At 40.2% G+C, this 144,179-nt stretch overlaps 1 protein-coding gene and 1 pseudogene across 1 annotated transcript; one reads left to right on the top strand and one right to left on the bottom strand.

The window, feature by feature from the left end:
- The first annotated feature begins 7,246 nt into the window (after positions 1 to 7,246).
- On the top strand, positions 7,247 to 93,500 carry SUCLA2 (succinate-CoA ligase ADP-forming subunit beta). Its single transcript, XM_049853104.1, has 11 exons — positions 7,247 to 7,390; positions 18,756 to 18,936; positions 41,511 to 41,610; positions 41,798 to 41,960; positions 46,247 to 46,375; positions 49,835 to 49,973; positions 61,914 to 62,075; positions 62,173 to 62,315; positions 73,941 to 74,061; positions 74,546 to 74,634; positions 92,712 to 93,500. Exons 1-11 carry the CDS (start codon positions 7,301 to 7,303, stop codon positions 92,784 to 92,786), a joined length of 1,392 nt encoding a protein of 463 aa, XP_049709061.1. The 5' UTR covers positions 7,247 to 7,300; the 3' UTR covers positions 92,787 to 93,500.
- On the bottom strand, positions 37,085 to 40,889 carry LOC126058151 (ferritin heavy chain-like; annotated as a pseudogene).
- Positions 93,501 to 144,179: the final 50,679 nt, after the last annotated feature.

The following is a 144,179-nucleotide window of genomic DNA, read 5'->3' on the forward strand; positions in this document are numbered from 1 at the left end:
TTTCATTCAAATTAGCAATCTGGGAATTATTTATGTGCCTGGTTATCTTGATAACTAATTTTAGATTAATTTCATCAATTAACTCATTAACTCATTCAATAAATGCTTATTGAGTGTCCTGGGGAGGTGAGACAGACAAAATTCCTGTTTCCATGTTCTATGTTTTAATCATAATTATGTAATTGTTAAAGGTAGAAAAACCATGGCTTTTTTCTTTGTAACTTCCAAAAACTAAAAACCAAACTTGTTGCTGTTGTGTTGACTTCAACTCATAGCGACCCTATAGGACAGAGTAGAACCGCCCCATAGGGTTCCAAGGAGCCACTGGTGGATGCGAACTGCCAACCTTTTGGTTAACAGCTGAGCTCTTAACCACTGTGCCACCAGGGCCCCTTTGTAACTTTAGTACCTAGGGAAAAAAAAAAAAAAGTTGCCATGGAGTCAGTTCCCATTCATGGCAATCCCATGTGTGTCAGTGTAGAACTGTTTCAGAAGGTTTTCAAGTGGCTGATTTTTTGGAAGGAGATCGCCAGGCCTTTCTTCCAAGGTGCCTCTGGGTAGATGCCAATCTCCAGTCTTTTGGTTAGCAGTCGATCGTGTTAACTGTTTTCAGCGCCCATATAGTATTATTAAGTAGCATGTGTTTTCTCTCATGCATAATAATGATAATAAGTAACATATGTTGAAAGCTGTGTGCCAGGCACTGTTCTAAATGCTTGTGATGCTTGTAAATGCCTGTTGCTGCTGAGTCAATTTGATTCAGACTCAGCAACCCAGAAGACAGAGTAGAACTGCCCCATGGGTTTCCAATGCTATAATCTTTACAGAAGCAGACTGCCACACCTTTCTTCATCGGAGCAGCTGGAGGGTTCAAACCACCGACCTTTCGAATAGCAGCCAAGCGCTTGGCCACTGTACCATCAGGGCTCCTTCTAAATGCTATACATTTATTAACTCATTTAATTCTCACAACAATTCTCTGAGGTAGGCAGTCTTACTATTATCCTTATTTTACCGATGTAGGCACTGAGACGCAGCAGGTTAAGTAGCTCGCTCAAGGTCACATCGAGTTTAAGTGGTGGATTTTAGCCCAAGTTATCTGGCTTGGTAGCCCGTGTTCTTCACTACTATATGACATTGCTTCCATGGGTATTAAATGAATGTCTGGTTTTGCCCTGGTACATGATCACGAGTTATCTATCTAAACTTGACCAGTCAACTTGCAAACGTTTCAGGGTATGATACAGACTACGTTCGAAAGGGAAGACAACTCGTTTTCCATAGGCAACACCCATCTCCACAGAGGAATCCCTGGGTGGTGCAAGCAGTTAAGAGCTTGGCTGCTGAGGCTTGTGGTTTGAACCCACTCAGAGGTGCCTCAGAAGAAAGGCCTGGCAATCTTCCTTTGAAAGGTCACAGCCATGAAAACCCTATGGAGTGCAGTTCTACTCTGCACACGTGGGGTCTCCGTGAATTGGAATAGACTGGATGGGCAAAAGTTTTTTTCTTTTTTTTTTTTGGCATCTCCATTTGAATATGCTGTTCTTCCTAGACAATGTTGCTTAGGAATGGGACATTTTCAGTCTGCCAGATGGTGGGACTGGTCAGGAAAAACTGATCAGTTGTAGCAAGGAATACCCGAATGAAGCTTTTCTGAATTAATTAAAGAAACAAAAGAGACCTAGGGGAGTTTGGAAACCTTGGATTTGAGGAAGCAAGTTATTTTTTCTTTGACTTGTTTTGGTTGTGGGGGGATACAGAGAGATAGCACTTGAGCACCGGAAGGCACCTCAGAGAGTCTCTAGCCCATTGTCTCAGGTTATAGATAATCTGAAGCACAAAGTTGTTACATGACTGGCCCAAGGCCACCTTGCTAGTTACAGGAAAAATTTTTTTTACCAGTATGAGGCCCCCTCCTCCCACATTCAAGAAACATTTTTTACTCTTTGGCACCCCAGGATAATTTAAAAGAAGACAAAGATCAATGCGGCAGGCAGTCACTTGGAAGTTTTTTATTATTTTCCTACAGCCAAAGAACTACATAAGAAACAGCTATTTGGGTGAGCTAAGCTGGTTTCAAAAGTGCACATTTTGACAGACAGTTAGCCCATTACATATCCCTATGCACTTGTAATTTTAGCCTTTTCCTAAATCCACACCCTCATTATTTCGGGACCGGGGTGGAAGGAAGCAGAGTTACCCTTCTTGCTGCTGCAACTCCTGTCCTTTACCCTGGTGGGCGGAAGACTGGTCCCCCTTTGTATCCTCTCTCTGGGAACTTTTGGCATTTATGCTTTCACAGTTAACTCACGTTTCTGGTTTTACTAGTCATCTTGCTGCTTGGATTTCTCCACTATGGCCTCGTGAATCCTGAAATTAAATGGCTCTTAATATTGACTGGAGTCCCTGGGTGGTACAACTGGTTAATCTGCTTGGCTGCAATCGAAAGGTTCCAGGTTTCAGTCCACCCAGAGGTGCCTTGGAAGAAAGGCCTGGCAATCTCCTTCCAAAAGGTCAGCCATTTGAAAACTGTGTGGCACAGTTCTCCTCTTACACACATGGGACTGCCATGTGTCGGAAACGACTCAACGGCAACTGGTTAATATTGACTAGAAGGGCAAAGAACAGTCAAGGCAGTGGGAGTTACTTATAGTAGGCGGCTGCCTTAAATAACAGATGAACAGAAATAGGACATTGTTTTATCTTGTAGCAACTTGGTTAACCTTCTGCTTAAGGTGAGAATCTAAAATGTAATCTTGTTTCAACGGAGACCATTCTAACAGAAATAGATCTGGATTCCACACTTATTTTTTTCATTCTTTACTTTTTTAAAAAAATATATTTTATTTTGTTTTTGGTGAAAGTTTACACAGCAAATTCAGTTCCCAGTTGACAATTTCTATGTAAATTGTTCAGTGACATCAACTACATTTTTCACAACATGTCAACATTCTCTTTGTGTTCTGTTTCCAGTGCTGTAGTTTCCCTGCCCCCTTATCCTCTTGTCCTTGCCTTAGGGTAATGGCTGACCTTTTGGTGGTACTTTACTTTTTGTGCTAATATTTACTGAGCATTTACTACGTGCCAGGCACTGTTTCAAGCACGTTTATACATGTTAATTCATTTCATTTGCATAGTATCTTTAGGACAGATACTTGTTTTAAAATAATTTCAAATTTACATAAAAGTTTCTAGGATGGTACAAAGAAAGTTCTGATTCTGAATCAGTCAAGGCAAACAAAGCTGCAGATATGATGCCTCACCACTACCAATGATATTCTTACATAGCCATAGCACCACCATGAAAAGCAGGAAATTACCATTCGGCCCGTAGACCCGATTTTAAGTTTCCTCAATTGTCCCAACCATGTCCTTCATAGTAAAAGCATCCGGTTAGTTGTCATGTCTCTCCAGTCTCCTTCAGATGCAATTGTTCCTCAGTCTTTTTGTGACTTTCATAGGCGTGACTTCTTTGAAGATAAAAAGCTGATCATTTTTCAATCTGGGTCTGTCTGACATTTCCTCAGGGCTAAACAGGGTCGCTCTGAGTCGGCATCGACTCGACGGCACACAGCAACACCAACAACAACTTCAGGCTATGAATCTTTGGCCGGAGTATCACAGAAATGATGACGTATTCTTCCCATTGTATCCTATCAAGTGGCACATGATTATTTTTTGTCCAAATTTGGTGATGCTAACCTTGATCACTTGGTGTCCACTAGGTCTTCCCACTACTGTTACTTCTTTTACTTTTTGCATTCAATGAACACTTTGTGGGGGAGATACACTGAGACCATGTGACTATTCCACTCCCCATCAAACCTTCATCCCCTAGTTTCAGTCCCCAGCGATGCTTCCTGTGCTAAGTAATCATTTCTGTGATGGTGGCCAGGTGAGGAGGTTCCAATTCCACCATTCCATCTATATTTAACTGCTGGCATCCTCTGTAAGAAGAGTGTACTCTTCTCCCCATTTGTTTAGTCAAGTATTAAACTATGTTGTTACAGACTCATGCATTTCTATTTTACTCAGTGGATTATAATCCAATACTATCATTTCTTTTTTTTGACTTTTAAAGTTTCTACTTTGAGATAATTGTAGATTCACATGCAGTTTTAAGAAACAATACCAAGTGATCCCCTTTACCTTTTACCCATTTTTTGACAAGTAACATCCCAACCAGGATATAGTCATTGATACTGTCAAGGGATAGAACACTTTCATTACCATGAAAATCTCTTATGTTGCCCTTTTATAGTCACACCTACTTTTCGCCTGCCCCCCAAACCAAAAAAGCCAAACCCATTGCCATGGAGTAAACCAAACCCATTGCTGTGGAGCTGATTCCCCTTCATGGCAACCCCATGTGTTACAGAGTAGAACTGCTCCACAGGGTTTTCATGTCTGTAATCTTTACAGGAAAACCCTGCTGGCATAGTGCTTAAGTGCTACCGCTGCTAACCAGATAGGTCAGCAGTTGGAATCCACCAGGTGCTCCTTGGAAACTCTGTGGGGCAATTCTACTCTGTCCTATGCGGTCGCTCTGAGTCGGAATCAACCCAATGGCAATGTTTCAGGCCCTGCTCGCCACAACACTGAGACACGAGTCAGGTGAAAGCAAAAGAAGAAAACTTTACTTAATTGGCCAAGCAAAGGAGCACACTAGGACCTATGTCACCAAGACGGCTTCCCAACGGGCAGACACAGGGGTTTACATGGGGAGGAAGCAGAGTAGGGGTAGACTCTTCACGGCATGTTTAGGAGCGTGGTCTATTACGATTAGTGGATAGCTCTTGTGATGATGCCAACATCATCAGGTCGACGCAATCACACCGGGGCCAAGACGGAGGGAAAATGGCGGCAAAGCTCCTCAACGCCGCCATCCGAAAGCTACCCATCCCAAAAATGAGTTTTTTTTTTTTCAATCTTTATGGCAGTAGAACACCAGGACTTTCTTCCACAGTGCTCCCAGATGGATTCAAACCGCCAACCTTTAAGTTAGTAGTCAAACGCAAATCTTTTGGATCACTCAGGGAGCTCACTTGCCCCATCTTCTTTTTAACCCTGGTGACCACTAATCTGTTCTCTATTTCTACAATTTTGTCTTTTCAAGAACGTTATAGAGATGGAATCATACAGTATGTAACCTTTTGAGATTGACTTTTATTTTCCCACTGAGCATAATACCAAAAAAACCCCATTGTTATTGAGTTGATTTCGACTCATAGTGACCCTACAGGACAGAATAGAACTGCCCCATAGGGTTTCCAAGGAGCTGCTGGTGGATTCAAACTGCCAAACTTTTAGTTAGCAGCCATAGCTCCTAACCACTATGCCACCAGGGTTTCCACTGATCATAATAGTGAGTATATAAATAGTACATTCCTTTTTATTGCTGAGATAGTGGTTTATACAGTGCCATTCCATGGATCTGGCCACTGTGCATCAGAAGCAGGTGTCATTCATACTCCATGATGTGAATGTACTACACTGCATTTAGCTGCTCACCCATTGAAGGACATCTGGGTTGTTTCCAGTTTCTGGCTGTTATGAATAAAACTGCTACAAACATTCTGGTTTATAGCAAACAGGTTTTTCGTGAACATATAATGATGTAACAAAGTTAGCAGGTAGGAGGCTCATGATCATTCTATCTTATTGAATTCTTTGAAGGAGGTAACAAAATACATGGAGCTCTGAAACATTTAAGGGACAATGAGGGAGGAGCACACCTCCGCCCCTTGCTTAGGCTTCCAGAGAATCCAGGACCCATGGGTCTTCCTTGTTTTCTTTAACACTGAAGCTCCTGAACAGCTGCTGCTGTGCCTGTTTTTAAGCTAGTATCAGAGGAGACCTCGCAATGGAGATGTCTTGTTTTATGCATTACCTGTGACCAGGACTAGAGTGTGAATCAAGGTTAACCCAGTCAGCCTTACATCTTATTTTAGTACATTGACTTATTCTGGGTTTATCCACGTGCCTTTTAAAAAGATTGGTCTTGGATTCTGTTGCTTGTTTGTACATGCTAGCACTGTCTTCAGTAACAATTGAAAAAGAGAACTGGCTGGATAATAAATGCATCCTATTCATATCTGGGAGTCCTTGGGTGGTACAAACGATTGGCACATTTGGCTGTTAACCAAAAAGTTGGAGGCTTGAGTCCACCCACAGGCACCTCAGAAGAAAGGCCTGGCAATCCACTTCTGAAAAATCAGCCATTGAAAACCCTGTGGAGCACAGTTTCACTCTGACATACATACATGGGGTTGCCATAAGTCGGGACCAACTGGATGGCAACTGGTATTAGTATTCATATCTGGTGGGTTATGTGTTCTTAAGAGAAACTGGTAGGCCCCAGTCCTAGCTTTTTGGTCAGTTATCCTCACCTTATTTGATTGGCTAGGGTGGGCAGTAAAAGGATGGAGCAAGAGACAACTGAACTACTAATGTCTGTTTCCCCCTCTCCCTGTTTCTAACTGCATAGCATATCTGTTGGTGACTAAGGATTCCTTGAGATCAGTTTGTTAGTGCTACTGGTCCTTAAAAAGGTCCTGCCGTTAAGATCTATTAAGAACTCAGAGATTTGGGGAGCTACCCAAAGTCGATAGGCCGCTTTTCTTGGGTTCACTTTTTCTTTATACAGTGCTGTTTCGTGGATTGGGCTGCTGTGCATCAGAAGTAGGTGATCAATTCTATGATAGGGCCCTTGTCATTTCAAGGCTCAGTGCGTGCATCTAAAGCACCGTGAGAACTTCAGGAAATACAGATGTCCCGACCCCACCCCTCAGAAGGCGCCCGGGAATGGGCTTTTTAAAACGGCGTCTCAGGTTATTCCAGTGTGCAGTCATGACTGGTAACCACGGCAGGCCGTCTCCTTGCACTGCTCTAGTCGAAAGGATTAACACTCTGTTTGGCCCAATGCATACATTCCGTAATTAGCTCCTGGATGACTGAGGATCAGAGAAGTTAAGATCACACGGGTGGCAGCGCTGTCGTCTTTCTATTACACTTCGCTAGGAGGTGTTCAAGTTGCTTTCTGTGCCCAGGTCGGATACTGAGGCTGCGGTGCCCAGTTACAAAGGTCAAAGTTTATTCTGAGCCAGCCAAGCCCAGTTTCGCGGCCCGGGGACAACGCCGGCCTTTGCCCCGGAGTCCGGCAGCGACCCAATTAACCAAAGGCCCCGCCCCGGATGGGATGGGCCAGGGGCGGGGCGCGCGTCGGGAGCTGCAGGGCCGCCGGCCGTCCCGCATCTCTGCGCATGCGTGCGGTGCGGAGGGGACGGGGTAGGACGCAGAAATGGCGGCCTGCGTCTTCTACAGCCGGCGGTGGGCTGTCGCCGCCCTTAGGAGCCCTGGGCCCCGGACGGCGCTGCGGGCAGCCGCCCAGGTATTGCGGCCCAGCCCGCTCCCTCCTTGAGAGTCGGCAGAAGAAAGGGCTAAGTGGGAGAGCTGGTGCTTGTGGGCGAGGTGTGAGGGGACCCGAGCCCCTGTTCGCGGTCACTTCTCTTGCGGTGACATTTCCCGGGTGCCCAGCCGGGCCTGCGGCCGACTTGCCCTGAGTCCTGGCCACCAGAAACGGGCGGGCCCGTGTTTGCGCCGCTCCTCCGCGCTCCCCGTCCGCCGGCAGCCCCTGCGATCCGCCCGCGGCTCCCCGCTCAGTTTCCGAGCGGGCGGCGGGGAGCCGGGTGCGGTCTAGGGGAGCTTTGGGGCCGGGGCAGTCTCTGCCGCCATTCCCGCGTCGTGGTCCTTCTTTGGGGGGGGAAATGCCCTTCACGTGTACGTTGGTGTCTCGGGAACTGTCATAGCTGAAAGTGTGTTGAGGGACCAGCAGTGCTTGCTGACTGACTTGCTTTTTCTCGGGCCAGGCAGGGAAATTGTTCCCCCCCCCTCCGAATAATCGTGAACTGCTCTGTTTTTTAAGAATGGTAATATGATGCTTTCCGGCGTACTAAGTGGGGAAATAAGAAAATAATCTTTCGGACCGACCGTGGGAGAATAACCACAGGTTTTGCTTTTTTGTTGTTGCTCAGCGCTTTACGGTAATCCCGTTTAGATTTTTCAGCAACACGCTAAGGGAGTCAATAACATTCTCATCATTGATGAAGAGACGGTGGCTCAGAGACCGAGTAATTTGGGCTAGGTCACGAAAGGTCAAACCTGAGGTTTAATTCCGGAACCATCTGGCTCCAGTGCCGGTGTCTGCACTACAACTTCTTCAGTAACGTACAAATTGGCCTGTTCTTCCCAACGTTGGCACCAAGAAACTTGTGGAAGGGCATCAGAAGTAAATCCCAGAGTTTTAGGTTATGTTCTGAAGCAGCTTCCCCGACGTGCCATTTATGAATTGATTCAGACCTTTTTTTCCTTGTTTTCAGCCTAGATGTAATGAGTTTGCTTCTAATATGACAAGAATTTTTTGTTTTTGTTTTTTTGCCTTGAACTTCCTTCTTATGAGTTTTAAAGTGTGCCTCCTTTTCAAAAGGGAGGGTTTGGTGAGCAGATCGGTTTTCATCAAAATCTTTATTCCTTTGGAGACGGTTAAAATCCTTTGTTTTTCTATCCGGAAATGCTTAATGTATTGAATTTGCCTTTATAAAAGCTTCTCTCCCATTAAGTAACACAGCTTTAGAGTTTGGAAGCACTTTCCAACCTCTATGGCGCCCTTTTGGCGCAGTGGTTAAGAGCTCTGCTACTAACCAAAAGGTCAGCAGTTCGAATCCACCAGTTGCTCCTTGGGAACCCTATGGACCAGTTACTACTCTGCCCTATAGGGTCGCTGTTGTTGTTAGGTGCCGTCCAGTCGGTTCTGACTCATAGCGACCCTATGCAGAACAGAACGAAACACTGCCGGGTCCTGCACCATCCTTACAATCGTTGTTATGCTTGAGCTCATTGTTGCAGCCCCTGTGTCAATCCACCTCGTTGAGGGTCTTCCTCTTTTCTGCTGACCCTGTACTCTGCCAAGCATGATGTCCTTCTCCAGGGACTAATCCTTCCTGACAACATGTCCAAAGTCTGTAAGACGCAGTCTCGTCATCCTTGCCTCTAAAGAGCATTCTGAACACACTTCTTCCAAGACAGATTTGTTTGTTCTTTTGGCAGTCCATGGTGTATTCAATATCCTTTGCCAGTACCACAATTCAAAGGCGTCAACTCTTCTTCGGTCTTCCTTATTCATTGTCCAGCTTTCACATGCATATGATGTGATTGAAAATACCATGGCTTGGGTCAAGCACGCCTTAGGGTTCAAGGTGACGTCTTTGCTCTTCAAAACTTTGAAGAGGTCCTTTGCAGCAGATTTACCCAATGCAATGTGTCTTTTGATTTCTTGACTGTTGCTTCCATGGCTGTTGATTGTGGATCCAAGTAAAATGAAATCCTCGACAACTTCAGTCTTTTCTCCATTTACAACGAGGTTGCTCATTGGTCCACTTGTGGGGATTTTTGTTTTCTTTATGTTGAGGTGTAATCCATACTGAAGGCTGTGGTCTTTAATCTTCATTAGTAAGTGCTTCAAGTCCTCCTCAGTTTCAGCAAGCAAGGTTGTGTCATCTGCATAACGCAGGTTGTTAATGAGTCTTCCTCCAATCCTGATGCCCCGTTCTTCACATAGTCCAGCTTCTGGGATTATTTGCACAGCATACAGATTAAATAGGTATGGTGAAAGAATACAACCCTGACGCACACCTTTCCTGACTTTAAACCAGTCAGTATCTGCTTGTTCTGTCTGAACAACTGGCTCTTGATCTTTGTAAAGGTTCCTCATGAGCCCAATTAAGTGTTCTGGAATTACCGTTCTTCGCATAGTTTGTTTTGATCCACACAGCCGAATGCCTTTGCATAGTCCATAAAACACAGGTAAACAGCTAAACATCCTTCTGGCATTCTCCGCTTTCAGCCAGGATCCATCTGACATCAGCAATGATATCCTTGGTCCCACATGCTCTTCTGAAACCGGCCTGAATTTCTGGCAGTTCGCTGTCAATATACTGCTGCAGCTGTATATTGATCTTCAGCAAAATTTTGCTTGCATGTGATATTAATGATATTCTATAATTTCCACATTTGGTTGGATCACCTTTCTTGGGAATAGGCATAAATATGAATCTCTTCCAGTCAGTTGGCCAGGAAGCTGTCTTCCATATTTCTTAGCATAGACAAGTGAGCACCTCTAGCGCTGCATCTGTTTGTTGAAACATCTCAACTGATATTCCATCAATTTCTGGAGGCTTGTTTTTCGCCAATGCCTTCAGAGCAGCTTGGACTTTTTTGTTCAGTACCGGGGGTTCCTGATCATATGCCACCTCTTGAAATGGTTGAACATCGACTAATTCTTTTTGGTATTATGGCTCTGTGTGTTCCTTCCATCTTCATTTGATGCTTCCTGTGTTGTTTAGTATTTTCCCCATAGAATCCTTCACTATTGGAACTCGAGGCTTGCATTTTTTCTTCAGTTCTTTCAGCTTGAGAATCGTCAAGCGTGTTCTCCCTTTTGGTTTTCCATCTCCAGACAGGAAAGAAAGAAACGACCAAGATGGATGTCCGAGGGGATTCTGAAACTTGCTCTTGAGCATCGAGCAGCTAAAGCAAAAGGAAGAACTGATGAAGTAAAAAAACTGAACAGAAGATTTCAAAGGGCCTCTCGAGAAGACAAAGTAAAGTATTATGATGACATGTGCAAAGAGCTGGAGATGGAAAATAGGGTTGCTATGAGTTGGAATCGACTTCTCCATCACGGGTTTGGAGTTTTCTGATTTCTTGCTTTTGTAGGTGAGGACACAGCAGAGTCTTAGGAAACTTCATGGTCACCAGTTGAGTTGAGCATATTCTTTTCAACATTTAGTTTAGCTCTTCGACCCTTTTTCAGTTTCTCTGTATCTTGGATCCTTGGTGGCAAATTGGTTAAGAGCTCAGGGTGCTAACCAAAAGGTGGGCAGTTCAAATCGACCACCAGTTCCTTGCAAACCCTAGGGGCAGTTCTACTCTGTCCTGTAGGGTTGCTGTGAGTCGAAATTGACTCCCCAGCGCACAACAACTTCCTCCAGTGTATCTTTGATGAAAATAGGTCCGGTTACAAGCAGATTGAATAAAGGGGTTGTTATTTTTTTCTTGTTGTGGATCATAATCCCAGTAGCTACATTTTTCTACTTTTGAATAAGTATTATTTAAAGTAGGTGATTGGTTGGTGGTGGTGTGGAGATTTAGCCAGCAATAGGTGGCCTTTGGGCAGTGGGAATCTTCGAAGTGATAATATCAAGAAAGATAAATATTTTAACTGCGGGAACCCTGTGATTGTTCAGAAGTCGGTATTACCAGCATAGTTCAAAGCTTTCAAGTTAAGACTTCTGGTGGTATAAGGAAAGGATTATCAGAATACTTCGGGTGTTAAAACGTCTCTAAATTGTCATCAAAGCTATGAGCAATACCTTCTGAGTCCAAAAAAAAAAAAAAAAGCCCTTCGCCATCGAGTTGGTTCTGACTCATAGTGACTTCTGAGTACTAATTCTTTATAAATACAAGTTTTGAAAGTAACCGTAAAAATCTTAGAATTTTGTGTCATGATTATTTACCCTCCACTTTTTTTGGTAAAAATTTCGAGCAGAATTGTTGGCAATAGCACACCTAACACCTGTATTGCCTTCGCCAAAGTTTGTTAACACGTTGCCACATTTACTTTATTTTTAAAAAGTTTTGTGTGTGTGTGCTAGTGCGTTCATGAACACGTGTGTGAGCGTGTGTGTATGTGTACAAAATTCACACACATTCATTTATTTTTGTGAAACCATTTGAGAGTAAGTTGCTGGTATTGTGACACTTTACACCAAGATATTTCATCCTGTGTCTCTGTACAACAAGGACATTCTCCTAAATAGTCACAAAACAATTATCATACTTAGGAAATTTAACGTCGATGTAATACTAATATCTAATATATAGGTTAGATTCACATTTTCCCAGTTGTCCTAAAACTATCCGTTAGAGCTGTTAGACTTTTTTTTTTTTAAGTATCCAAGATCAGGACTCTGGTATCTTTTCTGATTCATCCAGCTAAGCAGATGCCACCTAGTATGTGATTGTAAGATTGCTCTTATATGTATCTTAGTTGTTTATTTACATATCTATGAATTCTGTGGCCGGGACCAAGTCTGTCTAAATCTTTTTTTGCCCCCAGCACCTAGCACAGTGTCCGTCACATATGCACTCATAAAATATGTGAATAAGTATTTTTGCCAGACTTGTGCTAGATACTTCATACCTCACTTACTTATGATTTTGAGGTATAATTTATATACAATAAAGTGTACTCAAGTGGATACTTAGATTAATTTTCATATGTATTCACTGTGTGGCTACCATCCAGATCAAGATATAGAACATTTCAGCTCTCGGAAGGCTCCCTGTGCTTCTCCCTGTCAATACTTCTCCACAGGAGGTTACCACTAATTCTTACTTCTGTCACCATAGGCTAATTTTGACTATTTTGAAATACATAAAAAGGGATTCTATATTATGTACTCCTGTGTCTGGCTTCTTTTGCTCGATGTTACATTTTTGATTCATCTCTTGTGTGTTGCAGTAGTTCTTTTATTGTTCTGTTGTTAGCTGCTGTTGAGTTGAACCTCAACTCATGGTGACCCCTGTGCACAACAGAATGAAATGCAGCCCAGCTCTGAGCCATCCCACGATTGCTTGGGGATTGGACTGATGTGATCCAAATATTTTTCATTGGCTGATTTTCAGAAATAGATTGCTAGGCCTTTCTTCTCAGTCCATCTTAGTATGGGGGCTCTGCTGAAACCTGTTCAGCATCATAGCAGCATGCAAACCTCCACTGACAGGTGGTGCCTGCACTTGAGGTGCATTGGCAGGAATCAAGCACGAGTCGCGAGAATCAAACCCAGGTCTCCGGCATGGCTAGTGAGAATTCTACCGCCGAATGACCGATGCCCCTGGGTAGCGCACACAGTTAACTCACTTAGCTGCTAACCGAAAGCTTAGAGGCTCAAGTCCACCCAGAGGTGCCTTGGAAGAAAGGCCTGATGATCTGCTTCCGAAAGATCAGCCATTGAAAACCCTGTGGAGCACAGTTCTACTCTTACACACAGGAGGTCACCGTGAGTTGGAGTTGACTGCATGGCAACTGGTCCTGGGCTTTTATGTCTCTCTCCCATGCTCTGTCAACTCGTCATTTTATACAGGCTGCCAATGGGAAAGGGGCACGACTGGGCAAGGAGGCTCCAATGAATGGATTCAGCCGAATGCTGTCAGGAACAAACACCCCTTTGTGCCAGAAGCTGGCAAGCGCTCCACAGTGTCCACTACTGATGCAGGGGTTTTGAATCCAGTGTATGGAAGTGTGCTGGTAACAGACGATTCAGTTATCACATATTTTGTGCTAGGCAATTTGCTAGGTGCTGGAGGAACGATAGAAGGAAATTAGGGAGGCTTTTTGGTTTGGTGGAAAAGAGGGGATTGGTTTTGGCCCTGCTGAATTTGACATTGAGGTAGAAACGTCCCGTAGGCATTGGAGATACGGTAACCTGAACTCATTGCCATCGAGTTGATTCCAGCTCATTGCGACCATATGGGACAGGGTGGAACTGCTCCAAAAGGGTTTCCAAGGCATAATCTTAATGGAAGCATACTGCTGCAGCTTTCTCCTGCAGAGTGGCTGGTGGGCTGGAACTGCTGACCTTTCCGTTTGCAGCTGAGTGTTTAACCACTGCACCACCAGGGCTCCCGTGGAGATACGGTAGTAAAGCTCAAACGAAAGATAAGGACAAGAGATGATGAAAAAGTAGTTAAAAACTATGATAATAATATTTGATATTTAGCTATTAGCTTAGTCTTTAGTTTTATGTTGTAATTCAGGTACTCTGTTGTATTTTGATGATTCAGTATAACAGTTTTGTTATGGTTATGAAGACCCACATTGTTGTCGTTGTTAGGTGCCATCGAGTCGGTTCCGACTCAGAGCAACCCTGTGCACAACAGAACGAAACACTGCCTGGTCCTGCGCCATCCTTACAATCGTTTTTATGCTTGAGCTCATTGTTGCAGCCACTGTGTCAATCCACCTTGTTGAGGGGCTTCCTCTTTTCTGCTGATCCTGTACTCTGCCAAGCACGATGTCCTTCTCCAGGGACTGATCCCTCCTGGCCACATGTCCAAAGTATGTAAGATGCAGTATCGCCATCCTTGCTTCTAAGGAGCATCCTGGTTGTATTTCTTCCAAGACAGATTTGTTTGTTCTTTTTGCAGTCCATGGTATATTCAGTATTCTTTGCCAACACCACAATTCAAAGGCGTCAGTTCTTTTTCGGTCTTCCTTATTCATTGTCCAGCTTTCACATGCATTTGATGCGATTGAAAATACCATGGCTTGGGTCAGGCGCCCCTTAGTCTTCAAGGTGACATCTTTGCTCTTCACACTTTAAAGAGGTCCTTTGGAGCAGATTTACCCAATGTGGTGTGTCTTTTGATTTCTTGACTGCTGCTTCCATGGCTGTTGTTTGTGGATCCAAGTAAAATGAAATCCTCGACAACTTCAATCTTTTTTCAATTTATCATGAGGTTGCTCACTGGTCCAGTTGTGAGGATTTTTGTTTTCTTTATGTTGAGGTGCAATCCATACTGAAGGCCGTGGTCTTTGATCTTCATCGGTAGATGCTTCAAGTCCTCTTCACTTTCAGCAGGCAAGGTTGTATCATCTGCATAATGCAGGTTGTTAATGAGTCTTCCTCCAATCCTGATGTCCCGTTCTTCATATAGTCCAGCTTCTCGTATTATTTGCTTAGCATACAGATTGAATAGGTATGGTGAAAGAATACAACCCTGACGCATACCTTTCCTGACTTTAAACCAATCAGTGTCCCCTTGTTCTGTCCAGACAACTGGCTCTTGATCTATGTAAAGGTTCCTCATGAGCCCAATTAAGTGTTGTGGAATTCCCATTCTTCACAATGTTATCCATAATTTGTTATGATCCACACAGTCGAGTGCCTTTGCATAGTCAATAAAACACAGGTAAAGGTTTTTAAACATCCCTTTGGCATTCTCTGCTTTCAGCCAGGATCCATCGGACATCATCAATGATATCCCTGGTTCCACGTCCTCTTCTGAAACCGGCCTGAATTTCTGGCAGTTCGCTGTCAACATACTGCTACAGCTGTTTTTGAAGGATCTTCAGCAAAATTTTGCTTGCGTGTGATATTAATGATAATGTTCTATAATATCCACGTTTTGGTTGGATCACCTTTCTTGGGAATAGGCATAAATATGAATCTCTTCCAGTCAGTTGGTCAGGAAGCTGTCTTCCATATTTCTTGGCATAGACAACTGAGCACCTCCAGTGCTGCATCTGTTTGTTGAAACATCTCAATTGATATTCCATCAATTCCTGGAGGCTTGTTTTTCACCAATGCCTTCAGAGCAGCTTGGACTTTTTTGTTCAGTACCATGGGTTCCTGATCATATGCCACCTCTTGAAATGGTTGAACATCGACTAATTCTTTTTGGTATTATGACTCTGTGTGTTCCTTCCATCTTCTTTTGATGCTTCCTGCGTCGTTTATTTTCACCATAGAATCCTTCACTATTGCAACTCGAGGCTTGCATTTTTTCTCAGTTCTTTCAGCTTGAGAAACGCCGAGCGTGTTCTTCCCTTTTGGTTTTCCATCTCCAGCTCTTTGCACATGTCATTATAATACTTTGTCTTCTTGAGACGCCCTTTGAAATCTTCTGTTCAGTTCTTTTACTTCATCAATTCTTCCTTTTGCTTTGGCTGCTCGATGTTTGAGAGCAAGTTTCCGAGTCTCCTCTGACATCCATCTTGGTTTCTTCTTTCTTTCTTGTTTTTTCAGTGACCTCTTGCTTCATGGATGATGTCCTTGATGTCATTCCACAACTCGTCTTGTCTTCGGTCACTGGTGTTCAGTGTGCCAAATCTGATCTTCAGATGGTCTCTAAATTCAGGTGGGATATACTCAAAGTCATATTTTGGCTCTCGTGGACTTCCTCTGATTTTCTTCAGTTTTAGCTTGAACTTGCATAGGAGCAATTGATGGTCAGTTCCACAGTCGGCCCCTGGCCTTGTCCTGACTGATGGTATTGAGCTTTTCCATTGTCTCTTTCCACGGATGTAGTCAATGTTATTTCTGTGTGTTCCATCTGGTAAGGTCCATGTGTATAGTCCCCATTTATGTTGGTGAAAGAAGGTATTTGCAATGAAGAAGTTGTTGGTCTTGAAAAGTTCTATCATTCGATCTCCAGCATTGTTTCTATCACAGCAAAACGCAATTCACCACAGTACGACAAACTGACAGACACGTGGGGGAAGAGCCACATACAACCCACTGCCATCGAGTCGATTCTGACTCATAGCGACCTATAGGACAGAGTAGAACTTGCCCCATAGGTTTTCCAAGGAGCGCCTGGCAGATTCAAACTGCCATCCTCTTGGTTAGCAGCCGTAGCACTTAACCACTACGCCACCAGGATTTCCATTTGCTCTATTTAAACTAAGTTTTTTTTTTAAATCTTTAGGTGAAAGTTTACAGCTGAAGTTAGTTTCTCATACAGAAATGTATACACACACTGCTATGAAACCCTGGTTGCTAGCCTTACAATGTGGCTGCACATTCCTCTTTTCCACCCCGGATTTCCTGTGTCCATTTAACCAGCTTCTATCCCTTTCTGCCTTCTCACCTTGCCGCTGGATAGAAGCTGCCCATTTAGTCTTGTATATCTACTTGAATTAAGAATTACAGTCTTCATGAATATCATTTTATATCTTACAGCCCAGTCTATTTGTCTGAAGAGTTGGCTTTGGGAATGGCTCCTGTTCTGGGTTAACAGACAGTCCAGGGACCATATCTTCTGGGGATCATCTAGTCTCAGACCATTAAGTCTGGTCTTTTTACTACAATTTGAGTTGTGCACCCCACCTTTCTCCTGCTCTATCAGGGACTGTCTGTTGTCTTCCCTGTCAGGACAGTCATTGGTGGTAGCCGGGCACCATCTAGTTCTTCTGGTCTCAGGCTGATGGACTCTCTGGTTTATGTGGCCCTTTCTGTCTTTGGGGCTCATATTTTCCTTGTGTCTTTGGTGTTCTTCATTCTCCTTTGCTCCAGGTGGGTTGGAGCCAATCAGTGCATCTTAGGTGGCTACTTACTAGCTTTTAAGACCCCAGATGCCACTCACCAAAGTGGTATGCAGAACATCTCAGTAAACTTTGTTATGCCAGTTGACCTAGATGTCCCCTGAAACCATGGTCCCCAAATCTCTGCCCCTACTATACTGTGCCTCGAAGTGTTTGGTTGTGTTCAGGAAACTTCTTAGGTTTTGGTTTAGTGCAGTGGTGCTGACTTCCCCTGTATTGTGTATTATCCTTCCCTTTACCCAAGGTTTTTTTTTTATCTAGTTAGTGAACTCCTCCCTCCTACCCTCCCCACTCTTGTAACCATCCAAGAATGTTTTCTTTTGTGTTTAAACCTTTTCTTGAGTTCTTATAGTAGTGGTCTCATACAATATTTGTCCTTTTGTGGCTAATTTCACTCAGCATAATGCCTTCCAGATTCATCTGTGTTATGAGATGTTTCATGGATTCGTCATTTGTTCTGTATTGTTGTGTAGTATTTCATTGTGTATACGAACTATAATGGAAACCTGGTGACTCAACGCACTGGGGTTATGCACTATAATTTGTTTATCCATTCATCTGTTGATGGGCATCTAGGTTATTTCCATCTTTTTGGTATTGTGAACGGTGCTGCAGTAAACATGGGTGTGCATATGGCTATTCGTGTGACGGCTCTTATTTCTCCAGGATATATTCCAAGGAGTGGGATTGCTGGATCTTATGGTATTTCTATTTCTACCTTTTTAGGAAGCACGAAATCTATTTCCAAAGAGGTTGTACCATTTTACATTCTCACCAGCAGTGCGAAAGTGTTCCAGTCTCTCTACAACTTCTCCAACATTTATTATTTTGTGTTTTTTGGATTAACACTAGCCTTCTTGGGGTGAGATGGTATCTCATTGTAGTTTTGATTTGCATTTCTCTATTGGCTAATGATCTTCATCATTTCCTTATGTATCTGTTAGCCTTCTGCATGTCTTCTTTGGTAAAGTGCCCGTTCATAGCCTTTGCCCATTTTTTAATTGGGTTATTTGTCTTTTTGTTGTTGAGGCTTTGCAGTATCTTGTAGATTTTAAAGATTAGACCCTGATTGGATATGTCGTAGCCAAAATTTTTTTCCCAGTCTGTAGGTTGTCTTTTTACTCTTTTGGTAAAGTCTTTTGATGAGCATAATTATTTGCTTTTTAGGAGCTCCGCGTTATCTAGTTTCTCTTCTGGGGTTTGTGTATTGTAAGTTATGTTTTGTATTCTGTTTATGCCATGTTTTAGGGCTCCTAGCAGTGTCCCTATTTTTTTTTTCCATGATCTTTTTCGTTTTAGATTTTATGGTTAGGTCTTTGATCCATCTTGAGTTAGTTTTTGTGCGTGGTGTGAGGTATGGATTTTGTTTCATTTTTTTGCAGCTGGCTATCCAGTTCTCAATTCTATTCCATTGGTCTGTGTATCTGTTGTACCAGTACCAGGCTGTTTTGACTACTGTGGTGGTGTGATAAGGTTCTAAAAGCAGGTAGTGTGAGGTCTCCTACTTTTAAACAAAGTATTTTGAGAAGATGCTTTTAACAAGATTAACTGCCAAATCACTGTCATATAAACATGTCCTCAATTTCCCCAGGTTCTGGGAAGTTCTGGATTGTTTAACAACCTTGGGCTCCAAGTTCAGCAGCAGCAGCAAAGGAATCTTGCACTACATGAATACCTGAGCATGGAATTGTTGCAGGAAGCTGGTATCTCCATTCCCAAAGGACACGTGGCAAAGTCACCAGATGAAGCTTTTGCAATTGCAAAAAAATTAGGTACTAAATTAAGAAAAACTTTTGCTACCTTGACATGGAAACTTTGATAAGATATGAACTTTACTTTTCATTTAATGACAATTTTTAGCTTTTATTTTGTTTTTTTAAAAATAAGTTTTATTTACTAAAAAGAGTAGGTAGAACTTTGTGACTGTTGAAATTCTGAAATTGTTGTGAGACAGTGATTAGTTAAAAGTCATTTATATTGGCACTAGGAAGCCAAAGTCCGGTTTTTTGTTAAAGTATATAGTTACGGGAAAGAAAATTCTATTTACTACTTTGTAGGTGAAAATGATGGCGACTGTGGTGACTATTTAGGGAAATGACTAAGGGAAATCTTAGCTATTAAATGACAATGCTCAGCTACTAACCGAAAGGTCGGCGTTTCAAACATACCAGCAGTTCTGCGAGAGAAAGATGGGTCAGTCAGCTTCCGTAAAGATTTACAGCCTTGGAAACCCCATGGGGCAGTTCTACTCCATCCTGTAGGGTCACTTGAGTCGGAATAGACTCCATGGCAATGGATTCGGTTTGGTTTTTTATGATGCAAAAAATATGGGACCAAAAGGAATAGAAAAAATTTGAATTTTAGAATGTAAGCTCCACGAAAGCGGGTTTTCTTTGTCTTATTTTGTTCACTGATATATCCCAAAGTCCTAGAAGAGTGCCTGACATTTAAGTGGTTGACAAATAGTAATATTTTTTAAATGAATTAAGTAGTTGTCCATGTTTATTAGTAGATTCATTTATTGATAACAGATACTTTAATATCACGTTCATTTGCATTATATTAATAGCTTAATTTAAAAAATCAGTTCTTTAAGAAATATGCTTCAGTTCACATTTTTTAAGAATTTAGTAGAAGGTAGTACTGAGGTAATGTAATAGCTTAATTATACACTTCATTTTCTTTTAGCAGTATTTTAAATCCAATCAGTTTTTGCATAATTAATTAAATTAGCAGTTCATTTTTCTTTTATGCACATTTGATTAATATTTTAAATATACTTTAATGATAATTTTGTTTTTATTAGTTTTTCAAAAAAGATGAAGCAGTTTAAAAGATATTTAAATATTTTAAATTTTCATCTCAGTTTGTATTTGTTTCTAGAATGAGTTTTTCTTTCAAAAGTGAAGGCATGTACAAGTTCAGAAAATTGTTATGTATTATTATCTATGCTTTGGAATGAGATGACCATGATTTCCTTGACTAGAATGTGATTTTTTTCATTTGCAATTATTTTTCTGTTAATCAAGAAAAGCATTCTTCTTATTCAGAAGACAGTTTGTTTATCTAGGAAGTATATTCTTTGCAAAAAACACTGCAGAGTGTGGTTGTAGTATGGGAGTGGGATCAGAGACTAGTGAGGACCTTTAAACCTAGAGGAACAGAAATGCTACTTTTAAAAAGATTTGTTTAGTAATAACCGTGAAGATATTGGGAGTTCCTGGGTATTGCAGATAGTTCTTGTGGCTACTAACCAAAAAGTTGGAAGTTTGAGTCTACCCAGAGGTTCCTTGGAGGAGAGGCTGGGCAGTCTGCTTCCGGAAAAAAAAAAAAAAAACTCTATGGTGCACAGTTCTACTCTGACACACATGGAATTGCCATGAGTTGGAATCAACTTGATAGCAATTGGTTGGTCTGATATGAAGATTTTGAGTAGAATTTTATACTTTGCAGTGAGTCATAATGTCATAAGTTATTATGAAATTTAAGGTGTGCTGTGAGGTACCTTAGAAATATACGTGGTTTTATCCATCTAGCTATTTACATTGCTGATTTTTGGTTACCTCAGGGTGATTTAGGATTTTTGAGTTACTACAAAATTCAGAAAATACTAATTTCTATTTATTAAAAAGAACTCTTATCTAGGGGTATGTTCACCAACTGATATATTAGGGCATGAATGTGTTACAGGTGTAACAAACCACTGATACCCCTCAGCCCTGGGATAACAAGAGAGTCTGAGATAGCATGGAGCCTGGGGCCACTGAGCCCTACAGCTGGTTGACTCACCTCTGAAATAACCCTGAGTATTTTTCCCAGTATTCCATACAGAGTTAATCATTTTGTATGTGTGTTATGATGTGAAAAAGTTGGGAAGCACCATTCTGGAGGCAAATTTTACCTGTTATGAATATTTAAGGTTAGAAATGGAGGCATAGTTAGAAAAAAATAGATTTCTAATATTTTTAAAGACGTGTAAAACATATGAGAGCGCACAAAAAGTAGGTTGGTGAGCTTGATGATCACTGGGAAGATTCTGTAATGATTTATGAAAGAGATGGTTGGTAAGCACAGAGAAGTGAAGTAGTTACATTTTGAGGTCAGTTCTGAGAGCACATTACTATCTCTTTCTTATAGTACTTGATCAGGGAAATATGATTTCAGTAAGGAAATTGGTAGAATTTCTTGTAATTTTTGTAGAAACGTAGTGTGGATTCTAGTATAATTAAGGTAGAATCTCTGGTTGGATAAATATATACAAATGGTGCTGATTAACGAATGTCAGCCTGGAGAGAGATTTCTACATGGAGTACAATGGAACTTTGTTGTGGCATTTCTTCTTTCCAACGTTTTGTTAATTAAATGACTGTATAGGAGGGATGCTTAAAACATTTGTGAATGACTAAAGCTTAGAGGGATAGTGAATATATTTTAAATACTAACTTGGGATCGAAAAAAGATCTTGTCTAACTAGAACAAAGGGCCAACTCTGATAAGATTATAAGCCCTATGAGGTCAGGCCAGCTCTCCTTTGCTCATTGTTATATGTACAGCTCCTGCACAGTATCTGGCATATAGTAGTATCTGTTGAATGAATTAATGAAATTAGCAAAATATTTATTTCAATCAGTTGTTCTCAGGCATATCTTCCAGTCTTTCTCCTCCTCTTGATAGTTGATGTGGGAGCATGTTATTATTACTATTTTTTTCATTATCATTATTTTATTTCTCTTGGGTTGTGAAGGGCTATTTTAGAAGGAACTTTTGAAGACATATCATCTCTGCCCTTAAGGAGTTTATATTTCTAAAGAAAGAAGATTGACACTTTGGGGGAAGAGCCTCAGTCTTGTAAAATGTTTTTAAAAAATAGAGCTTCGGAGGCAGGGCCAAGATAGCGGAATAGACAGACACTTCCAGTGAGCTCTTTTACAACAAAGAACCGAAAAAACAAGTGAAATGAGTATAATTATGACAAATAGGAGCCCTGAACATCAAAGGCAAGGTTCGAAAATGAACTGAGGGGCAGGGGAGGAAGAGACAGTTCAGAAGTGGAGAGGAATTACCAGACCTGAATTGCTGGGAACCCTCAGGCACCATTGCCAGGAGTGGCTGAGGTGGGCTGGTACTAGCGTTCGGCCGCAGTTTACTCAGGGAGAGGCAGCCAGCCACACAGCCTACTCGCACCTCTGGACCCAGAGAAGAAGAACACTCTTGGCAAAAGCTAAATACTTGAGTATATTTAGTACACCACCCTCCCCCAAGCCGGCTTCAGTGGCTGTTGATTTCCCTGGGCTTGAGATAGGCCCTGTTGAGCACCTAGAGCCATCCTCCAGGCCCTGGAGAAGGAATAAATTCACGACTGGGGGACAAGATAATTTGCCAGGTCAACTAACCGGTAGAGCTCAGGACAGAAGCAGCTCCTGTCCAGGCGTAAATGTTCTGTGCACTTTGAGTACCTTTTCATTCTACGTGAACCTCTGTGGGCCTATTTCAGGAGAATAGGCCCTTGCTGGCAGACTACGACCGTTTCAGCTGTGTGGTGGAGAGGTGGGTGTTTGATGTTTGACATTGCTTTGCCTATTAAACAGGGTCCTGACCTACCCAAATCAGGAGCATAAGGACTGGTGACTCCATTCAGGTCACCCAGCCACCTGCGACGGGTGCAGCGATAACTGGTACCTCCAAGTCTCTACAGCCCAAAACACTGGGTGCCCTTGGTCCCTCTGCAGAACCCACCCATCTGTACGCTCTAGGGAACAGGGACATGCTTTCCTCAGAGACACGTGGGGGATGATTCTCAGGCCACTGCCGTGTTCAAAGTGTGACCCCTCTGCTGCAACCAGATACTGGTACCTACACCAATCACCCCTCCCCTCTAAGACCGTAGGACAGAGCCTATACCACACACTTGATAGTCAGCTACCTAGACACCTGAGCTGACTTCATACAAGACAAGTGAATGGCCTTCTAGACTGATATACCTGATAACAGCTCTAGCCCTCTGGAGACAGGATGTCAGAACTCCAAAGGCTAAAACAGTCAAGCTAGCTCACTCAAGCAACCCATTTGGGCATATCAAAATAAAACAAAGCAAGAAGTTAAGATACAGTAAGCAAACATAAACTAATACAATGACTTATAGATGCCTTGGAGACAACAGTCAATATCAAGTCACATAAAGAAATAGACCATGGCTGTCTCAGCAAGCTGTTAAAGAATCCAGGGATCTTCCAGATGGGAGTGCATTCCTGGAATTACCAGAGGTAGAATACAAAAGATTAATATACAGAACTCTTGAAGATATCAGGAAGGAAATCAGAAAATATGCAGAAAAAGCCAAGGAACACACACATAAAGCAGTTGAGAAATTAAAAAGGTTGTTAAGGAACGTAATGAAAAATTTAATAGGCTGGAAAAATCCATAGACAGCAATCAGAAAATCAGAAGATTAACAATAAAATTACAGAATTAGACAACCCATTAGAAAGTGATAGGAGCAGAATTGAGCAAGTAGAAGGCAGAATTTGAGAACTTGAAGATAAAGCACTTGGCACCACAATATTTGAAGAAAAATCAGATAAAAGAATTTAAAAAAGTGAAGAAACCTTAAGAATCATGTGGGACTCTATCAAGAGAAATAACTTGAGTGATTGGGGTACCAGAACAGAGAAGGATAACAGAAAATACAGAGAAATGTTCAAGATTTGTTGGCAGCAAACTTCCCTGAAATCGTGAAAGATGAGAAGATATCTATCCAAGATGCTCATAGAACTCCACATAAGGTAGATTTTAAAAGAAAGTCACCAAGACATATCATAATCAAACTTGCCAAAACCAAAGATAAAAAGGATTTTAAGAGTAGCTAGGGATAAACGAAAAGTCACCTACAAAGGAGAGTCAATAAGAATAAGCTTGGACTACTCGGCAGAAACCATACAGGCAAGAAGACAATGGGATGACTTATATAAAAAATTGAAGGAAAAAGATTGCCAGCCAAGAATCATATATCCAGCAAACTGTCTCTTAAAAATAAAGGTGAAATTAGGACATTTCCAGATAAACAGAAGTTTAGGGAATTCGTAAAAACCAAACCAAAACTACAAGAAATACTAAAGGGAGTTCTCTGGTTAGAAAATCAATACTATCAGGTATCGACCCAAGACTAGAACACTGGGAAGAGCAATCAGATGTCAACCCAGACAGGGAAATAAAAAAAAAAAAAAAAATCAACATTAAAAAAACACACACACACACAAAACAGGGTAATAACAGCGATGTTGTATAAAAGAAGACAACATTAAAACAATAAAGAGGGACTAAGAAATGTAATCACAGATATTCCATATGGAGAGGAAGATAGGGCAATACAAAGAAAGAAAAGTTCGGTTTAAATTTAGTAAGATAGGGGTAATCAGGCAACCACAAAGGAGACAAACTATCCTACTCATCAAAATAAAATACAAGAAAAAAAGAGACTCAGCAGAAACAAAATCAACAACAACGAATATGAGGAAAGGACAATATATAAAGAAAATCTACTCAGCACATAAAATTAAGTAGGAAAAAGAGACTGTCAACAACACGCAAAAAAAGACATCAAAATGATAGCACTAAATTCATACCTATCCATAATTACGCTGAATGTGAAAGGACTAAATGCACCAATAAAGAGACAGAGAGTGGCAGAATGGATTAAAAAACACGACCTGTCTATATGCTGCCTGCAAGAGACACCTAAGACCTAGAGACATAAACAAACTAAAACTCAAAGGTTGGAAAAAAATATATCAAGCAAACAATAATCAAAAAAGAGGAGGGGTGGCAATATTAATTTCTGACAAAATAGGCTTTAAAGTTAAACCCACCATAAAGGATAAGGAAGGACGCTATATAATTGTTAAAGGGACAATATACCCAGAAGACATAACCGTATTAAATATTTATGCTCCCACTGACAGGGCTGCAAGATACATTAAACAAACTCTGTTAGCATTGAAAAGTGAGATAGATAGCTCCACAACAATAGTAGGAGACTTCAACACACCACTTTCGGTGAAGGACAGGAGACCCAGAAAGAAGCTCAGTAAAGACACGGAAGATATAAATGCCACAGTCAACCAACTTGACCTGATTGACATATACAGAACACTCCACCCAACAGCAACCAAGTATACTTTCTTTTCTAGTGCACATAGAACATTCCCTAGAATAGACCACATATTAGGTAATAAAGCAAGCTTTAGCAGAATCCAAAACATTGAAATATTACAAAGCATCTTCTCTGACCATAAGGCCATAAAAGTGGAAATCAATAACAGAAAAAGTAGAGATAAGAAATCAAACACTTGGAAACTGAACAATACCCTACTCAAAAAAGACTGGATTATAGAAGACATTAAGGATGGAATAAAGAAATTCATAGAATCCAATGAGAATGAAAACATTTCCTATCAGAACCTTTGGACCACAGCAAAAGCACTGCTCAGAGGCCAATTTCTATTAATAAATGCACACATCCAAAAAGAAGAAAGGGCCAAAATCAAAGAATTATCCCTACAAGTTGAACAAATAGAAAGGGAACAACGAAAGAAACCCTTAGGCACCAGAAGAAAGCAAATAATAAAAATTAGAGCAGAACTAAATGAAATAGAAAACAGAAAAAAATTGAAAGAATTAACAAGACCAAAAGCTGGTTTTTTTGAAAAAGATCAACAAAATTGATAAACCATTGGCCAAACTGACAAAAGAAAAACAGGAGAGGAACTAAATAACGTGGTTAAGAAATGAGGTGGGCGATATTACAACAGACCCAACTAAAATTAAAAGAATCGTATCAGATTACTACAAAAAATTGTATTCTAACAAATTTGAAAACCTAGCAGAAATGGACGAATTCCTTGAAACACACTGCCTACTTTAACAAAAACAGAGGTATAACAACGAAGTAGACCTATAACAAAAGAAAAGGTTGAAAAGGTAATCAATCTTTTGTCCCAGACGGATTCACTGCAGAGTTCTACCAACCTTTCAGAGAAGAGTTAACACCACTACTACTAAAGGTATTACAGAGCATAGACAAGGACAGAATACTACCAAACTCATTCTATGAATCCACCATACCCCTGATACCAAAACCAGGTAAAGACACCACAAAAAAGGAAAATTACAGACCTATATCCCTCATGAACTTAGATGCAGAAATTCTCAACAAAATTCTAGCCAACAGAATTCAACAACATATCAAAAAAAAATTCACCATGACCAAGTGGGATTCATACATAAATGTAATCCATCACATAAATTAAACAAAAGACAAGAATCACATGGTTTTTTCAATAGATGCAGAAAAGGCATTTGACAAAGTTCAACACTCATTCATGATAAAAACTCTTGGCAAAATAGGAATAGAAGGAAAGTTCCTCAGCATAATAAAGGGCATTTATACAAAGCCAAACAGCCAACATCATCCTAAATGGAGAGCCTGAAAGCATTCCCCTCGAGATTGGGAACCAGACAAGGATGCCCTTTATCACCACTCTTATTCAATATTGTGCTGGAGGTCCTAGCCAGAGCAATTAGGCTAGATAAAGAAATAAAGGGCATCCAGATTAGCGAAGAAGAAGTGAAATTGTCTCTATTTGCAGACGACATGATCTTATACACAGAAAACCCTAAGGAATCCTCAAGAAAACTACTGAAACTAAGAAGAGTTCAGCAGACTATCAGGATACAAGATAAACATACAAAAATCAGTTGGATTCCTCTGCACCAACAAAAAGAACATCAAAGAGGAAATCACCAAATCAATACCATTTATAGTAGCCCGCAAGAAGAGAAAATAGGAATAAATCTTAACAGAGATGTAAAAGACTTATACAAAGAAAACTACAATACACTTCTGCGAGAAACCAAAAGAGACCTATGTAAGTGGAAAAACATACGTTGCTTGTGGATAGGAAGACTTAACATTGTAAAAATGTCTATTCTACCAAAAGCGATCTATAGATTTAATGCACTTCTGATCCAGATTCCAACGACATTCTTTAATGAGATGAAGAAACAAATCACCAACTTCATGTGGAAGGACAAGAGACCCTGGATAAGTAAAGCATTACTGAAGAAGAAGAACAAAGTGGGAGGGCTCACTCTACCTGATTTTAGAACCAGTTATACCGCCATAGTAGTCAAAACAGCCTGGTACTGATACAACATATACATAGACCAATGGAACAGAATTGAGAATCCGGACATAAATCCGTCCACATTTGAGCAGTTCACATTTGACAAATGCCCCGAATCAGTTAAATAAAGACAATCTTTTTAACAAATGGTGCTGGTATAACTGGATGAAACAAGACCCATACCTCGCACCATGCGCAAAAAGGAACTGAAATTGGATCAAAGATGTAAATATAAAATCTAAAACTATAAAGATCATGGAAGAAAAAATAGGGACAACTTTAGGAGCCCTAATACGTGGCAGAAACAGTATACAAAACATCACTAACAATGCAGAAGAAAAACTATATAACTGGGAGCTCCTAAAAATCAAATACCTCTATGCTCATCCAAAGAGCTCACCAAAAGAGCAAAAAGATTACCTACAGACTGGGAAAAATTTTTTAGCCAAGACATTTCTGATCAGCATCTGATCTCTAAAATCTACATGATACTACAAAAATTCCACTACGAAAAGACAACCCAATTAAAAAATGGCCAAAGGATATGAACAGGTACTTCATGAAAGAAGACATTCTGGTAGCTAACAGATACATGAAGAAATGCTCAGGATCATTAGCCATTAGAGAAATGCAAATCAAAACTACAATGAGATTCCATCTCACTTCAACAAGGCTGGCATTAATCCAGAAATCACAAAATAATAAATGTTGGAGAGGTTGTGGAGAGACTGGAACACTTACACACTTCTGCTGGGAACATAAAATGGTATAACCACCTTGGAAATCGATTTGGCACTTCCTAAAAAGTTAGAAATAGAACTACCATACAATCCAGCAATCCCATTTCTTGGAATATATCCTAGAGACATAAGAGCCTTTACATGAACAGATGTATGCACACCCATGCTCACTGCAGCACAGTTTACAATAGCAAAAAGATGGAAGCAACCAAGGTACCCATCAATGGATAAATGAATAAATAAATGATGGTATATTCACACAATGGAATAGTACCCATCAATAAAGAACAGTGATGAATCTGTAAAACATTTCATAACATGGAAGAATCTGGAAGGCATTATGCTGAGTGAAATTAGTCAGTTGCAAAAGAACAAATATTGTTTAAGACCGCTGTTATAAGAACTCGAGATAGAGTTTAAACAGAGAAGAAAATATTCTTTGATGATTATGGTGGGGGGTGGGGAAGAGGGATATTGACTAATTAGATAATGGATAAGAACTACTTTAGGTGAAGGGAAAGACAACACACAATATAGGGGAGGTCAACACAACTGGACTAAACCAAAAGCAAAGAAGTTTCCTGAATAAACTGAATGCTTTGAAGGCCAGTATAGCAGGGGCAGGGGTCTGGGGACCATGGTTTCAGGGGACATCTAAGTGAATTGGCATAATAAAATGTATTAAGAAAACATTCTGCATCCTACTTTGGAGAGCAGCGTCTGAGGTCTTAAACTCTAGCAAGCGGCCATCTAAGATGCATCAATGAGTCTCAACCTGGAGCAAAGGAGAATGAAGAACACCAAGGACACAAGGTAATCACGAGCACAAGAAACAGAAAAGGCCACATAAACTAGAGACTACATCAACCTGAGACCAGAAGAACTAGATGGTGCCTGGCTACAAGGGATGACTGCCCTGACAGAACACAACAGAGACCCCCCGAGGGAGCAGGGGAACAGTGGGATGCAGACCCCAAATTCTCATAAGAAGACCAGACTTAATGGTCTGACTGAGACTGGAGGGACCCTGGTGGTCATGGCCCCCAGACCTTCTCTTAGCCCAAGACAGGATCCATTCCCAAAGCCAACTCTCCAGACAGGGATTGGACTGGACAATGGGATAGAAAAGGATGCTGGTGAGGAGTGAGCTTCTTGTATCAAGCAAGTAATTGAGACTATGTTGGCCTCTTCTGTCTGGAGGGGAGATGGGAGGGCGGAGGGGGTTGGAAGCTGACTCATGGACATGAAAGAGAGGTTGGAGGGAAGGAGCGGGTTGTCTCATTGGGGGGAGAGCAATTAGGAGTATGTAGCAAGGTGTATATAAATTTTTGTGTGAGAGTTTGACTTGATTTGTAAACTTTCACTTAAAGCACAATAAAAATTAAAAAAAATAAAAAATGGAGCTTCCCTGGTTTCACTTAATAGCCCCATATAATAAATTCCTAAGGAACCCTGGTAGCATGATGATTAAGTGAGTGGCTGCTAACTGAAAGATTAGCAGTTTGAACCTACCCCACAGCTCCACAACAGAAAGACCTGGTGACCTGCTCACATAAAGATTACAGCCTAGCAAACACTATGGGAAAATTCTCTTGTCTTATGGGGTCGCTATTAGTAGAAGTTGACTTGATGGCACCTAATAACAGCAATGTTAAGTTCTCAGTTTAAGGAATAGGACTATTAACTTTAGCCCAGTGTCATGGTGTTGAATTGTATCCCCCCAAAAATATGTGTCAACTTGATTAGGCCACAATTCCCAGTATTGTATGGTTGTCTACCATTTTGTCATCTGATGTGATTTCCCTATGTGTTATAAATTGTATCACTGTGATATTATGAGATGGATTAGTGGCAGTTATATTGATGAGATATAGAAGATTAGATAGTGTCTTAAGCCACTCTCTTTTGAGATATGAAAGAGAGAAGCCAGCAGAGAGATATGGGGACATCATACCACCAAGGAAGCAGTACTGGGAACAGAACGTGTCCTTTGGACCTGAGGTTCCTGCACTGAGATGCTCCCAGACCAAGGGAAGACTGATGACAAAGAACTTCCTCTAGAGCCGACAGAGAGAGTAGTTTTCCCCTGGAGCCGGTGCCCTTAATCTAACTTCTCCGTTACTAGACTGTGGGAGAATAAACTTCTCTGTGTTAAAGCCATCCACTTGTGGTATTTCTCCTATAGCAGCAGTAGATGACTGAGATACCTAGTAAAGCACTGGTTTAACTGTTGGCTATTTTTATACTACATTTGGAGTCTTTGGATTATAGTTATCTTCTTTGATGTAAATGAATTATTTCTAAAGTACTGGCAAATGAATTTCAGGTTGGAGTGGCAGACTCAGATTTTTTTTTTAATTTATATTGCGCTTTAAGTTTATAAATCAAGTCAGTCTCTCACAAAAACTTATGTACACCTTGCTGCATACTCCCAGTTGCTCTCCCCATAATGAGACAGCCCGCTCCATCCCTCCACTCTCTCTTTTCATGTCCATTTCGCCAGCTTCTAACCCCCTTCTACCCTCTCATCTCCGCTCCAGGGAGGAGATGCCAACATAGTCTCAAGTGTCCACCTGATCCAAGAAGCTCACTCTTCACCAGCGTCCCTCTCCAACCCATTGTCCAGTCCAATCCCTGTCTGAAGAGTTGGCTTTGGGAATGGTTCCCGTCCTGGGGCAACAGAAGGTCTGGGTGCCATGACCACCGGGGCCCTTGTAGTCTCAGTCAGACCATTAAGCCTGGTATTATGAGAATTTGGGGTCTGCATCCCACTGCTCTCCTGCTCCCTCAGGGGCTCTCTGTTGTGTTCCCTGTCAGGGCAGTCATAGGTTGTAGCCAGGCACCATCTAGTTCTTCTGGTCTCAGGATGATGTAGTTGCTGGTTCATGTGGCCCTTTCTGTCTCTTGGGCTCGTAATCACCTTGTGTCCTTGGTGTTCTTCATTCTCCTTTGATCCAGCTGCGTTGAGACCAATTGATGCATCCTAGATGGCTGCATGCTAGTGTTTAAGACCCCAGACGCCACTCTTCAAAGTGGGATGCAGAATGTGTTCTTAATAGGTTTTATTATGCCAGTTGACTTAGATTTCTCCTGAAACCATGGACCCCAATCCTCAGGCCCTGCTACACTGGCCTTCGATGGATTCAGTTTATCCCGTAAACTTCTTTGCTTTTCGTTTAGTCCAGTTGTGCAGACCTCGCCTGTATTGTGTGTTGTCTTTCCTGTCACCTAAAGTAGTTCTCATCTACTATCTAATTAGTGAATACTTCTCTCCTACCCTCCCTCCCTCCCTCCCCCTTCTCATAACCATCAAAGAATATTTTCTTCTCTGTTTAAACTGTTTCTTGAGTTCTTATACTAGGGGTCTTATACAATATTTATCCTTTTGCAACTGATTAATTTTGCTCAGCATAATGCCTTCCAGATTACTCTATGTTATGAAATGTTTCACAGATTCATCACTGTTCATTAATGATACATAGTATTCCGTTGTATGAATGAACATACAATAATTTATCCATTCATCCATTGATGGGCACCTCATTTGCTTCCATCTTTTTGCTATTGTAAACAGTGCTGCAATGAACATGGGTGTGCATATATCTGTTCGTGTAAAGGCTCTTATTTCTCTAGGATATATTCCAAGGAGTGGGATTGCTGGATCGTATGGTAGTTCTATGTCTAGCTTTTTAAGGAAGCGCCAAATCGATTTCCAAAGTGGTTGTACCATTTTACATTCCTACCAGCAGTGTATAAGTGTTCCAATCTCTCCACAGCCTCTCCAAAATTTATTGTTCTGTGTTTTTTGGATTAATGCCAGCCTTGTTGGAGTGAGATGGAATCTCATTGTAGTTTTGATTTGGATTTCTCTAATGGCTAATGATCCTGAGCATGTCCTCATTTATTTGTTAGCTACCTGAATGTCTTCTTTAGTGAAGTGCCTGTTCATATCTTTTGCTCATTTTTTCTTTGGGTTATTTGTCTTTTTGCAGTTGAGTTTTTGCAGTATCATGTAGATTTTAGAGATCAGGTGCTCATCAAAAAAGTCATAGCTAAAAACTTTTTCCCAGTCTGCAGGCAGTCTTTTTATTCTTTTGGTGAAGTCTTTGGATGAGCATAGGTGTTTGATTTTTAGGAGCTCCCAGTTGTCTAGTTTTTCTTCTGCATTGTTAGTAATGTTCTGTATACTGTTTATACCATGTATTAGGGCTCCTAAAGTTGTCCCTATTTTGTCTTCTTCCATGATCTTTATCGTTTTAGATTTTATATTTAGGTCTTTGATCCATTTTCAGTTCGTTTTTGTGCATGGAGTATGGGTCTTGGTAACTTTCTTTAAAAATCTACCTTATGTGGAGTTCGATGAGCATCTTAATTCTTTTATCTGATTTTTCTTCAAATGTATTAGCGCCAAGTGATTTATTTTCAGTTTCAGAAATTCTGGCTTCTGCTTGCTCAATTCTGCTCCTCTGACTTTCTATTGAGTTGTGTACTTCTGTAATTTTATTGTTAATCTTCTGAATTTCTGATTGCTGTCTGTCTATGGATTTTTCCAGCTTAGTAAATTTTTCATTGTGTTCCTGAATAATCTTTCTAACTTCTTCAGTTGCCTTATCTCTGTGTTCCTTGGCTTGTTCTGTGTATTGCTTCATTTGCTTCCTGATGTCTTGAAGGGTTCTGTATATTAAACTTTTGTATTCTGCCTCTGGTAATTCCAGGAATGCACTTTCATCTAGAAGATCCTTGGATTCTTTGTTTGAGAGCTTGTTGAGGTGGTCATGGTCTGTTGCTTTATGTGATTTGATACTGACTGTTGTCTCCGAGCCATCTGTAAGGTATTGTATTAGTTTATGATTGATTACTGTGTCGTAGCTTCTTGCTTTGTTTTGTTTTGGTGTGTCCAAATGGGTTGCTGGAGTGAGGTAGCTTGATTATTTTCGCCTTTGGAGTTCTGAAGTCCTGTCCCCAGATGGGTAGAGCTGTTATGAGGTATATCAGTCTAGGAGTCCATTCAGTTTTCTTGTATGAACTCAGCTCAGGTGTCCAGGCAGCTGATCATCAAGTGTGTGGTACAGGCTCTGTCCTACAGTCTTAGAGGGGCAGGGGTGATTGGTGTATGTACCGGTCGGTATCTGATTGCAGCCGGGGGTCATGCTCTGAACAAGGCAGGGGCTTAGAACCAACTCTTGAGTGTCTCTGAGGAAAGCACATCCCTATTCCCCAGAGCGTACAGGTGGGTGGGTTCTGCAAATGGACCATGGGCACCCAGTGTTTTTGGTTGTAAGGACTGGGAGGTACCAGTTACCCTTGGACCCCCGTTGAGAGTGGCTGGGTGACCTGAGTGAAGTTACCAGTCCCTAGGCCCCTTATGTGGGTAGGTGAGGACCCTGTTTAATAGACAAAGCAATGTCAAATTTCAAACACCCACCTCTTCACCGCATGGCTGAAATGGTTGGAGTCTGCTAACAAGGGTCTATTCTCCTGAAATAGGCCCACACGTTCCATGCAGAAGGGAAGGGTGCCCCATGTCCATGGACCTTTTATGCCTGGGTTAAGAGCTGCTTCTGTGTTAAGCTCCCCTGATTAGTGGAGCTTCCAAATTATCTTTTCCCCCAGTTGCAAATTTTTCCTTCTCCAAGGCCGGGAAGATGGCTCTAGGCGCTCAACAGTGCTTGTCTCAGGCCCAGGGAATTCAGCCACTGAAGCCGGCTTGGAGGTGGGTGGATATGGTGAAATATACGCAAGTATTTAGCTTTTGCCGAGAGCGCCGTTCTTTTCTGGTTCTGGAGGTGTGAGTAGGCTGTTTGGCTGGCTGCTTCTCCCTGATGAAACTGTGGCTGAACGCTAGTGCCAGCCTGCGGCTGCTGCTCTGGGAATAGTGCCTGAGGGTTCCCTGCGATTAAGGTCCAGTAACTCCTCTCCGTTTCTGAACCATCTCTTCCTCCCCCTGCTCCTCTGTTCATTTTCTAAGCCTGTCTTTGATGCTCTGGGCTCCTAGCTTGTCATAAATATACTCGTTTCACTCGTTTTGTTGGGTGTTTGTGGTAAAGAGGGCTCGCTGGAAGCGTCTTGTCTATCCCGTCATTTTGGCTCCGTCTCCAGACTCCGATTTTTACTGGGATTTGTTAGGTAACCAGAAGCCGGTCAAGGCTTCCTTCTTTTAGGTTGGGGAGAAATCTCTAATTTGTCATAGTCCTTGGGCCTACCTTTTGTCTTAATAAGAAACTGTCGGTTTTAAGAAAGAGAAATCTTGTAAATTTTCTCTAGTCTTAAATTAGTTGTCACACTTGGAAATGGCACTGACTGTGGCAAATCGAACGGGGGTGCCTTGTCTAAACAAGGCTGTAGTTGCAAGACTTTAGGCTCAATATTTCTAGCTCTGAGGTTTTTTCAAGAGTAGCCATTCTAAGAACTCTCCTAGGAGCTTGGAAACATCAATGACCACAAGGATTCAGCCATGCTGGACCCTATATTCCAGGAGGGAGAAAAAAAGGAATGATAAACATGAGGAAATTATACGTTAGAACATGCTGAATTCTTTGGGAAAAAAGTAGAGCAGAGAAGAGGGATTGGTCGCAGGTGGGCAGGTTGTAGTACCTTTTAAGTATGTGATTGTCTTAGTCATCTAGTGCTGCTATTACAGAAATACCACAAGTGGATGGCTTTAACAAATAGAAATTTATTCTCTCACATCCTAGTAGGTTACAAGTCCAAATTCAGGGCATCACCTCCAGGGGAAGGCTGTCTCTATGTGCGCCCTGGGGGAAGGTCCTTGTCAACAATCTCCCCTTGGTCTAGGGGCTTTTCTGCTCAGAAACTCTGGGTCTAAAGGATGCGCTCTGCACTCAGCACTGCTTTCTTGATGGTTTGAGGTCCCCTGTCTCTCCACTTGATTCTCCATTTTTTATTTCAAAAGAGATCGACTCAAGATACAATGTAATCTTGTAGATTGAGCCCTGCCTCATTAACACAACTGCCTCTAATCCTTCCTCATTAACATCATAGAGGTAGAAATTACAACACATAGGAAAATCATATCAGATGACAAAATGGCGGACAAGCACCCAATACTGGGAATCGTGGCATAGCCGGATTGACACACATTGTTGGGGACACAATTCAGTCCATAATAATGATCAAGATAAGCCCATTGACAACGTGAGAAAAACTTGAAGGGGGTGAGGGCCTTTCCTGAATGCACACCTGGGAGAAAGGTATTGCAGGCAGAGAGAGCTTTAGAGCAAAAGGCTGAAGGCAGGAGTGTGCCAAGGAACAGAATGGAGATGAGTGTACTGGAGTGGAGTGAGTGGTGAGTGGGGCATAGGAGGTAAAAAGGGTAAGGGTATTGGGATGATTGTGGGCCATCGTAAGGGCTTTGGTTTTAAGTAGAGGCCGACATGCTCACTTTGGCTGCTGCTTTGAGAATATTCTTTTGGGGATAGGATTACCTAGGTAAGAGGTAATGGTGGCAGGCACCCAGGTCCAAACTGCAGGTGATGAGGGATGGTCAGCTCCTGGATAAGTTTTGAGGGTAGAACCAGCATGATTTCCTGACTAACTGGATGTGGGGTGTGAGAAAGAGATGTTGTTTTTTTTAAACGCTACCTTGACTGGCTCACAGGGCCATCTTCTAGTTTAAGTGGTCCACATTTCCAGTGCAGTCTCATTTATGTCATTGATTTTTTTAAAACATTTATTAATTGTTCATGTGTAAGCTCTAAGCCCTTTCTTATTTGTTTGATCACAAACTGAATTTGTTACCTCGTTTATTTGGCTTGTTCAGCTGATTAGGTAGGTGGGAGTCCCCTTTCTTTCTTCCTGGTATGTGAATTGCGGGATGACTTTTTCCCTGTAGTAGAGTACCCCTCTTCAGTCTGTTCTAGTGTATGTTTATAGAGTAGTTATATCCCAGAGATGGTTTTGTGCTAGAGATTTAATGAATTAGAGAAGGCCTTTAATCCTGACCTCAAGTGTTAATTATTTTGTCATAATGTAATATGAGTGCTACATCGTCAGTATAGACAAAACGCTTAGAACCAAAATGATGAGGCTCTGACATTCTACCTATCTGGAGAGTCAGAGGGAGCCTCTCCAGGAGTGTTGCCCTGGTTCATGAATGAGTAATACCTACTCTAAAGTTATTTACCTAGTTTTCTACAACAAATTAGAAGGAGGTGGGGAACATAGTGATCAGCCTATCTGTTAAAACTAAAAAAAAAAAAAACCATTGCCATCAAATCGATTCCTACTCCTAGCGACCCTATAAGACAGAGTAGAACTACCCCGTAGTGTTTCCAAGGCTGTAAATCTTTACAGAAGCAGACTGCCACATCTTTCTTCTGCTGAGTGGCTGGTGGGTTAGCCCTACTTATTAAAGAAGAATAATTCAGACTATTTAAAAAAATAGGCATAAGTGTTACAGTGTTCTGGAATCTTCTGGTAAATATGCCTTAATAATTCCTATAGTACTACTCATAAGAGCACGGTTTAATTTATATTAACAGGGCTTTCCGTTAGTGGGACAATATGAATTGGTATCAATAGTGAAATTTCCCCTAAGTTACTGTATATTTCTGCTCTCAGTAGCACTTATAATTCAAATTTTCACAGAATAGCAAGTTTGGGAATAGAAAGGGGGTGAAAATGTTTAGGAAGACATTTGAGTCTCAATTTTGTGTTTTTAATACCTCTTTAAGTACAAGAAATCCTGGGCTAAGGTCACATGTCTATAGGGACTTACTTGCCCTTTATTGTTATGTAAATTTGCCCTCACTTTAAACCAGTTGAACAAATTCCTCATCACAATCACCTTGGCTTGCTGCACGTAGAGCCTTTTGTTTTGGTACCAGATTATTTTATTTGAAGGAATGGTACGAGTGAAAGAACTTAAGTGGATGCTTTGGTACAGTTTACAGAAAAGGTAAAGGTCAACCCAACATGCATGCGCTGTGTTGGTGACCACGGACGTCATCCCTGTGGCTATGGGGAAGGCAGGTTAAAGCTTAGCTGTCTCCATCGCCATCTCCCAGGGTGTGCTCGTTAAAGATACTCTGCCAGGCCAGATTCTGGGGCCTCCATCTTGTGCAAGTTGATTTGTAGTCACCCAGTTCTTTGATGGATTTCACCTGCTCATTTAGGTAATCAGTCTCAAGGAAGTCACACAAGTGGGGGTCATTCTTTTCAGTGGCCAGTTTGTGTAGTTCCAATAGTGAATGATTCATGCTTTTTTCCAAGTGTAACACACACTCCATTGCAGTCAGCCTGCTCTCCCAGTCATCACAGTCTGGTTTCTTGATATCCTGAGGGAAGGTTCAGCCACCTCATTGGTTCTGAAGCTTCATCGGTTTCTCAGCATGTTCCCTCTCCTCGTGAGACTGGTAAAGAAAATGTGTGTGTATATATATATGTGTGTGTGTATATAAATGTATGTGTGTGTATATATATAGAGAGAGAGAGAGTGCTTTAGGTGAAGGTTTACAGAGAAATTAGTTTCTCGTTGCCGGCTCTGCAGCATGTCAGCACTCTCCCCTTCTCAACCTTGGGTTCCCCGCTACCAGCTTTCCTGTCTGCTCCTACCCTTTTGTCTTTGCTGATGTGTCCATTTAGCCTCATTTTGTTTTATGGGCCTGTCTAATCTTTGACTGAAGGGTGAACCTCAGGAGTGACTTCAGTGCTGAGCTAAAAGGATGTCCTGGGGCCATGCTCTCGAGGTTTCTTTGGATCCTGTCAGCCAGTAAGTCTGGTCTTTTTTCATCAGTTTGAATTTTGCTCTACAGTTTTCTCCAGCTCCGTCCAGGACCCTCTATTGTGATCCCTGTCAGAGCAGTCAGTGGTGGTAGCCAGGCACCATCTAGTTGTGCTGGACTCAGTCCGGTGGAGGCTGTGGTATTTTGTTCTGTTAGTCCTTTGGACTAATCCTTCCCTAGTGTCTTTGGCTTTCTTTTAATTACTTGCTCTGGACAGGGTTCAACCACTAGACATATCTTAGATGGATCTTTACAAGCCTTTAAGACCCCAGACACTACTCACCAAAGCAGGATGTAGAACATTTTCTTTATAAACTATGTTATGCCCATAGAGCTAGATGTCCCTTGAGACTGTGGTCCCTAGCCCTCAGCCTGGTAATTTAGTCCCTGTGGGAGTTTGGATGTGTCTATGAAGCTTCTATGACTTTGCCTTGTACAAGTTGTACTGGCTTCCCTGTTATCGTGTACTGTCTTACTCTTCACCAGAATTACCACTTATCTGTTACCTAGTTATTTTTCCCTCACTACCCGTCTTCTCCCTCATAACTGTCAAAGATAGCTTTCTCTGTGTAATCCTTTTTGTGAGTTTTTGTAATAGTGGCTCATACGGTATTTGTCCTTTGTGGTTGACTTATTTCACTCAGCTTAATGCCCTCCAGATTCATCCATGTTGTGAGACACTTCACGGATTCATCATTGTTCTTTATCGTTGTGTAGTATTCCATTGTGTATATGCACCATAGTTTGTTTAGCCATCCATCTGTCGATGGGCCCTTAGGTTGTTTCCATCTTTTTGCTTTTGTGAATAATGCTGCAGTAAACATGGGTGTGCATATGTCTACTCGTGTGACAGCTCTTATTTCTCTAGGTTATATTCCTGGGAGTGGGATTGCTGGATCAAATGGTATTTCTATTTCTAGTTTTTAAGGAAGCGCCGTATGATTTCCCAAAACGGTTGTACCATTTTGTGTTCCCACCAGCAGGGCATAAGAGTTCCAATCTTCCTGTAGCCTTTCCAGCATTTGTTACTTTCTCTTTTTTTGATTCATGCTTTTAATGTTGGTGTGAGATGGTATTTCATTGTAGTTTTGATTTGCATTTCCCTAATGGCTAATGATAGTGAGCTTTTCCTCATGTGTCTCTTAGCCACCTGAACGTCTTCTTTGCTGAAGTGTCTTTTCATATCCTTTGCGCATTTTTTTTAATGGTCATCAAAAGGCTTTGTTAAATGTGCTAACTAAAACCATAAAATTCTAAGAAAAACAAGCAGGGGCAATGCTGTCAGTCTCAGCTTTCGGTGATGTATTATTTAATATAATAACAAAAGCACGAATAGCAAAAGACAAAATAAATAGAACCTCATAAAAATTAAAAATTTTATTCTCAAAAGACTTTACCAAAAAAAGTGAAAAGACAACCTACTGGCTGGGAGAATATCTTCAGAAACCATATATCTGACAACTTAATAACAAAAAGACAAATAACTCAATCATAAAACGGGCAAAGGACTTGACATTCCATCAAAGAGGACATTCAAATGACCATCACGCACTTGAAAATATACCTTTGCCCATTTTTTAATTGGATTATTTGTCTTTTTATTGTAGAGGTGTTGGATTTTCCTATAGATTTCAGAGATTAGACCTTTGTTGGGTATGTCGTAGCCAAAAATGTTTTCCCAGCCTGTAGGTTCTCTTTTTACTCTTTCGGTGAAGTTTTTTGATGAGCCTAAGTGTTTAATTTGTAGAAGATCCCACTTATCTAGCTTATCTTCTGGTGTTTGTGTATTGTTAGTTGCGGTTAGTATCTTATTTATTCTGTGTATTAGGGCCTCTAGCGTTGACCCTGTTTCTTCTTCCATGATCTTTATAGTTTTTGGTTTTATATTTAGGTCTTTGATCCACTTTGAATTATTTTTTTTTTTTATGGTGTGAGGTATGGAGGAAACCCTGGTGTCATAGTGGTTAAGTGCTACGGTTACTAACCAAAGGGTCGGCAGTTTGAATCCGCCAGGTGCTCCTTGGAAACTCTATGGGGCAGTTCTGCTCTGTCCGATAGGGTCACTATGAGTCGAAAGTGTCTGAACGGCACTGGGTTCTGGGTTTGGGTGAGGTATGGGTTCTGTTTCATATTTTTACAGATGGACATCCAGTTTTGCCAGCACCATTTGTTAAAAAGACTCTCTTTTCTCCCTTTAATGGACTTTGGGCCTTTATTGAAGATCAAGTGACTGTGGGTGGATGGATTTACATCTGGGTTCTGGATTCTGTTTCATTAATTGATGTGTCTGTTGTTGTACCAGTACCAGGCTGTTTTGACTACCGTAGCTGTATAGTAGGTTCTGAGATCAGGTAGTGTGAGGCCTTCTTCTTTGTTCTTCTTCTATAATGCTTTACTTATGTGGGGTCTTTTTCCTTTCCGTATATAGTTAATGATTAGTTTTTCCATCTTGTTAAAGGATGCTGTTCATATTTGGATCAGTATTGCATTGTATTTGTAGATTGCTTTGGGTAGAATTGACATTTTTATAATGGTGAGTCATCTGCCTATCCATGAGCATGGTATGTTTTCTATTTATGTAAGTCTTTTGGTTTCTCGTGGTAGTGTTCTATAGTTTTCTTTGTATAGGCTTTTTATGTTCTGGTTAGCTTTATTCCTAGATATTTTAATTTTTTAGGGGCTATTATAAATGGTGTTGTTTTCCTGATTTCTTTTTTGTAGTTCTCTTTATTGGTGTATAGGAATCCAACTGATATTTGTATGTTGATCTTATATCCTGCTACTCTGCTGAATCTTTGTATTAGTTTCAGTAGTTTCCTTGTGGAGTGTTTTCGGTTTTCTACATATAATATCATATGATTTGTGAATAGGGATAGTTTTACTTCTGGTGAAGAAAATATTTGGCAAAATTCTTCAAAGCCACGTCCTGGAGGTCGAAGTAGTAAGGCATGGACAGGTAGATGTAGGAGGCATAGAGTGCCAGGTTAATCTGGTAGTTGATTGTAGCCTTCGAGTCCTGGTTGTAGCTCTGGCTCACCTGCAAGGGGGACACAGTTGTCATGGTGATAGATGAGGAGAGGCAGCGGCGGAGCCTTGGGACCTCTGAGGGTGCAGATGTGAGGAGGTGGTGGAGGGCTGGCTAGGAGTGGCTGGTTGCAGGGAGGTTGACGAATGCTGGGTTCTGTTCAAGCACTGTTTAAATAGAAGACCTCAGCAACTCAGAAGAACGTCTCATTTGCAGCTTTTAAATCATTGAAGGGCTTCGAGCCTTTTCTTTCCCTGAAGCAAGGCTAATTAAGAACCATATGCCCCTATTTTGACTGACCTATAAATTCAATTTAAAGACTTAAAGTCACAGTTAGGAACTGATCTAGTTCGTAATGGGACTGCCTGTAGTAGAAATTTCAGGTATTCAAGAAAAGGTTAAATAATTTTCAGCATACTTTAAAAAACAGTTTAATATGAGTAGCTAATTTTTTTTAAGTTGTGGCTCTCTGGATGGTTAAGTGTTCTAATCTGCTAGAATATCTACATACATGGAATGCCTCATCTTTGGACATTGTGAATAAATGAGACTTTACTGCATTTAAAAACATTGCTTAATATGTATGCTGAATAACAGAATTCTGTGTCGTGCATGCTGCTCCGTGTGTCATATGTAATAGAAGTCTTTTTCTTCTAGGTTCAAAAGATGTTGTGATAAAGGCACAGGTTTTAGCTGGTGGCAGAGGAAAAGGAACATTTGAAAGTGGCCTCAAAGGAGGAGTAAAGATAGTTTTCTCGTAAGTCACATTTTTTAAAGAAAAATTGCCTTTATTAAAGAAAAAACATATTGTACAAGATGCACTTTTCTTTATTACTGGATTGATAAAAACACTGAGATTTAAATATTAGACAAAATTTTGACTATCTTTTGGATTTTTGTTTTTCTCAGTTGGAGAAGAGTTTGAGTTCTTTTTCTTATTTTAGTCCAGAAGAAGCAAAAGCTGTTTCTTCACAAATGATTGGGAAAAAGTTGTTTACCAAACAAACTGGAAAAAAGGGCAGAATATGCAATCAAGTATTGGTCTGTGAGCGAAGATATCCCAGGAGAGAGTACTACTTTGCAATAACAATGGAAAGGTCATTTCAAGTGAGTAATCGTAGACGTGATAGTATGACATTTAGTGTGAATTTATTATATTCATTTTTAGTAGTTGATTATTATTGGTGTTTACATGGGGAAGATCAAAAAAGTATGATCTGTAATCTGTATGTATCATGGGCACAATATTTATTGCATTTTTTAAAAGCAACATGACTAATTCCATAAAATTTGATATATAACGTGAAAAAAAAAGCTATAGGCAAAATTCTGCTTTAATAAATTCCATGGGATTTTCAAATTGATAATTCACTAAGAACAGCTGGAATCATTTCTGCTTCACCTCTAGATGCCAAGACTGGAAAAATAATTTCTAGCATAGTAACATATTCTAACCCAAGAGAAAGTCTCCGAAGCCATTAAGGGAATGTGTATCCATTGCTTCATCTTTTTCAAGCTCCTGGTACCCTTGTGACATAGTGGTTAGGTGCTACAGCTGTTAACCAAAAGCTCAGGAGTTCGAATGCATCAGGCACTCCTTGGAAACCCTATGGGACAGTTCTCCTCTGTCCTGTAGGGTTGCTGTGAGTTGGAATTGACTCAGTGGCAACAGGCTTTGGTGGTACTTTTTATAGTTTGGGGTTTGTTTCACTGGATAATTTGGTACTTGGTAAGTTGGAAGGTTACATTCAATAACAATACGCCTCTAAGGAGCATGACCCTAGGTCTGCTGTTTTTTATTTATGGAACCTAAAATGGTAACAGTGAACATAAGGAATCAGGGGCAGAGAAAATCCTTTCGTGGATCTGGTGCTTGGAGAGAGCATTGATAATCTTGTTATACTATGTCATTATCTGGCTTTTTCAGTGTATTAGGTATTGCGAGATGAACCTGTGTTGTAACTAGCCTCTCTTTTAAAGCAAACTAGGTACATATTTGGAAGCCCTAGTAGGGATTTGATGTAGAATATTATTAATTGTGTAGAATTTAGAGTAACAAAAATTTGAAGGGCCATGAAAATAGCTTTCTTATATAGAACAGCTTTTTAAAAAATAGTAACTTTGCATACTGTGTTTTTCCTATAACCTTCTAGTAATGTCTGAGTGGTAAAAGTGTCTGTTGCAACTTTTAATTTTTATAAGAAAGCATTTCTTAAGGTATAACACTAGATGGTAGTAAAAACCCACACAGAATATAAGATGAAAAGCGTTATTCTAGAGTGATATCTTTACCTCTGTAAGTTTCTCTATAGCAGAATTTAGTTTTGTAGTTTTAGAAATACTATGAAAATAACTTTTTATTTTGCTCATGTTTGCAGATATTAAATTGTAAACATTTATTTTTGTTACATTTTCTTTTTATTTTAGTTGACATTAGATGTCAACATATGTTGTATTTTAGTTATTATGTTTTTACTTTTAATTATAGCCAGAAAGTGTATGTGTGTGTGTGTGTGTGTGTATGTATATATACACACACACACAAAAACCAAACCAAACCCATTGCTGTCAAGACGATTCCGACTCATAGTGACCCTGTAGCACATAGAAGAGCTGCCCCATAGAGTTTCCAAGGAACACCTGGTGGATTCAAACTGTCCACCTTTTGGTTAGCAGCCGTAGCACTTAACCACTATGCAACCAGGGTTTCCATGTGTATATGTGTATATGAGTGTATGTATATGTACATACGCATACACATATACACACACACACATATATATACTGAACAAATTGAGTAGTTCATCTGGATTGGAGTACATGTAGCAAACTAAATATGTATTATTGAAGATACGTTAAAGCATTAGGGGAAAGGGTAAAATTTGAGTTCATTTAAAGAACTTATATTTTCAGAGAACTATTTGAATCTCATTAAGGGAAATATGAAAAATGGGCCCTGGTGGCACAGTGGTTAACAGCTTGGCTGCTAACCAAAAGGCCAGAGGTTCAAATCCACCAGCCACTCTTTGGAAACCCAGTGGGGCAGTTCTGTTTTGTCCTATAGGGTTGCTGTGAGTCAGAATCAACTTGACAGCAATGGGTTTGGTTTTTTTGGTTTCAGGGAAAAATGTTTTTTATTTTAATTGGAAAGTAATATGTAGTTGTAATAATTCATACTAAAAATATTATAATACTAGTAAAACTCTTTGGCTAAAGGCATTAAAATATTCTTTGATATTATCACGTTAGACCAATGTGGAGTAGTTTGGGGTTTAGCCAGCTTTTTTGGGAATTTCTGTGGACAGGTAGGGCCCTGTTCAAACAATAAAAAAATCAGTCAGCTATTTAGTAAACTAGAAAGCAAATAGTATTTTAGATTGAATTAAAGTCCTGTGCATAGGAATTGACTAGTCAGTAAAAATTGCATTTGTTATTTATCTGTTTTTAGGAGACAAACTCATGACTCCACTAGTTTTCTTTAGGACTTACCACGTTAGGGTGCCTGAATAGGTATCTCCCGTTGGATTGGGGTGCTAAAAAATCATATACATACCTACTCTGTGTTTGGCACTTTTGTCCAGTGCATGTTGGGTACTTCTGAGCAGTGACCAATTTTACAAATCATATTTGCTACTTTAAAAGTTTTCTAGTAAAACACTGCAGTCTGCTGAAAATGAGTGGTGCATTTAACTATCAACTTTTCACTTTGTCTGGAATAGACATAAAACATGCTGGAAGACTTCCACATTTTATTTTCCATGCTTTTATTTTTTTTAAGTGATCTTTATTTTATTAATGGCTGTTTTGTCATACAGTTTTTAAAATCAAATCTATTTTAAGGCAAAACTTTTGCAAGACCAAGCAAGAGAAGAGGGATTTAGTTTAAGAAAGTAAAAATAGCATTGTTAATGTGTTTGAAATTACAGCTATTTACTAGAAACTAAATTGTTTTGAAAGTTTATTACTAAAATTTAAAAGAGAAACCAAATCATTTGAACAGGAAAGAGCCATTTATTCTGTGGGGATGACCAAATATAAAATTGTAGTTGCTGTTTTAACTGGCCTCTGTTTACTCCTTTCTAATTGGTTATGCAATTAGTACAAATGAAGGCTATTCACTTTCTTTTATTATTATTTCACAGTATTATTTTTCTAGAGTTTTCCCCTAATAGACGACTGTTGAAGATTTAATTTTTACTTTAGTAAGAATTTAATATTCTTTTTTTTCCCAGTAGTGCTTGCCTTCTCTATGTCTTTTCGTTTTTCTTATCAGTAGATATAAAAAGGAAAATAAAACTAAAATAAAATGTTCAAATACTTTAATGATTTGTTCGTCTCTACTTCTTCTGTCGACTAAAATTAAAAAAAAAAACTTCTGTTGACTAAAATTATATTTTGTGGTTAGCTATAGATTTATTTATATTTTACTTCAATAGCATGGTAATAGTTGAACACACTCTTCTTAACCCTGATTTTTTTTTCCTCTGCTCCTTGGATCTCTGTAAAAGCTTATAATTGTCAACAGCCTTGCTAGGGAGAAAATGAAGAACACCCCTTCTTTTGAAATTTGTAGAGGAACTTAAAACTAGACTATAATTTCCAATGTTTTCTTAGTCAGGCCTGCTAGTGCCGTCTTCTTTAGTCTCAGAAGGCACAGTAAATTCTTTTATTAAAAAAAAAAAAAAAATTTTTTTTTTTTTTTGCTTATATTGACATTTAATCATATTGCATTAAAAAAAAGGTAAAACGATATACAGGAAATATAAATCTCGCTGCACTCTTGTTTGCTAGCCACTCAGTTTTTCTCTTTCGAGCCGGGTACTTTTTTAAATCCCCCGATACCCCACCTGCATGTAACAGTTAACTCTTTGAAAAAGTAAGACTGTTATTTTTTCCTTTGGCTATTACCTTATTTTAAAGATTTGAAGGACTGTTTTGTTCTCCAAACAGTAATGAATGCAATAAGGTATATACCTTTAAATTTTATTTTAAATAAGTCTGTTACTGAAACAATAGGTGCTGGGATAGAAACATGAAATTAGTCTTTTGATTTTTTTTTTTTAATTTAAGTCACCCTTCTTACAGGTGTAAGTAATATGTTCATTGCAAAAATTATTATTTTTATTTGATAAGAGTTTTCCTGTGTATTTTCAATCCCTTTCCCTCAAAGGCAAGTCATTGCTTCTTCCTTTTCACTTCTTTTCGTTGTTTCACTTGAACGTTTATAAAAGATCATCGTGCTGGATATACAAAGATAAATTCTCAAGGAAACTTTTAAATGGGGTGGGGAGCGATAGATACATAAGTCTGATAGTACACACCTATAGGCTTTAAAATTTTATTGACTGGCACAAAGTAAAATCTAGATATTCTGGCTTTTTTCCCCCTGCCAGGGTCCTGTATTAATAGGAAGTTCTCAAGGTGGTGTCAACATAGAAGATGTTGCTGCTGAGACTCCTGAGGCCATAGTGAAAGAACCTATAGATATTGTAGAAGGCATCAGAAAGGAACAAGCTGTCAGGGTATGTTATATTCTGAAAAATTTCTAGCCTGTGATTGGAGAATTATAACACTTAAAGCAAAAAAATTTGACTTTGTACAAGTGAAATGATTGCAAAACTTTTTTTTTTTTTTTTTTAAAGTACAGGAGTGTCAATATGTTAGTATCTTGTTTGATATCTGAATGTGAACATCTTGTTTCAACATTTTTTGAAATACCTACAATATTTTTTTCACATCCTCCGTAAATATTTTATTATGTATCGTGAAAAGATAAGGATTCTTTTAAAAGAGCCACAGTACCTTAACATATGTAGTAAAATTAATAATAATTCCTTAATAATACCATCATTTACTCAGTCATTCAGATTCCCTTGTTTCAAATGATTTTTTCTTTTACAGTTTGTGTCAGGGCCTATATGTGACCACTCGTTACAGTGGGTTGATATGTCCCGTAGGTCTTTTTATAATTTATGGATTCCTCCTCTCTTGGCCTCTCCCCACTTTTTCTTTCAAATTGATTTGTTGAAGAAACTGGGGTAATTATCCTGTATCATTTCTCAGCGTGGATTCTGCTGTTTGCCTCCCCAGGGTGGCATTTAACATGCCTCTGTGTCCCCTCTGTTTCCTGTAAATTGTGTGGAACGGAACTTTTAAGAGGGGCCAAAAGGTTAACGTATAACGATCCTACTGGAGGTTAGAACACGCAGACAGTGGCGTGCACTATTCACGTGAGGCGACTGTAAAGCAGCGACGCTGGTAGTTGTAGGTGAATTATAGAAGTGCACTGGGGAGATCGTGGTGGGGTCCTGCAGAGGTGCTTCCAAGGTCAGGCACTTGGTTTTGTGCCCACTGCCTGTGGTGACTAGACGTCTGTGTTGTGTCCTCCTCCTCTGTTGCCACCATTGCCCTGAACAGACCCTCATTGTCTCTGGCCCAGACTTGCTGCACTAACGCCTGTGCTTACACCTACCTGCCCTGCCCTGCCTGTTGTCCTCACGTTAGTTTTCGCGTGCTGAAATCACTTCCCGGGCTTTCCATGCCCCAGACTTTGTGGGGATAGGGTTGGGGCGCTGGTGATTTAAAACACTTCTCAGGTGATTCTAGCATCCAGGTAGCACTGAGAATCACTGATTGAGAAAAATAAAAACCAACTGTAACTAAGGCTAAATTTTAAGATGCGTTTAAACCTGATTTTGCTCCTCTCTACTTCTTTTTTTTTTCTACTTCTCTAGGGGGCCCTGGTGGTGCAGTGGTTAAGCATTTGCCTGCAGACTAAAGGGTCGGCAGTTTGAATCCACCAACCGCTCCATGGAAACCCTATAGGGTACTTCTACTTTGTCCTATAGGGTTGCTATGAGTCTGAATCGACTCAATGGCAATGAATTTGGTTTGGTTTTGGATACTTCTCTAGATGTCAGTTCTACTTTCTCCGGTACACCACTTTGCTCTTCTGTTCTCAGTGTTCTTTCTTGCATGCTTTTGTCAGAATGCTCATCTCTTCTTTTGTATTACAACTCTTGTTGCCCAGAGATCACTTCGTCCAGGATAAGGTCTGTTCCTGAACTCTTCCTGGTAATTAAATCCTTTTTTGCTTCCCCTGTGTCCTCTGTTTGGTCGCGCTCACCATACTACAGTGTATTAATTTCCTATGCCTCGGACTCAGAACACTTCTTGGTAGGGACACTATCTTATATATCTTCATGATACATCAGTGGTTTTATTTTTTTGCAGTTTATGGACCCTTCTAAGAATCTGATGAGACTTACGGACACCCTCTCACTGTGTGCCCACTTGTACTAAGTTTTGCCTGCGGTTTCGCTGGCTTTCTGTACTGTCCTTCCTGTGTGCTTCTGCCTTCCCCCAGTCCCCACACAAACCCCACCCATGGAGTCTCATACTGTGGCTTGTGAGAGTTGCTTGGTAACTGTTTGTAATACTGCTATTGAATTAACGTTGCTTACTTTGGCATAAAAATAAGTGACCTGTTTTAAAACAAAAGTTCAAACGTTAAACTTTTAATGAAATTAAACATCTGTTTCTGAGAAACAGTATATGAAAATAAACGTATGGTGTTAAGTACAGCAAGAGCAAGAATTATGACTGACAGAAAAGGTTTAAAGGAGATAAAGTCTCCTGATAGAGCATGAAGGCGGTCATTTAGGTGAATGAATGATATAAATGTGTGAAAAGGATAAAAATTTGATTCATTTAGGAGTTTGTAATGTGAGAATAACGAATGAAGAGTTAAATTTAGATAAAGAAGGAAATACTTGTTTTGCAAGAATATTTAAAGGAATTAATCTGCTTAGATTATAGCCTTTTGAACAAAGAACAGAAATAATGTCTAGCACAGTGCTTGCCAGATTAATACCTTACTGTGTCAAGCAGAATTATATTGCAATTCTCAAATGTTTAAATGTGGTGGATTGTGACCTAGTAAAAAGCTTTCTTAGAGAGTTGGTGTTTTATTTCTTCTTATTCTTTATTTGAAATATGTCTTAACCAAAAAAGATATTCCTTAGTGTGCTCATCTACTTTATTTATTGACATTTGACTCTTTGGAAAAATCACATTCTCCCTCAAAGAGCTTAAGATTTTGTTACTGAAAATCAAAACGATGTGTTGCAGGTTTAAATAGCAATTGAAAAAGAGGAATGGATTCTTCCTCAGTGTTCTGAGCAGTGGCAGCACTGTTAGGATAAACACAGTCAGCTTCTATACCAGTAGTTCAGAATTGCTGATGGGACTTTTAAAATTACAGATGCTTGGTCCATTATAGAACTTTTAAACTATAAATTCTGAGTTGGAACCTTAGTCTATGTATTTTTTTTTTTTAAAGTTCCACTGGTATCTCTGGTTAGGAATTTCTGCTCAGGACTGTAAGCTCCTCTACTAGATTGGAAGCTTAAATACCTATATCCTTTAGGGCCTAGCACAGTGCCTGACATATATTAGGTGCTCAGTAGATTTTTGAATGAATGAGTTAATACTCACTTGCCTGTATGTCTTATTACTTGGTAGACATGCTTGATAAATTACCTAAAAGATGAAATAGGTGATGTAATATTTTGGCTCTCATTTGGACCACTGGGACTGTCAATCCACCTGTGATAGGTAGTTTTAATCAAATATGCACCCCTTCTTTTAGTTTAGGTTGGCCAGAAGGCTTAGAGGCAGTATGGAGGCTATGGAATAAACTCTGGAATTGGAATCTAGGCAAGTGGCAAGCCACTTGACCTCTCTGAATCTCTTTCCTTTCTGCAAAGTGGGCATAATACCTACCTTGGGAGGATTTTGTATTTAAAGTTTTGTTTAACCAATTAGTAATAGTAGCTGCTGTTTCAGTGATTAATACTTAAGTATAAAGGATTCATGCTTATCATTTAAATGATAAACAGTAAGTTTTTTTAATTTAAAGTAACTTAGTGTTGCTTAGACACACACAAAATACCTATAATAAAAAGATGAATTGCTTTCAGCTTGCACAGAAGATGGGATTTCCACATAACATTGTGGATTCTGCAGCGGAGAACATGGTCAAGCTTTATGAACTTTTTCTGAAATATGATGCCACCATGGTAGAAATAAATCCAATGGTAGAAGATTCAGATGGAGCTGGTAAAGTATCGTCTTTCATCAAATGTTCATTATGCCTTTATCCACCTATGGTATGCTTCAGTAAGGAAGTTGAACGTACAAGGAAGTGAACTCATTCTTACCTGGAAGCTTATTTCATAATAAAATGAATGTGAACATATATTAAGAGACTCATTAATACAAAGATCTTAAGTATATGTGGAAACCCTGGTGGCGTAGTGGTTAAGTGCTATGGCTGCTAACCAAGAGGTTGGCAGTTCGAATCCACCAGGTGCTCCTTGGAAACTCTATGGTGCAGTTCTAGTCTGTTCTATAGGGTCGCTATGAGTCAGAATCGACTCAATGGCAGTGGGTTTGGTTTGGTTTTTTGGTAAGTATATGTATGCTCATGTACACACCAGAGGAGTTAGAGCTGGACTGTCCAGTATGGTGGTTACCAGCTACGTGTTTAAATTTAAATTTAAATGAATTAAAATTATATAAGATTAAAAACTCAGTTCCTCAGTGACAATAGTCACATTTCAAGTACTCAGTAGCTACATGTGGCTACCATATTGGACAGTGCACATATAAAACATTTTCATCATCTCGGAAAGCTCTGTTGGACCAGCCAAACCAAACCCTTAGCCATCGAATTGATTCCAACTCAAAGTGGCTTTATAGGACAGAGTAGAACTGCTCCATGGGGTTTCCAAAGAGCAACTGTGGATTGGAACTGCCAACTTTTTGGTAGCAGTTGAGCTGTTAACCACTGTGCCACCAGGGCTCCTCTGTTGGACAGCGTTGGGTTAAATTTTCCGGTGTGGTGGTGAGTAAATAGTTGTATGATTTGAGGAATAAGCCATCTTGGTCTCCACAGGTTTCAGACGTTAGAGACATCATGGATCTTTATTGTGCAAAGGGTATACTGTAACACTGGAGTCCTTATATTGTTTTTAACCGTAAGAGAAGTGAGAAGATTGGCTTACCACTTTGACAGATCTTCTTTTGTATATTCTTAAAGATAAATCAGATTCTGAATCATCATGTCTGAGTGTGAAGGTGAAGGACCATAGACTTGGGGGACATCTACATCAGTTGGCACAACATGGTTGGACCAATCTATCCTTTTTTTTTTTTTTTTTTAATAATTTTTATTGAGCTTTAAGTGAACGTTTACAAATCAAGTCAGTCTGTCACATATAAGCTTATATACACCTCACTCCATACTCCCACTTACTCTCCCCCTAATGAGTCAGCCCTTCCAGTCTCTCCTTTCGTGACAATTTTGCCAGTTTCTAACCCTGTCTACCCTCCTATCTCCCCTCCAGACAGGAGATGCCAACACGGTCTCAAGTGTCCACCTGATACAAGTAGTTCACTCTTCATCAGCTTCCCTCTCCTACCCGTTGTCCAGTCCCTTCCATGTCTGATGAGTTGTCTTTGGGAATGGTTCCTGTCCTGGGTCAACAGAAGGTTTGGGGACCATGACTGCCGGGATTCCTCTAGTCTCAGTCAGACCATTAAGTCTGGTCTTTTTATGAGAATTTGGGATCTGCATCCCACTGATCTCCTGCTCCCGCAGGGGTTCTCTGTTGTGCTCCCTGTCAGGGCAGTCATCGGTTGTGGCCGGGCACCATCTAGCTCTTCTGGTCTCAGGATGATGTAAGTCTCTAGTTCACGTGGCCCTTTCTGACTGTTGGGCTCATAGTTATCGTGTGACCTTGGTGTTCTTCATTCTCCTTTGATCCAGGTGGGTTGAGACCAATTGATGCATCTTAGATGGCTGCTTGTTAGCATTTAAGACCCCAGACACCACATTTCAAAGTGGGATGCAGAATGTTTTCATAATAGAATTATTTTGCCAATTGACTTAGAAGTCCCCTTAAGCCATAGTCCCCAAACCCCCGCCCTTGCTCCGCTGACCTTTGAAGCATTCAGTTTATCCCGGAAACTTCTTTGCTTTTGGTCCAGTCCAGTTGAGCTGACCTTCTGTGTATTGAGTATTGTCCTTCCCTTCACCTAAAGTAGTTCTTATCTACTAACTAATCAGTAAATAACCCTATCCCAACCCCCCACCCCGTAACCACAAAAGTGTGTGTTCTTCTCAGTTTATACTGTTTCTCAAGATCTTATAATAGTGGTCTTATACAATATTTGTCCTTTTGCAACTGACTAATTTCACTCAGCATGATGCCTTCCAGGTTCCTCCATGTTATGAAATGTTTCACAGATTCCTCGCTGTTCTTTATCGATGCATGGTATTCCATTGTGTGAATATACCACAATTTATTTAACCATTCATCCGTTGATGGACACCTTGGTTGCTTCCAGCTTTTTGCTATTGTAAACAGAACTGCAATAGACATGGGTGTGCATACATCTGTTTGTGTGAAGGCTCTTATTTCTCTAGGGTATATTCTGAGGAGTGGGATTTCTGGGTTGTATGGTAGTTCTATTTCTAACTTTTTAAGAAAATGCCAGATAGATTTCCAAAGTGGTTGTACCATTTTACAATCCCACCAGCAGTGTATAAGAGTTCCAATCTCTCCGCAGCCTCTCCAACATTTATTATTTTGTGTCTTTTGGATTAATGCCAGCCTTGTTGGAGTGAGATGGAATCTCATCGTAGTTTTAACTTGCATTTCTCTAATGGCTAATGATTGAGAGCATTTTCTCATGTATCTGTTAATTGCCTGAATATCTTCTTTAGTGAAGTGCATGTTCATATCCTTTGCCCACTTCTTGATTGGGTTGTTTGTCTTTTTGTGGTTGAGTTTTATCAGAATCATATAGATTTTAGAGATCAGGCGCTGGTTGGAGATGTCATAGCTGAAAATCCTTTCCCAATTTGTAGGTGGTCTTTTTACTCTTTTGGTGAAGTCTTTAGATGAGCATAGGTGTTTGATTTTTAGGAGCTCCCAGTTATCTGGTTTCTCTTCGTCATTTTTGGTAATGTATTGTATTCTGTTTATGCCTTATATTAGGGCTCCTAACGTTGTCCCTATTTTTTGTTCCATGATCTTTATCGTTTTAGTCTTTATGTTTAGGTCTTTGATCCACTTGGAGTTAGTTTTTGTGCATGGTGTAAGGTATGGGTCCTGTTTCATTTTTTTGCAAATGGATATCCAGTTATGCCAGCACCATTTGTTAAAAAGACTGTCTTTTCCCCAATTAACTGACACTGGGCCTTTGTCAAATATCAGCTGCTCATATGTGGATGGATTTATATCTGAGTTCTCAATTCTGTTCCATTGGTCTATGTGCCTGTTGTTGTACCTGTACCAGGCTGTTTTGACTACTGTGGCTGTATAATATGTTCTGAAAGCAGGTAGAGTGAGGCCTCCACTTTCTTCTTCTTTTTCAGTAATGCTTTACTTATCTGAGGCTTCTTTCCCTTCCATGTGAAGTTGGTGATTTGTTTCTCCATCACTTTAAAAAATGTCATTGGAATTTGGATCGGAAGTGCATTGTATGTAGAGATGGCTTTTGGTAGAATAGACATTTTTACTATGGTAAGTCTTCCTATCCATGAGCAAGGTATGTTTTTCCACTTAAGTAGGTCCTTTTTAGTTTCTTGTAGTAGTACTTCGTAGTTTTCTTTATATAGATCTTTTACATCTTTGGTAAGATTTATTCCTAAGTATTTTATCTTCTTGGGGGTTACTGTGAATGGTATTGATTTGGTGATTTCCTCTTCGATGTTCTTTTTGTTGATGTAAAGGAATCCAAGTGATTTTTGTATGTTTATCTTATAACCTGAGACTCTGCCAAACTCTTCTATTAGTTTCCAATCTATCTTTTTATTTATTTTTTTGAATTTATTTTGTTGTCAAGAATGTACACAGCAAAACATAAGCCAATTCAACCATTTCTACATGTACAATTCAGTGACATTGATTACATTTTTTGTGTTTTGCAACCATTCTCATCCTCGTTTTCAGAGTTGTTTCTCCCTCAATAACGTAAACTCACTCCCCCCTAAGGTGCCTGTCTAATCTTTCGAGTTGCCGTTGTCAGTTCGATCCCATATAGATAGATCTTAAAAGAGCATAATGCTCAAGGCAGACCTTTTTTACTAGTTTAGCAAAACTGTTGTTTGGTTTCAAAAAGACTTATAGAGGATGTTTTTGGTTTAAGTTTTAAAGATTATCTCAGGGCAGTAGTTTCAGAGGTTCTTCCACCCTCTGACTCCAGAAAGTTTGAAGTCCGTGAGAAATGAAGTGCTTTTTTTTAAGAGACTAGTTCTTATGGTTTTTTGTTTCCTGTAGATCTGTGTTATTTAATCTTTTTGAGTTAGGGTGCTTTTTGAGAAGTTGATGAAAGCAAATAGTCCTTTTACAAGGGAAAACGCACAGGGTTCTCATGTGAGCACAGGTGCATGCATTGTTTTTCATGTAGTCTCAAGAAACTCACAGATCCCCTAAAGCCTTTGGTCCTGCTGCCAGTACTGGTAGGCCAAATTACCAATCCCTGTTGCTAGCTAGATATACTTTGAAATCCATTAGTCGGATTTCAAAACAAGCCATGCTGTTTTTACTGGGAAAAATAACATTTTTCTAGTAGTCATTTAGGAATGTATTATTTTTCCATTTATGTAAGTCTTCATTTATATCCTTTTAAAGAAGACTTTCCATTTTCTTTATTTAGGCACTGTGTTTCTTCTTAGATTTATTTGTAGAAATATATTTTTGGCTGCTATTTTTAATGGTATCTTTTTTGCTGTTACATTTTCCTGCTGTTTATGGCTGGCGTACAAAGACTATTGATTTTGTTTGTCATGTGTAGATTTTCTACAGTGGCTGCACTATTTTACATTCTCACCAGCAATGGATGACAGTTCCAGTTTCCCCACAATGTTGCTAACGTCCATTACTTTCTAATTTTTTTTTATCATTGCCATTCTAATGGGGGTGATGTAATATCATTTTGTGGTTTTGATATGTGTCTCCTAAAGGCTCCTACGTGGTGCAAACAGTTTGTGCTTGACTACTGACCTAAAGGTTATAGGTTCGAACCCAAACCACAGTACTATGGAAGAACAGGCCTGGTGATCTGCTCCTGTAAAGATTACAGCCAAGAAAATCTGATAGAGCAGTCTTACTCTAACACATGGGGTTGCCATGAGATTTGACTCGATGGCAACTAGCAACAACAAATGGGTGATGATTTTGAGCATCTTTTTTTCATGTGTTTGTTTCATGTGTCATTTGAATATCGTCTTTGGTGAACTCTCTTTTCTAGTCCTTTGTCCATTTTTTTTATTGGGTTACTTGTTTTTTTGTTGCCTTGTAGAAATTGTATTTATATTTTGGATATTAGGTGCTTATCTGATACATAGTTCCTGAAAAATTTCTCCCAATCTGTAGGTTGTCTTCTCACTTTGTTATTAAAGAAAGTCCTTTGATACACAAAAGTACTTTTTTCAGATTTTCTTTTTTGTTAAAATTTTACTGTATTTTAGGTGAAAGTTTACAGTGCAAATTAGTTTTTCATTCAAAAATTTGTACACAGATTGTTTTGTGACATCATTTGCAGTCCCCACAATGTGTCAGTACTCTCCCCCTTCCCTTTCCACCCTCTGGGTTCTCTGTGTCCATTCGTCCAGTTTTCCTGTCCCTGCCATCTCATCTTTGCTTTTGGGCAGGTGTTGCCCCTTTGGTCTCATGTACTTGATTGAACTAAGAAGCACATTCCTCACTTGTGTTATTATTTGTTTTATAGGCCTGTCTAATCTTTGGCTGAAAGGTGGACTTTGGGAGTAGCTTCAGTTCTCTGTACGAAAGAATTTAATTTTTATTATGTCCCAGCGATCTTTTTTGTCTTTTGCTGTTGGAGCATTTGTTATCTGATAATCTATCATTAAACACTAGGTCCTACAGCCTTGCCTCTACATTTTCTAATAAGAATTTTATGTTTTTAGTTTTCACATTTAGGCCCTTGATCCATTTTGAATTGATCTTTGTGTATAGTGTGAGACATGGATCTTGATTCATTCTTCTGTATGTGGAAATCCAATTTTCCCAGCACCGTTTATCGAAGAGACTCTTCTTCCCTTCTGAATGGACTTAGCACCCTTTTGAAGATCAATTGACCATAGATGTATGGATTTATTTCTGGACTTTCAGTTCAATTCCATTGTTTTATATGTCTTATTATTATATGAGTACCAGGCTGTTTTAATTACTGTAGCTTTGTAGTATGTTTTACAATCAAGAAGTGTGAGTCCTCCTACTTTATTCTTTTTCAGCATTGCCTGAGCTATTCAGGGTCCCTTTCCCTTCCATGTGATTTGAGGATTGGCCTTTCCATTTCTGCAAAGAAGGCTATTGGAATTTTGATGGGGATTGCTTAGATTTGTTTTGAATAATATTGACCTCTTAACTATACTAAGCCTTCTAATCCATGAACATGGAATATCCTTCCATTTATGTTATTTAATTTCTTTTAGTAATGTTTCATATTTTTCTGTGTATAAGTCTTTCATCTTCCTGGTCAAATTTATTCCTAGGTACTGTATACTTTTCAATGGTGTTGTAAATGGTTTTTCCTTAGTTTTTAAAAATATATCTCTACTTGCATTTCAGCTAGCCTCCTTTGTATTGGTGTATCTTCAGTTTCTTCTTTGAGGTTTGAATTTGATCCTACGAAAGAGGCATTCTGAGTGTGCTTCAGTTTCTTATGCTAAGATTTTTTTCAAAGGTACATATTTTTTTCCTGATCATTTAACAAAACCATAGCAATTACTGTGTGCCAGGCCCTGTTGTAATGCTTTACAAATATGAACTCATTTAGTTCATTTAATATTTATAGTGGTTATATGATATAAACCAAACCAAACTCATTGCTGTTGAGTTGATTCCAACTCACAGCAACCCTATAGGACAGAGTAGAACTGCCTCATAGGGTTTCCAAGGAGCAGCTGGTGGATTCGAACTGCCAATCTTTTGGTTTGCAGCTGTAGCTGTACCACCAGGGCTCTGATGTGATATAGGTACTACTATTATCCTTATTTTATAGATTAGGAAACTAAGTAACCAAGAGGATATGTGACTAGTAGTGTCCTGGCCTGTGAACCCAGGCACTCAGCTCCAGAAGTTGTGCTCTTAACCAGGACATAATGTGGTTGTACGTGGGGTATATTTTGGTAGGTAGTGGTATATAGGGAGTATGGCAGTAGGGAGATATTAGAGGTAGAGTAATTGTTTTGGGTTGAATTGTTTTCCCCCGAAAGATATATTGAAGTCCTGACCCATGATACCTGTGATTGTAACCTTTTTGCGAATTGGGGTTTTGAAGATGTTATTAGTTAACATGAGGTCATACTGGAGTATGGTGGTCCTAATTCCACCTGGGTGGTATCCTTATAAAAGAGAAGAGACCAAGAGAGACATGGGGAAGATGGCCTAGTGAATATGCACCTACAGGCCATGGAATGCCTGGGATTACCAGAAACTGGGAGAGACAAAGCATCTTCCTCTAGAGACTTGGAGGGAGTATGGCCTGGTGACGCAGTGGTTAAGTGCTTGGTTGCTAACTGAAAGGTCCGTGGTTCAAACACACCACCCATTCCGTGGGAGAAATATGTGGCAGTCTGCTTCTGTAAAGATTTCAGTCTTGGAAAATCTGTGGGGCAATTCTGTCCTGTCCTATAGGGTCACTATGCATTGGAATTGACTCGATGGCAATGGGTTTTATGGCCTGGCCTACAAGTTGATTTGGATTTCTAGCTGTGAGACAATGTGTTTCTGTTTTCACAAGCCAAGCACTTTGTGGTACTTGTTAGGGCAGCCCGAGGAGACTAATGCAATAATCTTGCAGGACGTGGGGCAGCTGTACAAGCAGAAGGTAACGAAGGCAGTTGGCATGGAAAGCAGATGCTCTTAGTTTACAGATGAGTCCAAACTCAGGCTTTGTTAGTACTTTCTTAGATATCTTGGATGGAGGCTTTACAGTAGTGTAGACTATGTAGTTATAAACGGCTGCAAATTGATAGATTTTATTTCTAAGGTACATTTTTAGTCTCAAAAGTAATACTTAAAATCCTTGGTTATTGGTCTCGTTTTGTAGTAAGTAGCCGTATGGCAAGATAGAATAGAAATTTGTGAAATTAGTGTTCTTTTAAATAAGAGTTTAAGGACATTTTGAACAACTAAATTGCAATTATTTCCTCCATTCTTAGGAGTGTCTCTACTGCATAGGATGAAGTATACCTCTTAATGTATATGGCTTAGTTGTTTGAATAATTGCACAGATGAAGGCTTATAGACTGTAGACTTATTTTTCCAGTGATGTTCTGAAGACAATGTAAAAATAATATATTTGAGCAGAATTGCTTAAGTAGCGTATCAGATTTCCTCAGTGACCCCCTTATTCCAGCCAGATATCTAGTCAAAATGGCTCTGATAACCAAATTACAGAATTAGACAGACTTACCTACTTACTGGTGGCACAGTGGTTAAGAGCTCTGCTCGGCAGTTGGAATCTACCAGACGCTCCTTGGAAACCCTGTGGGCAGTTCTGCTCTGTCCTTTAGGGTTGCTGTAAGTCAGAGTCTGCTCAGTGGCAACTGGGTTTGGTTTTTTTTTTTTTAACCTACCTACTCACGTAGTCCTCCTTCCTTTCAGGGACAGAATCTGCATCCGGAAGGGCATTTGGGAATGCTTATTCCCTGAGGGCAGGACGCTCCCAAGAGGAGGAAAGATTGAATTGAGTTATGCATACCTGATTTTATAATATCCAGATTTACCACTCAGATATTTGCTTCCCCTCCTCTGGGAAGAAGCAAGTAAAGGAGCAGTGAGAGGCCAGGTGTTATGCCAAGCAAATTCTTTGAATGTTAAAGGAAAACTCAGGAATGGGGAAAAATTGATCCCTACAACCTTCCTCAGTGTTGTTTTTTGTTTTTAGCTCCTTGAACTTAACCATTAAGCTTATGATCCAGAGTGGAGGGGATCTCTTGAGAAGGAGGTATTAGCTGTCTGTTCGGGCAGTCCTGCCCTGACACCGAGGCCACTATTCTGATACCAACTGTATTAGTTATCTAGTGCTTCTGTAACAGAAATACCACAAATAGGTGTCTTTAATGCACAAATTTATTTCCTCACAGTTTAAGAAGTCCAAACCAGGGCACCAGCCCTAGGGTAAAGCTTTCTCTTTGTTGGCCTTGGGGGAAGAAAGTCCTTATCTCTCTTCAGCGGCTCTTCCCAGTGGAGTCACTAGGGTCAGTGTCACCCAGTGCAGTAACTCATGGTGTTCCTCCCCACCTCCCCCCCCCATGGATCTCTTCCCATGTCAGACCATACAGAATCCTTAGTAATGTTTTCTGTACTAATGTTACTTGTAAATCATAATTCCTGTATGTCACTCCTTCTTTTCCTTTATTTACTACTTCATTCTCTAAAAAATTATTGATATAGGTTCACAGATACTAATTACAACAATATTGTAGCTAAAACACCAGAAAATCTGACAAAATTAGTGACTGTGAAAACACCAGCAATGACAAAAGCAATAGTACACGCTTGTACTGTGTGCAGATGAAACCACAGGATTTGAAGCGTCATTGTAACTGGGTAATAATGACAGTTCTGACCTCACCAGGTTACAAGGTTCAAAAAGTAAATCAGCATAGAGCTTTAGCCTTGTAGGTATATAGATACATGTAAGCTGGGCTTATGAAAAATGTTTTTGTTGGTATAACTAACTACAGGAATATTTTTATAGACAGTCATTTTAATGTCACCCCCTCTGACAGTGTCACCCGGTGCAGTCCGTGCCCCTCTATATTTTCCATTAGGTTCATTTTTATAGTTTTATTCTCTGCTGAGATTACCCATCTCTTCATCTGTCATGACCCACATTTATAATCGCTGTTTTGGAGTCCTCTGCTAATTCCAAATCTTCGTCTCTTGGATTTGGTTTCTGTTGACCACTTTTTCTCTTTAGTATAGGCCATGTTTTTCCGTTTCTTCACAGATCTAGTAATTTTGAATATACTAGACATTTTTGGAGATATGGTGTAGAGACTCTGAATTCTGTTATCTACCTCTGAGGAATGTTGATTTCTGCTATTATTGGTAGATAACTTAGCTAGACTGCAAACTTTGTCTCCTGTGTTGGGCAGCAGCTGAAACTGCTCAGTTCTTTCAGCCTTCTAGCTGTCCAGGAACAGCAAGGAAGGTAGTGTGGTTAGATTGGAGTGAGGCAGGCACGGAGTACTACAGATGAAGTTAGAGAGGTCACTGAGTTAAGGAGGGTGGTGTAGAGTCTGGAGGGCTTTGTAGTAGATCTTAGCAAGAACTTGGCCTTTTTTTCTGAGTGAGGTGAGAAGACATTAGAGGGTTTTGAGCAGCAATGTATTATCTGATTTTGATTTTAACAGGATCACTTTGGTTGCTGTATTGAGAAAAGACTGAAGGGATGGGGGGCAAAGGAGGAACCGTTTAGGATGCCAGTAAAATCCTAGTGAGAGGCTGTGGCCTGAAATGGGGTGTTAGTGCAACTACTTAGAAATGGTATTCTGGATATATTTTGAAAGAAGAACCAACAGGATTTGCTAATGTATTAGATGTCAGGTGTGAGAGTAGAGGAGCCAAGGATAAGTCTTAAGTTTTAAGTCTGAGCAACTAGACTAGAGCTGGCATTTACTTAGATGGAGAAGATTCTGAGAGGAGAGAGAATATAAGGAGCTCAGTTTTTGACTTACTAACTTAGAGATGCCCATTAGATGTTCACATGGAGGCACTGAAGCCAAAGGGATATATATGTCTGGAGTAGAGGGGAGAGATCTAGACTGAGAATATGAATTTGGTAACCATCAGTATAGAGCAGGCTTTAAAGCTGTGAGCCTAGAGGATAAGGTCACCAACTGAGTGGGTATAGATAGGAGAGAGACCAGATCTAAAGGCTGATCTCTGGGGCATCCAACAAGGAGACTGGAGAGGAATTGCTAGACAGATAGGAGAAAAACCACATGAATGTGGTTTTCTAAATCCCAAGTGAAGGAAGAATTTCAAGATGGAAAGGCTGATCAGCTATGTCAAATGCTGCTGATTGGTCAAGTAAAATAAAGTTTGAGAACTGACTTCTGGATTTTGCAACAGGGGTGTCATTGGTGACTTTCATTAGAGCCCTCTTGGTAGAATACGAAGGGTAAAAGCCTAGGCTCAAGAGAGAATGACAGGAGAAAGATTTGGTAGGATAAGTTTAAACCACAGATTGCCAGATAATAAATATTAGGCTTTGCGGGCCACATCTGGTCCCTGATCCTGCTGCATCTTTTCTGTCTAGTTCTTATTTTTCCTTCTCCTTTGTTCTTTCTTCACAACTCCTTAAAAACATAAAAACCATTTTTAGCTCGTAGGCCATACAAAAGTAGACACAGGCCAAATTTGGCCCATGTGCCATAGTTTGCGGACCCCTGGTTTAAACAGACAACTCTTTCCAGGAGTTTTGCTGTATAGGAAGGAGTGTGTAAGGGGTATGGGGTGAAAGTTTTTTTCTTTCTTTCCTTTTTTTTTTTTGAAGGTGGGAGAAAGCATTTTTACAAGCCAGAGGGATTTAACCAACCAGAGGGGGAAGTTTATAATACAGGAAAGACAAAATTGCTGGAGTGAAGTCCTTGAATAGGTGAGGGGGATAGAATCTAGAATACAAATCAAGGGTAGGCTGCCACCATGGACGGTTAATTCTTGGTAATTAAAAAAGTTGTCTGGAAATGTTTCTGAGGTTTTTTTTTCCTTCTTTTTCTGTTGCTTGGGGTGGATGTAGAACCAGTAACTTTGCTGGGGCAGTTTTAATTCCCAAATTTTCTTTTTTTATGAAACGGTTTGAATTCATTGTGAGCATAAATTGAAATACTTTTAATAAGTAACAAAATTAAAATGTATTTTTCCTGTAGTCTAAAGACTGTTGAATAGTTTATTGTCACTATTTGGTTTATCTTGAAATTAAGATCAATTTGTTTTTTTCCCTTCAAAGTGCTATGTATGGACGCAAAAATCAACTTTGATAGTAATTCAGCCTATCGCCAGAAGAAAATCTTTGACCTACAGGACTGGACCCAGGAAGATGAAAGGGACAAAGCTGCAACTAAAGCAAATCTCAACTACATTGGCCTCGATGGAAACATAGGCTGCCTGGGTATCAGGCGTTTTTATAATTTGAGTTGGATTGGCTAAGCATAATTTATTTTATCTGTGTTTGTTACTTATACAAATAATTTTTCCCCTCTTGATAGTAAATGGTGCTGGTTTGGCTATGGCCACAATGGATATAATAAAACTTCATGGAGGGACGCCAGCCAATTTTCTTGATGTTGGTGGTGGTGCCACGGTTGATCAAGTAACAGAAGCATTTAAGCTTATCACTTCAGATAAAAAGGTAAGGGCAAGACTTACGTTTTAGAATTGGGATAGTGAGAAGTAACTTGATTAATTAGCAGATGTGGTCATTATGGTAGTTGAGCATTAAAATTCAAAAGATCTCAATAGTTTGGAAAGAGAGGCTAAAATCAATGCAATAAAAGTTAACTAGAGAAAAAGATTAAGTTGCACATTGTGATTTAGAAAACAAGATGAAAGAATATTAGATGGCCTTGTTGTTAGTGACCATCAAGGCAGCTGACTCATGGTGACCCCATGCGCAACGGGATTACGTGTGATCCATTGAGTTTTCATTGGCTGATATTTTGGAAGTAGATGGCCAGACCTTTCTTCCTAGTCTGTCTGAATCTGGAAGCTTCACTGAAACCTATTCAGCGTTACAGTAGCACACAAGCTTTCACTGACAGATGGGTGGTGTTTGCGTATGAGATACGTTGACCAGGATTCAAACTAGGTCTCCCACATGGAAGGCAAGAATTCTACCACTAAACCACCACTGCTATTAAATGATGTTATAAATGGTAGTGACCTGGCACAGGAGCCATTCCTATGGAAAAAATTCCTGGAAGTATTAGCAAAAACCAAACCTACTTGTAATCAAGTCATTTCTGATTCATAGCCACCCCATGCGTTACAGAGTAAAACTGCTCCATAGGGTTTTCTTGGCTGTAATCTTTATGGAAGCAGATTGTCAGGTCTTTCTTCTGCAGTGCCTCTGAGTAGGTTAAAACTGCTAACCTTTAGGTTTACAGTCAAGTGCAAACCAAATGAGGATGTTGGTAGGTATTATATCTTACACATTGTTGTCTCTTTCAGTGGCTGGCATAATGCCCCGTACATACACTGGTTATTAGAACCCATAGTAAGGGTTCTAAGGTTACAGATGACTACTTAGTTGCTCATTGTTTCTAGGCTTTTTTAGTGGAAAATCTAGAAAAATATGTATGTACTTTTTTAAGAGATAAACACGTGGGATCATACTGATTTTTTCCATTGGAAATCCAGGAGTACAGTTTTTTCTTATATTTGATTCCCCTTTCTCCTGTGCCGCACTAGCATAACCATGCGTTTGCTTTGTCTTATGATGCTACAGGAGGCAAGGTAGAGGACTAGGTATTTTTGAATGAATGTGTTAAGTTTAGATTGTGGTGATTATGTCTAGTAGACTGTTGGTTGTAAAGATATTGTACTTATTGTAGCAACCGGATGTAGATTTGAGAGTCCTAAGCATAATGAGAGAAGATGAAGTCTTAGGAGTTAGTGAGCTGACCCATGAGAGTGAGATGAGGAAACTAAGAATGGAACCTGGCTGTATCTAAGAGTTAAATGAGAAGAAAACCCCGTGAAAGAGAACAAGAACGAACTGACAGAGATAGGAGAAGATCAGGAGAGAGTGGGGACATAGAAGGCCAGAGAGAAGAGTTTTGGAAAGTAAGGGGATGGAGCACAATGTCAAATGCTGTTGGAGCGTTCAAGTATAATTAGGAGTGAAAGACAGATAATCGGGAACCTTATTAAGAATAGTGTACACCTGGGTGGTGCAGTTAGTGTGTGCAGCTGCTAACTGAAAGGTTGGAAGTTCGAGTCCACCCAGAGGCACCCCGGAAGAAAGTCCTCGTGACCTACCTCTGAAAAATCAGCCAGTGAAAACCCTACTCATGTATGCTGCTCTGACACATGGAGGGGATGTTAGCATTGGAGAGGTGGTTGCTCCTTTCCTGGGATATTACTGGAGAAGGGAAGAACAAGCCTGTGATAAATATGTTTAGAAGTAGAAGTAGAAGGGAAGATTGGTGGAGATCCTGCCTTAAATTTCTTTTTTTTTAAAAGTAATTTTTATTGTGCTTTAAGTGAAAGTTTACAAATCAAGTCAGTCTGTCACATGTAAGCTTATATACACCTTACTCCATACTCCCACTTACTCTCCCCCTAATGAGTCAGCCCTTCCAGTCTCTCCTTTCGTGACAATTTTGCCAGTTTCTAACCCTCTCTACCCTCCCATCTCCCCTCCAGACAGGAGATGCCAACACAGTCTCAAGTGTCCACCTGATACAAGTAGCCAACTCTTCCATCAGCATCTCTCTCCAACCCACTGTCCAGTCCCTTCCATATCTGATGAGTTGCCTTCGGAAATGGTTCCTGTCCTGGGCCAATAGAAGGTTTGGGGACCATGACCGCCAGGATTCTTCTAGTCTCAGTCAGACCATTAAGTCTGGTCTTTTTATGAGAATTTGGGGTCTGCATCCCACTGTTCTCCCGCTCCCTCAGGGGTTCTCTGTTGTGCTCCCTGTCAGGGCAGTCATCGGTTGTGGCCGGGCACCATCTAGTTCTTCTGGTCTCAGGATGATGTAAGTCTCTAGTTCACGTGGCCCTTTCTGTCTCTTGGGCTCATAGTTATCGTGTGACCTTGGTGTTCTTCATTCTTCTTTGATCCAGGTGGGTTGAGACCAATTGATGCATCTTAGATGGCCGCTTGTTAGCATTTAAGACCCCAGACGGCACACTTCAAAGTGGGATGCAGAATGTTTTCATAATAGAATTTATTTTGCCAATTGACTTAGAAGCCCCCTTAAGCCATAGTCCCCAAACCCCTGCCCCTGCTCCACTGACCTTCGAAGCATTCAGTTTATCCCGGAAACTTGTTTGCTTTTGGTTTAGTCCAGTTGTGTTGACCTCCACTGTATCAAGTGTTGTCCTTCCCTTCACCTAAAGTAGTTCTTATCTACTATCTAATTTTATCTCATTAGTGAATACCCCTCTCCCTCCCCTCTCTCGTAACCACAAAAGAATGTGTTCTTCTCAGTTTAAACTATTTCTCAAGTTCTTATAATAGTGGTCTTATACAATATTTGTCCTTTTGCAACTGACTAATTTCACTCAGCATAATGCCTTCCAGGATCCTCCATGTTATGAAATGTTTCACAGATTCCTCGCTATTCTTTATCGATGAATAGTATTCCATTGTGTGAATATACCATAATTTATTTAACCATTCATCTGCTGATGGACACCTTGATTGCTTCCATCTTATTGCTATTGTAAACAGTGCTGCAATAAACATGGGTGTGCATATATCTGTTTGTGTGAAGGCTGTTATTTCTCTAGGGTATATTCCGAGGAGTGGGATTTCTAGGTTGTATGGTAGTTCTAACTTTTTAAGAAAACGCCAGATAGATTTCCAAAGTGGTTGTACCATTTTACATTCCCACCAGCAGTGTATAAGAGTTCCAATCTCTCCGCAGCCTCTCCAACATTTATTATTTTGTGTCTTTTGGATTAATGCCAGCCTTGTTGGAGTGAGATGGAAATCTCATCGTAGTTTTAATTTGCGTTTCTCTAATGGCTAATGATCGAGAGCATTTTCTCATGTATCTGTTAGCTGCCTGAATATCTTCTTTAGTGAAATGTGTGTTCATATCCTTTGCCAACCTTTTGATTGGGTTGTTTGTCTTTTTGTGGTTATGTTTTAACAGAATCATACAGATTTTAGAGATCAGGCGCTGGTCTGAGATGTCATAGCTGAAAGTTCTTTCCCAATCTGTAGGTGGTCTTTTTACTCTTTTGGTGAAGTCTTTAGATGAGCATAGGTGTTTGATTTTTAGGAGCTCCCAGTTATCTGGTTTCTCTTCGTCATCTTTGGTAATGTTTTGTATTCTGTTTATGCCTTGTATTAGGGCTCCTAACGTTGTCCCTATTTTTTGTTCCATGATCTTTATCGATTTAGTCTTTATGTTTAGGTCTTTGATCTACTTGGAGTTAGTTTTTGTGCATGGTGTGAGGTATGGGCCCTGTTTCATTCTTTTGCAAATGGATATCCAGTTATGCCAGCACCATTTGTTAAAAAGACTGTCTTTTCCCCAGTTAACTGACACTGGGCCTTTGTCAAATATCAGCTGCTCATATGTGGATGGATTTATATCTGGGTTCTCAATTCTGTTCCATTGGTCTATGTGCCTGTTGTTGTACCAGTACCAGGCTGTTTTGACTACTGTGGCTGTATAATATGTTCTAAAATCAGGCAGAGTGAGGCCTACCACTTTCTTCTTCTTTTTCAATAATGCTTTACTTCTCCACAGCTTCTTTCCCTTCCATATGAAGTTAATGATTTGTTTCTCCATCACATTAAAAAACATTGTTGGAATTTGGATCGGAAGTGCATTGTATGTATAGATGGCTTTTGATAGAACAGACATTTTTACTATGTTAAGTCTTCCTATCCATGAGCAAGGTATGTTTTCCACTTATGTAGGTCCCTTTTAGTGTCTTGCACTAGTACTTTGTAGTTGTCTTTGTATAGGTCTTTTACATCTTTGGTAAGATTTATTCCTAAGTGTTTTATCTTCTTGGGGGCTACTGTGAATGGTATTGATTTGGTTATTTAATCTTCGATGTTCTTTTTGTTGATGTAAAGGAATCCAAGTGATTTTTGTATGTTTATCTTATAACCTGAGACTCTGCCGAACCCTTCTATTAGTTTCAGTAGTTTTCTGGAGGATTCCTTAGTGTTTTCTGTGTATAAGATCATGTCATCTGCAAATAGAGATAATTTTACTTCTCCCTTGCCAGTCCGAATGTCCTTTATTTCTTTTTCTAGCCTAATTGCTCTGGCTAGGACCTCTAGCACAGTGTTGAATAAGAGTGGTGATAAAGGGCATCCTTGTCTGGTTCCTGTTCTCAAGGGAAATGATTTCGGGCTCTCTCCATTTAGAATGATGTTGGCTGTTGGCTTTGTATAGATGCCCTTTATTATGTTGAGGAATTTTCCTTCTATTCCTATTTTGCCGAGAGTTTTTCTCACGAATGGGTGTTGGGCTTTGTCAAATGCCTTTTCTGCATCAATTGATAAGATAATGTGGCTTTTGTCTTTTGTTTTATTTATATGGTGGATTACATTAACGGTTTTTCTAATATTAAACCAGCCTTGCATACCTGGTATAAATCCCACTTGGTCATGGTGGATTATTTTTTTGATATGTTGTTGAATTCTATTGGCTAGAATTTTGTTGAGGATTTTTGCATCTATGTTCATGAGGGATATAGGTCTGTAATATTCTTTTTTTTTGGTGTCTTTACCTGGTTTTGGTATCAGGGAAATGGTGGCTTCATAGAATGAGTTAGGTAGTATTCCATCATTTTCTATGCTTTGAAATACCTTTAGTAGTAGTGGTGTTAACTCTTCTCTGAACGTTTGGAGAACTCTGCAGTGAAACCGTCCGGGCCAGGGCTTTCTTTTTTGTTGGGAGTTTTTGGATTACTGTTTCAATCTCTTTTTTTGTTATGGGTCTATTTAGTTGTTCTGCTTCTGATTGTGTTAGTTTAGGTAGGTAGTGTTTTTCCAGGAATTCATCCATTTCTTCTAGGTTTGCAAATTTGTTAGAGTACAATTTTTTGTAATAATCTGATATGATTCTTTTAATTTCAGTTGGGTCTGTTGTGATATGGCCCATCTTGTTTCTTATTCGGGTTATTTGTTTCCTTTCCTGTATTTCTTTAGTCAGTCTGGCCAATGGTTTATCAATTTTGTTAATTTTTTCAAAGAACCAGCTTTAAAAAAAAGGCTTTGTTAATTCTTTCAATTGTTTTTCTGTTCTCTAATTCATTTAGTTCAGCTCTAATTTTTATTATTTGTTTTCTTCTGGTGCCTGATGGATACTTTTGTTGCTCGCTTTCTATTAGTTCAAACTAGTTGTAGGGACAGTCTCTGATTTTGGCTCTTTCTTCTTTATGTATGTGTGCATTTATCGATATAAATTGACCTCTGAGCACTGCTTTCTCTGTGTCCCAGAGGTTTTGATAGGAAGTGTTTTCATTCTCGTTGCATTCTATGAATTTCTTTATTCCCTCCTTAATGTCTTCTATAACCCAGTCTTTTTTGAGCAGGGTATTGTTCAGTTTCCAAGTATTTGATTTCTTTTCCCTGATTTTTCTCTTATTGATTTCCACTTTTATGGCCTTGTGGTCCGTGAAGATGCTTTGTATTATTTCAATGTTTTGTATTCTGCAAAGGTTTGCTTTATGACATCATATGTTATCTATTCTAGAGAATGTTCCATGTGCAATAGAAAAAAAAGTATACATTGTTAGGTGGAGTGTTCTGTATAAGTCTATGAGGTCAAGTTGGTCGATTGTAGCAATTAGGTCTTTCGTGTCTCTGTTGAGCTTCTTACTGGAAGTCCTGTCCTTCTCCCAAAGTGGTGTGTTGACGTCTCCTACTATAATTGTGGAGGTGTCTGTCTCACTTTTCAGTTCTGTTAAAGTTTGTTTTATGTATCTTGCAGCCCTGTCTTTGGGTGCATAAATATTTAATATGGTTATATCTTTCTGGTCAATTGTCCCTTTAATCATTATGTATTGTCCCTCTTTATCCTTTGTGGTGGATTTAACTTTAAAGTCTATTTTGTCAGAAATTAATATTGTCACACCTTCTCTTTTTTGATTGTTGTTTGCTTGATATGTTTTTTTCCATCCTTTGAGTTTTAGTTTGTGTCTGTAAGTCTAAGGTGTGTCTCTTGTAGGCAGCATGTAGACGGATCGTGTTTCTTTATCCAGTCTGAGACACTCTGTCTCTTTATTGGTGCATTTAGTCCATTTACATGCAGCGTGATTATAGATAAGTACGTGTTTAGTGTTGTCATTTTGATGCCTTTTTGTGTGTGTTGTTGAGAATTTCATTTTTCCACTTACTTTTTTGTGCTGAGACGTTTTTCTTTGTAAATTGTGTGTTCCTCATTTTCATAGTAGTCGAATTTATGTTTGCTGAATTGTTATGTTTTTCTTTGTTTTTATTTTGAGTTATGGAGTTGTTAGACCTCTTTGTGGTTACCTTAATATTTACCCCTGTTTTTCTAAGTAAAAACCTAACTTGTATTGTCCATATTGCCTTGTTTTCCTCTCCATATGTCAGTTCTATGCCTCCTGAATTTAGTCCCTCTTTTTGATTATCGTGATCTTTTACATATTGACTTCAATGATTCCCTGTTTTGAGCATTTTTTAAAAATTAATCTTAATTTTTTTGTGTGATTTCCCTATTTGAGTTGATATCAGGATGTTCTGTTCTATGACCTTGTGTTGTGTTGGTATCTGATATTATTGGTTTTTTGACCAAACAATTTCCTTTAGTATTTCTTATGGCTTTGGTTTGGTTTTTGCAAATTCTCTAAGCTTGTGTCTATCTGTAAATGTTTTAATTTCACCTTCATATTTCAGAGAGAGTTTTGCTGGATATATGATCCTTGGCTTGCAGTTTTTCTCCTTCATTGCTCTATATATGTCATCCCATTGCCTTCTTGACTGCTTGGTTTCTGCTGAGTAGTCTGAACTTATTCTTATTGATTCTCCTTCATAGGAGACCTTTCTGTTATCCTTGGCTGCTTTTAAAATTTTCTCTTTATCTTTGGTTTTGGCAAGTTTGATGATAATATGTCTTGGTGATTTTCTTTTTGGATCAATCTTATATGGGGTTTGATGAGCATCTTGGATAGATATCTTTTCTTCTTTCATGATGCCGGGGAAGTTTTCTGCCAACAGATCTTCAACTATTCTCTCTGTATTTTCTGTTATCCTTCCCTGCTGTGGAAGTCCAGTCACACGCAAGTTATTCTTCTTGATAGTGTCCCACGTGATTCTTAGGGTTTCTTCATTTTTTTAATTTCTTTTATCAGATTTTTCTTCAACTGTATTGGTGTCAATTGCCTTATCTTCCACCTCCCCCACTCTGCATTCCAATTGCTTGATTCTGCTCCTCTGACTTCTATTGAGTTGTCTAATTCTGCAGTTTTACTGTTAATCTTTTGGTTTTCTGAATGCTCTCTATTGATTCTTGCAGCTTATTAATTTTTCCATAATGTTCTTGAATAATCTTTTTGATTTCTTAACCTGCTTTATTAGTATGTTCCTTGGCTTTTTCTGTGAAAAAAATAGATTGCCTTATTTCATTTATGAAGTCATCCCTGATGTCTTAAAGCATACTGTAAATTAGTTTTTTATATCCTGCATCTGGCAATTCCAGGATTGTATCTTGATTTGGGAAAGATTTTGATTCTTTAATTTGGGGAGTTGTAGAAGCAATCATGGTCTGCTTCTTTATGTGATTTGATATTGACTGCTATCTCCAAGCCATCGATAAGATATTGTAATGATTTATTTTATATTTGCTCACTGAGTCTTATCTTTTTTTGTTTTCTTTCAATATATGTAGATGGACTACTAGATTGTGTTGTCTTGATTCTTTTAGGCTATGAATCACTTATGTCCTCTTAGCAGCTGATTTGGGCCATTACCAGAAATATAAGCCTAAGAGTCCGTTCACTATTCTTGAGTAGAATCTGATTTTGGGTCACCAAGTGTGTGGGGTAGACTGTCACCTATTCGCTTAGAGGAGTAGTGGTGATAGTTGTGTTCACCAGATTCTAGTAGCAGCAGGGGGTCACATTCCATGGGGGGCAGGATGCTGACAGGCTTCCCCCAAGTGCCAGTGAGGTAAGTGTGTCTCTATTCCTAAAGCACTTTGGTGGGTGGGCTGTGCAGCTGTACCTTAGGCACCCAATGCAAGTACCTCTACAGATTGGTAGATGTCACTATCTTCAGACCCGTATTGCAGGAGGTTAGGTGGTTTGGGTGGAACTTCAGCCCTCAGTTCCCTGTTGTGGGTCAGTGAGGGCTCTTTTTAATAGGTAGAGATATCAGAGCTGGGAAACTTGTCTTTTCTGCAATCTCCTAAGACAATTACAGTCAGATCACTATCAGAAGTGCCTTTGCATTATAATAGCCACCTTGTTCCCTGTAGGGATGAAAGCCCAAGACTGTGGATTTCATATGCTTGGCTGGAGCTGTTTCTGTATTTTTAGTCCAATTTTGGGAAGTCCGGGAAGGATTTTTGGTCCCTGGGTTTTTTGTAGCTGCTTCTCTCAAATAAATAAATAAATAAATAAATAACTACTGGCACTAGTTTTTTTTTTTTCTGTCAGGCCAGGAGAATGCGTTAGGAAAAGATAAACAAACAAACAAAAAAAAACGGCAGAGCACTTCATTCTCTGGCCCAGGAAATTCCAATGTTAATGAAGTTGCCTGGGAAGGGGAGGGGAGGGATCAGATAGATAGGAGAGAGTAGCACCCAGGAATATAGATAAAGTTACTTATCCTGCTTGGTGATGACTGTTTAATCTGAGATTCCCGAGGAGTGTGCAGCCTGTATGCGTTGGTTGGGTCGAGACTGCCCCTGGGCGTCAGGCCCGGGACCTGTGCTTGTCCTGTCTCAGAAGCTGTGGTTAGTTCCTCCGCTCCCCGTCCAAAGCCTAGCGCCAAGGTTCCCCGGCTGGGATGCCGCACTCCAGGCTCAAAAACCAGTCGCTTCCTCCCGGTGACTTCTCCTCCTGTCAGCCACTTCGCTGCACTGCCTGCGTGCACTAGCTGGGCTTCCCCCGAGGTCACTTCTGGGGGCTAGGGCTGTGTCCCGTGTTTGTGCAGTCTCAGGATGCCGTGCTCAGCTCCCCTGCGCCCAGTCCAAAGCCCGGCGCCAAGGTTTTCTGAGTGGGACGCTGGCTCCAGGCTCCGAAAACTGTCTCTGCTTCTCCGTGGTTGCTCATTCTCTCATTAGCCGTGTCAGTGTGCAGCCTGCTTGTGCTGGCTGAGTCTCTGTCACTCAGGTCAACTCTTTAGATCTGTGTTTGATGGTTAGGTTCGTAGATGGTCATGTATGTGATCGATTCACTTGGTTTTCTGAGTCTTTGTTGTAAGAGGGATCCAAGGTAGGTTCTACCTAGTCAGCCATCTTGGCCCTGCCTGTACATTTCTTTTTTTGGTGAAATATGATGCCAAATCATCTGCTGAAAGTTATAGAGCTTGATGTGGGATAGGAGGCTTATGAAGAGAGTTAAAAGTATGATCAGACTGCTAAGAAAAGGATTGCTGATGAAACATCATTGCATTGTACAGCTCTGCAGGTTGTGCTAGTGTTTTAGTTTTTTTTTTTTCTCCTTTTTCTTGAAGTTAGAATGGATAAAATAATTGGCTGGAATCATCCAAAGATGCGTTATTTGAACTGGGGTAGCAGAGGGATGGATGCGAGAGAATCAAGCATGCAGGTGACAGTGTCATTGAATTGCTCAGCCATAGGCTCCGGGCTCTGTAATGAAGAAAGTCAGGTCAGCCGGGAGCTGATAGCTGGAAAGATTAGAAAAGGGTTGAGGAACTAGAAGCCTTTAACAAGAAAAGATTGGGTTTGGTGGTGTTTGGGGTGGAGGGAATTAAAGGTGAAAGGAGAAGAGGTTGAGCGGAGAGTAAGATTTGCACTTTTGGTATTCTAGAGACATTCATTCTGGGCAAGTCATTAGTTCTTGGTAGTCATTAGTTGAAATGGACTGGAGGAAAAGGTAGCATGGCAGAAATCCATGAACTTTAAGATTAAAATGTTAGGTGATGCTTTGTGGTGAATATTGAATCCATCCAGAATGAGGTTGGAAGGAGCAAGGGAGGAAGAAAGATGAGAGAGCCAGGTGCCAAAGTCCACTATGAATTCTAACCCAGTCTGATTTCTAGATCCTCAGTGGTAGTAAATAAAGGAATTGAGTAGTATAGCTCAGTGTGTCTCAACCTTTTTCATGTCATGACATTCACGGAAAATGGTATTTGAATAGGGCATTGGAGGTGGATGGAGAAAGTTGTTTGTAGTGAGTCCAAGGGCACCAGCAGTCTCAGAACTGTCCTAGCTTCCCAATGGGTTGAGGGGAGCAATATCGTGGTGTATGTAGCTCATTTGTACCTCCCTGGTTGAGAAGCTTTGCTGTAATTAAATGAACTAAGTCTCTTAAAAAATGATTTTTTTTTTTTTTTAATCTGGGAAGGATAGAAGAACAGTGATTCAGAACTATCAGTGTGATGGTGAAAAAATGCTCACCCAAACAGGCCGTGAGGTTTGGATTGAAGTGTAGCCAGCAGTGGGGGCATAAAGGAGAAGCTAAGCGATTTAGAGGGATTGCTTTGTTTGAAAAGTTGGTTGAGTTGATGGGGCTAAATGAAGAGATACAGATAACCAAAAAAAACCAAACCTAGTGCCGTTGAGTCGATTCCGACTCATAGCGACCCTATAGGACAGAGTAGAACTGCCCCATAGAGTTTCCAAGGAGTGCCTGGCAGATTTGAACTGTCGACCCTTTGGTTAGCAGCTGTAGCACTTAACCACTATGCCACCAGGGTTTCCAAGATACAGATAGTGAACACTAAATTGGAGATATTGTGTGTGATGTTTTCTTATAACATGATCTAAGGTAGAGTTGTGTTGGTGAATGGCTGTTTAATAGGAAACAGGCGAATGGAATTGGGGCAGTCTTATTGATACGGGTAAGTAGAGAAGAGAATGTGAGCCAGGTGCTGGAATTACCCAAGAAGTGGAGATAAGTTCTGGTGGATGGTGGACTACACAAACATGAATGGTGAGAGCTAGAGAGGGTATAACAACTACACAAACATGAATGGTGAGATCTAGAGAGGGTATGGCAGTCTGGTCTGAAAATGTTTCTGTGGAATTAATTTTTATCACAAGGCACAGATACTAGCATTTTTTGGGGAAGGAAAGGCAAATACTCACTTCTTTTAAACTTTATTATAATCTACCTTTATTCACAGGTACAGGCTATTCTGGTCAACATTTTTGGAGGAATCATGCGGTGTGACGTTATTGCTCAGGGTATAGTCATGGCAGTCAGAGATTTGGAAATTAAAATCCCTATTGTGGTACGGTTACAAGGTGAGTGTGGAAGATCGCTTGCAATTGTTCTATGAACTTTAATTGCTTAAAAGTTTATAATTCCGAAGAATTTAGTTCATTTAAAATATAGTTTTCAAACAGTTGTGTCATATATATTTCTTTCTGAAGCTGTATTTTTTTAATGAAAATATACAGTAGGAAAAAATTTTAAATGATGGGGTTTTTAACATTTTTTAACATGAGGGCAAAAAATGTTACAGTTTTGTTTATTATAATTTGATACATCCTTTATAGTGGTTTGTCTCAAATTCTGACTTGTCTGAGTTACCAGGGATATTATATGATGATATGTTTTATGAGGTGACTCAGGGCTTTTACATTTCTTTGGTTTAGGAGCATTTATATTAAGCGATGGAAGTCCTCCTGGGTTGAAACTTCATACTTAGAGTGTGTTGTAGCAAACAGTTTTGGCGACTTTGTGCGTATACTTAAAACACCTTTATATTTGGATAAATCCTTTCAGGTACACGAGTTGATGATGCTAAGGCACTAATAGCAGACAGTGGACTGAAAATTCTTGCTTGTGACGATTTGGATGAAGCTGCTAAAATGGTAAGCAGGTTATGTTAATCCAAGGACAAATTTGCAAAGTGTGTAAAGGATTTATAAACCCTTAGATTCTCAAACGAACCAGCTAATATTGCTAATAATTAGTGCTTCATTGAATATTGTGAGTATAATGAACCCCCTCTACCTGTCACCCATTTTAAACGCCTCTACCTGTCACCCATTTTAAATGACTATCAACTCTTGCCCAATCTTGTTTCATTTGTATTCTTACTGACTTATTCCCTTGGCTGTGATTATTTTGAAGCAAATCCAGATATTATATCATTTTATACATGTCATCATATATCTATTAAAGATGTTGGTAATTATATGAAGGGATTACTGTTTTAGGTGGAGTAATGGTGTTATGGTTATGTTTTATAAAGAGAATAGACTCAGTGTTGAAATTTCCCTGATTATTTCGAATATTTTTTGTCTAGGTTGTTTGCTAGAATTAAGACAGAATAAGTCTGTACATTGTATTTGGTTATTACATCTCTTAACTTTTAGGTTCCCCATTGCTTTTTATTTTTTCTGTAGTTTGTTGGAAAAAAAACTGAGGTGGTGATCCTGTGTATGACACTGTATATAATGTCAGATTGTTTCTCTTTTTGTGGTATTAGTAGTGATTGACAACCATAGCTTAGGTCCATTATTTCATTTATGGTTGCAAAGTGGTTGATATTCTAATTTTCTCATTCTTCACTTATTATATGCAATATTTCTATAAAGTAAAAGTTCCTAAATCAACCGTTTGCTACCATGAAGTATATTTTGCATAGGAAAAGCAACATAATGAGTTGATTCTTTGTCTTTATTTTCCATTTTCAAAATAATGAGTTTGTTCTCCTAAATCCTGCAAAGCTAAGAGTTTTGTTTTCAGGTGTGTGTGTGTGCACGCACAAGCACACATGCTTTTCTGAACTCATGAATTCAAATATACTTGATGTGGTTCATTTCATTTCAGTTATTCTTATTGATGATCAAATTGTCCCAACTTTGGTCAGTGGGAACCTCTTCCAGTTGACTCCTGAGCCCTTCTGACATGTCTTCTGGTGTGCTTTCTGGTATGAGATGTTCCAGGCTTGTCTTTATATTTCTTGGCCCACACCTGGAATCAGCCAGTGGTATTTAGAGACTACAGTATGGGTTCTAAGGGTACTCATGACTACTGAGTTGCTCATTGTTTCTAGGCTTTTTTAGTGGAAAATCAGAAAAATATATATGTACTTTTTTTTAAGAGGTAAATACATGGGTTCATACTGATTTTTCCAATGCAAGTCCAGGAGTACAGTTTCTCCTTATATTCGATTCCCCTTTCTCCTGTACCACACTAACATAACTATGCCTTTGCTTTGTCTCTCAGTACAGACATGACATTTTAAAAATAATAACCAACAATATGATTACTGAAAACAGTTTAATATTTGTATGTGCAGTTCTTTCTGTCCTTTAGGATATTTGCCACAATTTATTGGATTTTAAAGTCCATGTGAAATAGTTCTCTGTGTGTTCTGCCCCTGGGTTGCTATATAGTTTTCATTTGCCCTTTTTTTTTTTAATTTAAGGGGTTGCTTTATTAAAAAAAAACTACTTTTGTTATGTATTATATACTGTTTATGTAGTTTCAAAACTGAAATGAGGTATGTTCATTCAGAGACTCTAGCTTTTATATCTATTCCTGTTTCCTCTTTCCCCATAGATAACTAGTTTTTTTAAAAGAAGATTTTGGTTTATCCTTCCACTTTTTTTTAATAGAAGCAAATAGTGCATGCGTGTGTGTGTGTGTGTGTGTGTGTGTGTACGTACACCCCCTCCCTTTCCCACGTTAGATGAATGGTAGCATATACGTTACCCAGTAACTTCTTATACTTAAAAATATATCCTGACACACACTTCATAGTAGATATAGAGATGTTTCTAAATGAGAACTTTTGACTATTTTCCACCTAAGTTTGTAACTTATACTGGGATACAATTTGAGCCTGTACTGTTTAATTGCTAATAGGCTCTTAAGATTTGCTGGATTAATGTGATGTCATTTCACAAGAATAATAAAGTTCTTACATCCTTCTTTGGGAAAGTTCCTAAACTCAATCTTGAGTTTAAAGACTTTCCAGCAGGGGAATGGCAGGGCGAAGGTGCTTCAGAAAGCCAGTCTTGTTTTGAGGTATGGGATAAATTGGAGAAGGGAAGAGAGTGAGGGGGATAGTATGAGTCCATTCTAGTGCAGTAACTGGATAGAAGGTGAGGAGAAGGTAATGTAGTTATAGTTCCTCTCTGAAAATACCCTCATTTGTAATGAAAGCCTGAATTAAGAAAAACTTGGCATGGAAAAGAAGGAAATCCATAGGACCTTGACCTAAAAGATCACGAGAGATAAAAATGAACAGTTGATTAAAATGACTAGTGTTTTTCTGCTGACTGGGAGATTATGGAAGTCATGACAATAATAGTAATAAATGTAATGATGATGATATTAGCAACTGCTGCCATTTATTGAGTGTTTATAGCTAAGCATTTTTCTTCACGTATTACCTCATTTACTTATTTCTTCACTTTAGGTGAAAGTTTACAGAGCAAATTAATTTCCCGTTCTATAGTTTGTACATGAAGTGTTCCATGATATTGGTTGCATTCCCCATAGTGTATCAGCACTCTCTACATTTCCACTTTGGGCTCCTCGTTTCTTTTCATCTGGATTCTCTACGCCTTCCTGCCTTCTCATCTTTGCTTTTGGGCAAATGTTGTCCTCTTGATTGCATATAATTGGTTGTTGTAAGGAACACATTCCCCTTGGGTGCTATTGTTTATTTTTGGACCTGTCTATTGTTTTGCTGAAAGATGGCCAGGTCAGAAGGGTGTCTTAGGACCATAGTCTCGGGGGTTCCTCCAGTCTCTGTCAGACCACTAGGTCTGGTCTTTTCGTGAATTTGATTTTTTGTTCTATGTTTTCCTTCTGCTCTGTCCGGGATCCTCTGCTGTGATCCTAGTCAGAGTGTTCTGTGATGGTAGCTGGGTACCATCTAGTTCTTCTAGGCTCAGGCTGGTGGAGGCTGTGGTTCATGTGGTCCATTAATCCTTTGGACTAATTGCTCCCTTGAGGCTTTGATTTTCTTCACTCTCTCATCCAAATTCACTCTCCTTTGCTCTGGATGGGAAGAGACCAATAGTTATATCTTAGATGGCTACTCGAAAGCTTTTAAGGCCCAGACGCTACTCACCAAAGTAGGATGCAGAACATTATCTTAATGAATTATGTTGTTCCAATTGACGTAGATGTCCCCCAAGTCTATGGTCCTTCTCCTTTGAGCTGTGGAACTTTATCCTGTGGAGTATTTGGTTACGTCTGAGAAGTTTCCATGACTGTGCCTGTTGTGTGCTTTGTTGTCTGTATTAATAAACATGCAGTACCTACAATTATGTATGTAGAAATATCTACAACCAAACATATCTGCAGGTGGGTATACTCCCTTATACCCACCCACACATTTTTTTTTAATCTACCTGTGCATCAATTTGTAAATTATTGCTTGTTAATTCTATTATTGCAGGATTGTCTATGTTGTAGTTATTACCATAGTTGCCCTTTATTCTTGCATTTCTTTCAGTATCTTCCTTTGCCTTGGTTATGTTGTGCTGACTTCCGCCATATTGTGTATTGCCTTTTTCTTTTCACATGTGTATTATCAGTCAGAATTGATGACAATGGGTTTGCCTTTTTTGTTTTTTTGGTTATTCTATCTACTTAGTAATTTTCTTTCCCTCCCCCTTCTATCCCTGGTAACCATCAAAAAATGTTTAGTTTTTTTTTTTTCTGTGTATAAACCTTTTTTTTTTTTTTTTTTTTGTAATAGTGGCCTCATACTATATTTGTCCTTTTGTGGTCTCAAAATATTTATCCTTTTGCGATTGACTTATTTCACTCAGCTTAATGTCCTCCAAATTCATCTATGTGAGATATTTTGCAGAATAGTCACTATTTGTTGTTGTGTAGTATTCCATTGTGTATGTGTACCATAGTTTGTTTATTCATCCATTGATGGGCACTTAGGTTGTTTCCATTTTTTTGCTGTTGTGAATGATGCTCGGTGAACATGGGTGTGCATATGTCGATTCATGTCACAACTCTTATTTCTTTAGGGTATAGACCATGAGTGGGATTGCTGGATTGTTTAAAAAAAAAATTGCCATTAAGTCAATTCCAACTCATATCAACCCTATAGGACAGATTTGAACTGCCCCATGGGGTTTCCAAGGAGTGGCTGGTGAATTCAAACTGCTGACGTTTTGGTTAACAGCCATAGCACTTAACCACTGTGCCATTTTTATCAGAAATGGGTGTTAGGACCCTTTCTGATACCTTTTCTGCATCACCTGAGATGATCCTGTACTTTTTTTCTTTTGTTTTATTTATGTGGTTGATTACGCTGATTGATTTTCTAATGTTGAATCATCCTTGCATACCTGGTATGAATCCCACCTGGTCATGATGTATTATTTTTTTTTAAATAATTTTTATTGGGCTTTAAGTGAAAGTTTACAAATCAAGTCAGTCTCTCACATATAAACTTATAAACACCTTACTACATACTCCCATTTACTCTCCCCATAATGAGTCAGCCTGCTCCCTCCTTCTAGTCTCTCCTTTCATGACCATTTTGCCAATTTTAACCCCCTCTACCCTCCCATCTCCCCTCCAGACAGGAGATGCCAACATAGTCTCAAGTGTCCACATGGTGCAAATAGCTTGCACCTCATGAGCATCTCTCTCCAGTCCATTATCCAGTTCAATCCATGTCTGACGAGTTGGCTTCAGGAATGGTTCCTGGGGACCCTGACCGCCGGGGTCCTAGTCTCAGTCAGACCATTAAGTCTGGTTTTTTTATGAGAATTTGGGGTCTGCATCCCACTGTTCTCCTGCTCCCTCAGGGGTTCTCTGTTGTGTTCCGTGTCAGGGTAGTCATCGGTTATGGCCGGGCACCATCTAGTTCTTCTGGTCTCAGGATGATGCAGTCTCTGGTTCATGTAGCGCTTGCTGTCTCTTGGGCTCATAATTACCTTGTGAGCTTGGTGTTCTTCATTCTCCTTTGATCCAGGTGGGTTGAGACTCATCGATGCATCTTAGATGGCCACTTGCTAGCATTTAAGACCCCAGACGCCACTCTTCAAAGTGGGATGCAGAATGTTTTCTTAATAGATTTTATTTTGCCAATTGATTTAGATGTCCCCTTAAGCCATAGTCCCCAAACCCCTGCCCCTGCTTTGCTGACCTTTGAAGCATTCAGTTTATTCAGGAAACTTCTTTGCTTTTGGTTTAGCCCAGTTGTGTTGACCTCCCCTGTATCGAGTGTTGTCCTTCCCTTCACCTAAAGTAGGTCTTATCTATTACCTAATCAGTAAATAACCCTCTCCCACCCTCCCTCCTTCCCCCTTCTCAAAACCACAAAAGAATGTGTTCTTCTCAGTTTATACTATTTCTCAAGATCTTATAATAGTGGTCTTATACAATATTTGTCCTTTTGCAGCTGACTAATTTCACTCAGCATGATGCTTTCCAGGTTCCTCCATGTTATGAAATGTTTCACAGATTCATCACTGTTCTTTATCGATGTGTAGTATTCCATTGTGTGAATATACCATAATTTATTTATCCAGTCATCTGTTGATGGACACCTTGGTTGCTTCCATGTTTTTGCTATTGTAAACAGTGCTGCAGTAAACAAGGGTGTGCATGTACCTGTTCGTGTAAAGGCTCTTATTTCTCTAGGGTTTATTCCGAGGAGTGGGATTTCTGGGTTGTGTGGTAGTTCTATTTCTAACTTTTTAAGAAAACGCCAGATAGATTTCCAAAGTGGTTGTACCATTTTGTATTCCCACCAGCAGTGTATAAGTGTTCCAATCTCTCCACATCCTCTCCAACTTTTATTCTTTTGTGTTTTTTGGATTAATGCCAGCCTTGTTGGAGTGAGATGGAATCTCATCGTAGTTTTAATTTGCATTTCTCTAATGGCTAAGGATCGAAAGCATTTCCTCATGTATCGGTTAGCCACCTGAATGTCTTCTTTAGTGAAGTACCTGTTCAAATCCTTTGTCCAGTTTTTAATTGGATTGTTTGTTTCCTTGTTGGTTGAGTTTTACAAGAATCATGTAGATTTTAGATATCAGGCGGTGGTCGGAGATGTCGTAACTGAAAATGTATTCCCAGTCTGTGGGTGGTCTTTTACGCTTTTGGTGAAGTCTTTAGATGAGCTTAGGTGTTTGATTTTTAGGAGCTCCCAGTTATCTGGTTTTTCTTCATTGTCTTTAGTAACGTTTTGTATTCTGTTTATGCTTCATATTAGCGCTCCTAACATTGTCCTTATTTTTTCTTCCATGATCTTTATCGTTATAACTTTATGTTTAGATCTTTGATTCATTTGGAGTTAGTTTTTGTGCATGGTGTGAGGTGTGGGTCCTGTTTCATTTTTGCAGATGGATATCCAGTTATGCCAGCACCATTTGTTAAAAAGACTATCTTTTCCCTAATGTAACTGACGCTGGGCCTTTGTCAAATATCAGCTGCTCATATGTGGATGGATTTATATCTGAGTTCTCAGTTCTGTTCCATTGGTCTGTGTGTCTGTTGTTGTACCAGTACCGGGCTGTTTTGACTACTGTGGCTATACAATATGTTCTAAAATCAGGTACAGTGAGGTCTCCCACTTTGTTCTTCTTTTTCAGTAATGCTTTACTTATCCGGGGCTTTTTTCCCTTCCATATGAAGTTGGTGATTTGTTTCTCCATCACAGTAAAAAATGTCTTTGGAATTTGGATTGGAACTGCATTGTATATATAGATGGCTTTTGGCAGAATAGACATTTTTATAATCTTAAGTCTTCCTGTCCATGAGCAAGATATGTTTTTCCACTTACGTAGGTCCCTTTTAGTTTCTTGCAGTAGTACCTTGTAGTTTTCTTTGTATAGGTCTTTTACATCTTTGGTAAGATTTATTCCTAAGTATTTTATCTTCTTGGGGGCTACTGTGAATGGTATTGATTTGGTGATTTCCTCTTTGATGTTCTTTTTGTTGATGTAGAGGAATCCAAGTGATTTTTGTATGTTTATCTTGTAACCTGAAACTCTGCTGAACTCTTCTATTAGTTTCTGTAGTTTTCTTGAGGATTCTTTAGGGCTTTCTGTGTATAAGATCATGTCATCTGCAAATAGAGATAATTTTACTTCTTCCTTGACAGTCTGGATGCCCTTTATTTCTTTGTCTAGCCTAATTGCTCTAGCTAGGACTTCCAGTACAATGTTGAATAAGAGTGGTGATAAAGGGCATCCTTGTCTGGTTCCCGTTCTCAAGGGAGATGCTTTCAGGCTCTCTCTATTTAGGATGATGTTGGTGGTTGGCTTTGTATAGATGCCCTTTATTATGTTGAGGAATTTTCCTTCTATTCCTATTTTGCGGAGAGTTTTTATCATGAATGGGTGTTGAACTTTGTCAAATGCCTTTTTTGCATCAATTGATAAGATCATGTGGTTTTTCTCTTTTGTTTTATTTGTATGGTGGATTACATCAGTTGTTTTTTAAATATTGAACCAGCCTTGCATACCTGGTATAAATCCCATTTGGTCATGGTGGATTATTTTTTTGATATGTTGTTGAATTCTATTGGCTAGAATTACGTTGAGGATTTTTGCATTTATGTTCATGAAGGATATAGGTCTGTAATTTTCTTTTTTTGTGGTCTTTTCACCTGGTGTTGGTAACAGGGATATGCTGGCTTCATAAAATGAGTTAGGTAGTATTCCATCGTTTTCTATGCTCTGAAATACCTTTAGTAGTAGTGGTGTTAACTCTTCTCCGAAAGTTTGGTAGAACTCTGCAGTGAAGCCATCCCGGCCAGGGGTTTTTTTTTGTTGGAAGTTTTTTGATGACCTTTTCAATCTCTCTTTTTGTTAATGGTCTGTTTAGTTGTTCTACTTCTGATTGTGTTAGTTTAGGTAGGTAGTGTATTTCTATTAATCCATCCATTTCTTCTAGGTTTTCAAATTTGTGAGAGTAGAATTTTTCGTAGTAATCTGATATGATTATTTTAATTTCAGTTGGGTCTGTTGTGATATGGTCCATCTCATTTCTCATTCGGGTTATTTGTTTTTTGTATTTCTTTAGTCAGTCTGGCCAATGGCTAATCAATTTTGTTAATTTTTTCAAAGAACCAGCTTTTGGCTTTGTTCTTTCAATTGTTTTTCTCTTCTCTAATTCATTTAATTCTGCTCTAATTTTTATTATTTGTTTTCTTCTGGTGCCTGATGGATTCTTTTTTTGCTCGTTTTCTATTAGTTCAAGTTGTAGGGACAGTTTTCTGATTTTGGTTTTTTCTTCTTTATGTATGTGTGCATTTATCGATATAAATTGACCTCTGAGCACTGCTTTCTCTGTGTCCCAGAGGTTTTGATAGGAAGTGTTTTCAGTCTCATTGCGTTCTATGAATTTCTTTATTCCCTCCTTAATGTCTTCTATAACCCAGTCTTTTTTGAGCAGGGTGTTGTTCAGTTTCCAAGTATTTGACTTCCTTTCCCTGATTTTTCTGTTACTGATTTCCACTTTTATGGCCTTATGGTCTGAGAAGATGCTTTGTAATATTTTGGTGTTTTGGATTCTGCAAAGGTTTGTTTTATGACCTAATATGTGATCTGTTCTAGAGAATGTTCCATGTGCACTAGAAAAAAAAGTATACTTTGTAGCTGTTGGGTGGAGTGTTCTGTATAAGTCTGTGAGGTCAAGTTGGTTGATTGTAGCAGGTAGATCTTCCGCGTCTCTATTGAGCTTCTTACTGGAAGTTCTGTCCTTCACCGAAAGTGGTGTGTTGAGGTCTCCTACTATGATTGTGGAGGTGTCTATCTCACTTATCAATTCTGTTAAAGTTTTTTTTATGTATTTTGCTGCCTTGTCATTGGGTGCATAAGTATTTAATATGGTTATATCTTCCTGGTAAATTGTCCCTTTAATCATTATGTATTGTCCCTCTTTATCCTTTGTGGTGGATTTAACTTTGAAGTCTATTTTGTCAGAAATTAATATTGCCACTCCTGCTCTTTTTTGATTGTTGTTTGCTTGATATATTTTTTTTCCGTTCTTTGTGTTTTAGTTTATTTGTGTCTCTAAGTCTAAGGTGTGTCTCTTGTAGGCAGCATGTAGACGGATCGTGTTTTTTAACCGAGTCTGAGACTCTCTGTCTCTTTGTTGGTGCTTTTAGTCCATTTACATTCAGCGTAATTATCGATAAGTATGAGTTTAGTGCTGTCTTTTTGATGCCTTTTTTGCGTGTTGTTGACAATTTCATTTTTCCACTTTTTTGTGCTGAGAAGTTTTTCTTTGTAAATTGTGTTCCTCATTTTCATAGTAGTTGAATTATTTTTGCTGAGTTGTTATGTTTATGTTGGTTTTTATTTTGAAGTATGAAATTGTTATACCTCTTTGTTGTTACCTTAATATTTACCCCTGTTTTTCTAAGTAAAAACCGAACTTGCATTGTCCTATATCGCCTTGTTTTCCTCTCCATATGGAAGATCTATGCCTCCTGTATTTAGTCCCTCTTTTTTGATTATTGTCATCTTTTACATAATGACTTCAATGATTCCCGGTTTTGAGCATTTTCCCTTTTTTAAGTTAATCTTATTTTGTTTTTGTGATTTCTCTATTTGAGTTGTTATCAGGATGTTCTATTCTGTGACCTTGTGTTGTGTTGGTATCTGATATTATTGATTTTCTGACCAAACAATTTCCTTTAGTAATTCTTATAGCTTTGGTTTGGTTTTTGCAAATTCTCTAAGCTTGTGTTCATCTGTAAATATCTTAATTTCACCTTCATATTTCAGAGAGAGTTTTGCTGGATATATGATCCTTGGCTGGCAGTTTTTCTCCTTCAGTGCTCTGTATATGTCATCCCATTGCCTTCTTGCCTGCATGGTTTCTGCTGAGTAGTCTGAATTTATTGATTCTCCTTTGTAGGTGACTTTTTGTTTATGCCCGGCTGCTTTTAAAATTGTCTACTTTGGTTTTGGCAAGTTTGATGATAATATGCCTTGGTGATATTCTTCTGGGATCTATCTTGTATGGTGTTTGATGAGCATCTTGGATAGATATCCTTTTATCTCTCAAGATGCCAGGGATTTTTTCTGCCAACAGATCTTCAGCTATATTCTTTGTGTTTTCTGTTATCCCTCTCTGTTCTGGAACTGCAATCACACGCAAGTTATTCTTGATAGAGTCCCAAATGATTCTTAGGGTTTCTTCATTTTTTAAAATTCTTTTATCTGATTTTTCTTCAACTATATTGGTGTCAATTGCCTTATCCTCTAATTCCCCCGCTCCGCATTCCAATTCCTGGATTCTCCTCCTCTGACTTCCTATCGAGTTGTCTAATTTTATTGTTAATCTTTTGGATTTCTGAATGCTGTCTCTCTGTGGAGTCTTGCAGCTTATTAATTTTTCCACTATGGTCTTGAATAATCTTTTTGATTTCTTCAACTGCTTTATCAGTGTGTTCCTTGGCTTTTCTGAAGGTTGCCTTATTTCCTTTCTGAGGTCTTCCCTGATGTCTTGAAGCATTCTGTATATTAGGTTTTTTATGTTCTACATCTGGCAATTCCAGGACTGTATCTTCATTTGGGAAAGATTTTGGTTTTTTAATTTGGGGATTTGTAGAAGCAATCATGGTCTGCTTCTTTATGTGATGTGATTTCGACTGCTGTCTCTGAGCCATCTATAAGATATTGTAATGATTTATATTTGCTCACTGAGTCTTAACTTCTTCTTTTGTTTTGTTTCAGTATACCCAGATGGGCTACTAGATTGCACTATCTTGATTGTTGTAGCCTTTGAATCACTTATGTCATAATTCCAGCTGGTTTGAGCTGTTACCAGATATATGAGCCTATGAGTCCATTCACTATTCTTGAACAGAATCAGCTTAGGTGTGCTGATGTGGGTCACCTAGTGTGTGGTGTAGGCTGTCGCCTATTCACTTAGAGGAGTAGTGGTGATGGTTGTATGCACCAGATTCTAGTAGCGGCAGGGTGTCACACTCCGAGGAGGGCAGGATGCTGACAGCCTTCCCCCCCGTGCCAGTGAGGTAGGAGTGTCTCTATTCCCAGAGTACTTTGGTGGGTGGACTCTGCTGCTGTACCTGAGGCACCCAATGCTTGTACCTCTAAAGATTGGTAGGCGTCGCTATCCTCAGACCCCTTTAGCAGGTGGCTAGATGGTGTGGGTGGAGCTTCAGCCCTCCGTTCCCTGCTGTGGATCAGTGAGGGCTCTGTTAAATAGGTAGAGAGGTATCAGACCTCCAAAACTTGTCTTTCCACTGCTTTGCTAAATCAGTTACATTGAGAGCTCTATCAGAATTGCCTTTACATTATAATAGCCACCTGGTTCCCTTTAGGGATGGAAGCCAGAGACTGTGGATGTCTTTTGCTTGGCTGGAGTTGGTTGTGTGTTATTATTCCAGTTTAGGGAAGTCAGGGAAGGTTTTTTGTCTCCGGATTGTTAATTGCTGCTTCTCTCAGGTCAGGAGAATGGGTTAGAAAAAGAAGAAAAAAAAAAAAAAAACCCTGCAGAGCACTTCACTGCCTGGTCCAGGAAATTTCAGTGTTAATGAAGCCACCTGCAGCAGGGATCAGATAGATTAGCGAGGCAGTATAGACAAAGTTACTTATCTTTTTTGGTGAAGACTGTTTTATCTGAGATTCCAGAGGGGCATGTAGCCTGTGTATGCTGGCTGGGTTGAGATTGCCCCGTCCTGTGCTTGTGCTATCTCGGGAAGCTGTGATCAGCTCCTCCGCTCCTTGTGCAAAGCCCAGCACCAAGGTTTTCTGGCTGGGATGCTACGCTCCAGGCTTCAAAACCAGTTTTTGCTTCCCCATGATTTCTCCTTCTCCTGTCAGCCGCATCAGTGTGCAGCCTGCATGGGCTGGCTAGGTTTTTGGCCGAGGTTACTCCAGGGGGTTAGGGCTGCATCCCATGCTTGTGCCGTCTTAGGAAGCCATGATCTGTCCCTCTGCACTTAGTTTAAAGCCCAGTGCCAAGGTTTTTTGACTGGGACGCTGGCTTCAGGATCCGAAAACAGTTGCTGCTTCCCCGTGGGTTCTCATTCTCCTGTAGGCCGTGTCAGTGTGTAGCCTGCTTGCGCTAGCTGAGTCTCTGCCAAGGTTACTCCAGGGGGTTAGGGGATAGGGCTGCATCCTGTGCTTGCCCCATCTCAGTAAGCCGCAATCAGCCCTACCACTCTGACACCAGGGAACTGCGAGGGCTCAAGGCTGTGGCAGGGGACGCCGGTTCCAGAAGCAGTCGCTGCTTCACCGTGTGGCTTTTTCACTCCCCTGTCGCTCAGGTCAACTCCTTAGTTCTGTGTTTGATGGTCAGGTTCATAGATTGTCATGTATGTGATTGATTCACTTGTTTTTCTGAGTCTTTGTTGCAAGAGGGATCTGCGGTAGCATCTACCTAGTCAGCCATCTCGGCCCCTCCTCCTCCGATGTATTATTTTTTTTGATATGCTGTTGAAATCTATTGGTTAGGATTTTTTTGAGAATCTTTTTGTCTATATTCATGAGGGACATTGGTCTGTAATTTTCTTGTGGTGTCTTTGCCTGGCTTCGGTATTAGAGTTATGCTGGGTTCATAGAATGAATTCAGGTGTATTCCTTTCCTATGCTCTGAAATAGTTTAAGTAGTATTGGTGTGAGCTCTCCTCTAAATGTTTGCTGGAATTCTCCAGTGAAGTTGTCTGGGCCAGGGCTTTTTGTTGGGAGTTTTTTTTTTTTTTTTTTCCCCTCCTCTTACTCTCTTCTTTTGTTATGGGTCTGTTCAGTTTTTCTGCCTCAGTTTGTGTTAGTTTAGGTAGGTGGTGTGTTTTTAGGAATATGTTCATTTCTTCCAGGTTCTCAAATATGCTGGAGTATAATTTTTCATAGTATTCTGTTATGATCCTTTGAATTTCAGTTGGTTCTATTGTAATGTCCTCCATCTCACTTTTTATTTGGGGTTTTTGCTTTTTTTTTCTGGTTTTCTTTCGCTAATTTGGCTCTTGTTGGTTGATTTTATTGATCCTTTCAAAAAACCAACTTCTGGTCTTGATTCTTTCTGTTGTTTTTTTGTTTCATTTATTTCTGTTCTAATCTTTATTATTTCCTTTTCTGACACCCATGGACTTCTTTGGCTATTTTCTATTTTTTCCAGTTCTGGGCTAATGCTTTGATTTCAGCCTTTCTTTTTTTGGTGTGTATGTTTATGTCTATAAATTGACTTCTGAGCACTGCTTTTGCTGTGTCCAAAGGTTTTGGTATGTTGTGTTTTCATTCTACCTTGATTCTAAGAATTTTTTGATTCCGTCTTGATTTCTTCTATTACCCAGTGGTTTTTAAGCAAGGTGTTACTCAGTTTCCATGATTTTTTTTTCCTTGCTCTTTCTGTTATTGATTTCTGCTTTTACACTGTTGTGATCAGAGAAAATGCTTTGTATTATTTTGATGTTTGCGGTTTTATTGAGGTTTGCTTTGTGGCCTAAACCGTGGTCTGTTCTGGAGAATGATCCGTGTGCATTGTAAAGGAGTGTATATTTTGCTGCTGTTTGGTGGAGTGGTCTGTATGTGTCTATGACGTCGAGTTGGTTAGTTAAAGCTTTCTGTTGTTCACTGAAAATGGTGTATTGAAGCCTCCTGCTGTTATTGGGGAACTGTTTATTTCTCTTTTCAATGCTTGTTGAGTTTGTTTTATGTATCCTGGAGCCCAGTCATTGGGTGCATATATATTTATTTTGGTTATGACCTTCTGGTATGTTGACCCTTTAATCATTATATAATGTCCTTCCTTATCATTTATGGTGGATTTTGCCTTAAAGTCTATTTTATGAGAGATTAATATTGACACTGCCTTTCTTCTTCTACCCGGTTCCTTTACTGGTGCATTTAAGCCATTTACATTCAATGAGCTTATCAGTAGGTATGATTTTACTGTTGTCATTTTGTTGTGCTTTCTTGTGGTGTTGACACTTTCTTTGTTCCCACCTAATTTTCTGTGCAGAGTTAATTTTGTTTATGGATTTTCTTTTCATTTCTTTCATCGCTCTTGATTTTGTGTTTACTGAGTCTTTATGCTTTTCTTCTTTTTTATTTTGATTAATCGGTTTGTTAACTTTCTTTGTGGTTACCTTGAAATTTACCTTTATCTTCCTAAGTTTAAAGCAGCGTTTTATTTCTTGATACTGCCTTGACTTCCTCTCCATATGAAAGTTTTCTAACTGGACCATTTATTCTCCTTTTTTGTTTTGACATTGTTGTCATTTATAGATTGAAATCTCTGGTTCCCTATTGTCAGTCTTTTAGCTTTGTTTTATTTTTTGGAATTCTTATTTGGGCTGGTGTCTGGCTATTGGTGTCCTATGTCCTAATCTCAGATTGTTGTCTGATTTATTGATTCTCTGAAGGATTCCCTTTACTATTTCTTGTAAGGTTGGTCTGGTTTTTACAAATTCCCTAAGTTCTGTTTATCTGGAAATGTCCTAATTTTGCCATCATGTTTGAGAGACGGTTTTGCTGAATATATAATTCTTGGTTGACAGTTTTTTTCTTTCATGGTTTTATATATGTCATCCTATTGCCTTCTTGCCTGCATTGTTTCTGGCAAGTAATCAGAGCTTAGTCTCATTGGTTCCTGTTGTAGGTGACTTTTTGTTTTTCCTGAGCTGCTCTCAGAATTCTTTCTTGTCTTTGGTTTTGGCCAGTTATGTCTTGGTGACTTCCTTTTGGGGTTTGTTTTCCTGTATGGTGTTCGTTCAGCGTCTCAGATGTATTTCTTCTCATCAAGGAGTCAGAATTGACTCAACAACACCGAGTTCATAGTATTAGGGACATTTTCTGCCAGCAAATTTTCAACAATTCTGCTTTTTTTTTTTTTTTGCCTCCTCCTGTTCTGGAATTCTGATCATGTATATATTTTTTCCTCTTGATATTGTTCCACACAATTCTTGGGCTTTCTTCATTTTTATTCATCTTTTTTCTGATTTTTCCTCAAACCAAATTGGTGTCAAGGGATTTGTCTTCTGTTTTGCAGATTCTGTATTCCATTGATTCAGTTTTGCTCCTACCTCCTTCTATTAAGTTGTCTGTTTGTGATATTTTGTTGTTAATCTTTTGGATTTATAGTCGGTGTTTTTGTATGGTTTCTAATTGTCTTTATCTCCTTGTTTTATTCTTGGGTTGTTTTCCTGAATTCTTTTATTGCTTTGTGTTTTCTTTGATTTTATCTGTGCTTTCCTTGATTTTGTCTGTGTTTTCTTTGATTCCTTTCTTGATCTCTTGGAGAATCCTATATGTTTACACTTTTGAATTCCTTTTGGGGTAGTATCATTACCATGTTTTCCTCTGGAAGGTTTTCTGGTTCTTTATTTTGGTCATTTGCTGGAGCCATCTTGTCCTGCTTCTTTATGTGATTTGACACTGTCTTTTGTCTCTGAGGCATTAAGGTATTAATATATTTACTTATTTATCATATGTTTGCTGCATCCTGATTTTTTGTTTTGTTTTGGTATATCAAGTAAGCAGTGCATGTGTGCTACTCTGGCTGCTGGTCTGGCCACAGTGATCACACCATTAGTTTCGGGTGGTCGGGCAGCAGCTGGGTATTTGAGCATGAATCTCTGTTTGCTGGTGTTGTGGGACAGCTGAGGATGTAGCTGGCATTGGTGAGGTGATGGGTCTTATCTTGCTGGTCACCTGGATGAGAGTACAGGGAGTGTTCTCACTGGTAGCTGGTTTGGATGCTGTGTTTGTGCACTGCTGGTGCCAGGTGGTTGGGAAGGGCATCTGGGTGGTTGGTCACCAGGTGGGTGGTACGGAAACTGTTACCAATGGTCCCAGGTGAACAGGGCTGTGCAGGGGTGGTTGGAGCAGGCACAAGCCCCTGGCTGCAGGTTGAGTAGGTGCAGGGGGCGAGGCAGGAGGGATATCGCCAGTCCACCAGTGCCTGGTAGCAGGGTGTGACCCTGTCTGCTCAACACGGGGAAGGGTGTGCCACTGACCCGTGGGCCCCTGGCACAGGCAGCTGGAGGGAGTAGGAGGCGCTGCTGGTCTGCAGACCCCTAGCACAGGTGGCTGAGTGTAGGAGCAGGCACCTCTGTTTTGTGGACTGCTGATGCCAGTGGCTGGGCAGAGCAGTGGCCGCTGCCAGTCACCGTGTACCCAATGTGGATGGCTTGGCATAGGCCTGGGTGTCGCTGGTCCTTGGGCTCCTGGCGCAGTTAGTTGGGTAGAAGAGGGGGTGTTGCTGGTACCTGGGGTACCAGCAGCCAGGGAGAGAAGTAGGCACTGCTGTGGCACGGGTTGCAGTCTGGGGGGTTGAGCTTAGGTGTGGGCTTCACTAGACCATAGGCTCCTGGTGCAAGTTGGTAGGCAGAAGGGGGGGCACTGCCTATACACTGGCTCCCAGCTTGGGTGACTGGGCAGAGAAGCAGGCACCCCCAGATCTCAGGCTTCCGGCATGGTTGAGTGGGTGGGAGAGGGTATGCCACTGGTTAATGGGCCCCTGGTGTGGGTGGCTAGGTGGAGAAGGTGAAGTGGGTGCCACCATTCCATGGACCCCTGGCACTGGTGGCCGGGCAGAGAGGCAGGTGTCACCAGTCTGCAGGCTCCTGGCATGAGTGGCTGAGTGAAGGGGCCAGCTTGCCACTCTGTGGGTCCCTCGCTCAATGAGCAGGGTGGTGGTGGGTGACGCTGGACTGCAGTTGCATGCTGGGGTGGGGGATAAAGAGCCACCGCAGGACCATGGGTCTCTAGCATGGGGGTTTTGGGAGGTGCTGTGGATGAATGCACTTAACTTTCGCAGGGCAGTGCGCACCCTTGCCTGTCTTCTGACATGGGTGCAAGGTCTTTCCTGCTTGGCTGCGCCAGGTGATGGGGCTTCAGTTATGAGCGTCACTTGCTTTGTCTCAATATGGCCATGCTGTGCAGGTTCGGCTGGCAGGGTGCCAACGGTCCGTAATTTTCCTTGTCTGCTGTTTTTGTATAGTCTCTCCTTCCATTTGGTACTTGGTCTGATTGTTCAGCCTTGCCTTTGAAAAGGATTCCAAAGTTGTCATCTGTGTCTGATGCACTAGTTTTCTTGGGTCTTTGTTGTAAGAGGGATCAGTGAGGCATCTGACTGTGCTGCCATCTTGAACCACCTCCTCTGACTGAACAGATTTAACAGCCTGAGGATGGCTGTGTCCTCCTGCCTCACAGCGATGTTTTCCATGACTCGGTTAAAATCCACACTTAGTATTACCTCATTTAATATGAGTTTGGAATATAATTCCCATTTTATAGATGAGTAGACCAAGGCTAGATAAGTTAACTTACTCAGAATCACATGTTATAAGCATCAGGGATGGGATTTGTACCCAAGGTGCTTAACCCCAAAGCCTTCTCTTAACTACTCTGTTGGGGGAGGAGAGAAGCTGAATTTATTGTTTTGTTTCAGATATGTCTAGTTCGTATGGTATTTTGTATGGTATCAGGTGGATATTCTGAGCCAGGTTATAGAGACGGCATTAAAATACAGGATGACAGGTGTTAATTTACTGACAGAAAGTAAAAAATAGTGCTCTATACTACTAGCCGAAAGGTTGGCTGATCAAACCCACCCATAGGTGCTTGGAAGACAGGCCTGGGGATGTACTCAGAAAGATCACAGCCATTGAAAACTTTTAAAAGCATTTTATCTGTGGAGCAGTTCTGCTCTGCACACGCCGGGTTGCTATGAGTCACTCAAAGGCAACTAACAACAATGTACGTATGTGTGTGCATATGTATCTATCGTGTACATATACATTTATAAAATAAAGCATTGGATTGAAGTATGGGCCATGAAGACTGTCACATCTGACTATCCTTAGAGTGGCATTTGCTTGTAAGAACCTGATGGATTTACAACAATGCCAGAATAGCCCAGATGCTTTAAATGAAAAAAGAGCGAATGTGCCTTAATTTTCCCAATTGTTCCAATTTTGCATTTTGGTGAAAATAGAGATAAAGATGCTTTGTTTTTTTCCTTTCAGGTTGTAAAGCTCTCTGAAATAGTGACCTTAGCCAAGCAAGCCCAGGTGGATGTGAAATTTCAGTTGCCACTCTGATCTGACAACCCAGTGGATGGCTGAAGGTGTTAAATGTGCTATAAGCATTGAAAATACTGTGTTCTGTAATATTGTTCCTTTTCTTTCTAGCGTGTGGAGGTTGTAATTGCCATTTAGGCATACAGACTTTTAAAAACATTTTGTCTGCATTTAATTCCACTGTTCAGAATGAGCTGTTTGTGTAAAGAGTGTATGACGTCATTACATAGTTTCTTTTGTTGCCTTCTTTTCTGCTTCTCCCACAGAATGTCACCTGCGATATGCCTGTGTATTAATGTTGGATACAAAGTTCTTCATTGATAAAAGTCCTATGAATAAAATAAATACGAAGTTAAAGCTTTATTCTTTAGTCTTAGAAATATATCTAATAACTAGCCTCTTTAGTACTGTATTAAAACAATGTTTCATATTAGAAGTGGTTGTCTTCAACACCAAATACAAGCTAATTATATCGATTACTATTTATAAAGTTTTCAAACACTCCCCAGAATATTCTTCTAAGTATTTCAGTGAAGTAACTTGTTAATTACTTCAACATTGTTTTAATCACTACAAAACATTGAAAACTGCAAGTCTTCATGATTATGTGGTATTATTAAGAAGCACCTGTAGGTTTGTATCAAATAAAGGCATATTTACTAAGGACTTGGCAGACAAAATTAAGAATGTCAATTTAAGTTAATAAAAATCTCCAAATGTGATTTGGATTAATGTGTTTTTTTTTTTTTTTTAATTTTGTCCTTTGAAGTGTACATAATAGAAGTGGATGTGTTCATCATAGTAGTAAACAGCTCTGAAGAACTGACTGTGTACTTGGGCGTGACCAGTACATATTATAAAGCCACCTACAGTTATTTCACTGGAATACATGCTCTAAAGAAAACACCTTGTCCTTTGTGTGATAACTTGGAAGGTAATATTGCCCAAGCAGTGGACTATGTAGTCTTACTGGTGAATTAAAAAACTTCTACCTATTTTGCTATTCGTAAGTGTGGTCAGTGTTTACTATGAGAGGCAGCATAACATAGTGATTGTGAGATAGAATACCTGGTTTGAATCTTGCCTTCATTATTTTCTAGCTGTGTGAGTTTGGGCAAGTACCTTAATCTCAGTGTACCTCAATTTCCTTAACTTGTTTTTCACTCTTACTAGAATTATTTAGTTATCCATTTTCCTGTCTGAGAAGAACATATAAAACATGTATTTATAAAACATATATTCAAACCAACTAAATATATATATATCTCATATCTCCGTGTTTTATTTTACCTTGCCTTATCTATCTTCCCTGTCTGTCAGGGATTGAATTATGTCCCCCAAAAAATGTGTGTATCAATTTGACTGGGCCATGATTCCCAGTATTGTGTGGTTGTCCTCCATTTGTGATTGTAATTTTATGTTAAAGAGGATTAGGGTGGGACTGTAAGACCCTTACTGCTTCCCGAAAGGTCACGGCCATTGAAAACCCTAGGGAGTATAGTCCTACCCTGACACCCCTGATCCAGTGTAAAGGGAGTTTCCCTGGGGTGTGGACTGCACCACGTTTTATCTTACAAGAGATGAAAGGGAAGCAAGCAGAGAGTAGGGGACCTCATACCACCAAGAAAGCAGTGCAGGAAGCAGAGCGTGTCCTTTGGACTTGGGTTTCCTGCGTGGAGAAGCTCCTAGTCCAGGGGAAGATTGATGACAAGGACCGATAGAGAAAGCCTTCCCCAGAGCTGATGCCCTGAATTTGGACTTGTAGCCTACTAGACTGTGAGAGAATAAATTTCTCTTTGTTGAAGCTATCTACTTGTGGTATTTCTGTTATAGCAGTACTAGGTAACTAAGACACTGTCCATACATTAAAAGACCAAATCAGAGCTATAAATCATTTAAAATTGTGATAAAGTTATAATTAAAAGTCCTAGCCTTTAGCTTTTAATTAAAAAAAAATTTTTTTTTTTTTTTCAATTCTTTCCAAAGGATGACAGGCAATGATTAGCTAAGGGAAGACGGGTGTTTGTATTATTAATTGGGGTCTAGTCAGAAATTAGGAGTCCCTGGGTAGCACAAATGGTTAAGTGCTTGGCTACTAACTGAAAGGTTGGCAGCTCAGATCTACCCAGAAACACCTTGGAAGAAAGGCTTAGCAATCTACTTCCAAAAGGTCACGGCCATTGAAAACCCTAAGGAGCACAGTCCTACTCTGACACACACGGAGTCACCAGGAGTTGGAATTGACTTGATAGCAACTTTTTTTTTAAAGTCAGGAATTAAAAACAGTGCTTGATATTTCAGAGAGAATATAACTAAGCAGTTGATAATACTGATGTTTTGGATATCTATTGTTGCATAACAAATTACCCTAAAATGTACCAATGTTAAACAACATTCATCTCAGTTTCTATGGTCAGGAATTTGGGAGCAGTTTAGCTGGGCAGTTCTGGCTTGATGGGACTGGATGGCTCACTCACATGCGTGTTGGGAAAAGGCCTTAGTTCCTCACCATGTGTCCTCTCCATAGGCTGTGTCCTTGTGACATGGCAGCTGGCTTCCACCAGAGCAAGAGATCCATGGCAGCAAGGAGGAAACCAGGTATCACACTGTCACCTTTGCCGCACTCTGTTCATTGGAAATGAGTCCCTATGTCCAGCCCACAGAGGGAGGGAAATTAGGCTCCACCTCTTGAAGGAAGCGGTACCAAAGCATGTGAGGATGTATGTTAAAATCACCACAACTCATGATGGGAGGCTGAAAGAGCAAACAGTGGCTGCTAAGTTAACTCAGAGGGTGGTAACTGGTAGGACTGAGGCGGTAACCAGAGCCTAGGAGCTTAGAAGTCCTCTGATGCTTGGACCACTGAGAGCAGGAGTGCCTTGGTGGCTGGTGTCCCAACCCTACTTCTCAAGTGGTGGACCAGGAAAAAAAGAATATAGGACAAGGGGAGGCCAGGAAAAATATCGCACTGATCAAATGATCAATAACATCACACACTGCTAAGAAGTCAAGTAAAGGCTAAAATGTATCCAGTGAAATTGAACTAATGTAACTAATCTTGGCAAGAATGATGACAGTGAAATGATGAGAGGTCAGGTTATTATGGAGAATAGATGTTTGTGCACCCTCCCACCTCATCCTCCAAACACGCACACTCCTGAATATTTTTAATGCAGGGCTGCTTGTTCCTTCCCTATACCCCTACCTGCTTTAACATTTGAATTCTCTAAGTTGAGTGCATCCCTGTAGACTACTCCAGTTTCTACACAGAATATAAACAACTTTGACTATTGCATCAGCTTTACAGTTGCAGAGCCTAAGACACTTAAGCCTGCTCAGTACTGGCACTTGGTAGCAGATGACATTTTTAAAATCTACGTATGTGAAGAGAGAAACCAAACAAAAGCAAAAAGCAAAACAACAAAAAAGGAATCTAAAGTTTGATTTAAAATAAAGAGGTGGAACTGAAGGAATAAAATAATAATGTTGATTTATAAGTTGGTGTCCAGTGTAACAGCTTGAAGATGAGAAAACTGGGACACGAGGGAGAGACGGTGATGGTACAGAAGAGACTTGAGATAATAAATCCACGTGCCCTTGATTGCCGGGATTTGCCCACCGTCTGAATGTTCTTGGATTGAAGCTATGGCAGTCGTCGTCGTCCTTTTCAGCTAGCTCCTGTCAGCTGCCTTTTCCACTCTGAAGAAATTTAAGAGCCTTTGTTATACTTGGAGCCCTGTTGGCACAGTGGTTAAGAGCTCAGCTGCTAACCAAAAGGCCGGCATTTCAAATCCACCAGCCCTCTTCTTGGAAACCCTATGGGACAGTTCTCTGTCCTATAGGGTCCCTGTGAGTCGGAATTGACTCGACAGCAACAGGTTTGGTTTTGATTTTGTTATTCATGACTTTGCCTCACAAGGAGATAAGACCATGGACAAAATTTTGTTTCTTCACTAGTGTCTTTATATTTCTGTCAGTTTTGTGTGTAGTTTGATTTAGCCGTGGGGAGCCCTGCCGTGCATGCCGTCCCCATTTGCCTTCCATCACTGAACATTCTCAGTCAGCAGGAGACTGTGCTATTGCATAACGATCCATTCTGGAAAAGGGAGACTGGAAGGGCCCGCCTCACTAATATCCAGCCTGTGGGAGTTTGATTTTGCCTCCCCATCAGCTTCACTGTCTATCATTACATCATTATAGTCCTAAGGTTCCCTACATGAAGAAGCAAGTATATGAGGACCCCTGGTTTCATCTTACCCTGTTTGTGATGGGAAGCCCTGGTGGTGTAGTGGCTAAGTGCTATGGCTGCTAACCAAAGGGTCAGCAGTTTGAATCCACCAGGTGCTCCTTGGAAACTCTGTGGGGCGGTTCTACTCTGTCTTGTAGGGTCGGTATGAGTCGGAATGGACTCGACGGCAGCAGGTTTGGTTTTGGTTTGTTTGTGGTAGACAGAGTAATGACCCTTTCACAGATGTTCATGCCTTACTCCGGAACCTGGGCATATATCACATGGCAAAGGGACTTTGCAGATGTAATTAAAGCCGTGGATCTTAAAATAGGGAGATATTCTGCATTACCTGCGCAGGCTCAACCTAGTCACCTGAGCCCTTATAAATGCAGAAAACATTCTCCAGCCAGAGGCAAGAGATTCTGAGGGGAGGAGTCAATGCACCATTGCTGGCCGTTAGCTTAGGGTGGCCTTCAGCTGATAGCCAGCAAGGAGATGGGGCCTCAGTCCTACAGCCACCAGAAAGTGGCTTCTGCCAATGCAATGAGTTTGGAAATGGATTCTTCCCGGAGTGTCCTGATGTGAGCATAGCCAGCTGACACTGAGGTTTTGGTTTCGTGACACTCTGAGCAGAGAAACCAGTCGAGCCCGCTGGACTCCTGACCTGTAGAACTGTGCAATAATAAATTTGTGTTGTAAGTTGCTAAGCTGGTGATGATTTTGTTACGGCAGGAATAGGAAACTAGTACACTCCTGTGTCTATACTGCTGTATAAAAGTATATAAGCCAGCTCTTCTCAAACTACCTGAGGTAAAGGATTATTGTTAAAAATTTCCAATCTGTCATCATGGACTGATACTGATAGAAAATACAATTGAAAAAATTACTAGAAAAATGAAGTTTAAAAACATACAAAATACAAGCCCCAATTCTTTTATTACTTGATAAAACTCAACAGCATAAAATTACTCTTTCAAGTTGCTATGAAAGTTTCTAAAGGCTTATTTAATCCTTTTTGGATGTGAGGATGTAAATACACAGATTGGAAATAGGATGTAAACATATCTAAAGAGAAAGCTCAAAACGGAATCATTTTTAGGCAACACGATACAGCGATGCGAATCTGTTAAGCACTTGCCATTAATCGAAAAGCCACAAGACTGCTTTGTGCCCCATATTCTAGTCATCACTAATATGTTAACATAGAAAGTTGGGGGATGTGTTGAAAGGGCCAAAGGTGACCTGGGCCTTGTGGTCTGGTTTGTATGTTACTAACTGAACACGCTAATGTCTGTTAATGTTTTTGGTAGGAGTTGATCAACCGCCAGTTGAGATCCTGCAGTAATGCATCCAGGGTGACAGGTTCAGCGTGATGGGGAGGGGGGGATGTAATAAGAAGGGAACTGGAGACCAACCTTAAATAGCTGGTGACTATTCCTATGCTTAGTCCCCAAAGGAGAAAAGCATCTTCTTCCGTTTTTGATACATGTGTTAGATAAAACTAGCATAATTTTAAGAAATGAAACCTTTGTTTTAGTAAAAATGATACACGGTGTAAAAACAAAACAAAAACTCCAAAATGAAATGATAGAGAAAAGCGCAAAGACAGGAAAAATCACTTGCAGTGGCGGAACTCAGAGATAACTACTAATGGTTTGGTAAAGATGCTTGCAGACTTCTTTACCTATGAGCATGCGTGCACACATAGAGTAATACAGTTTTACACACATGGTACATAATGTTCTGTAATCTCTTTACAGACGACAGTCAAAGGTGCAGATGTCGCTCCGTGGTGTCCAGGCTAGGTCGACATCATTTTTAGTGGGTGTGCACACAAGAGAATGTACGCGTCATCGTTTACTTAACCTAGTTTTGCATTTGTTGATGTTTGGTTTCTACATTTTTAACATTATAAACAACAGATGAATAGTCTGGTGCATAAGTCTTTCCGCACTTGGGTAATTTACTCCTTAGGGTAAAAGTTTGCAGTGGAATAGCTGTGCAAAAGCACAACTACGCTTAACATTTTCACGGCAGTTGCTGAACTGCCTTCCAGAAAGTTTATACCAGTTCAGTCTCCCACCCAGAGTGCATGACAGTTTCCCATACCTTTGACAACACTGCATTGCCAATCTGATGGGCAAAAACATGTCCTTACTGTTTGACGTTGATCAGAATTCCATCTGTTTACTGGTCATTTGTGGAAGATTGCGTGTGTGCACATGCATGCGTGCGTGTGCGTGTCACTTTTCATGTTCTTTGACTATTTTTCCTGTTCAATGTTCATTCTTAATGATTTATGAGAACTTTTTATATATTTGAGATTAATCATTTCCCTATTTGTGTATTATATATGTTTTCCCAAGTTATCATTTTTAATATCAAATGTATCAGTTTTTGTGGTTTCTAGTTCTCATGACATACTTTGAAAGGCCCTCCCCACTCTAATATTCTATCCACCCATATATTCTCGTATATATACACACACACAAATGTATACGTGTATATGTATAGTTGGGTGTCATTGAGTTGATGCCAACTCAAAACTGCCGCATAGAGTTTTCTAGGCTGTAATCTTTATGGGAGCAGATTGTCAGGTCTTTATCCTACAGAGTGACTGGGTGGGTTCGAACAACCAGCCTTTTGGTTAGCAGCTGTCTTAGGCTGGTTTCTCTAGAGAAGCTACTCCAGTGAAGTGTGTACACACACACAGAGACATTTATCTCAAGGAAATGGCTTAAGTGGTTGGTGGTTGTAGAGGCTGGCAAGTCCCAAGTACATGGGTCAGGCGTCAGGCTGGGGGATTTTTCTTACATAGGTGCAGGGGCTGACAAACTGAAGATCGGAATGTCAGAAAATAGGCTGCTGGCTCACAGGCCGTGGAGGCCAACAGTTCCCAAGATTGGCAGGTAAGAGTGCAGGCTGGTGGCTCAAGTTCCAAGAATGAGAGGTCAGATGATGATGAGTCAGATGCAGGATCCAGAGTGAGAACCTTACTAGAACATCCATTTATATACTGGAGGCAGGCCACACCTCCAAGGAAACTCCCCTTCAACTGATTGGCTGTTCAAAGCAGATCTTATCATGGAGTTGATCACATCATTACATAAGTGTCAGATTACATCATTATTTAACTGCCAGACTACATCATAACTTCCAAACCACTGATAATCATGGCCCAACCAAGTTGACACACAACCTTAACCATTATAGGAGCTGAGCACTTAACCATTGCGTATGCTTAACCATACATACGCACACACATATATGTTTAAACTTGTACTACATCTGGAATTTATTTTGGTGTAAGGTCTGAGGTATGAATGCAAATTTCTACCTCCCAACTGATTTATCAAACACCGTTTATTTGCTGTTTCATTCATTCCCCACAGATTTTGAAACGTCATCTTTATCATTTAGTGAATTCCTGTATGTTCTCAGGTGAATGTGAAACTAGCACTTAAAAAAAAAAAAAAGGCACTTAGACACTCTTTATTTAACTTTTACTCGGAAGGGGTTAGGAATGCGATCCATCTGTTGAAACCATGACAAATGGTGTCACAGTTGAAGCATTGTTCCCCCTTTAGTCGTTTCACTATCAAAGTAATCACTGTATATCTGAACAATTGAACTTCCTTTTTTTTGATGATTCAGAGTCTGCTAGAGGCAAAGTAAGCTATGATATTTGACACCATATGTATAAGATACTGTGGGTTGGTAAGGAAGAAATGGAAACATTGGTTTGACTGGTGATTTGCTACCTTGTGTCTGGTGTGGCATGAGTTGTGAAGTGGGCAAGATTTCAGTCCTTTAATGCTTTTTCTTACTCTGGGAGGGAAACTGAAGAGGCAGCAGCCAAAGGAGCAGTTTTAATCACATTGGCCATGGCTTTCTCAAAAATGGTGATCCCACTGATGTGGACCATTTTTCGGCTTGTAAGAACCTTTTCACTTTTTTAAAAAAGCTGTAGAATTAAGTCTCTAGGTGGCACAAATGGTTTGTGCTAGACTGCTAACCTAAGAATTGCCTAAACAGACATTTGAGCCTCAGGGGTTAGGAATGGATCAGACCCGAGAGCAACTTTGAGTGGAAGGATGAAGAAGACTTTGAGTGGAAAAGGTCCAGGGAGATAACCTTGGAGCCACCAAATACTAAGCCTGTTCAGTAGGCCTGGCTTTAAAAAAAGCTGTCACAATTCATGCTCATAGTTTGACTTGATTTCTTTTCTCTACCTAGTTTGTGCTCCACTGGAGGTGCTGGTGAAAAGAGAAACCCAGTTATAGTGCCTGAAGAAGAGGATTTATTTAGTTAATCTGCAGTACCTGGATTGACTGTGAAATCTGCTGAGTGAAGACAGAAGTGTAGGTTAGTAAATAAAATATTTCCCTTAAAGACTTGAAGCTGAGTCTTTCCTGGGACTCTCATCAACTCTTTTGAACACCCATTTGGGTAAATATCTCTGGTATTTCTATCACATTGTCATGGTTTGAATTGTGTCTCCCCCAAAATATGTGTCAACTTGACTAGGCTGTGATTCCCAGTAATGTGTGCCTATCCACCATTTTGGTATCTGACGTGATTTTCCCATGTGTTGTAAATCCTGCTTCTATGATGTTAATGAGGTAGGATTAGAGGCAGTTACATTAATGAGACAGGACTCAATCTACAAGACTAGGTTGTGTTTTAAGCCAGTCTCTTTTGAGATATAAAAGAGAGAAGTCAGCAGAGAGACGTGGGGACCTCATACCACCAAGAAACAAGAGCCAGGAGAATACTGCCTCCTTTGGACCTGGGGTTCCTGTGCTGAGAAGCTCCTCGACAGGGGAAGACTGATGACGAGGGCCTTCTTCCAGTGCTGACAGAGAGAGAAAGCCTTCTCCTAGAGCTGGCACCCTGAATTTGTACTTCTAGCCTCCTAGACTGTGAGAGAATAAATATGTCTTTGTTAAAGCCATCCACTTGTGGTATTCTGTTATAGCAGCGCTAGACTAAGATACACATCTACTGTTACTTTATGTAGATTAAATTGCTTCGATTCTTAAATTGCCCAATCTACTCAATAGCAGCTGACAACAACAAATGGGTGGACCTGATAATAAACAAATAATAACCAAAGGATTGCTAAAACCTCTTCTAACTGAAAGACTCAATGATTCTAGAATTCTTTCACGCATATATTTATTTCAGGAATCTCCTCCCAGTACTCATTCAACAAATGTTGATTGAGTACTTCCTATGTACCACACAATTGTACAAGGTGCTGGGGTATACAGTGATAAATAAAAGCCATGGTCCCTCATGGTGCTTATAATCTATTGGGGAAGATAGACATTAGGCAAATAAATCAAAATAAGGATATAAATAAATGTATAACTATGAATGTGAAACTAATGAAAAAAGACAAGGCAAATAGTTTAACGATCATCAGATATAAATTTCAGTTCAACTGAATTAGTAAATGATTTTTGGGCATCTAGTTTGTATCAGGCACTGTGCTAATATCAGCTAAATACTAGAGTTGCAGGATGAGCAGAACAGGCTTGCCCGTAGGTCTGCTTGGAATTGCACCTGGTAATACCCTGCATCCCTCTCCTCAACTCCCGTCTGAGTGTGTTAGTTGAGGTGTGTGGATTTGGCCATTGCACCTGCAGTCCACCCCAGCTCCCAGTGCAATAGTGAGACAGGGATTTCTGGTATCTATTTGAGGATACAGGGTAACCCTGGTGTGTTTGCGAATTTGATCTAAAGAAAATTTTTAAATGATGACTGTGGCCTTTGAGACCCCAACTGAGCTGCTGAACTGACACGGACTCAGCAGAACTGAAGATTATCATTGAATAGCTATCATGAAATTGTAGTCGTAGATTCAGAGTGGTCACAGGATGTGTTCATTCCTTTATTCACAAAATATCTGAGAGCTTTCTATGTGCCGGGCACAGTTATAGGCACAGAGATATATCAGTGAATGAAACAGGTGCAAATCCCCGCCCACATGGAACTTTGACCCAACATCTAAACATCTCCAATCAGGCGGTAATTCTTTTCAATTTAAACGTTTTCCATGTCAGATGCTCATTCCCTCACTGGGAGCCGTTCTATTTTCAAACAGCTCTAACAATAAGAGTAATCTCTATTATTAAAAGAAAAACCAAAAAACCATTGCTGTTGAGTCTATTCTAAATCTTAGCAACCCTATAAGACACAGTAGAACTGCCATGTAGGGTTTCCAAGGAGTGGCTGGTGGATTTGAACTGCTGACCTTTTGGTTTGCAACCTGAACCACCAGGGCTCTATCAATCTCTATTATATATAAATTTAATATAATTTAATATAGTATAATATAGTATAATATAGTATAATATACTTACTGTACATACTATACCATACCATACTGTACTGTACCGTACCATACCGTACCATACCAAACTATACTATACTAATCTCTATTATATATAATATAATATAATCTCTATTATATTGATCCCAAATCTATTTCCCTGTAGCTTTTACTAACTAGTCCTAGGTTTACCTTTGAATCACTCTGGTTATATCGAATCCCTCTTTCACGTGGCAGCCCTTCAGATATTTGAAAAATACCTGTTACTGTTGTAAAAATATAGATGACACATTTGTCAATTCGACATTTTCCATGAGTTACAATTCAGTGAGAACAATTGCATCAATCGTGTCATACAATCAATGCCGATATCCGTTGTCAAATATTCCATCACCATAAACAGAAGTTCAATGCTTCCTAAACAATGACTCGCGCTTTCCACCTCCCTCCCTCTCCTGTTAATGCTAATAAAAGTCTGATCTCTATACATTTGCCCATTCTAGGTATTTCATATTAGTGAGGTCATATGATATTTGCCCTTTTGTGATGGACTTAATCCACTCACCATAATGTTTTCAAGGTTTATTCATGTTGTAGCATGTATCAGGACTTCATTTCTCTTTATGGCTAATAATCCATTTTATGTATGTGCCACATTTTGTTTATCCAGTCATCTGTTGCCTTGTTCCTTTTAAGCCTCTGCCTTAATTATCTAGTGCTACTATAACAGAAATACCACAAGTAGATGGTTTTAGTAAATAGAATTTTGTTTTCATTATGCTTTAGGTGAAAGTGTACAGTTAAAGTTAATTTCTCATACAAAAATTTATAAGCATTTTGTTTTGTGACATTGGTTGTAATCCCCACAATGTGACAGCACAGCCCCCCTTTCCACCCCGGGTTCCCTGTGTCCATCTGGCCAGTTCTGCCCCTTCCTGCCTTCTCATTCTGCCTCTGGACAGGAGGTGCCCATTTGGTCTTGTGTATCCAGTTGAATTGAGAAGGACACTCCTGTCTAATCTTTGCTAAAGAGTTTTATAGTCCTGTCTAATCTTTGCCTGAGAGTGGGCTTTGGGAATGGTTTCAGTTCTGGGTTAACAGAGTGTCTGGGGGCCATAGTTTCGGGGGTTCCTCCAGTCTTAGCAAACAGATTTATTTTAAATTTCTGTTTAAGAGGCTAGAAGTCTGAAATCAGGATGCTGGCTGTGGTGGAAGGCCTTTTCTCTGTTGGCTCTGGGGGAAGGTCCTTATCTCCTTTCAACGTTTGTGGGCCCAGCATTCCTTGGAGATCTCCATGTGTCCTGGTGTCAGTCTTCTCCTGGGACTAGGTACTCAGTGCAGTGATCCCAGGTCCAAACAACATGCTCCGCTCCTGGCTCCTCTTTCTTCGTGGTAGTCGGGTCCCTCTCCTTTCTGCTCACTTCTCTCTCTTTTTATCTCTTGTAAGATAAAAGGTGTGACTCAAGCAAGGGTATCACATGAGTAAGGGTGGTGAAAGGTAGTGACTCAGGATACACCCCACCCTGACCTACCTCATTAACACATGTTGTTGTTGTTGTTGTTAGATGTAGTTGAGTCAGTTCCAACTCATAGCGACCATATAGGACAGAGTAGAACTGCCCCATAGGGTTTCCAAGGAATGGCTGGTAGATTTGAACTGCTGACCTTTTTGTTAGCAGCTGAGCTCTTAACCACTGTGCCACCAGGGCTCCTATTAATACATAGAGGTCAGAATTTACAATACACAAAATGGAGGATAGGAGGATAATTACATCAGATCACAAAATGGAAGATCCTAGCCAAGCTGATGCATATTTTGGGGGAACACAATGCAATCCATGACAACCTCCTAATTTTGTTATTTGATATGTAGAAGTATGTGTAGAAATATAGGTAGATACATTGAGTACATGGGTGTAATTTAACAATGTAGTCGATTGTACCTTAATTTTGTTTGTTGGGTGTATTTGTTCTTGAGTTCTCAGAATCACCAAAGTACAGGCATATTAACCATCCCTCTACCAGTGGTTGAAATATAGATGTACACTTGCTCAGTGTACTAGTTTGCAGTATACTTCATGTGCATGGTCATTGGTGCTCACAATAATCCTGTGTGGCAGGTGTTATTATCCCCATTAAACAAATGAGGACACTGAGATGCAAAGAAAGTGACTTAGCCAAGGCCATGGCACTTCAGGTGTCACTTTTTCATTCTACACTATACTGCACACCCCCTACACCTCGCTGGTGTTAAAGTGGAAGTCATGTTAGACTTTAGAATAATCTGTCATTCAATCATAGATGCTGGAAGAATCCCAAACACAATTCAGAAACGTTCCCTTTCTATGTGTCAGGAGAACCAGTGCGGGCGGTGGTTCCTAGTAGCACTCTACTCTTTTTTTTTCCTTTTCTTTTTATTGTTGTAAAAATATATATAATACATAATTTGCCAATTCAGCCTTTTTCACAGGTACAATTCAGTAATACCAATGACATCAATAATGTTGTGCAATCATCACCAGTGTTCGTTGCCAAATTTTCCATCACCATAAACAAAAACTCAGTGCTTCCTAAACAATGACTTGCTAGCAGTTTCCCTGCCTTCTTACCTGCCGATTTTGGGACTTGTTGGCCTTCGTAGTGTGTGAGCCAGAGGCCTCCTATCTGACCTCCCGATCTTGGATTCGCCAGCACCAGCAGCTATGTGAGTCAGGAGAAGCCTCCAGCCTGACTCTCAAACTTAGGATTTTCTAGCCTCAACAACCACGTGAGCCATTTCCTTTGTATAAATCTCTCTCTATATATTTATACGCTGCATTGGTTTTGCATCTCTAGAGAACTCAGCCTAAGACAGCCTGGGAGTGGAATTACTGGGTAATATGGTAGTTCCGGAAACCCTGGTGGCATAGTGGTCCAGTGCTACAGCTGCTAACCAAGAGGTCGGCAGTTCAAATCTGCCAGGCGCTCCTTGGAAACTCTATGGGGCAGTTCTACTCTGTCCTATAGGGTCACTATGAGTCGGAATTGACTCAGCGGCACTGGGTTTGGTTTTTTATGGTAGTTTCATTTTTCGTTTTTTGAGGAACTGCCACACTGTTTTCCACAATGTCGGTACCGTTTTGCATTCCCACCAGCAATGGACAAGTGTTCCAATTTCCCCATATCATCTCCAACATTTGTTATTTTCTGTTTTTGTTTTTGTCTTAGCCATTCTAGTGGAGCGAATTGGTATCTCTCTGCTGGCTAATGATGCTGAGCATCTTTTCACGTCTCTGATGGCCATTTGAATGTCCTCTTTGGTGAAATGTCTATTCAAGTCCTTTGCCCATTTTATGACTGGGTTATTTATCTTTTTGCTGTTATCAAAATTTTATATATATTTTTGTTGTTAGACTCTTGTTAGATATATGGTTTCTGAAGATATTTTCCCAGTCAGTATCTTCTCTTTTCATTTTTTGGGGGGGGGTAAGTCTTTTGATGAACAGAATTTTTTAATTTTTATGAGGTCCCATTTATTTATTTTGCCTTTTGCCATTTGTGCTTTTGTTATTAGATAATCCATTGTTGAAAGCTAGGCCTGACAGCATTGCCTCTGCCTGTTCTTCTAAGAATTTTGTGGTTTTAGTTTTCACATTTAGATCCCTAACCTGTTTTGAATTTTTTTTTCGTATCTGGTGTGAGGCATGGACCCTGTTTCATTTTTCTGCATTTGGAAACCCAGTTTTCCCAGCACCATTTATTGAATAGACTCTTCTTTTCCCACCGAATAGACTTAGCACCCTGTCAAAAATCAGTTGACCATAGATGTGTGGGTTTATTTCTGGACTTCCAGTTCTAGTCACTGGTTTTGTGTGACTGAGATTTCCATGTGAGAAAAAAGCAAATAATGATTGGGTGCTTAACACTACCACTGTCTTATCCAGAAATTGAAACAATGGTACATTGAGCTGTGTTGGCCTAAGGTGACAGTTTATAGTAATATTAAAGCCTATTTTAAGCACAAATCATATTCACGATAACTTAGTTACTACTCAGATGTGTTCTTTGCTGACTAAAGGTGCCAAAAAACCCACTGCCATCATGAACCTACTCAGTGGTGCGTCTTGGAAGACAGGCCTGGCAATCTGCTTCCAAAAGGTCACAGCCTTGAAAACTCGATGGAGCAGTTCTACTCAGCACTCATGGGATTGTCGTGAATGGAATTGACTCCATGGCAACAAACGGCAACAGACACTTGACAAGGAGCTGGGGATACAAAGAAGACTACGGCATGGCCTGCCCCTTAAGGAGTGTGGAGGGGAAACCAGGAAAAAAAGCAGCTGCTTTTGCTAGAATGCAGCTTCCTTAATGATAAGAGTATGCTCGGAGTCCTGGGGGAGGAGAGATGAGAGAGGGCAGCACTTTACCAGCCTGGGAAACCAGGGAGAGTTTTTGCAGCCAGATCTTGAAGGAGAAGTGGGTGTCAGCCTGGTAGGTGCTGCAAGGCAGAGGGCGTTCTGGGACAGGGTGTGGCCTGAGCACATTTTGGGTGCTGATGCACGGCAGTGTGTGTGGTACTGCGTGCACAGTGATGTTATGAAGCTTAGAAAAGGAAAAGCATGATCCAGGTAAAGGAGAGGCAGTGCCTTCATGAGACACGCAGGTAACTGCATTTGCTCCTGCGTTTTCTCTGGGCTTCCTGGCAGCCAGTAAGGCCAGGGACTAAAAGGAGGATCTCAATAGTGGTTGATCTTGTATCCCAGCGTGATTGAAAAAACATTCTTTCCACACTCACATCTGTAAAGGTTGATATAACTATGTCCATTTCCTCTAGGTTTTCAAATTTGTTGGAGTATAGTGTTTCATAATACTCTGTTACGATCCTTTTTATTTCAGTTGGATCTGTTGTAATGTCCCCCATTTCATTTCTTGTTTAGGTTATTTGTGTCCTCTCCTGTTTTTGTTTTGTCAGTTTGGCCATTGGTTTGTCAATTTTGTTGATCTTTTCAAAGAACCAACTTTTGGTTTTGTTGATTCTTCCTATTATTTTCTATTCTCAATTTCATTTTTATTTCTGTTCTGATCTTTATTATTTCCTTTCTTCTGGTGGCTGTGGGCTTCTTTTGCTGTTCTCTTTCTATTTGTTCAAGTTGTATAGCTAATGTTTTGATTTTGTCCCTTCTTTTTTGATGTGTGCATCTAGTGCTGTAAATTGACCTCTGGGTACTGCCTTTGCTATGTCCCAAAGGTTTTAGTATGATGTGTTTTCATTCTTGTTTGATTCTAGGAATTTTTTTATTTCATCTCTGATTTTTTCTATTACCAGAGGTTTTTAAGCAGGGTGTTATTCAGTTTCCATGTAATTTTTTTTTTTTCCTTACTCTTCCTGCTGTTAATTTCTACTTTGACAGCATTGTGGTCAGAGGAGATAAAAAAAAGATAAGATACTTTGTATTATTTCAATGTTTTGGATTTTGTTGAGGATTGCTCTGTGGCCTAAGATGTGGTCAATTCTGGAGAATGTTCCATGTGCCTTGGAAAAGAATGTGTACTTTGCAGCTGTTGGGTGGAGCATCCTATAAATGTCTATGAGGTCAAGCTGGCTGATTGTACCCTTTAGATCTTCTGTGTCTTTGTTGAATTTCTTTCTAGACATTCAGTCTTTTACCAAGAACAGTGTGTTGAAGTCTCCTACTATTATTGTGCAACTGTCAATTTCTCTTTTCAGTGCTGTAAGAATTTGTTTTATGTATTTTGGAGCCTCGTCATTGGGTGCATAGATGTTTATAATGGTTAAGGCTTCATGATGGATCATCCCTTTAATTGTTACACAGTGGCCTTCTTTGTGTTTTGGAAACCCCAGTCACATAGTGGTTAAGTGCTATGGCTTCTAACCAAGAGGTTGGCAGTTCAAATCTGCCAGGCGCTCCTTGGAAACTCTATGGAGCAGTTCTACTGTGTCCTACAAGGTCGCTATGAGTCAGAATTGACAGCAGTGGGTTTACTTTGTCTCTTATGGTGGATTTTGTTTTAAAATCTATTTTATCTGAGATTAGTATTGCCCCTTCTGCTCTTTTTTGGTAGTTATTTGCTTGATATATTTTTTTCCATCCTTTGATTTTTAATAAATTTACATCTTTGTTTCTAAGGTGTGTCTCTTGTAGACAGCATATTGATGGATCCTTTTTTTTTTAATCTATTCTGTCACTCTCTGTCTCTTTATGGGTGCATTTAGGCCATTTACATTCAGTGTAATTATTGGTAGGTGTGAGTTTATTGCTGTCATTTTGTAGTGCCTTTTTTTTTTTTGTGGAGCTAACATTTTCTTTGTTCCTCTTACTGTCTTGGCTGAATTCCTTTTGTTTGTTGATTTCTTTTTCATTTCTTTTGTTTTTATTGAGACTTTTTATGTTTTACTTCTTTATTTTGATGAGTAGGTTTGTTAAATTTCTTTGTGGTTCTCTTGAAATTTACCCTTATCTTCCTAGGTTTGAAGCAGTCTATTATTACTTGGTATCGCCTTGGCTTCCTCTCCACTAGAAAGCTCTATGTCTGTGCCGCTTATTCCCTCTTTTATTATTCTGACATTGTCATTTACCCATTAATGTTTCTGGTTCCCTGTTGCAATACTTTTGGTTTTGGATAGTCCTTGAGAATTCATTTCCTAGGTTGGTATCCGGCTGGTACAATCTTGTGTCCTAGATTCAGGCTGTGGTCTGATGTTGTTTGTTCTCAGACTGAAGGACCCCCTTTAATAATTTTTAAAAAAATTTTTATTGTGCTTTAAGTGAAAGTTTACAAATAAAGTTGGACTGTCATACAAAAATTTATAAACACCTTGCTATATACTCCCAATGGCAGCCCTCCTAATGAGACAGCACACTCCTTCCCTCCACTCTCTCTTTTTGTGTCCATTCGGCCAGCTTCTGACCCCATCTACCCTCTCATCTCCCCTTAAGACAGGACATGCAAGGCTCATGTGTCTACTTGAACCAAGAAGCTTATTTTTCCCTGGTATCATTTTCTGTCCCACAGTCCAATCTGATCCCTGGCTGAGGAGTTTGGCTTTGGAAATGTTTCCTGTCTTGGGCTAACAGAAGGTCTGGGGACCATGGCCTCCAGGTACTTCTAGTCTCAGTCAGACCATAAAGTCTGGTCTTTTTACAAGAATTTGGGATCTGCATCTCACTGCTCTCCTGCTCCCTCAGGGGTTCTCTTTGCACTCCCTGTCAGGTAGTCATCAGTTGTAGAGGGGCACCATCTAGTTCTTCTGGTCTCAGGCTAATGTAGTCTCTGCTTTATGTGGCCCTTTCTACCTCTTGGGCTTATAGTTACCTTGTGTCTTTGGTGTTCTTCATACTCCTTTGGTCTAGGTGGGTTGAGACCAATTGATGCATCTTGGTTGGCCGCTTGCTAGTGTTTAAGACCCCAGATGCCACTCTCCAAAGTGGGATGCAGAATGTTTTTTAATAGATTTTATTATGCCAATTGACTTGGATGTCCCCTGAAACCATGGTCCCCAAACCCCTGCACCTGCTATGCTGGTCTTCGAATCATTCAGCTTATTCAGGAGACTTCTTTGCTTTTGGTTTAGTCTGGTTGTGCTGACCTCTCCTGTATTGCTTGTTGCCTTTCCCTTCACCTAAAATAGTTCTTATCTACTACCTAATTAATGAAAACCCTTTCCCTCCCTCCCCGCTCTTGTAACAATCAAAGAATATTCTCTCCTCTGTTTAAACTATTTCTGGAGTTCTTATGATAGTGGTCTTACACAGTAGTTGTCCTTTTGTACTGACTAATTTCACTCAGCATAATGCCTTCCAGATCCCTCCATGTTATGAAATGTTTCTCTGATTCATCATTGTTCTTTATAGATGCAAAATATTCCACTGCGTGAGTATACCATAATTTCTTTATCCATTCATCCATTGATGGCCACCTTGGTTGCTTACAACTTTTAGCTATTGTAAACGGTGCTGCAATGAACATGGGTGTGCATATATCTGTTCGTGTAAAGGCTCTTATTTCTCTAGGATATATTACAAGGACTGGGATTGCTGGATTGTATGATAGTTCTATTTCTAGTTTTTTAAGGAAGCGCCAAATCGATTTCCAAAGTGGTTGTACCATTTTACATTCCCACCAGCAGTTTATAAGTATTCCACTCCACAGCCTCTCCAACATTTATTATTTTGTGTTTTTTGGATTAATGCCAGCCTTGAGTTTTCTAGTTTTTTTGTTGAAGTGAGATGGAATCTCATTGTAGTTTTGATTTGCATTTCTTTAATGGTTGGTGATCGTGAGCATTTCCTCATGTATGTTAGCTACCTGAATGTCTTCTTTAGTGAAGTGTCTATTCATATCTCTTGCCCATTTTTAATTGGGTTATTTGTCTTTTTGTGGTTGAGTTTTTGCAGTATCATGTAAATTTTAGAGATCAGATACTGATTGGAAATGTTATAACTAAAAACTTTTTTCTAGTCTGTAGGTAATCGTTTTACTGTTTTGGTGAAGTCTTTGGATGAGCATAAGTGTTTGATTTTTAGGAGCTCCCAGTTATCCAGTTTCTCTTCTACATTGTTAGTAATGTTTTATATACAGTTTATGCCATGTATTAGGGCTCCTAGCGTTTCCCTAGTTTTTCTTCCATGATCTTTATTGTTTTAGATTTTATATTTAGGTCTTTGATCCATTTTGAGCTCGTTTATTTGCATGCTGTGATGTATGGGTCTTGTTTCATTTTTTTGCAGATGGATATCTAGTTATGCCAGCACCATTTGTTAAAAAGATTGTCTTTTTCCCATTTAACTGTTTTGGGGCCTTTGTCAAATGTCAGCTGCCCATATGTGGATGGATTTATGTCTGGATTCTCAATTCTGTTTTGTTGGCCTATGTATCTGTTGTTGTACCAATACCAGGCTTTTTTGACTACTGTGGTGGTATAATGGGTTCTAAAATCAGGTAGAGTGAGGTCTCCCACTTTGTTCTTCTTTTTTCAGTAATGCTTTACTTATCCAGGGCCTCTTTCCCTTCCATATGAAGTTGGTGATTTGTTTCTTCATCTCGTTAGAAAATGTCGTTGGAATTTGGACTGGAATTGCATTGTATCTATAGGTAGCTTTTGGTAGAATAGACATTCTGACAATGGTAAGTCTTCCTATCCATGAGGAAGGTATGTTTTTCCACTTATGTAGGTCTCTTTGGTTTCCTGCAGTAGTGTCTTGTAGTTTTCTATGTATAGGTGTTTTATATCTCCGGTAAGATTTATTCCTAAGTATTTTATCTTCTTGGGGGCTATTGTAAACGGCATTGATTTGGTGATTTCCTCTTCGATATTCTTTTTGTTGGTGTAGAGGAATTCAACTGAGTTTTGTGTGTTTATCTTGTATCATGGTACTCTGCTGAACTCTTCTGTTAGTTTCAACAGTTTTCTTGAGGATTCCTCAAGGTTTTCTGTGTATAAGATCATGTCATCTGCAAATAGAGATACTTTTACTTCTTCCTTACCAATCTGGAAGCGCTTTATTTCTTTAACTAGCCTAATTGCTCTGGCTAGGACCTCCAGCACAATGTTGAATAACAGTGGTGATAAAGGGCATCCTTGTCTGGTTCCCAGTCTCAAAGGGAATGCTCTCAGCCTCTCCGCATTTAGGGTAATGTTGGCTGTTGGCTTTGTATAAATGCCCTTTATTATGTTGAGGAATTTTCCTTCTATTCCTATTTTGCTGAGAGTTTTTATCATGAATGAGTGTTGAACTTTGTCAAATGCCTTTTCTGCATCTGTTGATAAAATCATGTGGTTCTTATCTTTCGTTTTATTTATATGATGGATTACATTAATTGTTTTTCTAATGTTGAACCGTCCCTGCATACCTGGTATGAATCCCACTTGGTCATGGTGAATTATTTTTTTGATATGTTGTTGAATTCTATTGGCTAGACTTTTGTTGAGGATTTTTGCATCTAAGTTCAGGAGGGATAACCGAAAAAAAAACCAAACCCAGTGCCATCGAGTCTGTAATTTTCTTTGTTGGTCTCTTTACCTGGTTTTGGTATTAGAGATAAGCTGGCTTCATAGAATGAGTTTGGTAGTATTCCATCCTTTTCTATGTTCTGAAATACCTTCAGTAGTAGTAGTGTTAACTCTTCTCTGAAAGTTTGTTAGAACTCTGCAGTGAAGCTGTCCTGGCCAGGGCCTTTTTTTTGTTGGGAGTTTTTTTGATTACCTTTTCAATCTCTTCTTTTGTTATGGGTCTATTTCGTGGTTCTACCTCTGTGTTAGTTTAGGTAGGCAGTGTGTTTCTTAGGAATTCATTCATTTCTTCTAGGTTTTCAAATTTGTTAGAGTACAATGTTTCATAGTAATCTGATATGATTCTTTTAATTTTAGTTGGGTCTGTTGTAATATCGTCCATCTCATTTCTTATTTGGGTTATTTGCTTCCTCTCCTGTTTTTCTTTTGTCAGTTTGGCCAATGGTTTATCAATTTTGTTAATGTTTTCAAAGAACCAGCTTTTGTCCTTGTTAACTCTTTCAATTGTTTTTCTGTTTTTTATTTCCTTTAGTTCTGCTCTAATTTTTATTATTTCCTTTCTCCTAGAGTCTGAGGGTTTCTTTTGTTGCTCTCTTTCTATTTGTTCAAGTTTTGGTGATACTTCTTTGATTTTGACTCTTTCTTCTTTTCGTATATGTGCATTTATTGATATAAATTGACCTCTGAGCACTGCTTTCGCTATGTCTGAAAGGTTCCAATCGGAAGTGTTTTCATTCTCATTAGATTCCATGAATTTCTTTATTCCAACCGTAATGTCTTCTGTAACCCAGTCTTTTTTGAGCAGGGTATTGTTTAGTTTCCAAGTGTTAGATTTCTTTTCCTGTTATTGATTTCTACTTCTGTGGCCTTATGGTCAGAAAAGATGCTTTGTAATGTTTTGATATTTTGGATCTTGCTAAGGCTTGCTTTATGACCTAATATGTGGTCTATTCTAGAGAATGTTCCATGTGTACTAGAAAAGAAACTATACTTGTTTGCTGTTGGGTGGAGTGTTTTGTAGTTTTGTATATGTGTATACAATCAGTTTGGTTGATTGTGGCATTTAGATCTTCCGTGTCTTCATTGAGCTTCTTTCTGGATGTTCTGTCCTTCACTGAAAGTGGTGTTTTGAAGTCTCCTACTATTATGGTGGAGCTGTCTATCTCACTTTTCAATGCTGTTAGAGTTTGTTTCATGTATCTTGCGGCCCTGTCATTGGGTGCATAAATATTTAATATGATTACATCCTCCTGGTATATTGTCCCTTTAATCATTATATAGTGTCCTTCCTTATCCTTTGTGTTGGAATTAACTTTAAAGTCTATTTTGTCAGAAATTAATATTGCCACTACTGATCTTTTGTGATTGTTGTTTGCTTGATGTATTTTTTTCCATCCTTTGGATTTTAGTTTGTGTCTCTAAGGTGTGTCTCTTGTAGGCAGCATTTAGACAGATTGTGTTTTTTTTTTTTTTTTTCTTCTTTTTTATCCATTTTGGCCCACTCTGTCCCTTTATCAGTGCATTTAGTCCATTTGCATTCACCATAATTATGGATAGGTATGAGTTTAGTACTGTCATTTTGATGTCTTTTTTTGTGTGTTGTTGACAGTTTCTTTTTACCACTTAATTTTTTGTGCTGAGGAGTTTATCTTTAGATATTGTCTTTTCCTCTTATTTGTTGTTGTTGATTTTTTTCTACTGAGTCTGTATTTTTTTTCTTGTGTTTTATTTGGATGTGTAGGATAGTTAATCTCCTTTGTGGTTACCTTAAACGTTACCACTATTTTTCTAAGTTTAAACCTAACTTTTATTTCTTTATATCACCTTGTCTTCCTCTCCGTATGAAAGATTTATGACTACATTTCTTAATCCCTCTTTATTGTTTTAATGTTGTCTTCTTTTATGTAATAACATCTCTGTTTCCCTGTTTTGAGTGTTCTTTTATCCTGATTTATTTTTGTGATTTTTCTGTCTGGGTTAACATCTGCTTACTCTGTCCAGTGTTCTAGTCTTAGGTTGATATCTGATATTACTGATTTTCTAACCAATGAGCTCCCTTTCGTATTTCTTGTAGTTTTGGTTTGGTTTTTACATGTTCCTTAAACTTCTGTTTATCTGGAAATATTCTAATTTCACCTTCATATTTGAGAGACAGTTTTGCTGGATATATGATTCTTGCCTGGGAATTTTTTTCCTTCAGTGTTTTTTATAAGTCATCCCAATGCCTTCTTGCCTGCATGGTTTCTGTGAGAAGTCCGAGCTTATTCTTATTGGCTCTCCTTTGTAGATGACTTTTCATTTATCCCTAGCTGCTCTTAAAATTCTCTTTATCTTTGGTTTTGGCAAATTTGTTTATAATATGTCTTGGTGACTTTCTTTTAAGATCTACCTTATGTGGAGTTCGATGAGCATCTTGGATAGATATATTCTCACCTTTCCTGATATCAGGGAAGTTTTCTGCTAACAACTCAACAATTCTCTCTGTATTTTCTGTTATCCCTTCCTGTTCTGGTACTCAATCACTTGTAGTTTATTTCTCTTGAGAGAATTCTACGTGATTCTTAAGATTTCTTCCTTTTTTAAAAATTCTTTTATCAGATTTTTCTTCAGATATATTTGTGCCAAGTGCTTTATCTTCAAGGTCATCAATTCTGCCTTCCACTTGCTTGATTCTACTCCTCTGACTTTCTATCAAGTTGTCTAATTCTGTAATTTTATTGTTAATCTTCTGCATTTCTGATTGCTGTCTCTCTATGGATTCTTGCAGCTTATTAAATTTTTCATTTTGTTCTTGATTAACCTTTTTAATTTCTTTATCTGTTTTTTTCTGTGTGTTCCCTGGCTTGTTCTGTATATTGCCTGATCTCTTTCCTGATGTCTTGAAGGGTTCAGTATATTAATCTTTTGTATTCTGCATTCTGTAATTCCAGGAAGGCGCCTTCGTCCAGAAGATCATTTGATTCTCTGTTTTGAGAGCTTGTTGAAGAGATCATGGTCTGTTTCTTTACGTGGTTTGATATTGACTGTTGTCTCTGCACCATCTATAAGTTATTGTATTAGTTTATTTTATGTTTGCTTACTGTATCCTATTTTCTTGCTTTGTGTTGTTTTGATTTGCCCCAGTGGGTTGCTTGAGTGAGCTAGCTTCATTATTTTCACCTTTGGAGCTCTGACGTCCTGTCCCCACATGGCTAGAGCTGTTATCAGGTGTGTAAGCTTATGAGCCCATTCACTTTTTTGTGTGTGGATTTAGCTCAGGTGTCTAGGTAGCTGGTCATCAAGTCTGTGGTTCAGTCTCTGTTGTACAGTCTTAGAGGGGCAAATGTGTTTGGTGTTGGTTCCAGTATCTGATTGCAGCAGGGGGTCGTGCTCTGAACAAGGCAGGGGACTGAGAACCATCCCAAGTGTCTCTGAGGAAAGCATGTGCCTGTTCCCTAAAGTGTACAGGTGGGTGGCTTCTGCAGACGGACCATGGGCACCCAATGCTCTTGGTTGTAAGGGCTGGGAGGTACCAGTTCCCCTTGGACCCCTGTCGTGGGTGGCTGGGTGACCTGAATTGAGCCACCAGTTCTTAGGCTCCTGATGTGGGTGGGTGAGGACCCTGTTTAACAGGTAAAGCGGTGTCAAATATCAGACACCCACCTTGCACTGCATAGCTGAAACAGTTGCAGTTTACTAGCAGGGCTTAGTCTCCTGAAATAGGCCCACACAGGTCCATGCAGGGGGGAAATGTATTCAAATTCCAAGGACTTTTTATGCCCAGCAGGAGGGGCATCTGTCCTGAGCTCCCCCAGTTAGTGGAGCTGGCAAATTATCTTACCCCTGATGTGAATTCATTCCTTCTCCAAGGCCAGGAGAATGGCTCAGCATGCTCAAAGCGTTTCTCTCTGGCCCAGGGAAATCAACAGCCTGAAGCCGGCTAGGGGACGTGGGGTGCAGTAACATGTATGCAAATTCTTAGCTTTTGCTGAGAGTGCTGTTCTTCTCTGGTTCTGGAGGCGTGAGTAGGCTGTGTTGCTGGCTGGTTCTCCCTGAGGAAACTGTGGCCAAATGCTACCACCAGCACGTCACAGCTGCTCCTGGGAATGGTGCCTGAGGGATCCTGGCAATTCATGTCTGGCAACTCCTCTCTGCTTCTGAATCACCTCTCTCCCCCCGACTGCTCAGTCTGTTTTCTAACTTTGCCTTTGATATTCGGGTCTCCTAACTTGTCATAAATATAATTGTTTCACTTCATTTTTTGGGCCTTTGTTGTAAGAGAAGCACCTGGCTATTCTGCCATCTTGGCCCCGCCTCCTCCCTTTAATAATTCTTGTAGTTTTGTTTTGGTTTTTACATAGTCCCTTAATTTCTGTTTATCTGGAAATGTCCTAATTTCGCCATCACATGTGAACAAGATATATTATTCTTGGCTGGCAATTTTTTTTTCTCAAGGTTTTATATGTGTCATCCCATTGTCAGGGATAAAACAGAGGTATTACATAATGATAAAGGGGACAGTTTCCCAAGAAGACATAATCCTGTATGTGTATGTGCCTAACAATAGAGTTTCAAAATACATGAGGCAAAACTGATAGAACTACAGGGAGAAATAGACAAGTCCACTGTTACAAGTTGGAGACTTCAACACCCCTCTATCACTAAAATCCTCAGTAATCCTTCTGTCCCTGGCCCACAGAGCAAATCATTCTCTAAGAATTCCATTTACTGTGTTTCTCAGCAAAGATGTATTGGCAGACTGAACTGGAGAGTTTTCAAATTACTAAGACTTTATTAATTTTACAAAGTATGCTTTGAAGTATTATAATTAAAAAAAAAAAAAAAGGAAAGCTGTTCCAGTGATTCTGCTATACAGCAGGGATTGAAATCCATGGCATCAGAGATATAACCAGGAACATCCTTGTTTGGCATTACAGGGTCCACAAGGGGAGAGATAATTTCCTGCAATGGACTGTGGTACAGGTATACAGCCAGAAAGATCAGTCCCAGAGGAGATGAAAGGTGACTGTGAGCAAAGGGAAAGTGACAGAATGGAGATATTTGGGAGGAAAAATTAAAAGAAGGAGAAGATGGTGACCATGAAGTTGACCTAAGAATCCCCAGAGTGGATATGGAACATATACTTCGTGCCTAATCTCTGTCAAACAGTGTATTCTATTCATTACACTTTTTTTTTTTTAAAAAAAAGTGTCATGGCTTTATTATTAGACACACTTACAAAAAGGCTTATTAATGAAAAACAGCTTGCAAGAAGAGTTGGCATAGAAGTGAACTTCCATTGTTAAAAATTCAAATAGAACTTGGCTTTGTTTAAGGAGAGCCTGAGTCACTAGTGTCATTATGCTTCTTGAAATCACATAGAGCACAAATGTTTTTCTCAAACTTCAAGTTCTCCCAAGAGTGCACAAAAGTGGTTTTGCATGTGTAGTGGGGAAAGGGCAAAGGTATTTCCCCAGATAATAACTTGAGGGGATTCACAGGAAGTTACACTAGCCTGGAGCTACTTTTTATGACACAGGAACTATTTCTGAGTGACGTGGATGTGGTGAAAACAAACACCTCGTGGTTCTCTCATGGAACATTCCCATATCGAATAGTACATAATATCTGATGAAAACCAAGCAAGAGTTATTCTAATTTTCATGCCACACATTCCTGCCTTTTAAATTACTCTTCTTTGAAGAATAACCATTGTCCTATAGTTTCACCAGTTGTAGCTGAGATGATGTGATGGTCAAGGTTGTATGTCAACTTGGCTGAGCCATGATTCTCAGTGGCTTGGCAGTTATGATGTAGTTTGGCAGCCATATAATGATGTAATCACCTCCATGATGAGATCTGATATAATGTGGTCGCCTTCGTGATGGGATCTGCTGTGAATAGCCTATCAGCTGAAAGGGAGTGTCCTTGGGTGTGCGGCCTGCAACCAATATAGGTAGACTTTCTGGCAAGGCTCGTGGGCTTTTCCTCACTCTGAATCCTGCAGCTGACTCCTGTTCATATGACCTTTGGTTCTTGGGATCTGAGCTAGCAGTTTACCTGCTGATCTTGGAATGCATCAGCCTCTGGGGTCTGGATCTTGGGTTTGCCAGCCCTTGCAGTTATGTGAGTCGGGAGAAGCCTCCAACCTGACCCACGAATTTGGGACTTTCCAGCCTCTAAAACCTTGTGAGCCATTTCCTTGATCTCTTTTTCTCTCTCTCTCTCTATAAGTGCTTCACCGGTTTTGCTTTTCTAGATGGCCCAGCCTAAGACAGATACATTTAAGGAGAAATGGAAAAAAAGAACAAGTGTGTTTTGAATTTTTAAGAAAACTGAAGACCGGTTTCCAGGAACAAGCTTCTCGCTATAAATCTTTTGTGACATTATGTCCGCCACATTGTCCAAAAGTTAACGACCAAACCAATGTCTCTAAGTATCTTTCGTTGAAGCAAATCCTCTGGGTGAGAGGCTGTCCCTCTTATAAATAGAGGGTGAAGCTAGCATCAGAAATGCTATGTGGCTTCTTCTTTCCTTTTATTTTGTTCTGTCTTTGGCACAGTATGTCACCTAATTAACACAACAAATGTAGTTTTATGTGACTTTACATCTTTTCATGGCTCATTATTTCTCTTCCAGTGTAGGAAATTTCTGTCTACATCATTTCTTATTCTCCCTCTTTCCCAAAGAAAATGTCCAATTTGAAAAACATTTTCTTTAATTTACTTCTATAGAAGCCCTCTAGTGACCTTTCTGATGCCAACAAAAGAACTATTTCCTGACCAGGATCAGCAATCAACTCCTTTACAATTGATCAGTTTAAGGTCAATGAAGGCCTGTAATATAACTCCTTAAATAAGTGTTGCTTTGAAGAAAAATGGGAAGTAATGTAAATGACTTATCATATCTTGAAGAAAGCAATTCCTTTTCAGATGTTTTTAAAGCAGTAGCCAACGGCGTGTTGTAGTTTCTAAAGTAAGTCAACACCACCTTGGAAGCAAATGGCCACATCACAGGACAAGAGAGGACCTCCATATCTTGGGCCGGGTCATTCAGTTCAATTCTCAATATGGAGTTTCAAGACAGATTGTAACAAATTAGAGGAAGAGTTCAAAATATTAAAAAACAAAACAGTTAACTTTGAGTGGATTCCAATTCATGGTGACCCCATGTGTATCAGGGTAGATCTGTGCTCCACAGGATTTTTCAATGGCTGATTTTTTGGAAGTAGATCACCAGAACTTCTTGAGGAGCCTCTGGGTACACTTGAACCACCAACCCTTAGGTTAGCATTTGAGTGTGTTAACCATTTGCACCACCCAGGGACTCCTTCAAGATGTTAGGGAGCCTGGAAATCTTATCTTATTAAGAGTATTGCAAATGTTTAGCTTGGTGTAATGAAGACTAAGAGCAGATATGATGGCCATTGCCATATCTTTGAAAGGGAATTTTGTGACGGAAGGTAGGCTTGTTCTGTTTTGCCTCAGAAGCATAGTTAAGTACCAATGGGTAGAAACTGAAACGAGGAAAATGGTGGTAAGGACTCCCCATGAGTTAGTGAAAGAATTAGAAGAGCGGCTAGAGAATCACTGGCCCTTGTCTAGGGGTTTCCTGTGCTGGGTGGATTTCTGTGATTCTCATATGAGCATACTGTGTTTTTCATAATGCTAAAGAGGAAATCCCGCCTTTGTCAATTTAAAATGATTTGAAGAATTGTCAAGTAGGTTGCAAACAAGTTCTTTGTCTGCCAGAGGTGCGGTTTCTTAATATAAATGCAGGCTGTTACTTATAAATATTTGTAAGCAAAATGCTACTCTATCTGAATATTACAGACACACACACACACTAATTTCCAGCAAGCACTGTAAAAAAAACTGTAGATGGAGCAATTTCCCTGGCTTTTTTCATTCAGCTGCAGAGAGTGGGCACTAGTTATCACAGATCCTGATGTTGGTTATTGACTCTGCAGGGAATCCTAAACCAAGTTATCTCACACTGATAAATGTGAAGAGATCGGCTTTTTGTCCTCACAAGATACTTCCTCAAAGCCCTGACATGCTGTATTCAAAGTCAATATCTGTTGTCTTTGTTTTCTGAAAATAAGATCTTAATATGGCTAACAAGAAGCCAGCTCATTCAAGGTGTTAAGTCAGCCCTGGAGAGATGAGTGTTTGCGATAGTCCAGGATTTCCCGAGATAAGAAATTGTTCTCTTTGCTCTCTGAAAAGAGAGAAGACAGCAGCGGCCCACCTGCCTCTCTGGCAACAAGAAGGTCCCCCTGGTCTGATAAATCTTTTGGCCTCTTCAGAACTGTATTTGTAGCTTATCGCTGATAAATGTCTACACTTACTGCTCATTATTCAAAAAAATTGAGCATCCTCAGGATAAAGCTTAGCCTTTATCTGCTTCACAGGAAGGAGTTAGTATGGTTCTCACAGCCTGTTACTCTTGGCCTCTCACCTTATTGCAACAGGCACTAAGGGAACTTACATGTATTTTCAAGGAAACAAATTTTTAGAAGATGAGATGCCTAAGTGAAATGCCAACAAAACAGTTCATTACACCCCAGGGACACTCAATCCTCTGTCATTCTTTTGATGTTCAAGATAAGATTAGAATGTACTGGATATTGAACGTATCCTTTCTTGTCTGATGCTCTCAATACATCACGAGGTAGGTATTATTTCCCTACAGAAGCTCAGCCAAGTCAAATAACTTGCCCAAGATCACATAGCTTGTAAGCGATAGAGCTAATACTCAAATGTCCCTGTAACTCAAAGCTGATGCTTTCTGCATTGTCATAAAAAATAGGATTAGTTAATTAATTAGGCCACGTGGTAGATCCCCATGGATTGTTGTTCACCCTCCGTTTTCCACTAGTTTCCTCTTCCTCCACTCCGTCTACATGGTTGTGATAAGTGCTGCCATATTTCTGCATGACCTTGGTCCCTGCCACATTTTGTCTGGGGAACTTGACCCAAGCTGGCCCAGCCAGGAGGCCCTTCTCCAGGATTTGGGACTGGTTTGCACTGAACTACTGTAATAACCTAAAAGTTGGTGATTTGAATCCACCCAGTGGTACCACGGGAGAAAAGCCTGTCAATCTGCTTCTGTAATGATTACAGCCAAGAAAACCCTGTGGAGCAGTTCTACTCTGTAGCACATGGGGTTACCATGAGTAGGCATCAACTTGACAGCAACAGATTTAGTTTTTTGGATATGTATATATATCTGATGGCACAGTGGTTAATTGCTCAGATGCTAACTGAAAGGTTGGCGATTCAAAACTGCCAGTGACTCTGCCAGAAGAAAGACCTGGTGATCTGCTCATTTAAAGATTACAGCCTAGGAAACCCTTTAGGGCTGTTCTGCGCTGTCCTATAGGGTGACTGTGGGTCGGATTCAACTCGATGGTACACAACAACAATAACTATGTATATATAAATAGATTTATTCAAGAAACTGGCTCATGAGATTGTGGGAGCTGGCAAGTCTGAAATCTGCAGGTGGGCTGGCTGGTTAGAAACTCAGGCAACAGTTGATGTTGCAGTCTTGAGTTTGAATTTTGTAGGGCAGACCAGCAGGTTGGAAACTCAGGCAAGGTTTCCATGTAGTAGTCCTGAGGTAGAATTCCTTCTCCTTCAGGAAACCAGTTTTTGCTCCTAAGGCCTTCAACTGATTGGATGGGGCCCACCCACATTACTGAGGGTAATCTTTTTTACCTAAAGTCAGCTGGTTGTCAATGTTAAGCGCATCTACAAAATACCTTCACAGCAACATCTAGACTAGTGTTTGACCAAACAAGTGGGCACCATAGCCTAGCCAAGTTGACACATAAAATTCACCATCACAGAAACCAAGAGCTCTAACAATTGATAACACAGGATTTATTGACAATCAGCTCATAAAGGGGAAAAAGTAACACAAAAGGGAAAATCAGACACCAGCTGTCTCCAAGGTCTCAGCCACAGGAGATTTTGACCCTTGTGTAATGAGATTGTTCCAGCCCCTTCCACATCTCTGTACCAGCACATGTTCCAGTGTTCATGTTCCCAAGGAAGAGATGCTGACTGGCTGCTGCTGGGCCACTGTTCACCCCTGTCGCCAGGGGGTGGGATCTGTACCATAAGAAAAGGGAGGAAAATCGCTGGTTGACAAAAGCAGAAGCCACTCTATACCTGGATTGATCTATTCCTTTGACACATTCTTCGCTTTAGTTTGTTAATTGCATAGCTGCATAGTGAAGGTGAGGAGTTTCTGAAGTTTTGATTAATCTCTCACCAGGAGAAATAAAGGCTCAGGGCAGAGGAGCTTGAAAAGCCATTTTTCCTCCTCTTGATGCCATTCTATCCCTCCATCCTGGACAGGTCTGCTTTGAAATCCTGACCTTGTCCCTCGCTGGCTGTATGCCCTTGGGCAAGGTATTTAATTATTCTGCAAAATGGAGATAATAACAGTTATCTGTACCTACCTTGGGAAACCCTGGTGGTGTAGTGGTTAAGTGCTACCGCTGCTAACCAAAGGGTCGGCAGTTCAAATCCACCAGGCGCTCCTTGGAAACTCTATGGGGCAGTTCTGCTCTGTCCTATAGGGTTGCTATGAGTCGGAATTGACTCGACGGCACTGGGTTTGGTTTTTTTGGTTTGGTACCTACCTTATTATCTGTACCTTCCTTGGAAGCCCTGGTGGTGTAGTGGTTAAGTGCTACGGCTGCTAACCAAAGGGTTGGCCGTTCAATCTGCCAGGTGCTCCTTGGAAACTCTATGGGGAAGTTCTACTCTGTCCTATAGGGTCACTATGAGTCGGAATCGACTCAATGGCAGTGGGTTTCGTTTGGTTTCGGTACCCACCTTATAAAGCTGTTGTAAGTATTCAGTGAGGTCGTGTTTGTAAAATGCTTTGGCAAGTGCCTGGTGCACAGAAAGTATTTAACAAATGATTGCTATTATTATTCCCCCCGTAATTATCTTGAGTGCTGGGCACTGGGCCTGGGGCGCTGACTTGAGCACCTCTAATTGGAATCTCCCTTACTTCTCACTGCTTTAAGACTAAAGTCCTAGCCCCACCAGCCCTTCCTTAATTTTTTTTTTTTTTTTATTGAGGTGTAATATTGTTGTTAGTTGACATCAAGTCAATTTTGACTCATGGTGACCCCATGTGTGCAGATTAGAACTGTGCTCCACAGGGTTTCCAAGGCTGTGACCTTTCAGAAGCAAGTTGCCAAGCCTTACTTTTGAGGTGCCTCTGAACTGCCAATCTTTTGGTTAGTAGTCCAGTGCTTAAACATTTGTGCTACCCAGGGACTCCTTGAAGTATAAGATACATACAAAAATACACAAATTTTATGAATTTTTAAACCTACATATATGTATGAAATTACCATCAGGACAAAGATCTAGAACATTTCTAGCCTCTCAGAAGATTCCTTAATGTCCCCTTCCAGTCAATACCCACCTCTCCCCCAGAGGTAGCCCCTGTTCTGACTTCTTTCACCACAGATTTGTGATCCTAGTTCTTGAACTTCATATAAGTGGAATGATACAGTATGGACTTTTGACGTCTGGCTTCTTTCACTCAATATGATGTCTATCCTTATTGTTGAACCTAAGAGTGATTTGTTCTTCTTATTGCTGTGTAGGAAACCCTGGTGGCGTAGTGGTTAAGTGCTACAGCTGCTAATCAAAGGGTTGGCAGTTCAAATCCACCAGGCGCTACTTGGAAACTCTATGGGGCAGTTCTACTCTGGTCTATAGGGTCACTATGAGTCGGAATCGACTCGACAGCATTGGTTTTTTTTTTTTTTTGGTATTGCTGTGTAATAATATATGAAGTTGCCACAATTTATTTATCCACTGTACTGTTGGTGTCTATTTGAATTGTTTCCAGTTTTTGCCTATCATGAGCACATGTCTTCTGGAAGAGATATACACTCATTTTTCTTGGGTATGTACCTTGTGGGTCTCTGGGTAGAAAAAGTGGTTTGAGATTGGCTTCCAACCTAAAGGCTGATGGTTTGAACCCACCCAGGGGCTCCATGGAAGAAAGGCCTTGCAATCTGCTCTAGTGAAGATTACAGCCAAGAAACCCCTATGGAGCAGTTCTATCCTATAACACATGGGGTTGCCATGAGTCGGAATTGACTTGATGGCAAAGGGTTTGGTTTTTATGTACCTTGCTATAGGATTGCTGTGTTGTGGGGTAGACATATGTTTAGCTGAAGTAGATCTGACCAAATCATTTCCCCAATCCTCATTTGAGCCTTGCGCTCTAAGCCTTTGCCTCAGTGAGCCTCAGCTTCCTCAGCCTCCAAACTCAGGAGTTGGGGAGAAAAGAAGGGAAGTGACTAAGAGCTGAATGGCAACCAAGCTGGAAGGTTCTGTGGGAACAAAAATGTGGAAACTGGCAGGGATTCAGGAGCAGCTCCCGCCTGCACTGACAGCCACTGAAGGTTGTCCAGTGTAAGGCAGGTGGCCCCTGCACTTAGTGAGAAAGCTCAGGCCCAGAGAGTTGACGTATGCCATCCAAGACAGGCCAGGAGAGAGCTCCGATGGATTAATAACAAGTTTTGTGTAGAGGTAGTAAACTTCATCTTTTTGTTATTTCCCAAAATGGAGAATTTGGCATGTTTTATATGTAAACGAAAGAACAAATCTGTCTTAGAGGAAGTATGAACAGAATGCTCCTTAGAAGCAAGGATGGCGAGTCTACATCTTACATACTTTGGACATGTTATCAGGAGGGCTCAGTCCCTGGAGAAGGACATCATGCTTGGTAAAGTGGAAGGTTATCGAAAAAAGAGGAACACCCTCAACCAGAGGGATTGACACAGCAGCTGCAACAATGGGCTTAAGCATAACAATGATTGTGAGGATGGCACCAGGACCTGGCAGTGTTTCGTTCTCTTATACGTAGGGTCGCTATGAGTTGGAAGCAACTTGACGGCACCTATCAACGACAACAACAAATATGTAATTGCGAATTGTAAAAATGTATTAACTATTCCATTTAAATTGGGAATAACAATAAAAGTCCTTATTACAATACACTATGGAAATTGGTCAACATAACTTCTTGACATGATTCTGAATAAACATGCGGGGAAGTAGCTGCTTTCAGCAGTAAACCGTATAAGAACGGATTCCTACTGAGATTGGTATGACCTGGTGCTTTAGAATAACTGAAAATTTGCTTCTACCTCCTACCCCATGAGCACTTCCGGACATTTTTTCAGTAGTGATGATTTGAATCTGAGGGTGACATCTATGCCAAACTTGAGAGTGGACGTTTGTCCTGATACTTAGTTTTCACAGTTATCATAATTTTTTTTTTGAACAAGATATTTTAGCTCTTTTCACTGAACATGTTTATTTCCCCAACTTTTCTCATTTGCCAAGTAGAAACTTTACCAAGTGTCTTAGAATTTGTAATGGCTAACACATTTAAAAATGAATTTGGTTTTATAAGTCAAGATGACATAACACAATTTCCCAGATAAATTAAGTCCCAGCCTTGCTGTTGCCTGAATAATTTGTGCCCTGAATTATTTAGCTATTTATATTAATTTCCTTTGGATCATTACCAGAAAAGTAAAGGTTCCTAGTTCATTTCCCTTTCTTCAGGAAAAGAGGAGCACAGCTTTTCTCAGACAAATGGATATTAAGGCAGACTTCAGATCTTCTTTAACTAATTCAGAATCAGAACCTTTGCATTTTTTCCCTTACTAGTATAATTTTTAAAAGTCTCCTTTTGGGGATTGTTCCAGAGCGCCCATTCACATATATTATAGTCAGACCCACAGGGCTCGAATCCTAGCTTTGCCATCTGCTAGCTCTATACCTTGGGCAAGTCTCCAAACCTGGGTTTCCCCATCTGGGAAAGTCGGATACTTGGAGGGCCTTCCACAGGGTGCTGCTGGATTGAGGTAGCAAGTAGTGAGTTCAGCACAGACCTGGCACATGGTCTGTGTTTATTAAACATTAATAATTGTCATTTTGATATTCACAAAATGTATGTTTACTAATTGAATTGTTTTAGAAAGTTGTATGATTTTGGTAGCATCACTTACATCAATTCAGGGTTTATTCAACATTGACAAATACTGAGATGCTACTGGGTATCAGGAACTATTCTAGGGGAGCAATAGAAACATATACTGGTTAATTTAAGTAGAAAGGAAACTTATGAGAAACTATTGGGTACCTCACGGAATCTTCAGAAGAACCAGGCTCAGCGGATCCCCACAAATGTGTTCTTTGAAGACGCACTGCCCTTGCTGTCAAGCACAGACTCTGTTACTTGCACTGCAGAGGGCACCTCTGAGGACCGACTTGGAGGCTGCTGATGAAACTCCTGTGGTGGCTGCGTCTGGAAGCTGGGTATGGCAGCTGCCACTGCCACCACGTGTTGCCTGAGTGGATTTGCACATTTCTTGCTTCTTTGCATGTGTGGGAGAGTGTGTCTGATGGGCAGCGCCTGGTCATTTGCCCTCTCATCAACCACAAGGAATGCTGGGAAAGTGATGTGCCCTGGCCCCACTGTTACCCAATCCTAAAAGGTGGGTACTTGTCCGGCATGCTCAGACTTGCTCAAGTCTTTAAGAAAGAGAAAGTAACTTTATTACAATGCGTGGAGCAAGGAGCTGGAAGGAAGTTCCTCAGATCTGACTCCCCAAGCTATGGGGAAGCAGGGCTTATATGTGATTTGGGCAGCAAGATGGTGGCCATGCAGGTGAATTGGGGAGGGAAAATTCTAGAAGGTGGCCAGGAAACAGGAGGTGATGTGGTTCTTGTTGGACCTCTCTCTTTGTGATAGGATCTGGGTGCTGATTTTCCTTCTGCTTCATTCCACCTGTTGCTGCATCCACTGTTGAAGTTGATAAGTGGTCACAACTGGCCCTTCTGGACTTGGGCTAGTTTAAGGACTAATGGAAATTTACTGGCATTAGTAGGGTGAGGTTACACCACCACAAGGAATGCTGGGAGACTGAGGAGCTGACATGTTCAGCTTGTATGGAGAGAAATGTGTTCTGCCGCCTTAGGTGGGGAGACTCCTCAAACACAGGGTGGGCAGCCCCCCCCAAATGACACATCCACCATAAAAACTAATTCAGAAAATCATCTTTTTAATCTATAACACTTTAATAGCTTATTGTTAATGATAGTCATGATCTTATATGGGCTAAAGTTTTTTTTATGACTCTTAACCTGAATGAATTGAAGCAACTTAAACTACAAAAATTTTTAATTAAATTTTTTTTATTGTGACAAAATATAACACAATATTTGCCAATTCAACAATTTTTACATGTATAATTCAGTGACATTTATATGTTCATCAAATACAACCATTGCCCCTATCCTTTTCCAAATTATTCCACCACCGGTAACAAAAACTCACGAAACTACAAAACTTTTAGAGCGAGAAATAACCTTAGAGTTTGATCTGATGCTTTCTTTCTGCCAATGAAAAAAATAAAAGTCCAGAAAACTTATGTGACTTGTCCAAGGTTATGCAGCATAGACGGAGCTAGACTCCAGAGACTCCTAGTTCAGTGCTCTTCCCTTCAGAACGTGCTGTTTGTGGTGTATGTTCCTTCAATTTGGTTTCTTTCAGGCCCAGACACCAGCTTCACATTTCCACAAATCCCAGGCCCTGTTTCTGATTCTTTAAGAAAATTGTCCAGAGAGCATTCCAACACCTACCTGCTGCCGCCTAACCCCGTTTTAGGCAGAAGAAGCTTCCTGGCTTGGGTTACATACCGACAGAGACTGACGATGGTGGGCAGGCTGTGGTTTGGCCAAGGTTGCCAAGGGCTCTGAGGATCTGACTGCACATCTTGGCCCTGGCTGTGGGGCAGGGGGACCTAGGGGTAATGCAGAGCCAGTGCTTGGAAGAGACTGCAGACTTTCCCTGAGAAAGAAGGAAAGAGGGCCCAGGAAGGCTAAAAACAGCTGGCTTTTTCTGCTGGGGAAGGATATAAATAAAAAGGAGAATTTCAAAAGGAACATTTAAGAAAAAAAAAAAAATCTTTATGCTAAGCTATCCTGATAGGACCATGCTTCTAGAATTGAGCTTAGATCTTTTGTCACTTGAAAAATGAGGGCTCTGGGCCCTCCTGAGGAAAGGTCACCTTCCTGAGATGTCTGGCAGAGCTTGGGTTCCCAGTAGGTATGCCGGAAATGTTTCAGGTGGATTTGTGGAACTTTGATTTTTTAAGGCGTTGAGATAGAGTATTTAGTCTCTGCCTTTTCATTTTAACACTGTTAATGGCTTAAAGATTTGTGATAATGGAAAGGCTTTTAAAGATGTTCATCTCTGACAGGACATTAATTATAAAAATCAAACAGGTCCCAGATCTTGCTTTCCTTTTTAGCATTTTTCAGTCTTCCTTATCCCCCCGTTTCATCATATTTTCATCCAAAGAAAGAGCTCAGATTTGAGATTCCTTCCTTCTCCCCACTTTTCTAGGCATATTGGAGGATATTATCTAAATGCTTTCAAACCTGTTCTTTTTGGTTCAACTGATTATGGCCCCAGCGAAGGAAGCAGCTGTGATGACAAACTCCGGGAAGTTTTCATAGTTCTGTTTCCTGTCACCATAGTCTTTCCAGAGATGAAAGGAGAGTACCTCCCTCCTGCATCCCCCTTTGAGTTGAGGAATTTCTGATAGGGAGAAGTCACAGGTTCTCCTCTGCAGGGACAGTTCATGGACTTCTATACTTATCTTCCTTCTCGTGCTTCATTTTGGCTTGTTAGCACCTCTAGGAGAGGCTGGGGAAGTCCTGAGCTAAGGAGCGAAGAGGCTCCCTTGATTAGTTTGGCTTGTTGTTTGTGACTCAGGCCACATATATAGGAGGAAGAGATTTTGGCTTTTTGGCTAGTGTTGTATTTAGAATTGACCAGTCCCTTCTCTCTCCCCTCTTACTCCCCATAACCTTGGAGAATTAGATGTGTATTACCAACACCGCTCATTGAGACTGGCATTCAGTCAGTGTTTGTTATACTGAACTGAGTCATTTTAGTTATGGCACACAGCCCCAGGCTATTGGCTGAGCACCAAAAGATCCAGAGGACATTTTGTGGCCTTCTGTTGAGTAAATCCTCTTCGTGGACAATTTAAGCTATTGACAGTTGGTCTGTTACCAGATATCTCTGTCCCAGGAATGGATCCAAAGTCAAGGAGTCATAGACTATGAGGACTAGATTGGATTTCAGATACCTACTCCTCCCCACTCACTTTTCAGGTGAGGAAACTGAGTTCAAGGAGGGGAATGGAAATCTTTCATTTTCATGTTTTAAAAATCTGTTTTTTAAAAAAAAAAAATCTAGAGCTTGGACCAAATTAAACCCCAAGCTCCTTACCCACAACCTCGACCTCTTCAAACTCTAGTCTGGGCTGAAGTGACAGGTCCTGCCCTCTGTGGGGATGGAGGACAGTCCATCAGGATCCCCCTCAGAGTAACAGCAGTGGCCCAATGGCAGAGAGAAATGGGGGCTGTATCAATCAGCATTCTACCAAACAGAACTAGTATTTGTGTGTGTGTGTGTGCATACGTATCCATATATGTGTAGAATTATACATATATAATATAGATAGATAGATAGCAAGGAATTAACTCATGTGATTGTGGGGGCTGAGCAAATCTGGAGTCTGTAGGGAAGACTGGCAGGATGGAAACCCTCAAGCAGGAGCTGATGCTATAGTCCACAGGCAGAGTTTCTTTTTCCCAGGGGAACTTCAATTCTCTTGATGAGGCCCTTCAGCTGATTGGATGCGGCCCACCCAGATTTTCAAGGATTACCTCTTTTATTTAAAGTTAACCTTATGTAAATGCTAACCACATTTACAAAATTCCTTCACAGCAATGGCTAGTTTAGCTTTTAATGGGGTAATATAGTCTAACTGGAGCCCTGGTGACCCAGTGGTTAAAAGCTTGGCTGTTAACGAAAAAGTTGGCAGTTTGAATCCACCAGCTACTCCTGGGAAACCCTACGGGGCAGTTCTATTCTGTCCTATAGGGTCTCTATGAGTCGGAATTGACTCGACAGCAATGGGTTTAGTTTTGGTTGGTTTATACCCTAACCAGGGGCAGTGATGGTTCAGTGGTAGAATTCTTAGTGCAGGAGACCTGGGTTAGATTCCCAGCCAATACATCTCATGTGCAGCAACCACCCATCTGTCACTGGAGGTTTGTGTGTTGCTGTAATGCTGAACAGGTTTCAACAGAGCTTCCAGACTAATATGGATTAGGAAGAAAGGCCTAGTTATGAAAATCACTTCTGAAAATCAGCCAGTGAGAACCCTATGGATCACAATGATCTGATCCACGATCAATCATGAGAATAACACAGAACTGGGCAGTGTTTCTTTCCATTGTACATGGGGTCACCATAAGTTGGGGCTGACTTGACAGCAGCTAACAACAACAGCATAGCTTAGCCAAATTGGCGTGTAAACCTGACCATCACAGAGTCCAACTCTTTTCTTCACAAAGGGTGCTCCTCTTGGCTCCAGGAGAAGCCTCTCCAAAACTCATCCTCCCCTCACTGCTTATATTCGCTTCCTTAACAAGAAACCAAAAAACTCCACCTCATTTTAGGGTCCTCCTGGGAAAAATTATCAAGACAAATTAAATTTGTCTTTTGTTACCCTTCTGTGATGGTTAATTTTGTGTGTCAAATTGGCTAGGCTATGGTGTCCAGTTGTTTGGTCAAAGATTAGCCCAGATATTGTAGATATGATTAGCATTTACAATTAGTTGACTTTAAGTAAATGAGATTACCCTCGATATGTGAGTGGATCTCATCCAATCAGTTTTTAAGAACAAAAACTAAGGTTTCTGGAAGAAGGACTCTACCTTAAAACTGAAACACAGAAATCCTTCCTGTTTCGTTTGTCAGCCTGCTCTATAGATTTCAGACTTGCCTCAGCCCATACAAAACTGCATGAGCCAATTCCTTCAAATTGATATCTCTCCTTCTCCATCTCTCTCTCTCTCTATATGTTGTTATTGTTGGGTGTCCTTGAGTTGATTGTGACTCATAGTGACCCCATGTAACAGAATAGAGCTGCCCCAGAGGGTTTTCTAGGCTATAATCTTTATGGGAGAAGGTCTTTCTCCCTTGGAGCTGCTGGGTGGGTTTGAACCACCAACTTTTCAGTTAGCAGATGAGCACTTAACAATTGCACCACTATGATTCCATCTCTCTATTTTTTTTCTCCTACTGATTCTGTTTCTCTGGAGAACTTTCACTGTTGTTGTGTTAGGTGCCAATGAGTTGGTTCTGACTCATAGTAACTCTAGGTAAAACAGGATGAAACACTGCCCGGTCCTGCAGCATCCTCACAATCGTTGTTATGCTTGAGCCTATTGTTGCAGACACTGTGCCAATCCATCTCATTGAGTGTCTTTCTCTTTTTCGCTGTCTACCAAGCATGATGTCCTTCTCCAGGGATTGGTATCTCCTTATAATGTGCCTAAAGTATGTGAGATGAAGTCTTGGCATCTGGTTTAGGCTGGGTTCTCTAGAGAAGCAAAACCAGTGAAGCGGCTTAAAACAAAAAAAAAACCTGTTGCTGTGGAGTGGTTTCTGACTCATAGCAACCCTATAGAACAGAGTAGAACTGCCCCATATGGTTTCTAAGGAGTGCCTGGTGGATTCAAACTGCTGACCTTTTGGTTAGCAGTAGTGGCACTTAACAACTATGCCACCAGGGTTTCCAAAGTGTCTATATATACATATATAGATATTTATATCAAGGAAATAGCTCACATGGTTGTAGAGGCTAAAAACCAAAAAAAACCCTAGAATGTCACAAATCCATGGGTCATGCTGGAGGCTTCTCCCCACTCACATAGCTGCTGGGGCTGTCAAACCCAACATCCAGACCATGGAAGCTGATGAATTCCAAGATTGGCAGGCAAGTTGCTAGCTCAAGTCCCAGGAACTGGAGGTCAGATGAACAGGAGCCAGCTACAGGAGCCATGCCAGAAAGTTCACCTATATTGGATGCAGGCCACACCCCCAAGGATACTCCCCTTCCATTGATTGGCTATTCACAGCAGATTCCATCATGGAGGTTATCACATTATGTCAAGGAGGTGATTACATCACTATATGACTGCCAAACTACATCATAACTGCCAAGCCACTGAGAATCATGGCTCAGCCAAGTTGAGACACAACCTTAATGATCACACCATCCTTGCTTCTAAGGAGCATTCTGGTTGCACTTCTTCCAGGATAGTTTTGTTTGTTCTGGGAGTCCATGGTTTATTCAGTAATCTTCACCAACACCATAATTCAAAGACATCAATTCTTATTCGGTCTTCCTTATTCATTGTCCAGCTTTCACATGCACATGAGGCCATTGAAAATACCATGGTTTGGGTCAGGTGCACCTTAATCCTGAAAGTGACATCTTTGCTTTTCAACACTTTAATGAGGCCTTTTGCAGCAGATTTTCCTAATGCAATACATTGATTTCTTGACTGCTGCTTCTATGGGCATTGATTGTGGATCCAAGTAAAATGAAATCCTTCACAACTTCAATCTTTTCTCCATTTATCATGATGTTGCTTATTGGTCCAGTTGTGAGGATTTTTTTTCTTTATATTTAGGTGTAAGCCCTACTGAAGGCTGTGGTCTTTGATCTTCATCAGTAAGTGCTTCAAGTCCTCTTCACTTTCAGCAAGCAAGATTGTGTCATCTGCATATTGCAGGTTGTTAATTAGTCTTCCTCCAAATCCTATGCCATGTTCTTCTTCATATAGTCCAGCCTCTCAGATTATTTGCTCAGTATACAGATTGAATAAGTATGGTGAAAGGATATAACCCTGACGCACACCTTTCCTGACTTTAAACCATACGGTATCCTCTTGTTCTGCTAAAAAACAAAAAAACTTCCTCCTGGTTTATCTGTAGGTTCTGCATGAGCACAAATAAGTGTTCTGCAATTCACATTCTTCAAAATGTTATTATCCATAATTTGTTATGATCCACACAAATGCCTTTGCATAATCAATACCCACCCACCCACTGCCTTCGAGTCGATTCCGACTCATAGCGATCCTTTAGGACAGAGTAGAACTGCCCAATAGAGTTTCCAAGGAGTGCCTGGCAGATTTGAACTGCCGACCTCTTGGTTAGCAGCCATAGCCCTTAACCACTATGCCACCAGGGTTTCCAATAATCAATACAACACAGGTAAACATTTTTATGGTATTCTCTGCTTTCAGCCAGGATCCATCTGCCATCAACAATGATATCTCTCATTCCATATCCTCTTCTGAATATAGCTTGATTTCTGGCCGTTCCCTGTTGATGTACTGCTGCAACCATTTTTGAATTAGCTTCAGCAAAATTTTGCTTGCCTGTGATATTAATGATATTGTTAGATAATTCCAGCATTCTGTTGGATCACCTTTCTTTGGAATGGGCACAAATATGGATCTCTTCCAGTCAGTTGAACAGGAAACTGTCTTCTAAATTTCTTGGCATAGATGAGTGAGCACTTCCAGCATTGCATCCATTTGTTGAAACATCTCAATTGGTATTCCATCAGCTCCTGGAGACGTGTTTTTTTTGCCGACGCCTCCAGTATAGCTTGAACTTCTTCCTTCAGTACCGTCGGTTCTTGATCATATGCTACCTCCTGAAATGGTTGAACGTTGATCAATTCTTTTTGGTACAGTGACTCTGTGTATTCCTTCCATCTTCTTCTGATGCTGCCTGCATTGTTCAATATTTTGCCCATAAAACCAAAAGCAAACCTGTTGCCATCAAGTTGATTCCGACTCATAGTGACCCTACAGGACAGGGTAGAACTGCCGCATAGTGTTTCAAAGGAGCAGCTGGTGGATTCAAGCTGCTGACCTCTTGATCAGCAGCTGCACTTTTAACCACTGCTCCACCAGGGCTCCATTTTGCCTGTAGAATCCTTCAATGTTGCAACTCAGGGCTTGAATTTTTTCTTCAGTTCTTTCAGCTTGAGAAATGCTGAGTGTGTTCTTCCCTTTTGGTTTTCTAACTCTAGGTCTTTGTACATTTCATTGTAATACTTTACTTTGTCTTCTTGAGCCGCCCGTTAAAATATGTTCAGCTCTTTTACTTCATCAATTCTTCCATTTGCTTTAACTACTCTATGTTCAAGAGCAAGTTTCAAGTCTCTTCTGACATCCATTTTGGTCTTTTTTTTCTTTCCTGGCTTTTTAATGACCTTTTGCTTTTTTCATGTATGGTGTGCTTGATGTCATTCCTCAACTCATCTAGTCTTTGGCCATTAGTGTTCAGTGCATCAAATATATTCTTGAGATGGTCTCTCAATTCAAGTGGGATATACTTAACGTCATACTTTGGCTCTTGTGGACTTATTTTAATTTTCTTCAGCTTCAACTTAAACTTGCATTTGAGAAATTCGCAGTGGTTAAAGTGATCAGCTACTGTCTTAGGCTGGGTTCTCTACAGAAGCAAAACCAGCAAAGTGTGTAACTATCTACATGAAGAGATTTATATCAAGGAAATGGCTCATGCAACTGTAGAGGCTGGAACATCCCAAATCCATAGGTAAGGCTAGAGACTTCTCCTGATTCACACAGCTGCATGGGCTGGTGAACCCAAGATTGGCAGGTCAGACAGCAGGGCTCTTGATCACAGGCTGTGAAGACAGACAAGTCCCAACACTGGCAGGCAAGACTGCAGGTAAGCTGCTCACTCAAGTCCCAAGAACCAGAGGTCAGATGAACAGGAGCCAGCTACAGGATCCAGAGCAAGTAAAAGCCTGCGAGCCTTGCCAGAGAGTCTACTTATGTTCAATGCAGGCCACATACCCAAGGAGCCTGCCTTTCAACTCATTGGCTACCCATAACAGATTCCATCATGGAGGTGATCACATAATGTCAAATCTCATCATGGAAGTGATCACATCATTATAAGACTGCCAAACTACATCACAGCTACCAAACTACTGAGAATCATGGCCCAACAATGTTGACACACAACCTTAACCATCATAGCTGTTAACCATTGGGAAGGTGGTTCAAACCCATCCTGCGCTCCTCAGGAGAAAGCTGGGCAGTCTGCTTCGGTAACGTTTTACAGCCTTGGAAACCCTGTGGGGCAGTTCTACTCTATCATGTAGGGTTGCTGTGAGTTGGAATTGACTCAAATTGGGTGGGTTTGGTTTGGTTTTGTGTTCCGCAGTCAGCCCCTGGCCTTGTTCTGACTGATGATATTAACCATTTCCATCATCTCTTTCCACAGGTGTTGTAGATTTGATTCCTGTGTATCCCACCAGATGAGTTCCACATGTATAGTTGCCAATTATGTTGTTGAAAAATGGTTTTTGGAATTAATAAGTCATTGATCTTGCAAAATTCTGTCATGGGATCTCTGGCATCGTTTCTATCACCAACGCCATGTTTTCCAACTACCGATCCTTCTTCTTTGTTTCCAACTTTAAGCATTCCGATCCCCAGTAATTATCAATGCATCCTGATTGCATATTTGATCAGACTGCAGAAGTTGATAAAAGTCTTCAATTTCTTCATCTTTGGCATTAGTGGTTGGTGCATAAATTTGAATAATAGTCGTATTAACTGGTTTCCCTTGTAGGCGTGTGGATATTATCCTATCACTGACAGCGTTGTACTTCAGGATAGATCTTGAAATATTCTTTTTGACAATGAATGTAACGCCATTCCTCTTCAATTACCTCCCCCAAATGTGATGCATATTTCCTCTTTCTGTAACTCCTTCAAACCCTCATTCTGGCTTTTCCTGTCCAGCTCCTTCCCAGTGATGGCCCCTCCAGGCTGCTCTAGAGAAGCCCATTGCCCTCTCTTCCTTTTCCCCCACATTCTGGCTGCTTCTGTCTTGATACCAGAATCATAAGTGGTGCCCCATGGGCTGCTCCCTCCTCTGTGCCCCATTGCCTCTGCCCCTCCTTTACTGTCCCCTCTTCCTGTGCTGTCAATATGGGTTTACATTGGTCTCCTCTGAGGCTGTGAGCAACCAAAAAGCAGGGACAGCATCCCCTTTCCTTTCTACCCTTGTGTCCAGGGCAGTGTCTGCTTGGTGGTGGATATTCAACACTTGCTTATGGGGTGAGTGAAACTCCTAGTTTCCTAGCCACCCTTCAGCATGCTTACACTTTGACAGCCTGCCTTCAGTTTGAGTATTGAGGAAGGCCACCAATTATGGAGTACGATGTAAGTGCTCTGGATCTTCCTTTCTTCAGTTATTCATCACTTAGAACATCTTTTAAGCACCTACTGTGTCAGGCATTAGGCAATGGAAAAAGCATACACTTTATTCTCAAGGAGTTCAAAATGAAACATTGCAGTGCTAGACAATATCCCTTTTCCATTTGATGTCATAGATTCAGTAGCATAGAAACTTGAACTTGCTGTGCTGGGCACATGTGAAACTCTTAAAATTTTGTTGGTAGGTTCATTTGGCTTGTGGAATTCTGATATCTTTGCATGAACAGTGGTATCACAGTGCAAAACGTCAGCTGAGAAATATAGGCTAACTACCTATTCCTTCCACCACCCCTCTGTCAGTTTGTCCTACTATGTTGGCTTGTGTGTTCCTATAATGCTGGAAGCTATGCCACCAGGATTTTAAATACTAGCAGAGTCACTTACAGTAGACAGGTTTCAGTGGAGCTTTCAGACTAAGATTAGAAAGAAAGGCCTGGTGATCTATATCCAAAAATTAGCCAAGGAAAACCCTATGGATCCCAACAGAATATTGTCCTATACAGTGCTAGAAGATGAGCCCCCTGGGTTGGAAGCCACTCAAAATACACAGTGGCTGCAACAATGGCCTCAAGCATACCAACGATGTGAAGATGGCACAGGACTGGGCAGTCTTTAGTTCTGTTGTACATGGTCTCACCATGATTCAGAGCTAACTTGATGGCAACTAACAACAAGCAACAAAAATAACCTGTTCTTATTTTTTTTTAAATAATTTTTATTGTGCTTTAAGTGAAAGTTTACAAATTAAGTCAGTCTCTCACACAAAAACTTATATACACCTTGCTACATACTCCCAGTTACTCTCCCCCTAATTAGACAGCCTGCTCCCTCCTTCTACTCTCTCTTTTCGTATCCATTTCGCCAGCTTCTAACCCCCTCTACCCTCTCATCTCCCCTCCAGGCAGGAGATACCAACATAGTCTCAAGTGTCCACCTGATCCAAGAAGCTCACTCCTCACCAGCATCCTTCTCCAACCCATTATCCAGTCCAATCCATGTCTGAAGAGCTGGCTTTGCGATGGTTCCTGTCCTGGGCCAACAGAAGATCTGGGGGCCATGACCACCGGGGTCCTTCTAGTCTCAGTCAGACCATTGAGTATGGTCTTTTTTTGAGAATTTGGGGTCTGCATCCCGCTGCTCTCATGCTCCTTCGGGGTTCTCTGTTGTGTTCCCTGTCGGGGCAGTCATCGGTTGTAGCCGGACACCATGTAGTTCTTCTGGTCTCAGGATGATGTAGTCTCTGGTTCATGTGGCCCTTTCTGTCTCTTGGGCTTGTAATTACATTGTGCCCTTGGTGTTCTTCATTCTCCTTTGATCAGGTGGGTAGAGACTCATTGATGCATCTTAAATGGCCACTTGCTAGCGTTTAAGTCCCAAGAAACCACTCTTCAAAGTGGGATGCAGAATGTTTTCTTAATAGATTGTATTATGCCAATTGACTTAGATGTCCCCTGAAACCATGGTCCCTGAACCCCTGCCCCTTCTACGCTGGCCTTCGAAGCATTCAGTTTATTTAGGAAACTTCTTTGCTTTTAATAACCTGTTCTTTTGTGCAGTATTAGTTGTCTTAATGCTCCTGGAACCCCATTTTTGTTGTCTGCATTATCTTGGTTAGTACTGGCTTTAACATCCTCCACTGCCCTTGAGTTATGGAAAAAAAAATTAAAAATTTTTTATGACAATCCTGCTATTATTGTTCACATTTCAAAGTAATACACCTGACATTAACTAAATGACATTAAAATGTAATTTACATTATGATTTGGGGGAGTGATAAATCTTGTGTCAAGAAACTTTCTTGAATGGGAGATTGCTAGAATTATGAAATTCTCAGTGTGAGTGACAGGAAGGTGGGGCTGGGCTATGAGGAAAGGGGAAGAAACGAAGTGAGTCTGTGCTCTGCTCCAGTGTGGGAGCAACAGCGATCGATGAATCTATTTACATTGATGAATATATTTATACACAGATACAGTTTTTGGCTTTTGCTTTCTTCTCAATAAGAAGTTTCCAAGTTGCAGTATAGTTTTGCATAGTTGAAAGGACAGCCTATAAATGTATAGAATTAAATCCCTTGATGTAAAAAATGTGCTTTAAATAAGTATTACATGCCCATGGTAGTAATGTACAAAAGGTCCTCAGTGGAAAGTGAGTATCTGTAGTAGACATTTGTATTTCTATTCGGCTACTCAGTTTTTCTGAGCCTCCTTCCTGTGTTTGAGGATTCTCACTTCTTCAAGGCATTGATGGTTCAGTGGTAGAATTCTCTCCTTCAGTGCAGGAGATCCCAGTTCCACTCCCAGTCAATGTACCTCGTGCACAGCCACCACCCTTCTGGCAGTGTTGGCTTGTGTGTTGCTACAATGCTAAACAGGTTTCAGTGGAGCTTCCAGACTAAGATGGACAAGGAAGAAAGGCCTGGCGATCTTCCAAAAATCAGCCAGTGAAAGCCCTGTGGATTACAATGGTCCAATCTGCAACTGAGCAAGGGTCTGGTACAGGAACAGGCAGCATTTTGCTCAGGGGAGACTCAACAGCAGCAAACAACAACAATAACAACAATGTGAGGTAGAGCCTGTCTCTCACTGCACAAGGTGAAATGGATGTGCAGTGTTGCCTCTGGCTATGTCATCCTTCAAGCCTGATTCTTTGGCCCTCCTGGACAGATCTAAGCTGTCCTGTATTTTTCTAGTACACTTTCTTTCTGCTTACATCAGCCAGAGGTGTTTTTTGTTGCTTGTAGTGCAAACTCTTGCTTGCAGTGCAAACTCAGTTTTCTATACCTCCCGTTCCTCAGTCAAGAAGCTCCACTCCTCTGAGGCCGCTGTTGTCATCCATTTCCTGGTCAACCTTCCAGATAATCATTTAATTTTTGAAAATGTAAGCTAATATATTGTATACCCATTCACTAGTCCTCACCTAAGACTAATACCTTGAGAATGCTAACTATGAGCTGTAAGTGTCTTCAGGTATCTGTGCTGGGGCCAGACGGGACACGTGTTGCTGCCTAATGTGGGCCTTGTCTACTCTGATGAGGAGGTTTCTGCACTAAGCTCAGTAGGAAGAGGCAAGAAGTGGAAAACAAGACAGGGTGTGTCATAGTTAGCTAGTGTTGCTGTAACACAAAAGCCACAGTGGGTGCTTTAAAGAACCAGAATTTATTTTCTCACAGTTCTGGAGGCTTAAAGTCCAAATCAAGGTCTTGTCTGTGTTGGTTCCTTCCTTATTGGTAGCCTTGAGCGTTCCTTGGCTCTTTTGATCGTAGATGATCCTCACATGGGTTCTGTCTTCCCCCATCTGCCTTCATGTCTTTGTGTGTATTCTGGTCTTTTTATAATTCAGACGTGATTAGGCTCCAACGTACACTGGTATAGCCTCTTTAAGAACAAAAGAAAAACCCTGCTTCCAAATGGGATCACATCTGCCGGAAGTCAACACATATTTTTGGGGGCCACAATTCAGTCTCTAAAAGGGTGCTATGTACAATGCAGGGCTTTGAACTAGTTTCTTCCCGTTGGAACCCCTGCTGAGAATTGGCATTTCTAACAAGTTCCCAGGTGATGCTAATGCTGCTGGTTAGGGACCAATTCTGAGAACCACCAGTAGATCAGTGGTTCTCAAGATTTATTATACATAAAAATCACTGGGGGATCTTGTTAAACTGTAGATTCTGATTCAGTATACCTGGGATGGAAATGCAAATTATCAGTAGGGGTTCAAATTAGAACGAACTGATTCAAAGGCCTGGTACAATGTCAGAGACAAGAAGCCAAAATACCTGACATGTGGGGAGACTCTGCTTTGTTGCTGCGTTCTGTGGTCTCTGCTTCCACTTGAGTCTTGTCAGAAGGTCCTCTCACTGTTGACATTCTTGACTTTTAATTCCCGTCCAAGTGGGTTAAAGCTCAGAGTTGAGGCAGTTTCAGTTTGATCTACCTATATTAGGATGTGTCACATCCTGGAGGTCTCTTTTTAGGATTTCAGGCTGGGATGGCTGCCTTGCTTTGTCTCACCTAGTGGCTTGGGGCTTGAGTTGTTCAGCATGGGTAGGGATTTTTATAGGTGAAGAAAAGAAAACTATTCCAGAGTGTTTATGAGAATGATGAGTTATAAACCAGGCTCTGTGCTGAGCACCTTGCATGGAATGCACACCTAACCCTCACCACCACCACAAGAAATGGGCATAAATTGGGCTGGATGTCAGAAAGGTTCTGTCTGTGGCTTCTCAGTAGACAACTGACGTGTGTCTTAGGCTGGGTTCTCTAGAGAAGCAAAACAAGTAAATGGTGCAAACACACACACACACATTATATATATATATATATTTATATATATATATATATTTATATCAAGGAAATGGCTCATGAGGTTTTTAGAGACTGTAACGTCCTGAGTCTGTGGGGCAGGAAAAAGGATTCTCCTGATTCACATAGCCACAGGGGCTGATGAACCCAAGATCAGCAGTCTGGAGAGCAGTGCTGTAGCAGGCTGTGAAGACTGACAAATCTTAAGATTGGCAGGAAACCTACTAGCTCAAGTCCCAAGAACCAGAGGTCAGACGAACAGGAGCTAACTGTAGGATCTAGAACAAGCAAAAGTCCTGGCAAGATGAGCAGGAAGAAGTAGGCAGCAGAGGGTGGAGAGATGAAGGCTGAGGGGGCAATGAGCTGTCACAAGCCCCGCCCCTACTGGTACCGCTCAGCAAATCCTGTCATGGGGGTGATCACGTATCAAATTTCAAAGGGAAATGATCACATTATACAACTGCTAAAACACAGAGACTCATGGCCCAGCCCAGCTGGCACACAATCTTAAACATCACAATGAGTGAATGAATGCATGAATGAATGAACATTTCTCACACATTTTATCCTGCTGATAAGGGCAGGTTCTTTCTTCAGGAATGTTTTTTAAAATAATATTTTATTGTGTTTTTGGTGAAAGTTTGCATAGCAAGCTAGGTTCCCCCTTTGACAATTCCCACACAAATTGATCAATATCATTAGTTACATTTTTTACAATGTGTCAACATTCTCATTAGTGTGTTCTGTTCCATTTCCAGTACTCTAGATTCCTGCTCCCTTATCTTCTTATCTTTGCTTTGGAATAAATGTTGACCTTTCAGGCTCATAAATATATATATATATTTTTTAGAGCAGCAATCTAATGGGTAATATCATGTGTGTGGCTCTGCTTTTCTGTTAAAAAGTGATCTGAGGGGTTAGCATTGTTTCAAGGCTTAAAGCGCATCTCAAGGTGATAGTCTCAGGGCGTCATCTGGTCTCAGGTGGTCCAGTTAGTAAAGCCATTTTTAAGAATTTTTTTTTTTAATTGTGCCTGAGGTAGAAGTTATAGCTCAAATTAATTTCTTTTATTTTTTTTTATTGTGCTTTAAGTGAAAGTTTACAAATCAAGTCAGGCTCTCATACAAAAATTTATATACACCTTGAAAAAAATTTTTTTTATTTTTATATACTACTAGTTGCTCTCCCCCTAATGAGACAGCACACTCCTTCCCCCCACTCTCTATTTTCGTGTCCATTTCGCCACCTTCTGACCCCCTCTACCCTCTCATCTCCCCTCCAGACAGGAGCTGCCCACGTAGTCTCATGTGATTACTTGATCCAAGAAGCTCCCTCCTTACCAGTATCATTTTCTATCCCATAGCCCAGTCCGATCCCTGTCTGAAGAGTTGGCTAACAGAAGGCCTGAGGACCATGAACTCTGGGTACCTTCTAGTCTCAATCAGACCATTAAGTCTGGTCTTTTTACGAGAATTTGAGATCTGAATCCCACTGCTCTCATGCTCCCTCACGGGTTCTCTGTTGTACTACCTGTCAGGGCAGTCATCGGTTGTAGCTGGGCACCATCTAGTTTTTCTGGTCTCAGGCTGATGTAGTTTCTGGTTTATGTGGCCCTTTCTGTCTCTTGGGCTCATAATTACCTTGTGTCTTTGGTATTCTTCATTCTCCTTTGATCCAGGTGGGTTGAGACCAATTGATGCATCTTAGACAGCTGCTTGCTAGTGTTTAAGACTCCAGATGTCACTCTCCAAAGTGGGATGCAGAATGTTTTCTTAGTAGATTTTATTATGCCAATTGACTTAGATGTCCCCGGAAACCATGATCGCCAAACCCCTCCCCTTCTACTCTGGCCTTTGAAGCATTCAGTTTATTCAGGAAACTGCTTTGCTTTTGGTTTAGTCCAGTTGTGCAGACCTTTCCTGTATTGTGTGTTGTCTTTCCCTTCACATAAAATAGTTCTTGTCTACTATCTAATAAGTGAAAACCCCCTCCCCACTCTCGTAACCATCAAAGAATATTTTCTTCTCTGTTTCAACTATTTTTCGAGTGTTTTTTTTATAATAGTGGTCTCATACAATATTCGTCCTTTTGCAACTGACTAATTTCACTCAGCATAATGCCTTCCAGATTCCTCCATGTTATGAGAAGTTTCACAGATTCATCATTGTTCTTTATTGATGCATAGTATTCTATCGTGTGAATATACCATAATTTATTTATCCATTCATCCATTGATGGGCATCTTGGTTGCTTCCATTTTTTTGCCATTATAAACAGTGCTGCAATGAACATGA

The sequence above is a fragment of the Elephas maximus genome, chromosome 14, assembly GCF_024166365.1.
Source record: "Elephas maximus indicus isolate mEleMax1 chromosome 14, mEleMax1 primary haplotype, whole genome shotgun sequence".
Lineage (NCBI taxonomy): Eukaryota > Metazoa > Chordata > Mammalia > Proboscidea > Elephantidae > Elephas > Elephas maximus.

What these genes read in the sequence shown, in the direction of transcription:
- SUCLA2 (XM_049853104.1), top strand. Translation starts at nt 7,301, where the DNA reads ATGGCGGCCTGCGTCTTCTACAGCCGGCGGTGGGCTGTCGCCGCCCTT. An exon ending in CGCTGCGGGCAGCCGCCCAG is followed by an intron (nt 7,391 to 18,755) that starts GTATTGCGGCCC and finishes CAATTTCCCCAG; the next exon opens with GTTCTGGGAAGTTCTGGATT. An exon ending in CAATGGAAAGGTCATTTCAA is followed by an intron (nt 41,961 to 46,246) that starts GTGAGTAATCGT and finishes TCCCCCTGCCAG; the next exon opens with GGTCCTGTATTAATAGGAAG.